General features: G+C 38.7%; 4 protein-coding genes across 5 annotated transcripts; 2 read left to right on the top strand and 2 right to left on the bottom strand.

Moving 5' to 3' along the window:
- The first annotated feature begins 15,920 nt into the window (after positions 1-15,920).
- Positions 15,921-34,102, top strand: LOC127634712 (glycogenin-1-like). Its single transcript, XM_052114365.1, has 7 exons — positions 15,921-16,065; positions 17,754-17,889; positions 18,045-18,219; positions 19,850-20,012; positions 30,197-30,323; positions 32,550-32,760; positions 33,205-34,102. The coding sequence occupies exons 1-7, from the start codon at positions 16,059-16,061 to the stop codon at positions 33,346-33,348; spliced, it is 963 nt and encodes a 320-aa protein (XP_051970325.1). The 5' UTR covers positions 15,921-16,058; the 3' UTR covers positions 33,349-34,102.
- Positions 34,103-40,161: 6,059 nt separating this feature from the next.
- LOC127635399 (D-beta-hydroxybutyrate dehydrogenase, mitochondrial-like) lies at positions 40,162-48,676 on the top strand. The gene is made up of 5 exons (XM_052115400.1): positions 40,162-40,664; positions 41,002-41,112; positions 43,146-43,281; positions 43,435-43,587; positions 47,000-48,676. The coding sequence occupies exons 1-5, from the start codon at positions 40,365-40,367 to the stop codon at positions 47,464-47,466; spliced, it is 1,167 nt and encodes a 388-aa protein (XP_051971360.1). The 5' UTR covers positions 40,162-40,364; the 3' UTR covers positions 47,467-48,676.
- Positions 48,677-66,137: 17,461 nt separating this feature from the next.
- Positions 66,138-130,281, bottom strand: LOC127634982 (cytoplasmic protein NCK1-like). Of its 2 annotated transcripts, XM_052114765.1 has the most exons (5): positions 130,125-130,281; positions 111,757-111,807; positions 93,807-94,050; positions 73,565-74,283; positions 66,138-72,230 (listed from the first exon to the last, which is right to left on the bottom strand). In XM_052114765.1, exons 3-5 carry the CDS (start codon positions 94,030-94,032, stop codon positions 72,030-72,032), a joined length of 1,146 nt encoding a protein of 381 aa, XP_051970725.1. In that variant the 5' UTR covers positions 94,033-94,050; positions 111,757-111,807; positions 130,125-130,281; the 3' UTR covers positions 66,138-72,029. The 2 variants fall into 2 exon arrangements, with proteins under 2 accessions (XP_051970725.1, XP_051970726.1); XM_052114766.1 differs by lacking the exons at positions 93,807-94,050; positions 111,757-111,807; positions 130,125-130,281 and adding an exon at positions 86,702-88,251.
- Positions 130,282-136,434: 6,153 nt separating this feature from the next.
- LOC127635290 (solute carrier family 35 member G2-like) lies at positions 136,435-141,088 on the bottom strand. Its single transcript, XM_052115206.1, has 2 exons — positions 140,900-141,088; positions 136,435-138,879 (listed from the first exon to the last, which is right to left on the bottom strand). Exon 2 carries the CDS (start codon positions 138,857-138,859, stop codon positions 137,615-137,617), a length of 1,245 nt encoding a protein of 414 aa, XP_051971166.1. The 5' UTR covers positions 138,860-138,879; positions 140,900-141,088; the 3' UTR covers positions 136,435-137,614.
- Between the last annotated feature and the right edge of the window lie 3,091 nt (positions 141,089-144,179).

The raw sequence follows: 144,179 nt of genomic DNA, 5'->3' as shown, positions 1-144,179 counted from the left end.
CAATCAAATGCAAATAATATACTAACAAACTATATAACCCTGAAGTTAGGGTAGAAAAATAAATATGTTTATCAACTAATAAAAGGGAGGACAATACACTTCCAACATCGTTTGCTGATGTCAAAGGCCGTGTCCTAACAAACTAGAAACTAGCTTTGTTAGGCTGATGCCAACATTTTAATTATTTGCTGCCGAGAACAGGAAGCATTTAGTAAGCAAAGATAATTTTATATTCATCCTATATAGTGTATAGTTAATCATTTTGCATTTTGTTGGGCCTATGCAATTCTTTGTATTATAAATCCATTTCAATGTATTAATAATCAAATTTTGAGGGCAATGTTGTTTACTTGTGGGCAAAACACATTTTGGTATTGTATGGGTTGCCCCTCTCAAAATTTGGGTCCTTAAAAAAATCAGTTGAGAATCACTGTGTTATACTAAAACAACAAGACTGGCCTTGGCAAATACATTTAAACCAAATGAAATATTTGATAATCTGAGTCAAAAAAATTAAAAAAATAAATTCATAAATGACACTTTGCAACCATAAATCAGCCAATATTTGTCTATTTTGAGTCCCTTTGTGTCCTAGCTTCTGTTAATATGCCAAGCAGACATGATGATTTTTGGCCGATGCCAGTAATCTCAAAATGGCCAATTATAGGCTGATTTATGTTTTTAAGTATTTTGGTTGCAAAGTTTCATTTATCAATTTATTTGTATATTTTTTGCCATCAGAATAGCAAATATTTCATATGGCTTAAAATGAAGTCTCGTTGCTTTAGAATCAGTGATTCTCAACTGATTTTTTTTTCAGGACCCAGATTTGACATTGGAACTGGAGTGGCAACCCATAAAATACCAAAAGGTTTATTGTCCACGTACACAAAATCGTACTGAAAATGTGATTATACAATAACAAATAAGATAACAAAATTCATTCACAAACTTGTGCACTTTATTCTTGATAACATGTCAACAAACATAAACAGTTAGCGTCCATTTTTCGCTTACTGGCACCAATAATAAAGACAGTGGGTAGGGAGATGTGGATGAAATGTTATTTTATTTATGAATTATTTTTTGTCTTTTGATACCTAATACATTGCCCTCCTCTTGCGCTCTCTCTGTATTTCATTGGCTTTGGCTCAAACGGTTTCTTGCTCGTCCGGACCTGACGACACGACATCTAGATATCAAACTGTTTTGAAAACTGTTGAAGCATCTGCGACTATATTTGGCATGAAAATAATTTTTTATAGTATTGTCCCACCTGCTGAAAATGTTATTTAAAGGCAATATACATGTATATATATACATAAAATTATGAAGTTTTCAGATAATAAGCCACAATTCAGTGTTTCATTACCTTTGAGGACAGAAGATTGCAGTGTATGTGAAGGCCTCTTCCTGTCCTCTGTCTCTGCAGCAAAGCAGCCATGATGGCTCCCTGAGTGTACAAACCAGTTGCCAGATCTGTCATAGCATTCAAACCAAACCATCATTCAAACATAAGCAGATCAATGAAGAGGACATAATGCTATAAATATAATAATATTTTAGGTTCAACATTTAACTAAAACATTTTTATTCTGTGGGGCCTGGGTAGCTTAGCAAGTAAAGACCACTCCTGGAGTCACGAGTTTGAATTCATGGCATGCTGAGTGACTCCAGCCAGGTCTCCTAAGAAACCAAATTGGCACGGTTGCTAGGGAGGGTAGAGTCACTTGAGGCAACCTGCTTGTGGTCGCTATAATGTGGTTCGCTCTCGGTGGGGCTCATGGTGAGTTGTGCGTGGATGCTGCAGAGAACAGCGTGAAGCCTTCACACACGCTATGTCTCCGTGGTAACGCGCTCAACAAGCCACATGATAAGATGCGTGGATTGACGTCTCAGATGTGGAGGGAACTGAGCTTTGTCCTCTGCTACCCGGATTACAGCGAGTCACTACACCACCATGAGGACTTAGAGCACATTGGGAACTGGGCATTCCAAATTAGGGTGAAAGGGGGAGATTTTTTTTTTATTCTGTTACAAAATGTGAATTTTAAGAAGAAAATCCTAAACAGCTCATTTCTATTCAATGTAGGTGAATGGGGACTGAAACATTCAGGCTACAATATGACATTAAACACCATTCAAGTTTTTAGTAATCCATTAAAGTAATCTATACGATTTGTGTGCTATATTCCAAGTCTTCTGAAGTCATACTATAGCATTTTACAATGAACTATTTTGTGAACTATTCCTTCAAACACATCAAATTACAATTCTCACTTCAGGACCAGTGATGTGCATCATTCCAGCCATTGCTTGTGTGATTCAGGGCTTGTCTGTCCAAATCCCAAAAAATAAATAAACAAAATTAAATTGTTATTGCTTGTGTGAGACTGATTATCAGATGAAAAATTGCTTATAACTCATAGTTTCAAGTAACATGAGCATGCCCAGGATAAAATCTCCAGTATATGCTGTGTGGCCGATAAGGGTTGATTTGAACTTGTGCAGAAATCCCTACAGATGAGAACTCAGGTCCATAGAGAGGGACGGCCCAGATCCGATTGCATTTCCATTATCAACGTAGCAGTCAGATTAATTCAGTTCTAGGAACTCCACTGTAGTTCTAAGACTTTGACTTTTTTTTAGCTAAACATCTATGGCTGTGTTTATTGCTTTGGCAGTGATAAGGGAGGCTTAAAGTAAATCTGTCATGCCATAAGAAAATAGCAGTGTCCAAGCCAGAATTTTACAAAGCAGCATTACTTTATAACCTCATACAATTAATATCATTGCTCATACTTAGGGATTTCGGCATAGAATGTCATAGACTTTCATTGAAGGTGGAACACAAGCCTTATTTATGGACCAGAATATTATAAAGAGATGGAGGTGGGTTTTTTGTCCTTGAGCCAGTAAGCAACCACCTTACAACCATACAGAACACCCAAGCAACCACATGCAGTAGCAATGCCATGACAAACATTAAAGGTATTCTCATGGTTCAAAACATAATATTGATTACCACAAAAATTTATTTTGACTTGTTTCTCCTTTTCTTTAAAAATTTGAATTTGCCAGCAGGCCAAACTTACACCCGCACTCTCTGCTTACGTAGCCATGAACATATATATACATATATATATATATATATATACCCACTGAAGCTAAGCAGGGTTGAGTCTAGCAAGTACCTGGCTGAGAGACCTCCTGGAGAAAACTAAAATTGCAGCTGGAATAGGTATTAAGGAGACCAGCTGGGGGTGCTCACCCTGTGGTCCTTTGTAGGACATAATGGCCCAGTATTGTGACAGGGAGGCAATACTGTAAAAGGAACTGTCTTTCAGTTAAGATATAAACCCGAGGTCCTGACTCTCTGTGGTTGTTTAAAAATCAGAGTATTGGTGAAACCCTGGTGTCCTGGACAAATTTGCCCATTGGCCTCTATCCATCATGGCTTCCTAATAATCCCCTATACATATGAATTGGCAACATGTGGTTGTGGTAGAGGAGGTTCCCCGCTACTATGTAAAGCACACTGAGTGCCTAGAAAGGTGCTTTATAAATGATCAGTGCATATATATATAAGTGCATATATATATATGATGCACATGCGTGACAGAACTGGACCATGGACTGGCCTGGTCTGATGAATCACATTTTCTTTTAGATCATGTGGACGGCCAGGTGTGTCATTTACCTGGGGAAGAGATGCAGCAAGATGCACCATGGGAAGAAGGCAGGCCAGTGGAGGCAGTGTGATGATCTGGGCAATGTTCTGCTGGGAAACCTTGGGTCCTGGCATTCATGTGGATGTTAATTTGACACTTACCACCTACATAAAGATTGTTGCTGACCGCGTGCACCCCTTCATGGCAACAGTATTCACTGATGACAGTGGCCTCTTTCAGCAGGATAATTCATGGCCCTGCCACACTGCAATAATTGTTCAGGAATGGTTTGAGGATCATGACAAAGAGTCCAAGGTGCTGGCTTGGCCTCCAATTTCCCCAGATCTCAATCCAATTGAGCATCTATGGGATGTGCTGGACCAACACATCCAAACCAAGGAGGCCCCACCTCACAACTTACAGGACTTAAAGGATCTGCTGCTAACATCTTGGTGTCAGATACAACAGGACACCTTCAGAGGTCTTGTGGAGTCCATGCCTCTATGGATCAGAGCTGATTTGGTGGCACGAGGGGGACCTACATGATATTAGGGAGGTGGTTTTAATGTTGTGGCTGATCGGTGTATATTACCAGATGTGTTTTTGATAATTATTTACATGATATGAAGTTGGAAACACGAAGCATGTGCTGATGTGGTAAGTTTCCATATAATCACATTTTTCTTTAAATGCCCTTACTTCAATTTAGAACACTTGATCAATGAATCAAAATAACAAATTATGCATAAACACATGGATGAATATGGTCAAAGATGGAAGATTGAGATATAGCAAATCCCCACAAGGTGTCAGTGACTGTTTTTATGTCACCACTAGACGCAGCTGTTATACTGTAGAACCAATATATTCTAACTGTAGAATTCTCCAGAGCCAGAAGAAGGGGGAAAAAAATGGGGAATTATTGACATAGATTTTAGCAGATAACAGATAGTTCCAAAAAGCAACTATCGGCACAGATAATCAGTAAAACCAATATATCAGTCGTCTTCTACTGGCAACCACTAATATAACAAAGGTGGCAGCAACTATTGCATGCCCAACCACTTACATTTTTGTTAATCAGAAAATGTCAAAATTAAGTTTATACTTTCATACAGCAGCATCTACAAAAATGAGCAACTATTAAAAGTGTTGGATCCATTCATCAAATGTAGCCCAGGTTTCACCACTGCCAACTTTGACACAATGTGAAAGGAATCCAAAGCCATCCTCAGCACATTTGGGTGTGGGGGCCCATCTAATGAAGTACACATGCTGAAAATAGCCTGCGTTCTCAGACGCCACTTAATCCCCTTTAATTTGCTGTAAATACATGAAACCCCAATAATAAAACGAAACAGGGAGCTTTTTCACTTCTGTGGAGCAGCGAGTGCCATGGAGACCTCAAACATCTCCAGAGGAGGAATTGGAGTCTGTGGTTCTTGTTCTCAAAACTCACATCAGTGTACTAAACCAAGCCTGATTATTCCATATTAACCAGACTAGACAATGTGTGTCTCAATAAAATGACATTCAGATATGGAATGTACCATAACACACATGATGTAATTATGTAAGTCTGAATAAATCTGAGAGATATTACGTTAAATCCGGTGCTGGTATTGTTTGTATTTACTGCTTACATGCTGAGCAATGTGTTTACTATTTTGTTGAATATAATATCCTGTAAAATATAATATGGCTCAAAGGAACGACTGGATTTGCTTATACAATGGAACTGCTAGCAAAGGCAAGAGTGACCTGGCATTAAACAAGAGAAGCAAAATGAGAAAAATTAATGACTATACAAGCATAAAGGTAAGGTAATCCGATAAGAGAACCAGACACAGTGTGTACCAGATGCTTCAATCAAAGCATGATGTTCTACTGGGTCACCCATAGACCATAGATGGTTCAGTCTTAAAATTACAACACTCGTCCAAGAGACATATTAATGCCATCTAATATTTTTGACACAAGGAAGAGCATTATGAGAATATAATAAGCTAAATTAATATTTCAACGCTCGAGGAATGACAAAAAGTTGGATAAACTTTCAAAGTAAAAAACAGACTTGAAAATGAAATGCTTTCGGGACCAAATTCTGGTCATTATCACACCAGCTATGGAAAATCCCTATGCAAGAGTATCCTGACAACACTGATGTCCACATTTGATATATGTCCCATATGTAGGATCCCCCTCTATGGCACACAACTCAAATGAAGTCTTTTCTGGTCTGCCAAGTCATGGTTTAATCCTCCACTGGGACTTACACAAGCAATCACAATTTATAGGTTTGGCAGTTTTGTTTCCTGATTGTCAAAATAAAATAAAAAAATGGGCTACTCACAAATTGCTACTGTATCATGAATTTCCCATCTTAAGACTGAAGCTATAAACTAAGGATGTCAATAAAGCAATGCCAATGCAAATTCATTTGAAATGATTTAGACAAGACTGCAGAACTACTACAGCATCTGACATACAAACTAGTGATACATGGATAGTTTCACTTATTCTCAGTTGTGTCATCTAATCACAGTTCATCTGGTGGGGCAGGAGATTGTTAATGAACACAAACTTTGTGTGGAGAATCCAACATTCTAAATCAACAGCTTTTCCAACACAGATTTTTCGCACAAATGAATATGTCAATTTATTTCAAGAACAAGATATTTTCAAGGTATAGATGAAAGAAGGTGCTTAACCATAATAAAATGCCCACCACCAAACTAAATGTTACATGTGCTTTATTGTAAATGTTGTTTGTTTGTTTGTTTGTTTTCATTTGAGTGGTTTGTTTTATTTCATATTTTTTAGCAATAAACATTAAATACAATGGGTAAAAAGCTTTTCTGGGTTGCAAAATTAAGTTATCAGCCTCAGTATACAATAAAATACAAATACTGATACGACCCTGATATAAATCTATTTTGTAATGTTATTTATTTATTCATTCATTCACTTATTTTGAGGGACACAGGTAGATATTAATGTTATGGGTCATTAAAATAAGTTTAAAAAAAATGTAATAAATATATTTAAATTTTTATTATTATTATTATTATTATTATTATTATTATTATATTTAAAATATTTATATATTTTTTAATTTATTTCTTTATTATAATTTTTTCAGGATTTTGGGGGGGTTGTGTGTGGGTGCAACTAAATATTGTTTTAAGTATATAATGTCGTAGAAAGGGTAAAAATGATGTTACAGATTCTGAAGATGCTACACTGTTGTGTAACTTCAATTGATTCGTACTGTGATATGAAACAGACCAAAATCACCAAGTGGGTTACTAGTATTTGATGTGTTTAAAACTAGCTACTTTTAATCAAGGACGTAGCAGCCGTGGGGGGACCTCTTTAAAAAGGTGATTTTTGTCCGCTGCACTTTTCCAAGCTAAACCCATACCGAGTACAAATGGTGGATTTGTATATAGTATTATTTACGTTTTGTTTCATTGGGCTGATTGAGCAAACCTCCAGCCAATCACAGGTGAGTTTCATAAGCCAAAACAACTCAGTCAGTCAGACAGTCTAATCAATGCATCTCTGTTCATTTCTACAAAGTTGCTTTCAACAATGCTACAATTTATCCATGTTTTTTATCTGCACTGATGTTGGTCTAAATTAATAATAGAGATGAAGAACACACAAACAAGAGTTATTTATTGGCATATCATTCTTGACTGGCAGCATTATGTGAAATGCACTGCAGAAAAAAAAAGACAATAATTATTTTAAGCACACATTGTAAGTGGAGTTTATATCAGCACATGAGTCTTCATTAAGTTATGCTTTTTACATTATGTTTGTGAGGTAATAGTTTGATCGGTTGTTTTAGCCAATGTAAGCAGATTACTAGATCTGTGTTAAATATGTAAAGCTATTTTTTATATCAGCTCCTGTTTTTTAACTCTACGTTGGTGTGCAGTCGACAAACTGCAGGAAAAAGATAGATCTGCTGTGTTCTTAGAACACAAGCATTTTACTAAAGTGAATAGACACGTAGAGACACTTTTTTATACACGAAAACGTGCAGACGTTATTGAAACTCATTATACTTTTGTCTTTTGATAAAAGTCATGCTCAGCAGCTCACAAACTGTAAGGAAATTATATATTTGCTTTGATCTTATAATGCTTAAAACCTCTACTAAAGTCTCATTGTAGGTCTGTACACACATATTTTTAAGGATTAAAATAGTCTTTTACTCGTTGATTCAGTGACTTCACCACCTTCTGGAATCACCATGGTCACTGAATCATTAAATTAATCTGAACAAATTTCGGTGAACATAGTCAAAACACTCGAGCCACTTGGATACATTAAACTCCCGCAATGTACATGCACAATTGTCATTATTGTAATTGATTAACTAATTTATTCAGGACCAGCTTGTCCACAGTCTTTTATTGTCATGTGTGAAACAGAAGCAAGTGCTCCACAAGATGCCCTTTAATATTTTCAGCTAAATTAGTTATATTTTACAATACTTGAATCTTTAAAATACTACAAATATTAAAAGTAAATAATACGTATAAAATACTTATATCATACTTTTATTTTACTGTAATATATTAATACTGCACTGTAAGTGTTGGGTCTGTGTGAGCCACCTACTGACACTACTGACACCATCATCTTCCTTTGCTTTTTCTCCTAATTTGGCATGCCTAATTCCCAATGTGCTTTTAATTCCTCGGGGTCGCATAGTGACTCGCCTCAATCCGGGTGGCGGAGGAAAAATCCCAGTTGCCTCCGCGTCTGAGACCGTCAACCCGCGCATCTTATCACGTGCTCAACTTATCGCTCAACTCACCACGCGCCCCATCGAGAACGAACCACATGATAATGACAATGATGAGGTTACCCAATGTGACTCTACCCTCCCTAGCAACCGGGTCAATTTGGTTGCTTAGGAGACCTGGCTGGAGCCACTCCGCGTGCCATGGGATTCAAACTAGTGAACCCCAGGGGTGATAGCCAGCGTCTTTTACCACTGAGCTACCATGGCTCCTAAGCCCTTGCTTTTAATACTTTGGGGGCCACTGTATAGGTACAGGGAAACCAAAGTGATAAGCAATACACACAGTAAGTCATTAAGTGAAAAAGTGAACTTTTTAGCCGGATTAATCATATACCACTTGTTGAATCTAAGCATTCCAGACTGATATACAGAAGAAAGTGAAAATCCTTTCAGAAGGGGAAAATTAAACAATACAGGATGAGCACAGTAAATCACTCAAATTTAACTGTCCACCATCCACAATTTAATGAGGTCTTGTGGGTTAAGCCTTCAGCTCTTTATAAGCACCGCAAGACATGGGAATTTGGCTGTGATTTGCGATCTTACAGAGAACAGCTGAGAGGAAAAAAAAAGATGTATTTGAGCGCATTTCATTGCTAACCACAAGAAGTGCCATTGCAGTGTTGACACAATGTATGAAATGTAGAGCACACCCAACATGGGACTACTGTTTGCTTAACTTCTTTAAATGACTTGCATTTTTTTGGCATATACAGATGTTATAATTTAACTATAGTACTTCAAGTTTTGAAAGCGGTTGCAGTTCTAAAGCATTATTAAATCACATGAAAATACATAGTTTAAACAGTTTAATTTTCAAAGGGAAACTGGCATATTTTAACCACACATTTAAGATGGGGAGTACACATCACTTTTCTAAAATCAGTTTCCTCCTTAACTAAAGGACATCTTGGACAGCCAGTCTGGGCAATATGAAAGTATGTACCATGCGACGGTAGAAATGTGTCAACTTTCCCTTATACATTTTAGGGCGCTATTTTCATGAATGTGCAAAGTGCAGCTCTACGTGCAACAACTGTGAGAGTGCTGATTTTAAGTGCAATTTTCGTGCTAGCACAAACCGCAAGTGGATGTGGGTGGGAGTGTTTGCGCTATCTGTGAGTGTATTGTATGTTAATGAAGTGGTGAAAAGTGCAATCTGTTAATTTCCTGAAATTAGGTTGTTTCGCTAAGTTTCAAAAGCAGGTCTGTTTTCATGTCCAAACTCTTAAAATATTGTGGAACATCAAATTGTGTTCATCAGATCAGAGTTATAGACATCTTATGATGTCAACTATCCATATGTCATGGTTTATTTCTCAATTATTATTATGTTTATATTAACAATTGTATTTTTTATCTATTTTGTATTGGTATTTTTCCACCTGTTGTCAGAGTGATTTTTAAGTCACTGCAAAAGGTGCCAGTGGAAAAGGTTGGAGAAGAAAATGTTTTGGATTTGGTATATATATATTTTTGACCATTTCATTATTTTGATTTTGTTTTTGTTTCATTTGAAGTGTAATTTTGAATTTAGAAATATTTTTGGTTAAACTTTTTTGTGTTTCAATAGATAATTCTAATTGTTCAAAATCAAAATTGGCTGGTAGGCTAGTGAAGTGCATGCCAATACAATCACTATTAATATTAGCAACGATTTGTGCGTCAGTATATGAATTTAACTGCACTTGACTCAGCCCATTAATGCGTTGCGCACACCATTTTGCCAAACCTCCATGCACCTAGACTTAACGCATGCTTGCATGAAAATATCAAAACATCATGGCCATGCCCACTGACTTTGACTTTATGACTTAAGGCATAATGCTGCGCTTAGTGCTAGTGCTCTTAAAATACGGCACGTGGCCATGGAATGTTTTCAGGTTATGTTATATGTCAACTAAACCACTACGATGATATACAGTAGAATCATTTATAACATTTATTTGAGTTTTTTCAAACCGTCCACCCCTGTTGGACAGTGTAGGATAAATCTGATTATTCAGAACAGATCACAAGCATTTCAACTAAATCTAACAGCATTTCTTCACATTTAAGGTCTAAAACTCAAAGAACAGATAAGGGAAGGCTTTTGGCCAGCTCTATATCTATTCTGGGTAATGAGAGATGTGTGACCGTGTACAGAAACCCTTATTTCCAATTTCTTATCAAGTGTGGCTTGACTATAGGATTTATGGGTGCCTGACATGTGAAAGCAATCACGACAGCAGCCAGCGTGGTGACAATACCCATCCGTTTCAGATTAGTGTGGCTACAGAACAATTTTCAAATAAAGAGTTGCTTCCTTTATGTGTGTGATTAAAAAAATGCAGACATTAAAGTAAATTGGCCTTTTCATAAGGACCATACAACTGAACATCAATGCTTATGGGTTCCAACCAGGCCAGATTTAGGATACCATAGGCCCGTCTTCATTTTAAGAAAGCTTCTCCTGTTCTTAAACCTACAACATAGACTTAACTGTAATGAACAGCATGTGACTAGAACTTTTTTTCCTTCTGACTTTTTCCCACTTATGCAATACACACCTTTTTCTGTTTATGGACAGCATCATCATATGTAATAAAAAATTAAATACTGCACTGGACTACAACAGAATGTAAAAACTGCATACAGACTAGACGTTAACATTTTCTAAACAACATGTGAGTGTTTGCCCATGCAAATTTAGTTTCAATGGTCCTAGGCTGCTCTGGGTGGTTGTTAGAGCATTGCTAGTGTGTTATGGGTGATTGCCAAGGCTTTAAAATGCAATAGCTCGGGTGTTCTGAGAGTTTTACCTGTGTTGTAATGCGGTTTATATAGTGTTCGGAGTGGACGCTAAGCCATTGCTAAGTGATTACTAGACTGCTTCGGGTGAATATGTGGCATTGCTAGGTGGGTGCGAGGGCGTTGCTATGCTGTTACTATGGTGTTCTGTCTATGGCACAGCTATGCAGTTGCTTTGGTGTTCTGTGTGGTTTTTACAGTGTTGTCATGTGGCTTCTATAGAGTGTGGAGTGGTTGGCTGTTGCTATGCTGATGCAATGGTGTTCTGGGTGGTTGCCAGGGACTTGTTATGCAGCTGCTCAGGTGTTCTGTGTGTTTTTACCATCATGTGGTTTCTACATTGCTTTGGGAGGTTGCTAAGGCATTGATAGGTGTTTATTTGCCCAATTAAAATCAATACTCCAGTTGCTTAGCAAAGTAACAGTGCACATTTCCTCAACAAGCCACAAAGATTGAGGTATATTTAATCTCTAAAGAACAAAGATTTGGGATGAGTTACACTGCAAAGTTTTATATATAGGTTTTGAAATAACCCAAAATCCAAGTATAAGCAATAATAATGGTGATGTTTGCCTTAGCAAGCACAACTTATAACTAGAGTACCATTGCAGTTCGGGATAATATGAATAAAGAGTAACTGAATATGGCACCAGTTTTCATTACAGTCAGCAGTCACAGTTTTTTGGTCATGTAAGGAAAAGAGACCTGAGATAGAGCAATAGATGAAATGAGGGGCCAATTGTCTCAACTCTTCGTACCCAAGTCCCATCTCATTCAGTTTCCCAGACAAGTAATTCTCCACCAGTGATAATCTACAGCATTTTATTCTACAGATTGTCTGTGACAGGGCGGAGGGTGGGGCCGGGTCATGATTATACACACCGGTCCCTTATCAGGCTAATCAAGCCTCCAAGAGGTATTCTTCCATCTTCTGCGGAAGATGGTGCGGGAGAGAGAGATAATTTACGGGCATGTCCGTCATGTGTGTGTTTGTGTCTTGTGTTTAAATGTTTCATTAAAATATTATTTATATTGCCAAGCCGGTTCTCGCCTCCTCCTTTCCATTGAACTGCGTTACACTGTCATTGCAAATTACACTATCAGCATTACGATTTGAAATAAAAGATATAAAAATGTCTCAGCATTTGGTATGTTCCCTTTTGTTTTAATAACAGCATGCGCTCAAGCTGGCATGGACTTCACAAGTTTGTGCCAAACCTGATGATCCATGTTATACTACATGATTTGAAGAACTAGAAATAGAGCAGAATATTACATTTCATTTTATGCCATCGTAACGCATATTTGTTTTAATTTTTGATTTGTTTTTTAAACATAAAGATTTTTTTTTACTTTTGGACCCCAATGTATTTATACACATCAATGTCATTTCAAACTACCTTTTTGTTCCGGCCGAATAAGTGCTCTCTTCATCCACAAACAGAGGGCCCAATGCTCTTATGTCATTGCCTGACCCTGAATCTATAGCACTTTTAACATTAATAGTCACTGCCAATTTCTCCCATTTAATGTGATTGATGTTACTGAAATGCAACAATTTAACATAAACAATAGCATTACCCACCTCAGAGTATTTGCTCTAGTGACATATTTGGCAAAATAATAGTTTATTACTCTTGCAAGAAATCAGTAAAGCAAATAAAAAAAGGGATGCAGCCTATTAAGAGAAGCTAATGTGTAGTCATTCTGAGAGCAGCTAATCTCTTTTCCAACATCTATAATGATAAAATGACCCAAAACAAAGACCTTTGGAAAACATCAAAACTAAACCTTATTGCAAATGCCTCTTAAGACTGTGAAGCTCCAAAATCCACATAAGGGCAACATAAATGTACTCCAGACGACTCTGGTGGTTAAATCCATATCTTCTGAAGCGATATGACAGGTGAAGATGAGAAACAGATCAATATTTAAGTCCATTTTCCTTCACTTTCTCTTTCTCGTGTTATTGGTGATTCACATTCTTCGTGCATATTACCCCCTACTGGGCAGCAAGGAGACTTTATGACAACAACAAAATACTTAACTATTGCTCTGTTTCTCACCCATATCTACCATATGCTGTCTGAACACATGGATTTAACCACTGGATTCATATAGATTACTTTTATGCTCCCTTTATATGGATTTTGGAACTTCAAACCTTTGGCACCCATTCACTTGCATTGTATGGACCTACAGAGCAGAGATATTCTTCTGCAGAAGAAAGGAAGTCATACATGTCTGAGATGCCAGGAGTTTAAGTAAATCATGAGAGAATTTTCATTTTTGGGTGAACTGTTCCTTTAATCCACTTAAAAATCTGATACTGACTCAACTAGTCTTTCAACTTTGATCACCTTTGCTCGCAAATCTCCTAATATCATAATAGCAAAAGGTCCGGCCAGAACTCTGCATGTAGGAATTATATAGTTTAATGTTCAGCATTTGTCATTAAAGGGATTTTTTTATTCTTGATGCTTACTTAAACTTGTATATATGTTGGCCAATTACAACAGTGCGGTGAATGCAAAGGTCTACTTTGTCAAATCTAAGACTTTGACTCCATCTAGTGGTCATATCTGACCTCGACCTGAGTTAACAGAGAATTCGAATTATGTGTAATCGTTCAGAATAAGTAGGATGGTAAGAATTGTACTTTTACATGTAAAATTCATCTATAATTACATTGAATAACACTGTTATACTGATTCCAAAATGAGAGTTCGTCCCTGTTCCGCGTGTATATGCAACAAAAAAAGGTCTGAAATGATAAATTACCTGGCTTACCAAAGAACACTGGGTAAAAAAAAATAATAATAATAATAATTTTTGATACTTCAAGAAATCGGTGCAAAAGTGTATTATTTCATACTGATTGTTTACTGTTTCAAGTAATAATTATAAATTAAATGTAATAATATGTAATATAAAGTATATATTAAATTTAGACATGCATACAATTACCATGACGTATACAAAGTTACAAACATCAAATATACAATAAATACAATTATCATAATGTAAACAAACGGGTGTGCATGCATACGTTTGCCATAAACAAAAGTGTGTGCATTCGTTTCCCTTAATGTAAACAAACACGTACGCATACATTTAATTAATTAAACGAGTGAGTTAATAATGTAAACAATGGTTTACTTAATGTAGAGCACTAAATATTCGTTCACGCACTAATCATCATAGCAAGCCCAAGTGCTTGAGCGCGTGTGATGTAAACACTAGACTACAGAGATGATAGTGGGATTAAAATGCAGGTGTGTCGGGATAGCTACCTTGCAGCTTGGCAGTGAATGGTCGTTTTATTATTCACACAGTTGTTCTTAATCAGTAGTAGGTTTTCTGGTTAAAGGAGATCAAACTAATAACAGAAGCGCTCCCCGACATTGACTCAATGTTTATTAGTTCAGCGTCCATAAAAGTCCCGCATGCACGCATTATTTCCCAATTAAACTTTTACACCCAACGCAGAAATCTCTTCTGACACCAGCCATGCGTTTTAACTCTTTGCAAATTACCCCTAGCAGTCAGTTTGACACTGGTACAGACCGTCAGACTCGTTTCACTACATATCCCATAAACCATCACGGATTGATCCGTACGCATGCGTGGTGATTATCCGCCGATCTAAAAAGCGAATACAACATTTGACCTCGACTCATTTTAAAAGTTCAATCAGTACTTATTACTTACAGAAATTAATACTATTTGATTAGTAGTTGGGTTATTTTTCCCAAAGAAAAACGAATAACTTTGGTTTTCTGTTTTTTTTGTGTGTGTGAAAAAGAACAGGGGAAATAGGCTAAAACTACACGAAAGCACCAGCTTATTAATACAACATACAATAAACAAGTAATTAGTTTAATAAAATAAAGCACATAAATAAAGTTATATAAATGAATAAAACACATCCAGAAGACACACCCTTGAAAAGTTATTCCAATGAGAAAATAATTATTTGAAATAAAATGAACAATTACAACCGACCTGTCCAGACCAGTTTGTATGAGTTGTTTAAATCCTTTTAGTATGCAGAAATAACCGGTGACCGGTAGGTGGCAGAATAAACCAATACTGGATATATTTTCAGAGAGCCATGATTCCACACGTTGCTTATAATCTTTATCAACTGCCACATACTGTAAATGCTATATATTGTATAGACATTAATATATATTATAAAATAGGCTTATGTTATATATGTTAACTAAATAAATACTACATAACTAATTAGATAAGCAATCAAAATAAATGAATCGAATGATACATTAATACATATTATAATATTTTATTACAATAATTGTGTTATATTACATTTGGTGACAAACAATCCTTAAATCATTGGTATGTTACCTACAATCATTTGCAATTCCACTGTGTCTTACACCATTTTACAACAGCATACAGCACAAATATGAAACACATAAACAGTTCCGAAATAAATAAATAAATAAATATGGCACCTGCATTTCTACATGGAAAATATTTCTTATTTTACTATAAAATTCTTAAAATATACACTCTCTCTAAAAGAGTTGTTGCTGTTGCCACACCCTCATAAACAAATCAACCAATTTTCTGCGTGTCCGCTTGGGATCCTTCTGGTCACGTGACTAGCAGTATATATTCGGCGTGGTCTACGGTGTTATAAATGAACTGAAGACTTGCCTTAAAGTCTCTTTTTTTTGTATTGAAGTCAAGCTGCTGTACAAGGGGAGTCCGAGCTACAGAGTAGCTTTGACTTACAAAGAGCAAGCATGGCAGGTATGTGATAATAATTGGCTTATACTGTTAAACAGAATTGCTGAAGTTTACATATTATGGTCTGATAATTTTCAACTTATACTCCAGGGCACATGTCAAAAGCTATATGATCTATTTATTCTGCATGTTAGGCTATACGAGCTGTATGTAAATAGCTCTATAGGGGCTTTTTTGGTTTATACTGTTCTATCTCGAATAGAGATATCCAGGCTGTGCATGTTCATTTCGTTGACTATTTTAATATTCCTATTGTTTCTATTTCTCAGTGCTTATATTGGCATGCTGACTCAAGAGTATTGAGTCAGAGTAGGGTTTTGCAGTCATAATATTCTTTGTATTAAATGCACACTGTATTGATTGTGGAAGCACACACGGGACGTTGTAAACTGCTTATACTCAGTTCTGCTGCGAATATTTTTAGGCAGGTGCTATTTTGCACCTAGTGCAAAAATTACTTGAGTAACGTTGAATAAAAAATATCTAAGTCATGCTGGTGAGATCTACAACACTGCGTGTAAGTGCTTATGCTGCTAATAATGTTTCAGAAAATGTCATTTGTCACTAATACATTATTACAGTATTTTATTTTATTTTTTTCAATCGCTTTGTCTCAATTCTCAAATGAGGTGTTTTATTATTATTATTATTATTATTATTTGTTTAAATCTCTTCACAATTAGTTTCTTCACACCAGATTTGAATTTGTTATTCTTTTAAGCAAATTGCACATGTTTTTTGTACATATGTGCAAAAGAGTAAGTACAATTGTCTACAACTTGCACAATAACTAAATGCACATCTCTTACTGATCAAAACTGATGAGTTGATTCTCAGTGAAATTGTCATTCTTCACAACTTCTAAACATTCTTTCATTGTGTGAGCCATCACGTGCAAAATGATCCATTCAATTATCAAAATCTGTCAGACGGGCATGTATTTTGTGTCAATTTTCTGTTCACTATATATGACTTTACATGTAAAAAATGTGAATTTTCTGTTTACATGTAACACATTTCTACAAAAATATATTTACTGTATACATACAAATGTGCATTTCCTGTGTACTACAGTATTGTACATTATTGACTTTTCCCAGTAAACTTTTACCTGATATTGAAATCAATATCTAAAGTTCAGTGTGATACACAGTAGCATTCAGCTAGACAAAGCTGGCATTCTAGTATAGTGCAGTCAGTGTCAACAAAAAAGTACAACAAAAATGAAATTTGTATATAACAAACATTTCCAGGGTTGACTGCTATGGTGAAAAAACATCGAAACATTTTGACCGATACAGCTCACACGATGAATTTTTTTTTTTTCCTTTTGGTGGCATTGGCCAATTTACTGAAGCAATTACTAGGTTTTAAAACATGAATTAAATGTTTTGGGTGAGTTACTACATTTTGCAGACATGCAATAGAGTTGTGATGTCCCATAAAACAGTTGTGACAGTTGCACTTACAGTTTAGGGAATGTTCAAGATATACTGCATATGGGCAAAACATGTATTATCATTCGCTTAAACATGTTCAAACGTTTAGGAAAAACGTATGCGAGAGTCTTTCTCTCTACATTGTTTGAAAGATTTGTCATGCCTTCGCAAGATGATGCCAAATCATTTGAATTTGATCCTGTCTGTCAGCAACCGTAATGGCATTCTGTATCCCTCTCGTTTCTTGCACAGAACAAGCATGTGTCACCTTGGCCACAAATGACAGCTATGCAAAGGGAGCTATGGTGCTTGGAAAATCCCTTAGGAACCACAAGACTTCGAAAAAGCTGGTGGTGCTCATTGGACCCCACGTGTCAGATCAGTCCAGGTACAACATACAGGCTGGTCACTTACCGTAGAACACTAGCTGTATGACACCCAATGTGTCAACTTAAAATTGAATCCATTGGTAGTTTAACATGAGATGTAAATTATGTTTCGTGATGAGAATTGAAAAAGTCCATATTTGTTGAATGTCTTTAGGGCAGTTCTTCATAAGATCTATGATGAAGTCAAGCTAGTGGACGTGATGGAGAGTGGAGACACCGCACATTTGGCCATGATGAAAAGACCTGATCTGGGTGTAACATTTACTAAGCTTCACTGCTGGACCCTCACACATTACTCGAAATGTGTTTTTATGGATGCAGACACACTGGTGAGTTCTACACACAAAAAACAACATTTTAGGCCGGTCAACCCAACTGGTTAGCTGAAAGCTGTGCTTTGTTGCATGCATGACATTTTCAATGCATTTATTCCTTCTGGTTTGTTTTGTAATTTGAATTTCATAATGCTCCTTATGCAATGAATAATTGCTTTTTGTGGTATTGTTTTACTTGTACTAAGCAGAGTAGTATCTGTGCTTGTCTTCAGATTAAAATGCATTTAGTCCATTCAAATGCTTAAAGCACTTGGAGCTCTAAGTTAACATGAAGCGCCACTCGCAACCCATTTTACTTCTTTAATGTGAAATGTTTCAGAGTGAAACCAGTTATTCTGCTCTTGATTTTATCCATTGGGAATTGATTGGATTGTGAAAAGTTGGCAGTGCAAACCAGAATGGACTCAGACCTGAGTTAAATCACTATATCTTGTTGGCTATTGGTTAACATTATCCAATAGCCTGTGCGGCCTTGGTGACATCAGCAAAAAAGTATAACTATGAATGGGGGACGTCTTATAATGTAATATAACTGTAGTTGTAATTATTTATGAGACGTTCTAACTTGTTTTATGAGACATTATGAATGCAGTATAATGCAAGTATAATGCCTTTACAAGGCATTATAAATATGGTCTTCATAGAAAGTATTACCAAAATATTTTTCTTTTAAGGAATACACACACAAATCACAGTTACAGTAAGGCACTTACAATGGAAGTGACTGGGGCCAGTCCATAAATAATAAAATACACACCGTTTTAAAATTATAGCCACAAAATGTAAACATTTTATGTGATTAAATGGGATTTACTGGCAGTATTGCATTTACCAGATTACATGGTTAACTGCTGTCACATCGTCATGATAACGAAATTGTAATTTTGGATGTTAATTTACACAGATGTTAGTAAGTAAGATATAATGTACAGTCAGCCGGTTATTGCAAAATATACAATATATCGCTTAAACTGCCAAATGAATAAATGTTATTACACGGCTACTAATCATATTAAGTAAATAAATGTATTTGCTTTGAAATCATGTAATTATGTGAGAAGAAATAAATCGCCGAACAGCTGAAATCCACCTCTGGTTTTCGTCGGAGTTCTGTTGGTGTTTATTTTGTAATTATTGAACATCTTACATTATCCTGCTTATTAAAAGACTACTTGGCACTAAATAAATAAATGTGCATGAAACATTGATTTGAGTTGAAATTATTTTATAAGCTTACTGGACGAGATCGCACAGTGATCCGAGAAGCAGGAAAGATGGCTCACAATATCCGGATGAGCGGTGTGATAAGTCTTAAACCCCAGATGTGCAGTTGTTACTCAAGAGATGTCAGACCAATCAGATTTGAGTAGTCCAGAGCACCATGTAATAAACAGTCTTATGATAAAACGGCTTATTACTTACACTTTTACACTTATTATTTAACATGTAATATTTACGTTTTGTGGCTATACCTTTTTATTTGTTTATTTTAAATAATGAGGGAAAAGTACAAGTATATGCCACAAATACTGTCGATTGAGCTTATCTGTGGGGGGGGGGAGGTTGTGCACATTATGGACAATAATTTGCTCTCTGATGCAGTGTTGTGTTCACTATACTGTAGGTGGTATCAAACATAGATGAGCTGTTTGACAGGGAGGAACTGTCTGCAGCCCCAGACCCCGGCTGGCCAGATTGTTTCAACTCTGGCGTGTTTGTTTTTTGCCCATCTATGGAAACCTACGGCAAACTTCTCCAGTACTGCACAGAGCACGGCAGCTTTGACGGTACGTAAACCACCATCAGCATTTATTTTTGGTTGTGTCAGAGTTTTGATTTTGAATTGGAAAAAATTTATTTCAGGGCACTGAAATAGTTTAAATGTTACAAATACTAGTTGCATATTTACCAATATCACATGTGTATCAATGTCATCATGGCAGTGGTTGACCACATTTTAGGCCACAGGTTGAGCATTTTTCCCCTTTGATCAGAAAAGTAATGGTTTGTCATAAGTTGAAGCCGTTGTAAGCTATTTCTGTGCAACTAGTGGCACCAAACGGTATTGTAAAAATATTGACTGTATCCAAACACATTTCCCAAACAATCCCCCCCATCTCCAGTAAATAAAAATAACAGGTAGCCCTGCCTGAAACCCACGTCATTGGCTGTGAGCTACTTCTAAGTTTTCTGACTGGCTAACACATTTTTCTGTTTACAGAGTATAGTGTAGGCTATCACAGAGAAGTGTGACATCTTAAGGACACATATTTTGGTGAAATCTGTTGGTGTAGTAGGGACATTAAGCATTGTATTCCAAACAAAATGCTCACAGCTGTTTTAATAATTTATGGCATTTTTTTGTAAAGGTCATCTCTACAAATGGCAGTGTACACTGCTGTAACTCTGTGGAAAAACTTGTTATAAGAATTAGGATGCCCTGAAATAAACATGGCTTCAGAAATGTGTAGTATGTATTTCCTGCAAAGCCAGCAGACTTCTAATCCTGAAGCATTTTGTTTATGTTGATAATCTGACATTTGTACAGCTCTGTTTATCTCTCTGGTGATTTGCATCCTTGTGTGGAATCAAGGCCAATCAACGCTCTATATATAAAATGTTCATGCAAAGTGCTTGGTAGATTTGTTCTGAATTGTAATTTGGTACTGATTACAAATTGCATGACAGCAAAATGTAGTCCGTAACGTAATCTATTGGATTATTTTTTAAAGTAATTTAATGTAAATGCTTTTGGATTACTTTCGGACTACTTCTGACCTAATTTGTTTATTTGATGTCACATGCATTTGAGTAGGATAATCTTGTACCATTTTGACATAATGTTGCTTAAATTTGAAATAAGTAAAACATGTTACTTAATGGATCAAAGCAAAATGAACAATCAAAATGAACAACTTACTTCCTTGGTCTGGTTAATCTGTAATTGTTATGAATGGAGGCAGCGAAGCAGACGAGGAGATGCGGCTCCAAAAGCAGTTTAAACTTTATTAGAAAAATAAACAAGGCGGGTACACAAAACACGGGAACAAAGGAAAAACCCTCAATGGGGAAATAAAACAAAACTAGAAAACACGGGCAGGGAACACATACCAGGCTAACAACAACATTCAACGAACGACAAGGAGTGAACAAAAAGCAGGGCTTAAATACACAGTGAGTGATGACTGAATAAGACACAGGTGAGAACAATAAACAAAATGGCAGTGATGATGGCAGGTGGATTCTGGGAAGTGTTGTTCTTTAACAATGACAAGTGAACACGAAGGCTAACAAAGAGACTAAGGGGCTACACAAGGGACAAAAGTGAAAACTAAGGAATGCAAAGGTGACAAAAATGGCAGACAGAGGGCAACAGAGAAACAAGACAAGGAATTCCTAACATAGCCCCCCCTCAAGGATCGGATTCCAGACGATCACAGTAACATAAAACAAAACAAAAAATGTCCATGACTGGGGGGGAGCTTGAGGTGGGCAGACAGACCAAGGGGGCAACAACGGGCAGACAGGCAGTCCAGGGGGCAATGAGGAGCAGACAGACAGTCCAGGGGGCACAGAAGGCAGGCAGGAAGTCCAAGGGGGCACAGAGGGCAGGCAGGAAGTCCATGGGGCAACGAGGGGCAGATAGGAAGTTCAAGGGGGCACAAAGGGCAAGGACAGGTTCAGGTGGTCTGGGAGCTGGCCACCGGGCAAGGACAGGTTTGGGGAACCTGGGAGGAGGCCACTAGACAGGAACTGGGTCAGGGGGCCTGGGAAGAGGCCACAGGACAGGGACAGGGTCAGGAGGCCTGGGAGGAGGCAACAGGGACTGGGTCAGGAGGCCACAGGACGGGAACAGGGTCAGAAGGCCTGGGAGGAGGCCACAGGACAGGGACCGGGTCAGGAGGCCTGGGAGGAGGCCACAGGACAGGGACCGGGTCAGGAGGCCTGGGAGGAGGCCACAGGACGGGAACAGGGTCAGGAGGCCTGGGAGGAGGCCACAGGTCAGGGACAGGGTCAGAAGGCCTGGGAGGAGGCCACAGGTCAGGGACAGGGTCAGGAGGCCTGGGAGGAGGCAACAGGGACTGGGTCAGGAGGCCACAGGACGGGAACAGGGTCAGAAGGCCTGGGAGGAGGCCACAGGACAGGGACCGGGTCAGGAGGCCTGGGAGGAGGCCACAGGACAGGGACCGGGTCAGGAGGCCTGGGAGGAGGCCACAGGACGGGAACAGGGTCAGGAGGCCTGGGAGGAGGCCACAGGTCAGGGACAGGGTCAGAAGGCCTGGGAGGAGGCCACAGGTCAGGGACAGGGTCAGGACCCCTGGTAGGAGGCCCTAGAGGCAGTGACCCGGAAGGCTCTGGCGGCGGAGCCGCAGGAGGCTCGGGAGGCGGAGCCGCAGGAGGCTCGGGAGGCTCAGCTGAGGGAGGCTCGGGAGGCGGAGCTGAGGGAGGCTCTGGAGGATCAGAGGCCTCAGGGGGCAGAGGCTACAGGAGGGAGGCTCTGGAGGCGGAGCTGAGGGAGGCTCTGGAGGCTCAGAGGCCTCAGGGGGCAGAGCCGTGGGAGGCTCAGGAGGCAGAGCCGAGGGAGGAGGAACCATGGAAAGCTCGGGAGGCTCAGGGGGCGGAGCCGTGGGAGGCTCAGGAGGCACAGCAGAGGGAGGCTCGAGAGGCGGAGCCCTGGGAATCTCGGGAGGATTAGCCCTGGCAGATTCGAGAGACTTGAGAGGCGGAGCCCTGGGAGGCTCAAGAGACTTGAGGGGTGGAGCCCTGGGAGGCTTGAGAGGCGGAGCACTGGGAGGCTCGAGAGGAGCCCTGGGAGGCTCAAGAGGAGCCCTGGAAGACTCGAGAGGCGGAGCCCTGGGAGGCTCGAGAGGCTTGAGAGGCGGAGCCCTGGGAGGCTTGAGAGGCGGAGCCCTGGGAGGCTCGGGAGGCGGAGCCCTGGAAAGCTCGGGAGGCGGAGCCCTGGAAAGCTCGGGAGGCGGAGCCCTGGAAAGCTCGGGAGGCGGAGCTCTGGAAAGCTCGGGAAGCTCGGAAGGCGGAGCTCTGGAAAGCTCAGGAAGCTCGGGAGGCGGAGCTCTGGAAAGCTCGGGAGGCGGAGCTCTGGAAAGCTCGGGAGGCGGAGCTCTGGGAAGCTCGGGAGGCTCGAGGGGCGCAGGCTCTAGGACGGGCATGACCATTGGCGCTGGCTTTTGGTCAGTCCTGGCTATTGGCGTTGGCCCGGGAACGGTCGAGGCTACAGGCGCTGGCTCAGGGACGGTCGAGGCGACAGGCGCTGGCTCACTGAATGTGGTATGCGCTGGCTTGGGTTCGCTGACCGTGGCTGACGAAGGCTCTGGCTCGCAGACCGGGGCAGGCGAGGGCTCTGGCTCGCAGACCGGGGCAGGCGAGGGCTCTGGCTCGCAGACCGGGGCAGGCGAGGGCTCTGGCTCGCAGACCGGGGCAGGCGAGGGCCGTGCAGGCTCGCTGACCAAGGCAGGCGTGAAGGGACGAACCACGGGCGAGTGGAGGGTTATTACTGTGGGAGGAGTGGCAGAGTTCTCCTCGATGGCGCCCACAGTTAACGGCGACGCGCAGACCAGCAGAGTCTCCTCGATGAACTCGTGGAGCGTCCAGCCGCGCGTCGTCGGTGGTAACCGCTCCTGGAGCGCACAATTCAGGTTAGCCCGAAAAAACGCCACTAGGGCGGAGTCAGGGAAGTCGGTGGCACTCACAATCGCGAGGAAATCGTGGATGTGGTCCTCCACCGGACGGTTTCCCTGCATGAGGCTGAGCAGACGGCAGCTTGCTCGTAAAACCGCTGGATCCATGTTCGTTCGTTCGTTCTGTTAAGAATGGAGGCAGCGAAGCAGACGAGGAGATGCGGATCCAAAAGCAGTTTAAACTTTATTAGAAAAATAAACAAGGCGGGTACACAAAACACGGGAACAAAGGAAAAACCCTCAATGGGGAAATAAAACATAAAACTAGAAAACACAGGCAGGGAACACATACCAGGCTAACAACAACATTCAACGAATGACAAGGAGTGAACAAAAAGCAGGGCTTAAATACACAGTGAGTGATGACTGAATAAGACACAGGTGAGAACAATAAACAAAATGGCAGTGATGATGGCAGGTGGATTCTGGGAAGTGTTGTTCTTTAACAATGACAAGTGAACACGAAGGCTAACAAAGAGACTAAGGGGTTACACAAGGGACAAAAGTGAAAACTAAGGAACGCAAAGGTGACAAAAATGGCAGACAGAGGGCAACAGTGAAACAAGACAAGGAATTCCTAACAGTAATCATGTAATGCATAAAAAGTAACTAATCTTATTATAATTATTTTAAAATAAATTTAAGATAATTGCAAGTACTTTTGTAATCTGGTTTCATAATACAGATTACATGTAATGCATTACTACCCAGCACTGCATTGTCCACACTTAAAATGCAATCATCATTCCACCTCTCCATTCTTGCTCAAACATCTCCTCAGATAACCACACACCCAGTAGTTTGACGTGTGTTCATCTTACACACACTGTCAGTGACAATTAAGATGCCCCTCCTTGTCTACATCACTAAATTACCTCAAGTGAAAGCACATAACAACAGCTGCTCCAAAATGTTCATGCACCCAGCTAAAGGAATCTGGCACAAGCGCTCTCTGCAAACAAAAGCCTTTTCAAAGCAACCCCCTTTTTCCTATTTTTGGAGCCAAGGGCAATTTTTCTAAAGCCATTGCTTGGCGAAGATACTTGTTATGCAACTTTTATGTTTTAGTATTCCTTAAATTAGCAAGAAACAGGAAGAAAGCATGCAATAAGTAATACTTATTGCCAAATTACATTTGTTTTCTTGTTTTAAGCAAAAATCTAATTTAAAAAAGGATTTAAAGATTATGCTTGAAATAAAAACAAATATATTTGCCAATGGGGCAAGAAAAATAATTTTCATTCAATATATATTATATTTTACACAAGTTTTTATGTATATATAATATATATTTTTTTAAACATACTTGTGATACAAAACTGCGTAATATATACTACGCAGTTTTGTATCACAAGTATGTTTATCTTGTTTTAAGAATGCTTAAATATTTTTAAAAGAAAGCAAGACAAAATTACTGATTAAGAAATAGATTTTGCACATGTCAGTGAAAATTTGAGCAGGGCTGTTAAATGTACTATGAGTATTGGTGTTTTATCATCGAGACAGTGGATCCATTCTTTACGATCTGGCTGCAAGCTTGAATGTGACTGTCGAGGAACCAATCAGATTGCTGGGTTGTTGGGGTGGGCTCTGGTGAGGCTGCTTACAGTATGGAGGTTGGAGCCTATTCAGAAGACTCTTTATTATGCTTTTGTTATTTCGCAGAATCCAATGGCTTGTTTGGGCTGATAATTAGGGTTTGTGTTTCTTGCAGTCCATTTAAATGCCATACAACCAACCGGGACCAAAGACAGATTTGTTGGCTATTTTAGTCCTCCATAGCTTTGAAGTGGCCAGTCATCCTTCTCTGAACATCCTCTGGCCCTTTTAAAGCAGATCAATGCGGCTCTAATTGTGTTTTAATTTTAACGATTGCTTTATTTGTAGTGGGCTTGTTTGTTTGTACCTCAGCAGAAAAAGCTTGAACTTGGAGTCACATGGTGTTCCCTATACGGAATGAGTTATTTGTATGAAACTTTGAGCGTAGGAACCAGGTGTTCTGGGTGGTTGCTAGGACTTGGCAAGATGGTTGCTAGGGTGATCTGTTGGATTTTAGTGGCCTGAGTTAGAGCCCACCCACAAGTCTATCCTCCTGAGACATGAACGTGTCTGCTGTGTGCAATTTTCATTTCCCTTTTTGATTTGTAACTAGTAGCACCTAATAAACATGCAATAAATGAATAAATAGCAAACAGTTTTCCTAAAAATTGATGTTCACATAGTTGGACAGCGGGACTAATTTGTGGATCAAAAAAAAACATACTATAGAATTTTCAATCAAATTGTTTTTGTTTCCTTGGTTATTCATGTTTTTGAGACGTTACAGACATTACAGCTGATTTTCTGTAAAGCTGCTTTAGATCAGTGTGTATTGGGAAAAGCTGAAATAAAAAAACCTATAAAAATAAACATTATTTTACTTATATATATATATATATATATATCTCAGTATATACTTTGGCAACAAAATCCCAATGTTCTCTTTTTGCAGTGTCAAACAAGCAAGTGATAGCCAGTGCTCAAGCATTTTACCATTCAGAAATGAACATAATGAATTCTGATTTAACCCTATAAATCTGTGTGTATCAAATATGATGTTTGAAAAATGAACAATATTTGACAGCTCCTTTCTTACTCTCTGTTCAAGCTGAAGTTATGATGTCTTTATCCATCCATTTAAAATGGTGGCGGACTTGTGCAAAAAGTGACACTAATGTTGCAATAAATGACAGCTTATTTTAATAAGTAAAAGTGACTGTAATTATTATATTGTTACTGATTTTTTTTAAATGAGTATTTGCTGAATATAACCAACTTATGCTTGATTAAAAGTTTGTATATTATTTTATTGAAAAAGCATGCTGAAATTACATGTATCAAATTTAATACAGTAGGCGGTATTGAGTTATATCTCAATCACCAATACATTCATACCCACTATAAAAATATATATATATATATATATATATATATATATATATTTAAAGTGTGAACTAATATTTCTGTGTATTTTCATATATGCAGCCTGCTCTCTCATTATAAATATGTTGAGTGATCCAAACATCATCTGTAGCCTGAAACTGAACTTTTGACTGTAAGTTTGGAGTGAATGCACATGGCATCACAGAAAGCTATAGGGTGCTCCCTATTTAGTGAATGATTATCCTCTAGTGTGCTCTGTCTGTACTGGTCTCAGAACAGTTCGAAATGCACCTTATTTTCATCCTAACTCCAAGCCTCTAAAAGCAACTTTTTGTTTCTCTCAATGTGATAATGCACAGCAAATAGGGTTTCTGATGGAAAAACTAGAGCTATTGTCCAGTGCAGAGTCCATTGTGTTTAACAATGTGCCGTTCCACAATAAATCGCTAAACATTTTTAAAATGGCATATCGGATGAAAATAGACTCTAATCTTTTGACTCAAACAAGTTTCAATGTAAACACTTTATGAAGTTTCTTACCAGACGTAGCTTTGTTGGTGTTTTTCCCAAAGTCAAAATCTGCTGTTTTCTGTGCCCTGTTGTTTTGTCACATGACTCCGTACATCGAAAGTTGAACAATCTACTGACAGCCCACAGTGTCCTGAACTCAGATTAGTCAGTATAAATAAATTAAAATGATGTGTTGTGCATAGCAAAGCCAAAACACAATGTCTGCACAGAAGGGCGTGCGGTCACATGACTGGTTTCTGCTCATTTTATCATCTGCCATAAATTGTTAGATTGATTGCACAATTTTAATCCTTGGGGTTAGGGGTTTATTAAAATCAATTCTTACTTGAAAGCTGCACGCGAACATCCACTCAAGTCGTGATTACGACTAGGGCTGTTATGATTATTTGATTTAATTGGATTACTAGATTAAAAAAATCCTTCGATTGCCAAATCGAAAATAAGATGGACTGCTGGTGAATCTACAGCTGCGCATCTCGCATATTTTATAGACCTGTTTTGGGTGTCTGTTTGCTTTATATATATATATATATATATATATATATAGTATACACAATTGTTTTGTTGTTTTTATTCAATCGTAAAATACATCAAAACTTAGGATCGCATTTATTTTAGCCTAACGTGACTTCACCTCGACAATGCGATCGGAGTTATTAAATATTTTTTCGGATTACTCGAATAATCGTTAGATTACTAAAATAATCGATAGTGACAGTCCTAATAATGACTAGGAAACATAGACATAAACTTTAAACATAGCGGAGGAGAGTACACAGAGAAAGTAGCATGTATTTGACCAAAATTCCATTATCTTCAGCAAGCTGAGTAACACTTATGGTGTCAATAAGCGTTCCGGGCCTGGGTAGCTGAGTGAGTATTGATGCTGACTACCATCTATAAAGTGCAAAACACCAAATAATGGGGAATGTGCAATACCTTTTTTAGCACAGAGCAATTTAAAGGGTTGTTTGCCTCAAAGCAGCAAACCAGCCAAATCACTTCCAGGTTTGTTGCATGTTGAGACAACTGCAATCCAAAGACAAAGCATAGCTTTGTTCTCTCGCACCAGTAAATACGTTGAATCTCTGTGAAATTGTGAACCAAACTGGTATCTTTCCATTTCCTCATTTATTACAGTCCTGATGACTAGAGGCTATCATGTGGTATTGGTCTCATCCTTTGCCAATGTAAACCAGTCAGAGACCATGTACATTCCTACACGGTCCTGCTCATCCCCTCAAAATGAACACTTCAAGACCCCAGTAATGTTTGTAGAGTTGCTTGTAGAAGTAAAGCCCCAGGGGATGATTTTGGACCCCATTTTTAGGCTCCAGATGGCACGCCATTAGTGTTTTAACCGTACAACGTGAACTGAGAACCCATTATTCTGAATGTTGGTTTTTGTAATGTGAGTTGTGTAGTTGAAAAATATCTTTTACTTACACATACTTTTTACTTATTCCCCTCCCTGACAGTGAAAATGGTCTGTGTGGGTCTCCAACATTAATTTCCTTGTAGCGTGCATGTACACCTCCTGGGGCAAATATTCATGACAATATTCAGACAGAGTATGATAGAGTACTCTCCGGCCCTCAGCGGCCGGCAGTAACCCCTCCGTCTACAGGCAGATGACCACGGCTGCTCCCCTGGCATATAGCAGCAGCGAGGACTCCGCAACAGCACGTCCCACCTGCCTCCCATATTTCGGCACCACTGTAACAGTTCAAGGATGGGCAAGGAGGAGGCAGGAACCAGCTGAACAGTCATTCAAAAAGTTTAATGATATAAATACACTTACAAGCAACATAAACAAACATGCAGCGCGGCCACGTGGGTCTCTCTCCCTCGAACCGGCATCTCCGTCTGCCCTTTATCTCGCTCTCACTCTCAGTTTTGGTCTGTTTTTCAAATACAACTATGACCTGGCTTCAGAAGACTTGGAATATACTGTATAGTATATGATATACTTGCTGGACATCCTCTTAGTAATGCATTACAATAATCTAGTCTCGAGGTCATGAACGCATTTAGTTTTTCGGCATCAGCAACAGAGCGCATGTGTCGTAACTTAGCAATATTTGTGAGGTTGAAGAATGCTGTTCTACAAACTTTGGAAATTCGATTTTTAAAGGACAGAATGGTATCAAATATAACACCAAAGTTCTTCACTGTAGAAGACGATGTAACCGTACATCCATCGAGAGTCAAATTATATTTTAGAGGCTTGACATCAGACAAGTTTGTATAACACAAAGCCCAGCAGCACTATCCATTGCTGTCTGCATGTCTGCAAGTGTGCTATTATTATTATTACCCTTCTCCCTCTTCACTCTTGGCTTCGGAGTTCAACCACGCAACAGTCTCCATCTCACCATATAGCAAACGCTAGAGTCTTAATACAGGCTGATAAAACAGTCTGTCAATGTTTGGTATTATCTCTTTCTGTCTATTTGTATGGTCCAGTATTGGTCATGCTTTTAACGTGCATATCCATGTCTCTGAAATGTTTCTATGTAATGAATGCTATATATGTTCTTGGTGACCTTTGAACAAGCATGCAGAAACTAGGCTGCTCTTTCAGAGCTTGACCTTTGTTAGAAACTGTATTCAAGGACTTTTTTAAATTAGTAAGCACCTGGATGAACTCTTCTCAATGTATACTGTTGACAAAGGTCTTAAAGGTGATGCAATTGTTTTACTTGCATCTTAAAGGTGAAGTGTTGTCCAACCAATAGCCTTAATGAAAAAATCAGAAGATATCCTATTCCTATTTTGGCAGTGATATAGTATTTATTAATGCTGTATTGTTTGTCCATCAGGAGGGGACCAAGGAGTCCTGAACGGCTTCTTCAGTGATTGGTCAACAGCTGATATCACAAAACACCTTCCATTCATCTATAATATGAGTAGCATAGCAATCTACACGTACCTACCAGCATTTAAACAGTAAGTATGTCTCCTTCATTAAGGACTGCTTGGCACTAGTGACCCTGGGTGCACCTCAATCAGCTCCCTTGCTCCCTATGTCATGAATCAGTATATCGTGAACATGAATTCGGGCACTAACAAGGTGTTCATCCACTAAACATTGGGACATTTATGACTTAATTATGTGCAACACAATTAGGAGCTTGCACATGAAAATAAGGCTGGTTTTAATCAACTACATCAAAGTATAAATCACAATATCATACATTCCCACTGATATTCAAATATAGTGTTATTATAAAAAAAAAAAAATGACATAAATAAATCATAAAAATATAAATGTGTATTTTTTTTTATCTTCTAGCAGCTCTAATATTTAAAAGATCGTTTCCCTTAATGGTCATTACGAATGAAATACATTAAAACAACATCTCATTTTAAGAGAAAATAAGGCTTGGACTTCATAGTTTTACACTATGCTCGTTCTCTAACAACTTGAAAGGCTTAAGAAGACATGACAATGTTTCTGGTAAGGGAACAAAGAGAGATACAATGCTCCCTGGTTTTTTGAGGGAGTGAATGTTTCAATTTTGCCATTGTGATGTCCCTAGAAATGGCTGACACCCTGATTGATGCACTGACTACTGAACTAGGGAGTGGTTTAAGACACCTAGTCTGTTTAAGTCACATGGCTCCAGACTGTATCACCGAGGCTGGCATTCGCTGGCCCTTGAGATCGGACCGTAAGAGGATACACACATGGGTCACATGAATGCTGCCCATGGTGTAATATCAGGTTACAGTCGTCAAGAGCTGAGGAAGAGAGAGAAAATTAAGGAGTATGAGTTTGTGAAAGTAACCCTCAAAGTCTCTTGAGAAGATACTTAAATGATCCAAAATAGAGCTGCTTACCCTCCCATTCATATTGCATGCATAGGTACTTTTTGTTTCTACCTTTTGCTTTAATACTTTTTGAAGGCAGGCTTATTAGGAAATATTTTATATATATTATATATATATACAAATACTATATGTATACATTATATTATTATATATAGTATTTGTATGTCATTTTAAAAAGAAAATTATGTGGACTAAAGTTGAGCTCTTTGGATGGAAAGATATGTTCTGTTTGGCACACCGATACCCCTAAAGTACAGTGATGACAGGCCTTATTCTCGGGGGTTACTGTTCAGCAAGAGGAAATGGAAAGTTAGCTGGCATCAGGGGCAACATTGATGAAACCAACAAAGATGAAAATTGTTGTTTCGGATATACATTTCCGATATGCGAAAACTGTTTTCCAATGGCTTGGGGGAGAAAGTTAGTATTCTGAAATGACCCACCCAGCCAGAGCCTTAACTTGTCTGCAATTGAAAATCTGTGGTATAATTGTGTGATTATTGCAGTCCACAGATGCTCTCCATCTTTTTTACCCTTAAATTTGTACCTTGGGTCTATACTGAGCTGGGACCCCCTTTACCTCATTTATTTCTTTAAATAAAATTGCAAAAAATATGTTTTTTAATTGCTTGATTGACAAAAGTGTATATGGGTGTTAGTGATCCAAGGTATGTAATGTAATATTTTTCTAATGTATGTTAGCACTTCCATAAACCATATTTTTATGATTATTTCATACACGTGTGTGAAATGTGTGCGCGTGCATGCTGTATATATACTGTACACATTATAAGTGCTATTTGTTACTCAAGGTGGCACTGTTGTTTGAGTTTGACTTATTGATTTATTTTTGAAATGGCAATTTAACAAGAAGCAACGTGGATGTAAACTATAGCAAGTACAACATGTGAACGGCAGTATATGAAATTACTATTGCCATTTAGGTGCACTACTGAATTCTCTCTAAGCTGTAAGTCTGTTAAGAGTCGACTCAATAAGCGCCGGAGAAAATACATTTGTGAAGCTTATGTGTTATGTGTAGCTCAATGTGTGTTTGATAGACAGTTGCATCTCATAACATTTCAGTATGGAAGTTATTAATACCATTTTTAATTGTTACATCTTTTTGATATGGAAAATAAAACCAAGAATAATAATAAATAATATTATATTCTGTTATTTTCTACTTGTTTTAAAATGCTTTGCAAATGTTACACAATCACTTTACACTATCTTTGTAGATCCATTTGTGATAGATACAGCATCTGTCTGTAATAAACATTACAGACAGATGCTGAATAAAGCCTTTGCTTTAATTTTAATGATTTTCTGCGTCTTCAGATATGGTGCAAATGCAAAGGTTGTCCACTTCCTGGGACAGATGAAGCCATGGAGCTACACGTACGACCCTAAGCAGAGGAGAGTGCGAGGGGACGCTCAGGCAATGTCTCACCCCAGCTTCCTCCTGGAGTGGTGGGCTCTGTATAGCAGTGAAGTGGTGCCCATGTTGCTCAGAGAGTATGGAGACCAGCCCTTCTACTCCGGCTGTGAGGTCAGACTTCAGCATAAACACTGAGACTGCTTATTACAGTTTTAATTATACAATAAACATTTTCAGAATTCTGGAATCCTCAATTCATGCATACTCTCTGTATACTACAAGGAATTACTTTGCTGGCGATGAGAAAACAAGCAGTAATCCACTTAATAAAAGTCTATAGGGCAATGAATTGCACTCGGGTAAATGTTCTTTTGCATCTAGTGTGAAACGCACAGTGCATCTAGTGTGGTACGATTTCCAAACGAATGACTCTGAGCCGGTTCTTTTGAAATGTTAAAACTGGGGTCATTTTCTGTGATATTTGACCGCATGGCAAAGATGTTCTAAATATTACCTTTCAGTTCACTAAATGTGTATTTTTCCCCATTTAAATGAATGGCATACTATACAGAGCTGAAAGTGAACCAATGTTAACTCTTAATTTTCTCTTGTCAGGAGGATGTTGCACAGAGTCAGCATGCTCCCCCGCCCATGTCCTCAGCAGAGCGCAAGCAGAAATGGGAACAGGGCCAGGCTGACTACATGGGAATAGACTCTTTTGACAATATCCAGAAAAAGCTTGATGCTTTCCTTAAATAAAAAGGCAGGGTTGAGGGTATTTCAAACCATGAATGCTCACCATGCACTTTTACAAGAGGAAATTTCAAGAACATGTAGATGCACTGCTACAATGCTCTTTGAAAGAAATGTGTGAGCGTATACTTTCAGCTATGCAAGACTGTGGCATTGCAGTTTACTTAGTCGCCCTCTTTTTTTTCTTTTCATACACTGTGAAACTAGCCCTTTTTGTGGGTTAAAGGAACTTTACCATGAAACCTTCTCAAGCAAAATGTGAATTCTAAAGAGCACAGCAATTACATGGAAGTTTTAGCAAGATATATAGTTTCAGGTCACCCATGTGCCAACTCTTTTTACATGGTGATGCTTTGGCACTTGTTGACCCCTCGTGTTCAAAGTGTCTTGTTGCCAATGCCAGCATTTATAAATGAAACCTCAAACTGTATTCCAACTTTTTTCTGAAGTCATATTCTGGAAGTCAAACTGATTTTTCAAACTTTAGTTTAATCTCTACCTTAGTGTTTCACTTTTTAAGGGGCAATGCCTTTGAATGTTACAGTCTCTGTTTTTTGTTTTGTTTTTTATTTACATTTCACATGATCTGTTCTTTGGTTTACAGCTGTCATCTCTGTGCAATATACAGGCACGTTCCTTGCCTTTACCGTCTCTTTTATTACTCTATAGCTTTTGTCTGTGTTTTTCTTTTCTTGTATCTCTGTTCCTCTTTAATCCAGTGTTACGGGGCCTCTGTCCCATTCAACAGCTAAATAAAGCCATTAAGAATTGTCATGTCTCATTTATTCCTTTTGTATATTTATTTCCTTTTTATTAATGTATGCAAGTATTAGTGTTACGAATGGAGGCAGCGAAGGCAGACGAGGAGAGTGGATCTAAATGCAGCTTAACTTTATTAAACAAACAAACAAATAAACACAAAGGAAAAACCCACAATGGGAAAACAGGCAACTTAAACACGATGAAACAAAACTGAGAACTCGGGCAGGGAACACATACCAGGCTTAACAACATTCAACGATTGACAGAGGGGAGTGAAAACAACCGGGTTAAAATACATGGACATGGGAAAACGGGAGCCAATGAACAAACAGAACTCAAACAAGATAACAGGGCAATAAACAGAAACCAATGGCAAACTAACGAGGGCAGGTGAAAACAATGAACAGAGAACACGAAATCTAACAAGGAAACTAAGGAACTACAAAAGTGACAAAAATGACAAACAAAGGGCAACAGTGAGACAAGACAAGGAATACATAACAGAGCCCCCCCTCAAAGGATCGGATTCCAGACAATTCTAAATAATAAATAAAAGAAACAAAATAAAAGAAGGCACCAGGAGCGGGCAGACCGGGGGGGGGCACGAGAGCAAGAAGGCAGTCCAAGGGGGCACAGAGGGCAGGCAGGAAGTCCAAGGGGGCACAGAGGGCAGACCGGCAGTCCAAGGGGGGTACAGAGAGGACTGGGTCAGGGGGCCTGGGAGGTGGCCACAGGACAGAGACCGGTTCAGGGGGCCTGGGAGCTGGCCACAGGGCAAGGATAGGTTGAGAAGGCCTGGGAGCTGGCCACAGGGCAAGGACAGGTTTGGGGGGCCTTGGAGGCAGTCGAAGGACAGGGGCCGGTCCTGGAGGCCTGGGAGGCAGCCTCAGGACAGGGACAGGTCTTGGAGGCGGAGCGGAGAGGGGCTCTGGAGACGAAGCTGAGGGAGGCTCTGGAGGCGGTGCCAAGGGAGGCCGAACCATGGAAAGCTCTGGAGGCTCAGGAGGCGGAGCCGAGGGAGGCAGAACCATGGAAGGCTCTGGAGGATCAGGGGGCGGAGCCGTGGGAGGCTCAAGAGGCAGAGGGAGGCTCAGGAGGCGGAGCCGAGGAAGGCTCAGGAGGCAGAGCCGAGGAAGGCTCAGGAGGCAGAGCCGAGGAAGGTTCGGGGGCCCCAGGAGGCGGAGCCGTGGGAGGCTCAGGAGGCAGAGCTGTGGGAGGCTCAGGAGGTCGAGCTGAGGAAGGCTCAGGAGGCAGAGCCAAGGAAGGTTAGGGGGGCTCAGGAGGCGGAGCCGTGGGATGCTCAGGAGGCAAAGCCATGGGAGGCTCAGGAGGCAGAGCCGTGGGAGGCTCAGGAGGCAGAGCCGTGGGAGGCTCGGGAGGTGGAGCCGAGGAAGGTGGCGCCGTAGGAGGCTCTAGAGGCGAAGCCCTGGAAGGCTCTGGAGGCGGAGCCGAGGGAGGTGGCGCCGTAGGAGGCTTTAAAGGCGGAGGCCTGGAAGGCTCTGAAGGCGGAGCCGATGGAGGTGGCGCCGTAGGAGGCTTTAGAGGTGGAGGCCTGGAAGGCTCTGGAGGTGGAGCTGAGGAAGGCTCAGGAGGCGGAGCCGAGGAAGGCTCAGGAGGCGGAGCCGAGGAAGGTGGCGCCGTAGGAGGCTTTAGGGGCGGAGACCTGGAAGGCTCTGGAGGCGGAGCCGAGGGAGGTGGCGCCGTGGGAGGTTTCCGAGGCGAAGACCTGGTAGGCTCTGGAGTCTCTGGGGGCAGAGCCGTAGGAGGCTCGGGAGGCGGAGCCGTAGGATGTACTAGAGGCGGAGCCCTAGAAGGCACTGGGGTCTCTGGGAGCAGAGCCGTAGGAGGCTCGGGAGGCGGAGCCGTAGGAGGCTCGGGGAGAAGAGCCGTAGGACGCTCTAGTGACGGAGCCCTAGAAGGCTCTGGGGTCTCTGAGAGCAGAGCCATAGGAGGCTCGGGAGACAGAGCCATAGGAGGCTCGGGAGGCGGAGCCGTAGGGGGCTTGGGAGGCGGAGCCGTAGGAGGCTCGGGAGGCGGAGCTCTAGAAGGTTCTGGAGTCTCTGGGAGCAGAGCCGTAGGAGGTTCGGGAGGTGGAGCCGTAGGAGGCTCTGGAGGCGGAGCCGTAGGATGCTCTGGAGGCGGAGCCGTAGGAGGCTCGGGGAGAAGAGCCCTAGGAGGCTCGGGAGGTGGAGCCGTAGGAGGCTCTGGAGGTGGGGCCATAGGAGGCTCTCGAGGCGGAGCCAAAGGAGGCTCGGGGAGAAGAGCCGTAGGAGGCTCGGGAGGCAGGGCCCAGGAAGGCTCGAGAGGCTTGCAAGACAGAGTCCTGGGAGGCTCGACAGGCTTGAGGGACGGAACCCCAGGAGGCTTGAGGGGAGGAGCCCTGGAAGGCTCGAGAGGCTTGAGGGGCGGAGCCCTAGAGGGCTCGAGAGGCTTGAGGGGCGGAGCCCTAGAGGGCTCGAGAGGCTTGAGGGGCGGAGCCCTAGATGGCTCGAGAGGCTTGAGGGGCGGAGCCCTAGAAGGCTTGAGAGGCGGAGCCCTGGAAGGCTCGAGAGGCTTGAGAAGCGGAGCCCTGGGAGGCTCGAGAGGCTTGAGAGGCGGAGCCCTGGGAGGCTCGAGAGGTGGAACCCTGGGAGGCTCGAGAGACTTGAGAGGCGGAGTCCGGGGAGGCTCAGGAAGCTCGGAAGGCGGAGCTCTGGAAAGCTCGAAAGGTGGAGCTCTGGAAGGCTCGGAAGGCGGAGCTCTGGAACGCTCAGAAGGCGGAGCTCTGGAAAGCTCGGAAGGCGGAGCTCTGGAAGGCTCGGTAGGCGGAGCTCTGGAAGGCTCGAGAGGCTGGAGGGGCGGAGCTCTGGAAGGCTCTGTAGGCGGAGCTCTGGAAAGCTCGAGAGGAGGAGCCCTGGAAGACTCGAGGGACTTGAGAGATGGAGCCCTGGGAGGCTCGGGAGGAGGAGCCCGGGGAGGCTCGAGAGGCGCTGACTCTTGGACGGTCATGGCTACTGGCACTGGCTCTTGGACAGTCATGGCTACTGGCACTGGCTCTTGGACGGGAAAGACCACTGGCGCTGGCTCTTGACATCGGGGGCTAATGAACAAACAGAACTCAAACAAGATAACATTGCAATAAACAGAAACCAATGGCAAACTAACGAGGGCAGGTGAAAACAATGAACAGAGAACACGAAAGCTAACAGGGAAACTATGGAGCTACAAGGGTGACAAAAGTGAAAACTAAGGAACTACAAAAGTGACAAAAATGACAAACAAAGAGCAACAGTGAGACAAGAGAAGGAATACATAACAATTAGGGCCAAGTAAACATATTAATGCATAGTGAGAAAAAGTAAAAAAGTAATAACTAAGATTAATAATTTATCCTTTTAAAATAAATACTGTTGTGTTTTTTTTAAATCAACATGATCACAGTTTATCACAAACTGAAGTTGAGTTGATAGATTGGGCTCATAATGTGTTATAGCACCAGTCTGTGGAACTTTGTGAAACTGCATTAATGATTTTTTTTCTTTGATGAAACTATATATTGTATCACTATTATGCTTCATGTCCATTACACATACCGTCAGATAACATATAATGAAATCAAATGATTCCTCTACAAACAAGAATAATTAATAACCAACAAACAAGCAACATCCATAATAAAATACAGAACACAGGAGGCTTGTGACATAATCAACATAGTCAGGAGATATAAATAAGTAAATAATTGAAGAGAAAACACTCAATTCAATGTCCTTAATAAATTAACACATCGTACATGTAAATAAACATCCTTTTTGCCCTATTTATGATCAAATGGCTCGTAATTTACCAAAATAATGCTCCTTATCAGCATTATCATTTAAAAAGAAAAATCACAAATCTGAGATCGCAACAAACATTTGTACCCATATCTGCATGATTTTATGCACTGCTGCCACAACATTGGCAGATTAGATACTCGCATGGATGATTGTTGGTGCCAGATGGGCTGGGGCCGGTTGCATAAACATAGCCATTAACTTAAGACTGCATCTAACAATTAGTTTGACTAGCTAAAGATGCCATAGAAAGCCTGTTGCATAAAACAAGCTCACAGTTGTCTTTAGTAAGGCAGTCTAATTTGCATTGCATTGTGGGAAAAATAAGACACTGAACAGCTTAAAAAAATGGCCGACAGTGGACGCTCAATACATTTTTATTTGCTGAGAATATTTGCTTATTATAGGACTACAATGCTTCAAAATATATTTTAATGAACACATTTAGTGATTTAACCCAAATAATTAAAAACACAACATTTTGTTACCATTTCTGAAGTCAAAGTCTTCAACCAAGTCTCAACTCAAGCCCCTTTATTTCATTGGCAAAATGGAATGTAAACAAAAGTTAGCCTGAGGTGTGCTGTCTTACATTTTGGTCTTTAATTAGACTGATCTAAGTTTTTATGCAACTGACTGAAAAAATGAAGACCAACATTTTAGATGACTAACTAGTAAGTCTAGTCTAAAACAGTTTTATGCAACCGGCCCCTGGTTTGATTATTTCTGTAACTGCTGATCTCCTGAGATTTTCACACACAATGGTCTCTAGAATTTACTCAGAATTGTGCCAAAAACTAAAAACCTCCAGTGAGGGGCAGTTCTGTGGATGGAAACGCCTTGTTGATGAGAGAGGTCAACAGAGAATGGTCAGACTGGTTTGGACAAAGTCTACAGTAACTCAGATAACCACTCTGTACAATTGTGGTGAAAAGAACGTCATATCAGAATGCTTTTCTCAGATGCGGGTTGGCACTGTTTTGGCGGCACGAGGGGGACCTACACAATATTAGTGGCTGATCGATATATATATATATATATTTATATATATATAAAGAGAGAGAGCGAGAGAGAGAGAGAAAGAGAGTTCTCTTGGCTATTTTTAGGTTCTATTATTATAACCATAAATTACCCATCCCAGAACTTTGCGGAGAGGTTTTTGTGTGACAATCTAAAAATATCTTATACAAATGTTGGAATAATCAAATTCATTATCTGCATTTGACAGGGGTGGGCAAACTATTTTGGTAAAGGCCAGGGGCCACATCGGGCTTTAAGTAGGGGGGCCACATTGTATTCCTTTTGAGATACAATGTTCTGCATTGATATGGTTTTTGAATCTTTTAAGCCCAGAAATTGTTGTGTACTCAATTTTCTGAAGTGTGCCTGTGACTAGTGAGACTATTCTGCAATTGCATAAAGTATTGTATTGCTCTACAAATATAGATACTTTTCTATCAGCCATTAAAAAACTGAATAAAGGCTGAGATTATACATTTATTTTGCCATCTCTAATTCCCTTTTAATTTATTATTCAATTTAACAATATCTACATCAGGGGTCTGTTTTAATAATAATTAAAAAAAAACTTGTAATGTTTGTCGCAAAGCAGGCGAGTTTACTTGTTTTTTTTTCTAAAACTTTACCCGTTTACATGCTAAAAGGGTCATGATGCGGGTCTCGATGGTTTACCTGCAAAGTAGCACCAAACATCACAAGCAGCCTCAAGAATGGACACAGAGTAGCCGTATAACACTTTTCCTTGAGTAGAATATTGCACTACAGATCGTTAAGTTAGTTCAAAGGTGAAAGCAAGATAAATATAGCGCTCCCATGTATGGTTGCCAGATTGCACAAAATAAGTATAACTTTAGGCAGATTATTTCCAATTTGCGCAAGTACAAATCTCAAACTGGGGTCTTATCTGGCAACCTTGTGCATGTTAAACGCTTGTGGAGACACGTAAGGTCCCAATGCAAGTTAACGGAAATATCCAGTGAAGGAAAAAATATGATGCACTAGTATAGTGTATGAAACGCAAATCCAGGTTCTGTTTTTTGAGTAATAAATAAATGACTAAATAATAATAATATTAATAAAAACATGTTCCAGCAATTCTTACATATTAATGGACGAAATGCATCTTGCATATTCATTTAATCCTCCAAAATTATGTTTGATGTGTTAAACTTCTTATTAGTTAAGCAATGGATCATATAGTATAGATTTAGTATCGATGTACAGCAGGGTAACAGAAAGGAGAATGTTGGGGGAGCGTTATCATCCGTAAAAAGAAAAACAAAACGTTACAATTTCCGTTCTAGAAAGGTTCTGGGAACCAAAAATTGTTAGCTGGAATATTACTACGTTTACTGAATAATATATGTATAATAATGTATGCCTGTACCTCCCTTCTAAATCATTCGCTGTTCTTAATAGGTAAACATGAAGTACTTTTCAACAATCTGCATAATTCATGAACAGTTACTTATATGGCCCCGCCTCCGCGCGAGTTGTCAACAGTGGTTCAAGATGGCTGCGCTGCCGCTGGTGAGAGTCGCGCTGCTAATCGGCTTCTCCGTGTTTCTCACGCTCATCCTGGGTTTCGGCCTGCCGTCCGCGCTCAACCTCATCGCGCGCAGCTGCGGCTTCCCGGAGGCGAGCGTCACTGAATGCATCGTGTTCATGTACGCGCTCTTCGTACTGTACGTGGCCATGCCTCGACTGCCCCGCGGGACTGAGAAGGTATTAATACTTTATGCATATAATATGCATATGCACATAAAACACTTTAAACAGCATTCCAAAGCCAATTGGACACATATTTTACCTTTGCCTCAAATGCTGGCATGCATATGCAGTGTGCCAAGTCAAATTTATGCAAAGTGCTGTGCAAGGCATTAGTGGTAAATTAAAACGTTTTTTAAGATAATTATCTGTATTTATAATACGCACAACAATTCGGTTCCGTTTGCTTACGTGCGCTAAACGCTTTATTTACACTAAAATGAAGCGTTTTTTATTTGACCAGGGCAGTGAATTGTTGACACACTCCGTTGTAATATTGCATTATTTCCTGTAGGTTGAAGGAAAGGCTGTGCTCATTACTGGCTGTGACAGTGGATTTGGACATGCATTGGCCAAACATTTGCACAGACATGGCTTTACTGTGTTTGCAGCCTGCCTTTTTAAGGTAATGACTCAACTATTCTTGCAATGTGCAACTGGGTTCAGCTCCTGTTGTACCACAGTTGCTCTGTAAACATTATATAAGGGTTTAAAGTCAAGGCGGAAGTTTAGCTTTAAATGATGAAATCCATTTCACAAGATTCTTGCAAATAATTTTACAATAGCATTGTTTGCAACAGTCTTCTATAAAATGTTTTTCCTAGGGGTGGGCAGTATGATCAAAATATGAGTAAATTAATGTTTTTTTATACCCTTATATGAGCAATTTTATATAAGTTACAGTATAAAACAATATATTTTTCATAAAATAAAATAAATCACAATTATAACCAACAGAATTGTCCATCTGTGACACATTTGGTGGATTATGTTATTGTTTTCTGCACAATGTCTCATTTTTAAAGGGTAACTAAACCCTAAACCAACTTTTTTTAGTTAATGATCTGTAAGAATGGGGCTTTATTAGTACTGGTCATTGATTCAAGTAATTTTTTTGACATTTGTGTATAAAGTGTTTTAATTCTACAATATATGGTGTAAAAACGTCTGAGTGCTGCCCTCTTCAGGTTGAACGGTGGCTACTGCAGTTGAATTTTCCTATTGGCTGTTGCGGTACTTCGTGACGTAAGCGGTGACAGCTGACATAAGCAGGTTCCAGCTCACCACGCCAGATTCATGTACATGTCGTCTTGCGACCGTGTGAGGAATAATAATAACATAGAGTCTGACAGCAGCTGTCAATTAATCCGTCACTACGAGTCTCCGGTACCTCCCACCTCCCCCGCTCAGCCCCGCACTCGGTTCGTTCCCTCTATCCCCGCCGGGGTCTGCCCACTTTTTCTGCATTTTCAAATATTTCTAGTGGGTGGAGTCAGACTCTGAGCAGGTGTTTAGTTACCCTTTAAATAGTGCTGTGGATTTATAGTTTAGTATAAAGTGGCAAACACATGGCGGAAATTTGTCAAGATGCTCGTTATTAAAATAATACTTTAAACTACCTATAATACTGTATATCTGCATATTTTAATCATATTTTTTTACAAATGGAAAAAAAAAGACATGTCAAATTAACTGTGGCAACTTAAAGTGATTTTAGTCTTTTAATGAATAAATATTAAGATCTGAAAACGACGAATGATACGATTAATTGTCTCTGAAGGAAGGAAATTGGATATATTTTAAAGTAACACCTCAAAGGCTAAATGTATGCTTTTTTAAATAAACAATAGAAACTTTCTGTCTGTTTATTGTCTGTGAAGATTCTGTGGTGTTACCATGATAAACCGAATGATACATTTTCTTAAATCTGGACATTTCTAAAAAGGTTAACATTTATGGAACATTTTAGACTTATCATTAAGATTATATTTACCAAAATGTGTATTAAAATCTTATCAAATCGAGAAGGATTTAGCAGGGCTAGCTCCAAAAAAGGGCAGGAGCCCCTAACCTAACCATGTATGGAGGTGTCGCCCCTTTTGAACCTGGTCCAACCCTCTTCTGGGCTTACCTTGCCCCCTTCTTGATTGGCTCTGCCCCCTTATGGAATTACCCTCCCTAAGGGATGATTTTCATTATAACACCACAGACATGAAGTTGAGGGACACATTTTTTTTCTTAAAATGTCACAAAATATGTATTTTTCCAAACAATAATAAACACATTAACCAAATTATATTTTCAAAATATAAGCGGTGTTTTTGTGTTAAAAATAATTGATCATATTTCTCAATCAAAGTAAAATATTATTGTTTTAATATATATTTTTTTACATTTAACCATGCATAACTGCTTTTCAGTGTTTTCAAACTACAGAATATAAATATGCATGCATTTGAACATTTATTGGTAAAATGAAATAAATTAATTCCATTTCTAATTTTGCAAAGTTGAAGGACACCATCTGTTTTGACCCATGAACACTAGCAGAATATCTACCGGTTTACACATTTCTGCCTTCACACGGTACCGTCATGATGTCCCGCCCTGATTCCAACTACCAAATGTTCTGTTCAAAATTTGTGTCTGTGAAATAAGGATGGAGAAGGTGCGAAAGATCTGGAGAATCTTCATTCTGAACAGCTGAAGGTTGTACAGATGGATGTCTGCAGTGAAGATCAGGTCTCTCGGGCCGTTCATTTTGTGACCGCCAGCCTGGAAGACCCAGAGAAAGGTGACCGATGACTTATCTTTTTGACCTCAGATTGTATGGTCTGAATTTGTTGAAGATTCTTAGAAGGTATGGGCAAAGATCATCAAACACACAAATCTCAGATCCCCTGTGAAATCCAAGTTTGATGGTGTTTGTAATCATATAATTGTGCAGGTCTGTGGGCTGTGGTGAACAATGCTGGCATCTCAACGTTCGGTGAGGTGGAGTTCACAACCATGGACACGTACAAGCAGGTTTCAGAGGTCAACCTGTGGGGCACCATCAGAGTAACCAAAGCCTTTCTGCCTCTTATCCGCAGAGCTAGAGGTAAAATAATAGCTTGTTTTGACTTTTAATCAAATTGCAAATTAGTAATAATCATATACCTTTAGGTCAGAAACATACTGCACTCAAATGCAAAAGTTTTGGCCATCGCATGCATGCGGTCTCGTTGCTTAATGTGTGTTTTTGCATTGCTGTGCTGGTAACAATACTAGAGTTACTGTACCTTCAAATGTCTGTAGCATTAAACGGAATATTGTTTTATTATTCAGCTAACTAGTCATAAATGTGTTGGCACTTGGCAGTTAAATGTTCTTGCTCAGAATGATTCTCAAACTGTTGTTCCACTGTGACAGAACCTGTACTTCACCTGAAAACTGACAGTATTCAAAAAAGGTTCACCATTTCCAGTTTATTTCAATAATTTTTGGCATTTTATAACATCTCAAGAATTCTGTAAACTAACTAATCTCCATTGTGGTTTGGTCAGTCGAGCCCACTGAACATTCTTCATAACAATTCTATTCCCCCTACTTAAGAGTGGGTGGGTCTTTTACAAATGTTTTGTTTATTTCTTTTTAGATTTACAACCCCAATTCCGGAAAAGTTGGGACAGTATGGAAAATGCTTGAAAAAGCAATAAGGAGATATTTGTAAATTCAAATTATTTATAAATGTTTTACTATACACGTTTCAAATCAGATGACTGCAACACGTTCCAATAAAGTTGGGCCAGTCGAGTGTTTACCACTGTGTAACTTAATTTCTTCTACTAACACTTATTAAGCACTTGGGCACTAAATACATAAGTTTAAGTTTAGCTTCATAATGCACCACATTGGAGATGGCCAGGACTGCAGGCAGGCCAAACTAACACAAACACACACACACTCTCTCTGCTTACAAAGTCGTGCACTTGTAATCCATGAAGTATGTGGTTTGGCGTCATCCTGCAGGAAAACCTCTTCTGAATGTGCATGATCTCTGACCCCTTAGACGTAAAGACGTAACCATCTTTCGTCTGTAATCGATATCATGATATCAGTCCTTTTTGCTTTATTAGCATTTTCGGAAACACTTTACAATACGTTGCCATTTGTTAACATTAGTTAAGAACATTAGATCACATGAACTTACAATAAGCAATTGTATTTGTATTAACTAACATTTAACAAAGATTAATCAATTCTGTAAAACATATATTGTGAATTGTTTGTTAATGATATCTAATGCATTAACTAATGTTAATGAATGGAACCTTATTGTAAAGTGTTACCGCATTTTCCATACTGTCCCAACTTTTTCTGAATTGAGGTTGTAATGACCTAGATCAAAACTGAAAAGGACAAATCTGTATTTTGTCTCAGAATAAGCGTGATAAAATCAGTCATTCTTATATATATGTTCGATCAAATTACCTCAAATATCAACCTTTACACATTACACACGATGACCTCATGGATCAGGAACATTTTGTGACACCAGTGACACATGAGTGTTTAGAAAAGTGTTGTGGTAGTTTGTGTTGCTATTTAGAGTTTTGGGAGGAAATAAATCAAAAGTGCCTTTTAACCTTGGGGACCTTTAGGCCTGCTGTACCTGAATGTTTCTTGGCAGTTGCAGCTCTTTTCAATGTTTCACTAAATTAAAGGAATGTTTAGATTGAGCTTAACAGATCAGTGGTTCAATCACATGCACTTTGGAATGTGTGGCCTTGAGAACCACAATCATTTTTGAAGTTGATACGTTGTTAATGTCGGGCAATGTGACCAGGGGCTATGTGCCAGCTATGTGCAAGTTACAACTTAATAAATACTACCAATAACGATTTACACACTACTTAGTATTTGAACATTGCACCATTCGGTTAGTGAAACGGAACCCATACATATAACCTAAACAAAAGTCAGCTTATTTAAAAACTCTGACAAAGCAAGGAAATGCGTTTAAATGAGATTGGAAATAATCGCGTTATTCTCTGCTTTTGATGTCAAACCACAAAGAGGCATGCACACAACACTTGCGTACATTGAATAAGCCGGTAAGAATGCCTGTTTAGGTGTTTACATGTTATGCTACGCTAAATCGGGTAATGGGTAAAAAGCTAAGTGTGTCGATCGGTTTATCCTTAAGCCGATTATGACCTTACACTGATAATAAACGCAGTTTAATGCGTCTACATGACCATAATGATTTTATTTTTTTTATTGAATTCATTTTAGATACAATTCCTAAATGTTATTATTTTTATGATAATTACTTATTCTTTTCTGTGTTGTAATTCAATGGAAATGAAATGTATTACCGCTAATATTTTCATGAAACCAAAAGATTTTTGAGCATCAACCATAACAAGAAAACACTAAAATTCATTGCTTTTCAACACTTCTGTTTAAAAATGTAAGGCTGTTCATTGGGATAATAAAGGTAAACGTCATATTATGCGACTACATTTTTCTTAACAGGAACTTACAACCTACAAGATAAGTCTTGCTTTAAGAACGGGTGGTCCAACAAAACGAATCCCTGACTTGGTTACAAACTAGTAGTTACTAAACCCTTAGTTTGAACATTGAACATTACACCGAATTGAGACCTTAAAGTGCTATATGTAATATTTTTACTGTATTAAATCATACAATGACCATAATATGTCATTAGAAAATTAAGAAACATGCTAAGTTGAAATACTGGCTCCTCAAATAACAATGCTCAGCCAGTATATTCTAATTTGAATTTTCCATTCTGGGCCAGAATTTAGTTTGTTTTGGCCTGCGTGATAGTATTTCGACACTGCTGGGTTGCCACATTTGAACAAGTTTGCAGGCAAACAACACTGCATGCTGCAGCCATGGAAGCCAGCAAATGAACTGGATCAGAGATTACAGATTCCATCCGACATGAAAAGCCTCGCCATATGTCTAAACACCACCGTGACCAGAGGCGTAGTAAAGCAAGGATAAATATTGGAGAGGCCTTTGTATGATGGAGACGAGAGAGCACAGAAATCGTGTTGCCTGTCTTCATTCTGGCAACCCGCATGAGCTTCGAGTCTGTGGTGAGGTGGGGCAGACAACTCTCCAATATTTTGAATTTGGACTGCAGTACCCATTTCAAACACTTGATGTCAATCTTACATATAGCACATTTAAGCACAGCTAGTGCAACCCTTCCCGGATGACAATATTTTTGCACCCACAGAAATTACATCGTAATGCATAACCAGACGTTCATCTGCCTTTAAAAATAGCACCACTGCTAAAAGGATGATTTAAGACAATTCTACATCTGAACTAATAATTCTTCTATGGAAGACTTAAAATAGGCACTTTATTGAGGGATGAGTCAAAATTACATTGTTTGAGCTTATAACATGTTTTGAACCCAGAACATGTCTTTTAAAAGTATGTTTACGTGCAGACCTTAGTCTTAACATTATTTGTTTGTTTGGTGACAGGACGCGTGGTGAACGTGGCGAGCATGTATGGCAGAATGGGCAACGCTCTGCGATCTCCATACTGTGTCTCCAAATATGGCGTGGAGGCGTTTTCTGACTGTCTCCGGTATGAAATGAAGGCCTGGGGCGTCAAAGTTTCCGTCATCGAGCCAGGAAACTTTATCGTGGCCACGGGCATCCTAACACGTGATATAGTAACGTCAACAGCAGAGAAGCTCTGGAAGGAGGCGCCCCTTGTTGTTCAGGAGGACTATGGGAAAGCTCACTTCGAGCAGTACATGGCTCTTATGCGCTCCTACTGCAACAGCGGCCAACGGGAATTTGATCCTGTTTTAAATGACATCACAGATGCCATCACATCCAAACAGCCCTACACACGATACAACCCTATGGAGCCGCACTGGTGGATTCGAATGCAAGTCATGACCCATTTTCCAGGAGCTATTTCAGACCGATTGTACTTCTAATGAGATGACAATTCCCAGCCGTCCAGTATATTTTTACTCAATGTTAATCAATTAATTGTAATCATATGCCTTAAAATGTACTTAAAGGAATCCTTATACTGCTTTGATTTTGTTGCACTCAGTTTGAAGAATCACCACATAGATTTTAAAGGAATATTCTGGGTTAAATACAACTTGAGCTCTATCAACATTATCTGTCGCCTGCTGTTGATTACCAAAGAAAATAATGTTGATTCATCCCTCAGTTTGTAAAACATGAATGGAACATTTGTAGTAATATACTTAAATTGGAGTCAAGCAGCAGTCTTGAGGACCAAAAGAACGACAGTTCTTACTTAGTTACATTTTGAAATTGTCTATTAACAAGCTACTTTGTCGTAGTAGTGTGACAAAATGCTACATCGCAATGCTGACATCCATTTCAAGATACGTGAACATTACCACTAGTGAAAACCAAATGTCATATATTGAAAATTAGCATTTTGTTATTCAGTTGTTGATATCGGGAATGGACATTTGCACTAGTAACAATAATCAAACATTATTATTGATAGCAAAATGATTGGTTTTACTAGTTAGTATATTGCTATAACTTGTAAGAAATGAATTATAGATATCTGTAATTGCGTTTTGAACCGTAGTGAATGACAGATCATTGTGAAATACTTTTTGAAAATCTGGTTTTGTTATTAAGAATGTGCATTTCTGTGAGTAATTGTCATTTTTATATGAAGAATTAATGTTTTTACTAGTGCAAACACAATTACTGATTTCAAAAATGAACATGTTCAGTTAAAGTAATCCTTGCTGATCTCCAATTTTAGCATTGTTACTAGTGAAAATTGAATTATGGATATCTGTCATTCATATCCTGCTTCTGATTAAATGTTGAAAGGGCGATACCTGATACTCTCACAAAGATATAAAACATTTAGTTTTTTTTAGCGGTTAGCGTGCAAAAAATTATGTTTAAATACCGCAGACCACTGATGCTATCTATAAAGCGTAAATTGTATTTAACCTGGAATATTTTGTATGCACTTTGACTCACTTGATCATATTTAGGCTCAGAAATGGTTAAACATGTTTTAAATGTGAACACTTCATAGTATTTTGAACATTTAATCACACAGATATTTCCATTGAGAAATGATGAATAACAAGAGGCCTAAATAAATGTAAGGAAAAAGAAAAGTACATTTGTGTGATATGGCAGTATTGAAGTCACGTGCCTTGGTGAGATTCATTTAAATGAAATATTAAACCACAACTTTGATTGGCAGCTTTTAGAAGAAACAAACCGCTCTTATCATTACGAAGGGTTACAGGGTGAGCACACATTACCTTTATGAAGACTTCCACAAACTCTGAATGAGTCCGATATGAGAGATGTCCACTCAGTATTTTATCATTATGCTGACATATTTTGTTTAAAAGAATGTATACCGGTACCTAATTGTCCCATTCAACAGGGACCAAGATGGCCACCTGAACTGACTCTTTTTGTCGAGCTCTGCATCACAAAAGTCTAATATGTTAGCCTAATTCGGTTTTGGAGACTACAGTTTTTGATTTAGAGTATTGTTTTGTTAGCTTACCATCTTAAGTGAGTTTTAACGTCACTTTGGATGGGTGGGAAGAAAAGAAACCGACATTTAGATTCTTCGTCGAAAGACAGCACTAGCGACAGCATGCAGCTTGGTTGTGATCACGACTACAGTCAAAGCTGTGCTGAAGGGAATGTCCTCCTAGAGAAGATGATTATGGATGAGAAGGAATTTCCGAAGTTACCGGTGACCCCGAGCGAATCACCTGCTGCGAAGAAGAAAACAATGAAGTCCGTTAAGACCGCGTCCTCCAATGCTGATCGGTACACTTTCCCAACTTATCAACGAAAGGTCTGATTGCATTGAAAAGTTGGTGAGTGGCAACACTGAGAGAATTGATGAGCTGAGTAAGAAAGTTGACACTGCTTTTGCTGAAATTAAAGAGATGGAGAAGAAGATGTGCAAGATGGAGGGTCGCATGCTTGCCTTGGAAAAGCCAGTCGAAAGGCTTGAACAGCGAATGGATGAGATGGAATCTTACTCCAGACGATGGAATCTAAGGTTATATGGTGTTGCAGAAGATAAAGATGAAAATGTGCGTCTGCAGGCCATCAAAATCTGCAAAGCTGTTTTACCTGAAGATTCAGGGCGGCTCTCGGAAACGATTGACATCGTACATCGACTAGGCAAGAAGAGCGCAGCTGACTCCCGTCCACGACCCCATTATTCTTCAGTTTACATCGCGAGTGATAAGAAATGAAATCTGGAAGCGGGCTAAGACTTCTGCCTTTCTCCAAGCTAATGGACTTCTCTTCAAGGAAGACTTCTCAAAAGGTGATCGTGAGAGGCGCTCAAAGCTGTGGCCATTGGTGAAACAGGCTCGGGATGCAGGGAAAACAGCTTTTTTCGCGGGAGCTCGTGCATTTATTCACGGTGAAGGAGAAATTAAGATATGAATCCGTTTGTCTTTAATATTCTTTTTTTTTCTCAAACACGTGATGGTTCTCAAGTTTTTTCCCTTTAGTCTAAAGACTACAGTAATGCTTTAAGTTGCTGTTTACTTAAAGTTGCTGGTTGCAGCGCACATAGTCTGTTATGGACTTTTTAAAGGCTTTTTTTTTTGTTACTGTTATAAGTGATGTCGCTCGGACAAGCGATATAAGTTGATTATATAAGTTACTGGACGATAATTTGTTCTTTTGTACTATTCGTTTTGTTCTAATTTTATGTCTTTATCACTTGTTTCTCTTAATACTAGGGGGTTGAGAGACATTGTTAAAAGGAAAGCTTTATTCTTATTCGCGAAACAACTTAAAGGGGTCATGACATGGTTTTTTTTATTGTATTATTATGTTCCCTTAGGTGCAATTATAGTATTAATATATTTTTTTTTAAGAAAAACTTTTAAAATCTAGTGATTTATGACGTTTTCCCACCCTGTTTCTCATCCTCCGATTCAAACAGTCTGTTTTGGGGGCGTTTTCCATTTAAGACTTCAGTGTTAACGCCCACTGTTATGATTGGCTAACGTCAGTGCCTATGTATCAATTATTGACGCCCCAGCCAGAACAATATGCAAGTAAACTAAGTAAAAACACTGTGATTATTCATAATGAATGAAATTGCGCTTTAAAAAGTAGTTTAAAGTTTAAAATAGATTAGGCCTACTTACAGTTTGCGTCGTCGTTGTTCCCAGAATAGTCGGCACGGACTTATCTTTGAGCAACAGTTTTCTGGCAAAGAAAGCATCATATTGAGATTTGTTCTCAAAACAGTCATCCTTAAAATGTACAGAACAAACGCTGAAGTTAACACTGCCGTGACTGGAACGTCCGCAAAAAATAAACTGCATCCATTTTTCCCTGACGTCTGGATCTTTCGGCAGCTTATTCAGAGGTTTTGTTTGACCACAGCCAGGAACAGCACATCTGTGTGGCATCGTAATTTTCCTGTGCACAAGTAGTCTCTGTCAGAGCTCGCTGTCCATCGACTGAACACTTGTGAGGCGCACGGCGATACTGAAATGAGCGTAGCTGTCTTGCGCTTAAATCGTAGTTATCTTGTGCTGGAGGCGGTCATATGCAAACGCTGTTACGTCACTTCTAACCGACACGTCACTTCTAACCATGAATCCAGAACGAGCTGTATTTTGAGCTTGATTAAATAAATGATTCGTTTAGAATGGGGAGGACGTCTTAAAATATTAAACTTGCAGGACGTTTTAATGATACAAAGACCTCTTATATACCAAAAGATCAAGGCAAATTTGGTTTCTCATGTCATGACCCCTTTAAAACTGATTTCGTCTTTTTTCAAGAGTCACATTCTGCTGCTAATGATGCAAAATTCTGGAGATCACAGTGGAATAATGATTTGTGGTTTGCTCATGGTTCTGAGAGATCTGCAGGGGTAACATCGTTAAAGAACACTTTTTCTGGAAATGTTTTGGAGGCATTTTCAGACCCTTTTGGTCATTTTTTGTGTTTACTTATTTCTTGGAACAATTTATTTTTTTTATTGGTTAATATTTATGGATACAAACTTAATACAGAAAATGATAAACTTTTTGAGTCTTTAGAAGATAGAATTTCAATCTGGTTTCAGAAGTATCCACAGGCGTTTTTACTGGTGGGTGGTGATTTTAATATTACTTTAAATGACATGGTCGACAGATGGCCTCCTAAGCAGTGGGGATCATCCAGTAATACTTTGAAAAACTTTATGCAAAAGTACAATTTGGTTGATGTTTGGAGGGAGATGCACCCAAATCAGAATACTTATACCTGGAGTAATAAAAATGGTACGAGGCAGTCTCGCATAGATTTTTGGTTGGTCTCAAGTAACATTTCAAAGGAGAATGTTTTAGTAAATATTCTTGTTACTCCCTTAACAGACCACAAGGCTGTTTTTATAAATATTAGATTTTCCTCTTTTGTAGCGCCACATTTTAGTTCTTTTTGGAAAATGAACAATTCTCACTTAAGACACGATTCAGTTAAATTAGAACTTACAAAAATTATTTCTGTACATTGGGATTTGGCAAAAAAGGAAGAAGCCTTTGGTAGATATTGGGAACTTTTAAAATATGAAGTTGGTAAATATCTAAGGTCCTATGGTGCTTTGCTTTCTAAAGTAAATAGAATTTCAGAGGAGAAAATTGTATCTGAAATCACCTCTCTTTCTATGGTATCTCCTGACAAGCTCTCACTTGAGGAGAGATTGCGATTGACTAGTCTACAATATAAATTAGATGAGATCTATGAACGTAAAGCAGAAGGGGCATTTGTCAGGTCAAGAGTTAAGTGGTTAGAAAAAGGTGAACAAAACTCATCATATTTTTTTCAATCTTGAAAGACAGCGGGGTAAACGTAACACAATTCACCACCTGAGCATCAATGGTCATGTTACGGATGATTGTCAAACTATTTCCCACTTTTGTCATAACTTTTTTGCCAACCTTTACAAATCCAGCTATTGTGCTGATACTGCCACTTTCTTCTTAAACTCCTTAGAAAGTGTAATTTCAATAAGTGCTATAGAAAGAGATTTTTGTGATCAGGATATAATATTAGAAGAGGTAGCTGATGCCATAAAACATCTCAAATGTAACAAGTCACCTGGCAATGACGGCATTACAGCAGAATTCTACCAACATTTCTCGGATATTCTTGCCCCTTTTCTTTTGGAAGTGTTTATCGATAGTATTAAAAATCACAAACTTCCTCCCAGTATGACTCAAGGAATAATTTCCCTCATTCCTAAACAGAACAAAGATATGCTCTTTATTGACAATTGGCGCCCAACAAGTTTATTAAATAATGATTATAAGATTTTGGCTCACATACTTTCCAAAAGAATAAAACATGTGCTCGGTTCTATAATAGATGAGGCTCAATCTGGATTCATCAGTAATAGACACATATCAAATAATATACGTTTAGTTTTAGATATCTTAGATTATTCTAGTCTAGTTTCTGATGATAGTTTTGTTTTTTTTTTGGATTTTTGAAAAGCTTTCGACACTATAGAGCATGGGTTTATTTTTCAGTGTCTTGAAAAATTTGGATTTGGAGATTTCTTCTGTAGTGCCATAAGAACTTTATACACAAATGGCAGTAGTTCTGTTATTCTAAATCATGGCGCAACCTGATTTAGACCAGATACTCTTAAGTTTTTGTGGAAAAACTCAATTCATTATATTAGAAAATCCATTGTGATGAATATTAGTGAAAAGGGTGGTCTAAATATTTTGGATTTTAGTACTTTAAATTATACCTTTAAAATTAATTGGATAAAACAGTTTAAAAAGAACCCAGTGTCTTTATGGAACTTTATTCCTAATTATGTTTTTTCTCAGTTTGGCGGTCTGGATTTTCTTCTGTTATGTAACTACAAAATTGAAAAATTACCAGCAATATTATCTGCTTTTCATAAGCAGTCACTTTTGGCTTGGTCTTTGATATTTAAGCACAAATTTTCACCTCATAAATATTTTATTTGGAATAACTGTAATATTTTATACAAGAATAAATCTATATTCTTTCAGAATTGGTTTGATAAAGATATCTTGTTAGTCAGTCAATTAATCAATTCTCAAGGGCTGTTGTTTTCATATAAGGAATTTCTAGATCATTTTCAATTTCCTGTTTCTCCCAAAGAATTTTCAATAGTTATGGGTTCAATCCCATCAGGTGCTCTTGCTTTGTTGAGAGGAACTCATTCTCTTCTTCCAGTCTCTCTGAGTTTGGTCAATACTCCTGTTGGCAAATTGTGCTTTGCTTCTCCCAATAAAAACAATAATAGATCAGTCCGTTCACTATTTCAGCAAGACATTGTTACTTTACCGTCTGTGACTGCTTATTGGAGTAGTTTAGTTGGTAATATCTGTTGGAAAAAAGTATGGATGCTTCCACATCTCTTTTTTTTAACCAATAAAGTAAAAGAGATTTCTTTTAAAATAATTCATAAAAGCTACCCTGCAAATCACTATCTAAAAAAGTTCAAAAAGGATATTTCCTCCAGTTGCTCTTTCTGTGACAACTCTGACGAAACTGTAGTTCATCTTTTTTGGTATTGTCCATTTACGAAAATGTTTTGGCAAGATGTTTTAGGATTTATTAGGTCTGAAATCTATAATGAATGTGTGTTGTATTGGAAGGATGTGGTCCTAGGCTTTGTTGATTATGATAAATCTAAAAAAGGTCATTTTTATGTAATTAATATATGATCTTATTACTAGCAAAATTCCATATTCATAAATCTAAATGCCAAACCTCTCTTTCTTATATTTGTTAAAGAACTTGAAAAATATCTATTTTCAATTAAGTTGTCTGAGAACAAAAAAGCCTTAAAAACATTATCTGTTTGTAATTCTTTTCCTTTTTTCAGTGTCTTGTATTTCTTATAATGTATCAATATGTTTAATTTATATCATTCCCCCATTGTTATTTTAAAAAAAAAAAAAAAATAATTTTAAATTAATTAATTAATTTATTTTTTGGTGTTGTTTTTATATTCTGTTATTATTTGTGTATTGTGTTAAGCATTAATAAAAAAAAATAAAAAAAAAAAGGTACCCAATTGTCCCAACAGAGCCGTTTAGTTATGACGTTAAATTGTAGACGAACCCGGAAGGCTAATTTGCCATGGGTTCCTTCGTGGATTTCCTTTTGGTCTTTATAATGGGGTTTTTCATCTTATGAGTAAAATAAGGTCTGCGGTAAACATTACTTGAAGACAACATAAATTACACACAGTCACACCTCAAATGTGATTTTTGAAACAGCTGTTTAAAAAAAAAAATTGTTGCTACATAAGGACTACATCTACCACAAGCATGTGAGTTTGCGTGCCTGACGAAACTGGAAACCATTGTATTCCTTATCCAGTGACTTGTTAGCATCATTAAAAAAAAAAAAAAAAAACATGTTTGACTGCATGTCATTTATTTTGTAGAGCAAAACGACCAAGTTTCTCAAAGTAGTGTTTACCACAGACTATATTTAACTCAATCTAAAACTGCCGTCTAAAACCTATGGGAAAATTCTGAGGGAACTGTCACTACTCGATCCGTACCGGAAGCACGATTGGTACTGCGCATGTGCGAAAATGCGTCTACTTCCTGTCTGAAGTATGTCGAAACAATTTACGGCAATTGTAGACAGTAGTTATTTGAGAAAATTGTTATGTATATTTTGATAAGTCACTTGTGATTTGTATCCTTTTTTTGGCAATAAAGATGACTTTATTAAGCTTTAAAAAAAAAAAAAAAAGACAGTAGTTATTTGACACTACCCGATCAGTACCGGAGATAGCTTAACTAGTGATTCTCTTGATATAAAGACAATAATTGTATTGTTCCTATTGGTGCATATTTCTTATTTCTCCCCTACGAGTGTTTTGTATGTTTTTTTTCTTGTTAATAATAAAAAAAAAAATAATTTAAATACACTTTTTGTAAAATATATTTCAAGGTTAAAATGTGGCACAAATTAAATTGATAAAATATATGGAAATATATATATATATATATATATATATATATATATATATATATATATATATATATATTTGTATTGCTTAATGTGAACATTCAGTTCACAGTGTGGTACAACAAAGTTAATACACTACAATAAATACAAATATAAAGAATAACAGCAATATAAGGAATAGTTAAGGAAACTACTTTACCAAACTCAAAACAGAAACAAAACTAAAAAGTAACTAAAATAATAAACTAGAAAGAAAAAGAAAGTGGGAATTACTTAAATTAAAAGAAAATTACACATTAATTAAATTAAAATGTTTGTAGGCCGTGCAAATTGTACATGTTCTGAGTGCTTTTTTGTTAAGTGAAGTATTATCTCTTGTAAGAATGCCAAAAAAATAGGTTTACAATTAAAAATATTTACATTTATGAATATAAAATCTACATAGTCAAATAATTACATTTATTATAAAGCAGGAATTTGGATCTGCTTCAACAAATTCAAAAATAACAGTTTTAGGATTCTTTGAAAAACTTAGATTTTTAGATAAACAAACTAACATCTTCCCAAAGTTGCAAAGAATAAATGCATGACCAAAACAAATGAAGAGAGGTTTCAGTGTCATTCTGACAAAAAGAGCAATTAGTGTCAAAATCAGATCTAAAATGTTTCTTTAAGAAATCTTTGACAGGGTAAATATTATGAATGAATTAAAAAGATATTTGTTTTACTTTGCTTTTTTGCATAGACCATATATTTTTCCAATTTAAATGATCAAAGAGTCCATTCCAATATGAGATTATAGGAGGGGCAGAGACAATGTTCTCAAGGAATAGAGCTCTTATTTTATGATTCCTTCCTTTTTTTCAGTGAAACATATCACACCAATAGGTGTGCTTACAGGTTCAGGAGAGGGTAATGAACCCATAAGAGTGTGTATTATTTTTGAAAATCATGTGTAAGCCAGATGGAATAGCATCCATAACTGTTATATTCTGAAATAAATTCAGTATACCTAAAAAGCAAACCTTCATTATTAAAGAGCTGTCTTACATGAAATATTCCATTACTGAACCAGTAATTATAGAACAAAGATTTATTCTTAAATAGAATGTTCCTATTGTTCCATATGTAACACAGATGAGGAGAAAAGTTTAGTGCCAAAAGTCCATGCCAAAAGAACTTGTTGGTGAAAGTTAGATAGAGTGACAGGGACTTATTGAATACCATAATTACATAAAAAAAAAAAAATTGCACCACCAAGTTGTGAGAAGGCAAGCTGAAGGAAAATATTCCAAATAGAGGTGGGGTTAAGGAATCGATTAAGCCAGTTTTTTTTTTAATTGTGTTATTTAGTGAGCTGAAATCAATGAAGTTTAAGCCACCCTTTTTGTGAGAATTTAGTATCACTGACTTTTTCAAATAATGGTATTTGTTTTTCCATAAAAATGTAATTAATATCCCATTGATTACTTTACACGTGGGCTTATCAATGTACAATGCCTGAGTGGCATTAATTAGGTGAGACAGACCCTCTGATTTAACAAGCAAAGATTGTTAAATCAAAGATAGGTCTCTCTGCAGACCCGCAATTAAGCCGCTTCATTGTTTATGTAACAATTGTGTTCAAATTAGCAGTGCATATAGTTATATTTGGTTATTTGTATTCCCAAATATGTAACAGCTTTTAACTGAAATACCACAAATTGTATCGTACTGTTTTTAATCAGAAGTAATTCACATGTATTGAGATTAAGAGGTAAAAGCCTCAGGCTTTAGAAAAGACATGAACATAGGGTGCATAGGGCTGCTGTTAAACTGAATAGTTTACATTTGTTAGAACCCATTTGGGAAATACAGATGTGTTTATAAGTGTGTGTGCATTTCTTTACATTTAATATTTTATTTTATAAAGATATGTTCTACTTATTTCAGCATACTTTAACAAATGTCTGCATTTAAGAAACACACAGGATAAAGTTATTTATTCATTCAATTTATTTAATACATTAATTAATTGCTTCCATCCCTCACTGACTCACTCACTGGAACATGGCATTGACCTTCAAGCCTTGTTCATCAACACAGTATGACAAAAATACTTCCATGTCCTCTTGACACTGAAATATAAACAAAAATTCATCCTTTGTATTGGAGAATTCACCCTCGAGGACCTTCCTGAGGGCATTTTGTTGTTCATCCCTGTTCATTTCCAGAAATGCAGGCTCTCTCACATCCCCATGGAATAAGTCTCTGTGATTGTGAACCCAGTGCCAAGCTGCATGAAGGTCTTTTACAATGGCCGGCTGTTGCACCTGGTGAAATAAAGGATATATATATATATATAAAAATGGCACGTAAACTAATTAAACTATATATTGAGCAAGCATGCATGCAACTGCTATGGTTGTTATCCTTGAACAACAGGTGTATTCCTTTAAAATCCTTTAAAAACAGCATGTATTTCTGTTAATCAGCAGTATTCTGACATATATCCTTGATGTATTTCCTAGATATCCCTTATATGATATGTTCCTGGCATGCTGTTTTGCCTTGATGAGTTAAATAGCTTTGGAGCTTGTATTTTCTTTCATTAATCAAATGGTAATGTGAAGGAACAAACAAGGCCGCCTCATTGTAAGGGTTTGCTGAAATGGAGGTGAAAAGTAAAAGGTATGGTGAGGACAAGGCTGGTTTGTCTCTTACACAAATGTTTCTAAGTTGATGTGTTCTTACCATGAACTATGACATATGTCCAAAATATGTGGAGTTACCAGCTGATGTATGTTTTTTAAAAAATAGATAGGTGTGGAATTTTCCACCAATATTTAATTAATGAAGGAAATAAAACATATTGGTGGCGAGGGAAAGAGACAAGGGCAATAATCCCATTGGTCAGAGATAGTGGGTAAAAGATAACAAAAGGTATATAACTGAGAACTTAGGAGGATAAAGTCAGGACAGACAGCTGGCTGGACTCATGTTTGTTGGTGTTCAATAAACTACAACTTTGGCATCTGGAACTCAAGACTCCGAGAGTTTTCTTACAACTTCATCGCGATTTTCATCGCAAGAGAGATTCATCGTGATTTTCCACGACACTGCTTGATATATGAACAATAAAATCATTTACCTTATCAGCGTTCTCTTCAACCACAACTCTTCTGCTGGGCAACAGGTTTGTGGTGGTGAATTTGGACACCCTAAAGACAGGCTCAAGGGTTCCCTGAAGGAGTTGGGATGCTTCTTCTGTCCAGTATGCAAATCTCTGTCCATAACTTTGGAAAATATGTAAATGTATATGCACTGTATTTGTAAAACAACTTTCTAGTATCACTTTGCCAACAGTGACTTAATACAGCCAAGATACTGAAATTTTATCTGTAGAGTCTGTCATACCCTTCTAGGCAAAACCTCTCCATCAGCTGAATACACCACCACTGGTGAATCAATGGCACCTCCTCCTAAAAACACAAAAACACAAATAAAAATTGGACATATACCAGTAGTTTGATGGCATACTTTATTATTTACATTTATGCATTTGGCAGACACTTTTATCCAAAGCGACTTACAGAGCCCTAATTACAGGGACAATCCCCCTAGACAACCTGGAGTTAAGTGCCTTACTAAAGGACACAATGGTGGTGGCTGTGGGGCTCAAACCAGCTGATTCCTAATTCCTTCTGATTACCTTCTGGTTACCAGCTTACCAGTTATGTGCTTAGACCACTACACCACCACCACTCCATGATCTAACAGCTTTGACAAATTAAACATTCTTACCATCAGCATGTAGACACCACAGGAATTCCATGAACACTGTTGAGGAAAAAACTGGAAAAGTGCATCCAGTTAGTTTAAAAAACATGTATACATACATACTTAAATTAGCTTTACACAATTCCATCATTTAAAACATACCTCAAGGTCTCTTCCTGTTTTTTCAGTCCAGGATCCTGGGTCAATGAAGGTTGCAATGTGTCTGGCATTCCAAAGAAAACACAAAATAAACGTGTAATTAAATGATCAGTTCTGTAGCCTAAGAACGAGGCTCTTATACGATCTTGAAGCCTCAGAACAAGGCTCCTATATGATCTTGAAGCCTGAGAACAAGGCTCTTATACAATCTTGAAGCCTGAGAACGAGGCTCTTATACAATCTTGAAGCCTCAGAACAAGGCTCCTATACGATCTTGAAGCCTCAGAACGAGGCTCTTATACGATCTTGAAGCCTCAGAACAAGGCTCTTATACAATCTTGAAGCCTCAGAACAAGGCTCCTATACGATCTTGAAGCCTGAGAACGAGGCTCTTATACAATCTTGAAGCCTGAGAACGAGGTTCTTATACGATCTTGAAGCCTGAGAACGAGGCTCCTTTTGGAAATGTAACCAAACAACATGCCTGGAACAAGGCCAGTAAATGAATTATCTTTAGTCTCAACCTAAATATGGTTCTGTAAGTCTCATCTCCAAAACCATCAGGGCGAAGAGAATCAAGAAAAAGTATCTCCCTCTTAACTACCAACATAACCTGCAAAGGGTATTTTGTTAATATCCACGAAAATAGAACTCCTTAACCCTAACTGTTTTAATTTTAAAATATTATAGCTAGAAAGATTATAAAAAGAAACTCAACACAGAGCAGATAGTGATCAGCTTCATCCGGCTGCCTGCTCCAAGCTGGAAATAGTATGACATCCTTGGACCTCACATTTTCCTAATAGTATTGGGACAAAATAATATGCATACACAAAAAACGTATACTTCTGTGCCTGCTTCCAATAGAGTTCTTTCTCGGTTGAGGAGTATATGATAGCAAAAAACAAAAAAAACAAAAACTTACAGGCAAACAATGCACTGGATCCACATTTTTGTCTTTCCAGGTGGCAACAACATAGAGGTCCACAATGTGAAATGTTTTTCCCTTATGGAAAGAACATTATAATTTATTAAACATGTATGCAGCAAAATAAATACTTTTAAAAGATGATATAATAGTATGAAGTACATGTCTTCGCGCAACTTCTTCCACAATCTTGAGGCGAGCATTTCCGATCTGAAATTAATTACAGAACGATTACATCCCTGCGAAAGCTACCATAATGATGCATTATCCGGGAATTATTTTTTTATGCAGTAAACTAAGACAGTAAATATACGCACATTAGATTCCATGCACTGGCTTAAACCCAGGCTCCAGAAGTCTTCTCGTGTGAGGCAGAATTTGCCTTCCTTTACGATCAGTTCTCCTGATGCCCGATGTTGGTCCAACACATACTTTAACTAAAAATAAATAAAGTTTGACATGATTAAGTAACGGTTATCATTTAAATATGCAAAGGGTCACTAAATAGACAGAATGTTTACCAGTTCATCTTGAATAGGGCCCAAGTCCTTCTCCCACTTGGCACCTGAACAAGCATATGGATGCTCTATCTGCCATTTCAATGTCGAGTAACAGTGATCCTGGAGAAACATCCTCTCAGTTGGTCCATCTGATGATACACAAATACGTGACAATTAGTAACAACAGGAATTACACGCTAAACATCCAATTTTCTATATCTAGCATTTTATTTTAAACGGTTTATCAAACATTCTTACTTTTCAATCTGTAGTACGTCCTCAGTCTTGACACACTGACCCTCTGGCAAGTTGAACCTTTCACAATAGTGGCTACCCCTTTGGAAGTGATGCTGGCCACAGTATATGGTCCTTGGTGCTGACTTGTAAATGTGTCTCCTGTCCGTCGTTTCTTGGGGTCCCGTGAGAGCAGAACATCATCACCGGCCTGAACAGAACATACTCGGACATACTTGCGCTTACGATTTTGAAACGACTTTTGTTGCATGCTCTGAGCGCTCTCTATGTTGCGAAGAACCTAAAAAAACTAATTGAAAACAAAAACAAAATTTTCTGGTCTCGTCTCTTGATGGGATTTATTTTTGAAACCAACAGATCAATGGAGTCTTAGTCAGGCCAAGGTAGAACAATAAGGAACAAGATTTATAACAATGAGAGAGGGAGCACGGCTTCACATGAAAATTCAATTGCTTCCCTAACTAGAGAGGACAAGCATAGGTTTTTAAGTATCCCATCTCTGACAGGAGAGGGTGGTAGTCACCCACCCCAGTTTATGATTACAGAGTCACCTCTGTAATCTAATCTTTTCCTGGTGATGCCATCTACTGAGGTAGAGAATGCTAAAGTGATAGTGACACTCTGGGCACACATAGACACACAGTCCCAGAAACATTACATTATCCACATCTCTAAATATACAGTGTAACAGTGACATAACAAGAGCTCAAAGAATCAGAATCATAGCAAATAAAATACATAGATCAGCCTATGCCTAGGTGTAATTCCGATAGTGTGTCACTACTTAATTTACCTTTATTATTCAAATACAAACCGTTTCATTAAGAAGTTTCATCTTATTGACTCTGGTGTCGATGTCATCTTCCGGGTCAGCAACTTCAAAATCATCTCCCAAGGGACAGGCATTCATGACCTCTGGCAGACGTGGGTGTCGATGGAAAAGGAGGAAGTAGGGACTGTGTCTAGTGGAGTACTGATCACATAGGAAGCTTCCCATTAACTATTACATTTGTATTGAAGGGAAAAACTCCACCCTTGACATTACATATTAAATAAATTCATCAATTAAGTTTTACCACTGACAACTAACCATAGATATTATAAATATAATAAGTAAGCATGTTAAAACACAACCTGCTTTGCAGTGTTGATTCCAAACACCACAGCAGGAAGGTGGAGATCCCAGTTATTGTGGTTTTCATTCACATACTTCCTGAGAGCACGCTTGATATTCTGATTGGTCCGTTCATCCTGTACATATCAATGCATATATAAAGTTGACAAATAACCACAAGACAACAATAGATCTTACAGAACAGATATCCAAAGAGTTACCTGTCCGTTGGTCTGGGGATGGTAAGCACTGGAGACAGCATGTTTGATTTTCAGCGTACTGAAAATGCTGTTGTTGAGCTGTAGAGGGATTATCAGTTAAATTTGCAAGACTGGAGTAATTGTAGACAACAACATATATGTAGAGATTAGAGTAGGGGGAAGAAAACATAATAAAACCTTTACAAAACTTCACCTTGTTGACAAACTCCTTCCCTTGGTCTGTAATGATTTTCCTTACCATGCCGAACAAGTACAACTTTGTGGTTATTATTGCAGACACCTCAGCTGCCGTCTTAGATTGCATTGGTTCTGCAATCACCCACTTGGTGTACAGGTCTGTCATGGTAAGGACATACTTGTTGTTGCGTGCTGTTTCTGGCAGTGGTCCAATCAAATCCAAACCAAGCACTTCCCAAGATTCTTTTACCTGCATGGCACAAAATTAGCATCAGCCAAATGCTGGGAAAACTGTACACAAGCTTGAGACTAGCTTGTTAATCTCATCAGTATGCTAAATTATTGTACGCAGTACCTTAATGGAATGCAAGACTGGCACAACAGTCTTGATGGGGTCATTCAACTGGCAGTGGTGACAAGATCTGACCTAAAAAGCAAAAATAATTTTTTAACAAAATGTCTAGAAAAATATCCAGTTGATACAAGTTGGTGATGACAATAAATATAACTTCTAAATCAAGGAGGTATCGAACAATCAGAGGTGGCAAAAATAGACACATTCTTAAGTATAGATACTTGTAAAGAAAGTAAAAGAACCACCAATGTAGTACATTACCCATTCTTTCACATCCTGGATAATTGTAGGCCAATAGTAGCCAGCAATAACCCTGTTTTGAGTGCCTCTGACACCACTGTGATTGCCAATCCCAGGGTTATTGTGGCACTCCATTAGAACAGACCTCTTCTCTTCCTCTGACAGGACAACTAGCCGCATGTACTGCCTACTAGGACCGATGTAGAAGAGCCTGTCGTCTGTTTTTAGAGGAAAAATTGGAAAAAGTAAAAAGACTACATTATAAACTACATTATATTCACTTTTCTATTTTTTATAATACCCATGTATTAACACCCAGATACGTGAGCTGAACAAGTACAGTTAACGTAGCTTAATATATTAACTTAATAAGATATTTTAAACACTATTTGTTAATTAAGCACATGACCCTGGTTGTTCCAGACAGTCAGTTCTCTTTTTTCATTATAAAATCCATTACCTTTAATAGTGAAATTCGTAGACGCCCGTTTCACCTTCCGACGCTCTGTGGGATTGTCGGGAATTTGTCCTTTTAAGAGAAATTCTTCAATTTGTACATACAACACAAAAGAATCCATATTTAAATCAATCACTCTCCAACGCGATTCTATAAATCTTCTTCTTCTTCTTTCTTCTTTACTGGCGGATTGCAAACAACTTTTAGGTGCATACCGCCACCTACTGTACTGGAGTGTGTATCATCATGTCACTTAATAATTAGTTAAATTCTATTCCACAACCTTGTGTCTTTTAAAAATTTAAATAGTGCCTCCCTGGTAATTCTTATATCCTCTCTCTCTCCTTCTGATCCCAGAATCCCTACCAGATTCCACTCCCGCCCTGTCTGCTGGACCTTATCTTTAAATACCCGTCTTTCCACCTCATTCAATGTACAGTACAATATTATGTGTTCAGCATCTTCTTTAACACCACAGTTCTCACATTTCTCACTTTGCCTTTTGCCCATTAAAAATAAAGTGCCATTTAGCCCTGTGTGATCCACCCTTAGCCTTGTCATTATAATTTCCTCTCTCCTGATTTTTTCCATGTCATTTTTAATACTGACAGATTTTTGTAATTTATAATATTTCCTTCCTTTCCTATCTTCTTCCCACCATTTCTGCCATATTTCAAGTCCTTTCCTCTTAACCACCGCTTTTCCTTCACCTTTCCCTAATGGAATTGTAACTGTTATTACCTTTAGTAATGCCTCTTTTGCCAGTTTATCTGCAATCTCATTCCCTTTTATCCCTCATGTGCTGGTACCCAACAAAACTGAACATCTATACCACCCCAATGCAATCTTAACAAACTGTGATAGAGTTCTATTAGTAGATCTTCTCTGACCGATATCATTGACTGAATACTTTTATGATAGCTAAAGAGTCTGTGCATATTACCACCCTGTCTGGTCTAACCTCTTCAACCCACTGTAATGCAATAATGACTGCTACTATTTCTGCTGTATATACAGATAACCGGTCAGTTAGTCTTTTGGATAATTTTATTTTAAAATCTGGAATATGAATACCAACTCCCACACATTCCTGTTTATTCTTGGCTCCGTCTGTATAAATCTTTAAATAATCAAAATAACTGTTTCTCATGTAATTGCTTGTATTAATTCCCACTTCCTCCATTCTCCATTCTCTTTTCTTTTCCATGATATTAACATCAATCTTTACTTCTGGGAAAAGCCATGGTGGTATATTACTTACTGGATTGGCCGTGGTGAAATCTAAGGCTTCCATTTCATATTCCCTCACTCTTTCTTCCCTTGTCCATCCAAACCCAAACCGATTCTATAAATCGAGCACATGCGCAGTACAAATCGTGAGAGTAAAGTCGACCTGTAGAGCAGACTGTCGTAAAAACGTTAGCGATGACAGGAAGTGACATCAAATATGAGTTTTCGCACATGCGCAGTACTAATCGTGTTTCCGGTACGGATCGAGTAGTGACAGGAACCCATGACTCAAAAATGCTAATTCTCATCCACTGCAACTTGAACAGCTTTATTAGCATAGGCCTACTTACAGTGTACGTATATACGAACTGTTGAGGTATACTACAGTGCATCATTAAATTGCATGTTGATACCACAGACCTATTTGAGTTTTATGTGGACAGATGTATTGCCTTAAATTTTAGGTCCATACATTTAAGCTTTATATTGTATTACATTTTTCTGCAACTAAAAATTCAAAAGAACCATCTCAAAGGGGTTTGAGGTAGGCTAATATTAGTCCAAAAAGCATTCACCAATCTACTCTTCAAAAATATTGTACACCATCTAAGCACCTTTGAAATTATTTTGCTCACTAATAAATAAGAGTATGTGAACTGGGAAATGTTGTTTGTAAATGTCCTCATGTTGGCCACTAGAGGGAGCAGTCGAACTGGCACCTGAAGCTGTCAACCAATCTTTTGAAATCATTTGAACCACACTTAAGAAGAGTACAATAGTATTATCGTATGGTGTATCAAACTATAATTAAATGGCTACACATTATATAACTGCTTAACAAGGAAAATTAGTGTTTGCATGGCTTGCTTGATTTCCTGTTAATGTGAAATAAACATGGTAAGATGTAACCTACATTACAGTGCCTACAGTATGTAAATCCTCAAAAAAATGTGTCCATATTTGTTTTTTAATTCTTGCAATCATATACACAGAATATGGGAATTTGATATTTCAGGCATTTGCAGTGACATGAAATGTAGGGAAGCTTTCCGATGAGTCATTTGTCATAACGGTCACATGGTTTTGGAGATGGAATTGTTTCATATTATCATACAAATGGAATGAGATCCACAAATAAATGTGATAAATAATAAAAAGAATGAGATTTATAACTATATGTTAGGAATTTCACAAAAATAAATTGAATTCACAAACAACTCTGTCCAGCATTCATTTGTGAATCGCACACATTTATTTGTTGCTCGCTTCATGTGCATTTGCGGATCGTTACAAGCATTTGTCGATTTTCAAACAACTTTAGGGTCAAGATTTGCACACAAATCTACAAACAGATAGACTCCACCCATCATCTACTCCAATCAGCCAATCAGATAACAGCCACATTACTCGGACCAATTGTAGCATGTTTATTTTCAACCAATCATGCTTCGTTTTACAATCAGGGCAGGAACATTCACAGAGCTCTAATGAGCATGGAATCAAGCACATACAGATACGCTCCAAGGCCACAAACGTTTAAAGAAGAGGAATACTGTGACCTAAGGTTCATATCAATTTCTCTCCATTATAAACATGTAGTGTCTTGTTAAATGTTGACAGCTGTACGAGTCTTCAATTTTAATTTTAAACAAGTTTTTTAACTGAAACGTCGTCAAAACCTTTACTCCTAATGTTACATGGCAGATCCAAACAGACACACTACTAGACACTACAAAAGATCAGTAGTACATGTCTTTATGAAACATGTTAACATCATATTAGTTGATCTTAGGAGCACAAACCATACATTAACACCCTATATCAAAGGGTGCACAAAATCTGCTATGCCAATAATCTGGTCAGAGTTGTGTTTGAGTGAAAATATATATATTTTTTGCAAATCTCATATTATTTATTTTTGAATTAATTTCATTTTTGTGAACCACTTTCCATTTGTATGTTTAACATGAAACAAAAATAACCCCACACTGTACCCCTACAAACACTTTTAGTGTGATTATCGACTACTTTTTGTGTTTAATGTCTTGACTGACATGCAAATCACATATTTAGTAGGGATGCACTGATACCACTTTTTCTCTTCCGATCCAATTCCGATATCTGAAATCTCAGTATCAGCCGATCCGATACATTGTTGTTTTTTTGCATAATCATTTTAGAATATCTTTACATTATCATGTGGAACTAATTGGGTGTACTCTTTAATATGTAAAGAAACACAAACCTCTAACTACACATTATTTCAAAATAAATGTATAGCTTATTAAGAAACACTTTATTACTGGATAATGTAGCAGCAATATTAACAGTAATTCCAGTATAAGTCATCAGTAGAAAAGCAGCCATTTTATTTTTTTGCTAAATGTTTTCAACTTGTATATGAACATTAAAGGATTCAGATCTCTTTTTTGTTCAATTTAGTTGTAAGATATCAGCTCACATTTCATTCACAGTTATTTTTTGGAACCCATTCAACTTAAATATCATTATCATTTGTAAACAAATGATAGTAATATTAATATATTATTTAGTTATATATAGTAATACATCTCAATCATGCACCTTTTGTCACGGATCCAGCACACACTCTCCCCTGAGTTCTGATTACATGCACCTGCATATCATTAGTGGCTAACCAAGGACTGCATATATGTATACACACACACACACACACACACACACACACTCTCTTGTCTGTTCTCATTGATAGTAGAAAGGTCTGGAGTCGCAGAGATACTATGTCAAACATACAGGTGTCGTCATTATTGCCTGCAAGTATCTTAAGACTGTCGTGAGTTATCAGTTCATCGTGTCTATACGCTGTCTGGGTATTATTACTCACCTGCTGTTTGCCACTCTGCTCAACTGGATTTACTCACAATGTTTACATCACGGTTTCAATCATCTGTTCTATAAACCCTGCCACTGAGTTCATATCTCTGCCTCTGTGACACCTTTAACTTTTAAACCCTCATGCTTTTATTTTGACATTCTGAACTCTCCAGGAAGTCCTGTAGGTATCTGTTTGTAGGAAAGTTCATAGTAGTTTAATTCGCTGCTTATTAAAATTCTGGTAAAAATACACCTTCGGCGTCGTTCTAAATGCATATAAGTGAACCAAACTATTGAGCATCTACATCTGAGATGTTGTGCACCGTGGAAAGGCTAAAATGTGTAAACAGAGCGGGCATTTAATATATTATAAAGCAGCTTTTTGTGATTCACAGAGCTATCACACATCTTCAAGTGGCTTTGAATAAAATTTCAGAGATATATGAATAACTTTGTGTTTTAATGGTTCTTTTATGTAATTTTTTGAGCTTGACAGTAACGAACATAACTAATACACTGTATCGGATTTGGATTGGGGTCGTCGGACCGATACCCCATCCGCTTAAAAACGTCAGAATTGGATCAGTGCATCCCTAGTGTTCACTGATTAGAATTCACATTTGGTCATCTCTTATTGCCAGCAATATTTCCATTTCAGGCAGTGGAACCCAACATCCACGTTTATTCAGGTGAACTTTTATTTCAAATGTGACATTTCCTCCTCGTATTATAAAGCCTTTATATCAATATAACCTCTGAAAATGTCATTTTGCACTGGATAACACATAAGAGATCAACATTGATTTATGTAGTTTATTTCTTTCTTTGAAATGTCAAACTCCTGTTACATCTTCATCAAGACTGGAGACAGTGAGCATATACCTAGTCATTTTCACAGCACCTCAAGGCCCAGATCTGCTGAAACTCAGTTCACTCATAGTCCAGACAAAATTAGGTTAAACAAACAAGGTCAGGGATGCAACCCAGTCCATTCAGCCTTGTGAATCCACTAAGGCAGCTCTCATAGGAAAATCCAGTCAGAATCATGTATTGTGTATCAAAATGAAACCACCAAATACAACCCACAGGAAACATAGCATTGCTATCTTGAATTACTCCTTTTTTTTTTTTTTTTTTATCTTAAACTGACAATACAAACAGTGGTGGAATTACTAAGCACTACTTTCCAATATTCCAAGTTTCAGGTTAATTTGATTCAAAATTCAAGATTTTAACCAAGAATTAGACAAAAATGTGTACATCACAAGACAAAAAACCATTACTCAATGGTCCTTGCACTTAAAACACACCTAGCGTGGCAACTTTAATGGTTGCATTAGATGCAAAGATGGACAATCTTGACACAAATTAGGATTTCAGTCTACACAAGCATTCAAAACCTATTATTAACACTCGAAGGCTGTCATTTGGTAATGTTCCTAAAAGAAAGGTCAGCAAAGCTATTTGGTCATATCCACACAAACAAAAAACCTTGTTGGTTGGTTAAGTGTCTACGATTGACTCATAACCATCTTATGGTAAAAAATTTATCTGTCTACAATACAGGTATACTCCAACTGAATCCACTGCGGATGCTAATGTTTGCTGGGGCTATTGACTCTAGTCAGTTTAGAGATGGCATATTTGATTTGATGCTAATGAAAACAAGGCTGTGAGGGACAGGATTACAGTCTGTTTAATAGGTTCACTAGTCCAGTGGAAATTCTTTACATTGGTGCATTTTCAATAAGCATGTTTACATGCACATTCTTCCATAAATTATACTTCAGCTGACAACATGTAAGGTCATGTAAACACCTTTAATGGTTTCCCTTATCAGATATTTTGTTAAAAACGGTTCAACCAAAAAAATATATAATTATAAAAAAAATCTTAAACTTTCAAATTTCAAACCTCATACAGGTTCCTTACATTGTTGGCTTTCATGAATAAGTTGATTTTATCTAGCAGCATATTGCTGTACTTGAAAACGTGCTCACTGGACAACAGTTCAACCCCCTAAATGAGCAGTACTTCTATCCATCACAACATTGTTTCCATATGTGACAAAGTTAATGCTGTATACCCTGACCAAGGTCTATACGGTAAGGTCACTTTAATAAAATAAATCAACAATAGGTTTAAAAAAAACTATCTGTTACCCAACTGGAAATTTGCTTGATCAAGTCATAGTCCACTCACATCAGCCACAAATCAGGGATGCATTGCGAACATGCAAATGATGCTCAAATAATGTGTGTAACTTTGAATAGCGTACACCAATGCTTTGGTTCCAGCAACAGATGAAGGCACATTAAGCACAAGCTACATGGTAAGACTATGTCAGAAGTCCCCATCCTAAACAAGTGGTTCTCAACTTTTGGATTGGGACCCAAAAAACAAAACAAAAACAAATCTAAACTACGTAAGACTTTGAATACATTAAATATGGGTTACGTTTGTTACAGTGTTGGGTCGCCAATGCTTTCCAAGGTGAAAATCTGGGTCCTGAAGCAAAACCAGTCGAGAGCCTCTGTCCTAAACAACAAAACCTACTTTGTTTCTGTGCATCGAGTTTCACATTATTGACAGTAATCTCATATTTCTACACTAACCTTAATATTCGCAGCACCAAAGTCTGTATGCTTCAGCAATTTTTCCATACACTCCCCAAAAAATCCCCTTTCCTCAACTCTCGCTCCAAGTATGGCTCCAAGCATCTGGGGAAGTAATCATTGTCATTGTGATGGTCCCCTGGAGGACAGCCCAGATCACCCTCCTCGAGTCTTGACAAAGGAACTTCAATGTTGTTCCAAGTTAAAACAGAAACGTGCCCAGGGAGGCATCCTTTCTCATGCTTGATCCTCCACAAACATCCTTATCTTCCTGGTTTTACATACAATTGGAACATCTCTCAACACTCTCAGCAGTTTATTAACCTGAAGCAGTGCGGCTGACCTTGATTGCCAGGCGAAGCAGGTTGTTCCTTGAACCCCGAGCTCACAATGCTTTCACGCTGACCAAAAGCAAATCAAATTATGTATAATGGAATTTAATTTACCCTCAGAGCTTCAATATGAATCTTTGCATCTGCAAACATGAGCTATTGTCAACCAAATGAGTGCCCTTCAAAACAAAGGAACATACCAGATAAAGCTTCAAACCACTGACAACTAAAACAACACAAAGACCTCTTGTTATGGCAAATGGATTGTAGCCTTGAACAGAAAATACCATTCTATTGGTAAAATACTGAATCATAAAAGACCTGTGATGTGCACCAGTGAGGTCTATCTGGAATCTTTAGCAATAGCATCGCAATTCAGGCTTGAATGATCTGCAACCTTGCGCAAACTTCTGCATTCATTCAAATAATTATCTAGTAGGAGACAGCAATCAAAGCTAAGACCTTCCAAAAAGGGAAACATAATATTAAATGGCATAGTATGAATTCTGACAACAGTTTCCAAGATGTGTGATAACAGAATTATGACACATTGACAAGGCTTTGTGACAATGGTAGCAAACCGCAACGTTTTGCAACAATCTCAATTGTTTGGGAAGGAGAACTTATGTTATTTAATAGTATATACAGGTCACCCTCGTATAGACTACTTTGCAATAACTGAAGCATCTAAGGGCTTAAATCAAGCTTGAATTAATTGGAAACATGCGGTCACTTCCTATTTCGATTACAGTTGAAGATGCATCCCAAAATGATAGCCCAATCTCTCAATGGGAATTCTGAATATTGGTAAAAGTCCTTGTTAATAAGTACGTTTTGGTTACTCAGTTTTATTGTTTGAGCATTTTGCAGAAATATTGATTCCTAATAAATATAATAGGTAGAATCAATATAAATTTTGCGTAGTTCAAGCAATGCAGGCAGAAAACAGACAATATGCAAGACCTTTGAAACATGTTGAATGAAGTTCCTTAGCTGTCTGGATTTGAACAGCAGAAACTACAAGAACAGTTAAAAAAAAAAGTTCAAGAAACTGAACAATACATTTTTGAAATAACCAATGATATATTAACAAAAGAAGACCTAGTTGTAATTCTAACACATGTTGACATCAAAATACATTGCAACACCTGTGATCTAAACACATTGGGTGTGTCCCTCAATGAAATCAGAGCGAGTTTCTGTGCGAATAAACAGGAGTCCATTGTCTGTCTTTCCCTGTACCTCCCTTTCATGGAATGCTTAATTTTCTCAGTCTGTCCGTTCATTCAGATGTATATTCCTTGTTAACTGCGTAGATTTCCGACTGGAATCAGGAGGCAGCAAGAGCCTTGATCAGGTAGAGTTTGTCACCCTGTTCACTGGTGAAGATGGGCGCCTTTTTGTAGTGTTCCACCAGCTCTTCCATTGAGTTGAACTTGCGCTGTCCAATGCAGTACATGGTGTCCTTCAGCTGGACTTTGAAATGCTTGTTTTTGGACTGAGCTTTCAGCGATATTGAAAAGTCATTGGGCTAAAGAAAATAAGGGGAAAGAGAAAAAAATTGACAACTTAATTATTGAATATCAAGTTATTCACTTTGTTCCATAACCTAATGAGTCGCTTTGCTGTCTACAACCTATATAAGCAGCTATCTTATAAGGCAGCATCCTAACCAACATGGCCCCTCCTAGTGTAAATGATAAACTGCAGCATACATTTTGGAACAGAATTGGCATTGGGAGCAGGTCTACGAACAAGGCAAAATGTAATTGACAAACAAGTTATCTCAATAGGAATAATGCATTCAGGAATTTCATCTGATAGACTTCTGGTGGCAAAGAAATGTATAATCACAAATTTCATGTGACTCGCGAATTCAAACGTGGACCAATCGGAAGTTGCTTGGTTTGGCAGTAGGGCACAATTTATTGAATTTATTTTTAAATAAAACAGTTACAGCTGCCGCAATTAACTAATTGTGGAAACTGATGATTACAGCATTCCATTCATGTAAATTTCTGTTCAGTCAAAATTTCTATTTACGTGTTTATGCAGCAGTTGAGAATATTGAATCCCAGAAATCTCTGTCGAGCAATGAAACAGCAATGCTGTCCGCACGTTCACAAGAGAGTCGAGTTCCGGCATGTGACGTAGGCATAGTGTAAGCTCTGGTGAGAAGTGACAAAAGCGGAAGCGCAGAGGATAGAGGAAGCCAGTGAATGTGCGAACGGCCATTACCGGAAGCCAGTGATTATAGTTTTTCAAGTTATAAATATGGATATTTTTCTTATATAAATGCATCGTTCAGTTCAGAACTTTATTAACCCCCTGGAGCCGTATGGATGTGCTTTTTTGGGCTTCAAAATCTAAGGTACCATTCTAAGGTACGAGCCAGGATATTTTTTGATATAACTCCGATTGTGTTTTTTATTTTTGGGTTAACTAACCTTTTAAATTAGCCTATAGTCCGATTGGTAATGACATCCAATACTAATGCGCAAATTTTAACAGTCTGATGCCTATTTGCTTTGTTAAAATAAGACAAACAGCACCAGCAACAGTATGTATGCGTACTTCAATGGCCTTATGAACTGCAGTCAGAATACAATGACAGATTAAAACAAGTAGCTAGAAGCTGTTGCTTTCACATCCTTGCGTAGGTATGTTTAACATGCGGTCTACGTAGGCAGCTCACTAGGTGTTGGGAACAGAGCTATTGCATAAGCTTTTAAAAAAGTTAATTGAACTGACATTCACAGCCCAATCCACTAAAAAAAGTCACAATCTTTACACTTTGACCTAGTATGAAGTTTCTGAAGGGTTTCTCTCAAATGAGGAAAGAATCATCATTTTGTCTTCACTTACTGAGGACTCACTGTCCCGTATAAGAAAGTCTCCCTCTGTGCCCCTCTGGTTGAGTGCCACCTCTGCCTGATGACGCGTCACCTTCCCATAGTACCACTGCTTGCCTGCGAAACGTCCACTGGATGAAGGCACAATGTAGTCACAGTCAGGTGTGGGCGGCCCGGCCATGCTAGCCGAGTTGTGTGATTCCTGCAGAACAGTGACGTAGTTCTTCGGCACGAGTCCCATCTGCCCATCGGCTTTGCGACACTTCCACCACTCTGGATCATTTTCTGGCTTCTCTACAACATCCATTACCTCCCCCTTCTCGAAATTAAGCTCTTCATCATTGCCTGAGCTGAACGGGTAGAGTGCCTGTACTGTGTGCAGGACTCGATTGCCATTTGCGCTATGAACAACAGCAGCTAATTTCTCTGACAGACCAGCAGAGTCATTGCTTGCCGATCCATCAGCATCCTCCATCACATAGTTGGACGGGAACCATCCTGAACGACCATTGTAGCTCCCCCTCCACCAGCCATCACTACACTTCTCCATAACTATGACCCTCGTGCCCTTAACCAGCGACAACTCATCTTCTCGCTCGGCTGTGTAGCTGAATTTTACAAGGGCAGGAAGGTTCAGGTCGTACAGACGCTCGCTGTTGTCCGGATAGAAGTCTGTGTCCGAGTTAGAGGCTGATTCACGCATGCCTGTTTTCCGTTTTACCTTGCCAATCCCTGCATACAGACAGAAGAAAGTACCATTAGGAGCTTCCCATGCAAACAGTGTAGTTGTTGAATGACATTTGTTTGAAGCAAATAAAATTCTTTGACGTTCTTCCACTTCTGTATGGTACTCTAAAGGTGCGTTCACACTGACAGTGATAATGCGACTGGAGATCATTCATATTCATTTAAAGCGGCAATTTTACACTAAATAAGCAACAGTGACAGTTGATGGTGCTAAGACTTCCAATGGGAGTGCAGATCATGTGAAGCTCACATGATCTGCCACATGATAGAGTTGGATAGTAGGCAATCCTACTGGACTGCTCTATAAAACAAAAAGCACAAAAACTCTGTGACCTATAGAGATTCAATCACTGTCAGTGTTAACACCCCAAACTAATGAAAAGAAACTAAGTGTCTGAAGCATGTAATTTGATATTTACACAATAACACTAATAAAAAAAATAAAAAAAAGTCCACCCTCATTTGCTATCACAACCTTTTTAACTGGGCTTATTGCAGTTCTGGGATTGCCTTATCCAAAAATGATACATGAGACACTCCCCTAGAATTTGGCCAAAATAAGGTATCTTATTAGCTAGCATAGTTTTCAAACCAATCTTTTGGGACAGCCTTCATGTCAGGAGTACGCCTATGATACCGTGCAGTCTAAGTAGGCATCCCACTAGGTTTTGAAACACAGCGACTTCATGAGCTTTTGCAAAGTAAAAAACAAACAAAACAAAAAAAAAGCATTTATTGCATATCTGACCACTTCAAAAATATCACATTTCACAATAATTACACTTCCTTAGAAACAAATTCTGCCTCATTTCCCCTGTTGAAAAAGCAGCTTAAACCTTAAGCAGGATTCACTCTGTACAATGTTGGCCACTATTTTTCCACCAGACAAATTTCTACGATCACAAAAAAGATTTCCCTTGTTGTAGGGCAAAATAGGCAGTATGACGTTCACCGCTGATCGATTTATGGCCTTTGTGATTAATCTTTTTTTGTGCAGTCATGCAGTGTGACTGCTTTATGACACAGCCAGATGAGATCACCCAATCAACACTGTCAAAGTCTTGGCTACAATGTATATCGTAGAGTCTGACATAAGAATGTGCAAAGGCTAGTACCCAAGATGGCTTAAGATGGCATGGTAGACTTATCTGGTTTAAGCTGGTTTACCAGCTGTCAAGTGGACCTCTAAAACCAACAAACAGACCTGCCTGACCAATCTGGGAGACCAGATAAGACTAGCAAATCACCTTAGGCTGGATTTAAGATGTCATTTCAGCAGGCCATGAAACATTATCACAACCAAAGGCCTTTCTTCAGAATTTCATCGCACCCATTCAGCGCTCATTCCATGCTTGTCAAAATTAACTGTGAAACCACAGAACATTGTGATCCAATACAGGAACGAACAGGCAGGGCATGAGAGAAACGTGAACTTGTCCAAACACATGACAACGCAGTGAGGCTTGTGTTTTCACACTGACAGGGTAGAGTAGCTAACAGATCCTGCCTGCTTGTCATCTCTTTGTAAATGTGGGCGCCGGTCCAGTTCCAAAACTGCCCCAATCACAACTAACTAATCATGTCCTCACCACTCATAGATCATATGACAAGACAAGTTGTGTATACTTGCCTCCCCTTCTTGATCATGTAGATGATTATTTTGTCTATGTGAACAAGCAAATGAGAACAGAATATTTCTGGGGGTGGGAGTGGGCTCTTGACTTGGGCCAGTAAGCAACCACCCACACCCCTCAGTGACTTTTGCACCGGTGGACACGCAAACTGTACAATAAAATCTGTCTGTGAAGAGTGTGTATGTGTGTTGATTATTGTCTGAAAGTGTAAGGCAAGTTAAGGGAACTGAAAATAAACATGCAAGTTAACAGTTTCAGCTTTCTAGAGCTGAGACCACGTAGACTGACTAATCCAATGACTTTGTGGGTGGATTACCTTCCCAGTCTCATCAAGCAACATCAATCATGTCATGCAATAAAACAACCATCATTTGTCTGTACATTGATCCACCACAGATCTGTGGCTTTTTTAACAAGTAACTTGGGTTCTTTGTTGCTCTAGAATTTTGTACCCTACATTTAAGCCCATATTTGCATTCTTTCACACCTCTGAATTCCTTCTTTAAGAAAAGTCTTTTGAATTTTTCGACATGTCACACTCATAATGTTAAAAGGTTCACACACCCTTGGTTGACAGGCACCAACACATCCACAAATGAAGCATGAAATGATCCAGTTACTATTGCTCGTACATCTCACATTTGTTTCCTGCTCTCATTGACTATGCAAATGTCTCTGGTCCCACAATCAGACAGAGGTTCTAGGGGCCAGAGGAAAATTTCTTGGGCTTGGGATTTCATATAGGCCTATTCGTTATGCAAAGCAGGCAGTTGAGGGCATCTGACTGCTCCGAGTGAATGCAGCTGGTCTTCACCTTTGATAAACATCTCACTTGGAGTAGAAGGGGCTATTGGAAATGCTTCATGTTCTTGCTCAGTTAACCTAAAAGCAATGAGTAAGCGTACAGTAAACTGGGTGACTTTCTTTTAGATTAGGTATGGGTGAATTCGGAACGTTTCACTTGATTCTCGTTTATCAGGTTTTGTTTTATTTGACTAACAAGTTTAAATCCGCATCTGGTTGTGTTTTTCACGTTGAATGATTCCTACATGTAGATACATAAAATGTAAAGGTAGAAAGATCCATAATGGATAAGGCAACATTAACCTACTTCATTAATGGTTGATGAAAGAAAAATACTATGGTAATAACACTTTCTTTGGACTTTTGGACATACCCCTGAAAAACCTCAAGTCTCGTCACAGTAAATCATAACTTTAAACCCCTCTAGAACCATCAACCTAGACCAGCCTGAACATTTAAAACCAGCTAAGACCAAACTAAGACCAGAAAAGACTTTTAGCTGGTTTAAGATGTTTTTGTTTAGTCTATTTTTCAGCAGGGTTCCAATGGTAATACCAAACTATTATTCTGGAGCAGTAAGCTAATACTATCAATTATGAATATGATAGTAATAAAGTACCATGATTGGTGATTCTCACAAAACCTGTCCAGAAAATGTCCTGGTCCTAACCTCAAAATCAATACAAAAACTAAATTGTATTTTGGATTGACATTTTCAGAACACTTAAGCAGAATTTACTCCCAGTACTCATCGTAACACATCCAGACATTTTACTGTTACTATTCACATTGTTTTCAATGATTATTCTCATTATCGTATTGGAGAAAAACAATGCTGTTTAATTTTTTTTTCAACAAAATAAAATTCTGTATGCTATATAAATACTTTGCAATTTGAAGAATTATTTTATCACATTGCAGTAATGAGAATTTCTTAATGACCATCTATTTGCACATAACGGTAACAAATTGGGGGTTAATTTATTTGAACTCATTAAAATTATGAAGTCACAATGTAAAATCTTTATGGCCCTGAAACTAGGCTTCATTTTGTACATGCAAAATACAATTTCTTATTTATTTGTTCTGATTTCGGAGTTAAGTTGGACCAGGACACTTTCTTGATACATTTTGTGAAAATTACCCTGGTATATAAACATGTCCCATGCTATTACCATCTGATACCTCATTGTACCGCCACAGTGTTTTTTGTTTAGGTATGTGATGAGGAAGAGTGTTTATCCGTCCTCTAAAGTTTTGATAAGGCCGTTACACACCTCACTGCCAAGTGGATATTCCTTCATGGTAACACTATTCACAAACACTCGCTAAACCCGCCGACATGGTCAACAGGCCTCTGGGTCAAATATTCCCCTGTAATCCTCCAGTCCGGCTCACTTGGCTGGAACTAACATGGACAGACAGTACGGAAATCAAATGGCAGTGTTCATGACCCCACAACAAAACTCCCTGACTCCTTCCCTTGCCATGGAGGATGTGTGGTGATCTTTCCAGTGCATTGTGAGACATCTGGTCATAGCTATACATTTTCCTTAATAATATAATTACATCACACAGCTTTGGTCTGAACAATATTGAAGTGGTAAATTCGACACATCTTTGAAATAACTTTTCTGAGAATAGACTTGATTTCCTTTTGTGAATCACAAAGGAATTGATTATCTAAAATTTTTGGGTTGTCACATTGCGAAAATGTAAAACCAATGAAACCAATTTATTTCCAAGTTGCAAAGAGTAAAATATTGCCTTACAAGCATCACTGTCAGTGTTACAAAATTAACTTTTTTGCCAAATGCTGAATTTGATCAGCCCCTAAGATTTTCTGCCAGCCTCTTGTTTATTTGATTCATGTTTCCCAACATTTGCATCAAGAACAAACAGCATACTGTACAACAGCTTAAAAATCAACAGAATTTGACTCCTCCATTGGAGTCTTTCCTCTAAGTGCAACACGAGTTGACTTAAATTAGTCATTTCCTCTGGTCTGTTCTTCCTATTGTTCACTATATTTTTGCTGTACTCCATTCAATAATCACCTCCAGTCATGAAAGGAAAAACTACATTTAGTTAAATTGATAAAGCACATGGTATAGTGATGGTATCAGATAGTAATACATTGGCTAAAAATGGCTAAAAATGGTTTCAAAGTGAACTAACTTGAATCTGGAACTACCATGGTGACATGTCCAAAAACATGATGATGCCATTGTACTTTAAACTAATTCGTGAGACCCCGCGTCCACATAAATGGATATTACGTTTTGGCTTCGCTATAGGGTATGCTTAATTTATTGTTATTTTTAAACCAACTGATCTCAGTTCAGGAGACTATAGGCTGTAATTCAAGTGTTAAACTTTCAGCACACCCAGTCATCTGATAATACAAGAAACCAGCTTAAATTTTTACATTAAAAACTGTTTGAGTCAGAATTGATTCATCACGAAACGGCACACAATGTCACAAACACAATGTCAACAGGACAACAGCACAAACTTTCCAAAAATATCTAACGTTCACTGTTTATTATCACATGGAGAATCAATGAACGTATCCAAAAGTTGGAAAAGGAGCATCCTATAGCTTTCCTATGCAGCCGAGTGCATTCACTTCTAAAATCTGGTCAAAGGTTCAGTTTCATGCTGCAGATGATGTTTGGATCATTCAACATGTTTGTCATACATGGGGCAATGATAATCAGTACATAGATTCAGAATTGTATAATGCAAAATGTGAAAAATATTTGCTCTAGATTAGCTGTAGGCGCCAATTACAAGTCAAAAGTGGAAATGGAAAATGCACACAGCAGTCATGTGGGGGTCTCATAAGGTTGCTGAACAACTCCTCTGAAAAAACATCTCTCTAAGAAGGGTGGACGGCTTACATGTAGTTGCCAGGAAATTTAGCAAATTGCCAACTGAACATTTAACAATAAACTTGCATTAGGTTAATTTGCAATACACCCCTGAGCATGTATGATGATGGGGAATGGAGATATGAGAAGAACAGTGAAAAAAAAGACAAGAAAATAATTTCTGCTTCTAATTTAATATGCTGGCCTCAAAGCAGAGCAGAACACAACACTTTCAACTCAAGAGAGCAGAGACATCAGAGACCTCTAGCAGTGACTGTAAACCACAGAGTGAAGAGACTGCCTCAATCTCACTGTCTGTGTGAAGGAACATGTGCTTGATGTACAAACATAAACGATCTTAAGTATACCTCAAATCATTTGAATGTCCCCAAACTTGCCATCAAACAGCCTATTATATGATTTCAGAAAAGAAATAACAGTACAATTATTAAATAAAACGATTCATGAAACAGAAAAAATATTAAACGTTGACGTAGAAAATGATCAAACCAAAAAATAGTTTCGACTAACACATTCATATTCATTATTTGTGGCGTAGTGGGCTAAAGCACATAACTGTTAATCAGAAGGTCGCTGGTTCGATCCCCACAGCCACCACCATTGTGTCCTCCTGGTTGCTCTGGGGGGATTGTCCCTGTAATTGCACTATATGTCGCTTTGGATAAATGCGTCTGCCAAATGCATAAATGTAAACGTAAATGTAAAATCCACGACAACTTGACCTGAACTCATCATACCCAGAGAATTCAGTTCAAATCATATTTTGGTTCAAATCTACCTTCATATGGTACACCCTATATGGTTGAAAATCCCTCTTTTATTTTGAGCGCCTGGTCGGACTCGACCAATGGTGTGCGTTGGGGGCGGGACTATCTATTGTTCAAAATTAAGAAAGCGGTTATGAAAACAATGTTTATTTCTGCAATTCTGTTTGGTGCAGAAATGACACTCTAGCTTTAATGGATATTGCGGTTTTACTGCATTCATTTGATTATCCAACAGCTATTACAAAAATATGATGATATATTTAGTTTGGAGAAGTAGAATAAAAAAACAAAAAGAACAATATAAATTTAAGAGGGAAATTCTCATGAAACTTATCTAGAACTATTGTAGTGAGGATTTCAATTCTTAAACTTGAACAATAGATATAAATGCTCCATTCTGCACATAAAGATTACTAATACATTCAAGTTTTATTTTATATTTTTTTTTAACTTTCTGGCAGGGACTAAATATGAATTTTTTTTTTATTATTATTATTTCAGTTCATTCTGAGCAAAAAAAAGTTTACCAGTTAGAACAAAATATTAGAATGGTTAATAACGTTCTTTTTGAAATGACAGTACTCTGAGCTAAGGGGTGGGTGAAATGTCAATTACAGTTTTCAAGATCTCTGAAAAGAAACCCAAAATAAGCCCAAAATAAGCCACTGGCATCACCAAAATAAGCAATTCAATCTTTTCCTGTGTGGTGGATTTATCGGAATAGAAATCAAAACAAACAGTTAATTATAACTTTATTTAAAGATCTGATTCTGTCAAAACCTGGCAGCTTCAAATCTGTATTAATGAATCATATCTAATATTAAATCAGTGAAGACTCTAAAACAACTGAGAAATGTACTTTATACCACTAATAACATTTTCCTTGCATCTGGATTAACTGTGCATGTCGTTTTCAGATTTCGTACATTTAACGGTTTTTAGTTCCTGCTTTCGGGTTAATTTCTCATTCCCACAAACCATCCAGCTTCAAAAATAGGACCATTAAATGTAGAAACAAAATAATATAAAAAGTAAAGTATAACTGGCGACGGACCATTGAATTTGGTTTGTGTTTCAGTAATGAGAGAAATTATATATATATATATTTTTTACAAATACAGTATGTGGAATAATAAAAAAAAATATTTTAGAGCATCTATTAAATGTTGACATGAAGTCAGCTTCTGAGATTTTTGGCCAGGGTTGTGTGTTGCAGTAATAAGAATTTTCCAAAAGTCTTCCCTTTTCATGTTTACATTTTTTTTTTAAATAAATGAAAATACATGATCTGAGCTCGTATCCAGAGAATTCAGTTCAACCTTTTGGTTAAAATCTGCCTTCATATGGTTGACCCTATATGGTTGAAAATCCCTCTTTTATTTTGAGCATTTCGTGAGAATTACTAGTTTGAAACCAACATAAACCACCAGCTATAGAAAACATGTTTATGTAATCGTACTTTTGACTAAATACCATTTACATAGTAAATTACATTTACTAAGATATAGTGACAACATTACAGTAATGGTAATGCAATATTTTTTCTACACATTCGGGGCAACCCAAATGTGAGTCTTGCCTACGCAATCAAACATTTGGTAAACAGTTTTAAATAAAACATTTTTTTTTTTTAATTCCCAATTTGTGCATTGGTTAAAAGCAATATGGGGCAAACATGTCTGTTGCAAACATTGAGGGTGGGCTATAGACTGCACAACCAATCAGAAAACAGCAGCAGAAATATGTAGTGTTTTTCTATTTTTGTCATTGGCCGTAAGCAACGGCACTCTCAAGAAGCGGCTGCTGTGAGCGAGAACGGTAAGAGATATTTTTGTGGAATGTATAGGCTTTTAATTCCCATATTGAAGTCTGGTGCTGTCTCAGTGTGCACCGACCATGTGGCTGCTGTTAATGTATCACAGGCTCCCTCTTATCAAATATCTACCATTCCCTCCACATCAGATACCCAAAATTCTAAGTTTTATTTGTAACTTTCTTAGTATTGTACACTGTATTGTATTGTATGTTTGTACATCCATAGCATTATAGGGACTATCTGCTGCATGGAGCACAAGGACGAGTTTGTATGAATCAACCCTGTGCCTGTAAATCACAATTTTGTTTGTTGCTCTTGCACAATAGACAGATAACACGATTAACACTGTTCCTTAAATGCATGAAATAAATTAATTTTATTTTTTAAATAGATTTATATTTTGCAGCATATCTTCATTTATGTGTACAACGGCGGAATTCCTCACACATTTTATTAACTCTTACGATATCCCTCAGCCCACCCTAACAAAGCTGTCAGAAGCCGGCCTGTACCCATTACAGGGGGTGTTGAATAACTTAATTGTCAATGTTAAAAATCTTAATGCTCCTAAAAATTAGCTCCATTTTCTTAGTTAAATAAGAAATGTATTTCTTATTTCTTTTTCTTTCGTGGTTGAATAGTTATGTGGTGAAATAATATGTCTTGCCAATTTTTGTGGGATTTACCCTTATGGTGTCTGGGACAGATAATCTGGCCACATGTGTTGGTATCAATAATACCCTCCGTAACACATCTATGCTTGTTTGGCAGAGCTGTCGAGAGCTCTTCGGGGAGCCAAATGGGGGTCAATGCCCATCCACGAGCACCTTCAGCCCGCTGTGTCTTTGCCAGATCTAACACTCTTCTCAAGATCTCACATCACTTCCTGTCCTCATCTTGTGCACTAGAATTTGGATTACAGTTTACGCCTTTGTATTTGCGCTGTTACTCTCACAAAGTGAAATACTGTGATGTTTCCATCAGAGAGGAAGAGTTGACAGGCTTCATAAAAGTAAGTGGCATAGTGGGAAGTGGAGAAAAACAGACGGATGGGCTGACGCTGCAGTGAATCAACAATCCCGGTTTCCTCACTTCCTACAGCACAGGCTCCAGAGATCTGAGAAATCTGTCTTAAATTAGACCATTTCCGCTCCAAGCTGAGGCAGAGTGAAAGGAAAGAGAAAGGGTGAGTAGAGAGAGAGAGGATGCAGAACGCTTATACCACTTCACATGACACGTTTCATTGTTCATTTTTGTTCAATATAATGGATTAAAGGAATAGTATTTTGAGATTTAGAGTGGGCAATAGGCTTTCTGAAGCAACTGCAGAAAGTAATAATATATTTGTCCTACAGCTCAACCCAGAGGAGATAAGAGCTTCATTAAATCAACTCCGGCAGTAAAGATGACAATGCTCTCTCAGTGTTTCAGAGGAGAGCCGACGTCGCCCAACTGCGGGACACTGACATGAGTAAACCCCCATAACAGCAGACCCTTAAAGGAAAAAAGGACAAAACTGCCCATCATAATAGCACCAGAAAGCAGTACATACTTTACAACTTGCACAATACAGTCCAAGTTTTCTGAAGCCAAACGATCCCAAAATGATTAATTATTTATTGATTATCCTGCCCTCCATTGAAGCTTGTTTCTATCCAGGATTCAAAAGCGGCATGTCACGCTCAGTTATACACGTCACAATCCACTGAAATGCACATCTAGCTGAATTGGCATCCAGAATAATAAAAAAAAGGCACGTCAACAACATTGAAGCAAAAACCGTAATGATTCTCGCATGAAGTAACCAAACATGATGCAGTGCTGCAACTAATGGTTATTTTGATAATCGATTAACTTGCCGATTAGTTCTTCGATTAATCGGATTAGGGCTGGGCGATATGGCCAACAATTTTATCACGATAATCTTTTTCATATTGTTCGATATTGATATTTATCATGATATACATTTACACATTGCACTTTCTTTTTTTATTTCAAAGTTGATGGAAGAAAAAATTTATTCTAAACAGTCAAAATAGTCTCTACAAAACTGCTCAGGAGGTCCAGAGATGGCCAAAGCAGTGGGCTCTGAGGGATCTTTTACCAATTTTACCGTTTATCAATTGCAAATGAATGTTCATCTGTTTGATCTGAAGCATAGTGACAGCAGTCCAGTATTTGATGGAATATTTTTACATTAAAATGAAATATTTTTATATTTCTTTAGATTCAGATACCCAAGTATGAGGCATAGAAGCCCTTGTGACTGTGGAATGATGCTGAATGTGGGTTCAGGGGTGTCCAGAGACAAAATTTAGAAAACGTTTTTTTAAAAAAAAAATAAAAAAATGTGTATATTTTCATTGAAATGAGAGACTAGTCTACCAACTAGTAATTTTAGTCGATTTGTTTATTATTAAAGGCTCGTGACATGCGGATTAATAAAGATACATTTAGAAAGGAAACACATTTGGTCTAAAAGGTGCTTTGAAACCACTTTAACTCACGCGGTGCTTCATGTCTACACACATGCAGGGGAAAGATGCAACACGTGCGGAGCGGGACAGGGCAGAAATTATGCTAGAGAACAATATTCAAAATTACAGTGCATAAAGATCAGAGCTGTTGTCCACGTCACTGTTGTTCTGTCGCTCTCTTCACTAGAGACTATGAGGGGGAGCAACCGTTGTCATGAAGTCTTGCGGTGCGGATGGAATCAATATCAAGGAAACCAAGTCTGACGTAACCTAATTGTTAGCAAGGCAGCTAGCATTAGCAAGTTCATCCAGGCTGACACTACGTTAACACTGGCGCATAGTGAGTGAAGTTGAGAGCGTTTTCAATAATTCCTATGAAAGCCGAGCGTCATGCTCGTAAGGTGGATCGTAGGACTGGCAGCGGTGCGGAGCAAGCTCTCTCCTAGCGCTGTGAGCGCCTTGGAGCGGATTTCGTCCGCCCCAGTGCCGCAGCCTGAGAAAGCCGAACTGCTTGTGTTTTAGGGACACGCAGTAAATATAGAAAATTCCTCAAAACCTCATTGTGGATGTTCTTTATCGTGATATATATCGATATCGTTTTATCGCCCAGCCCTAAATCGGATTAAAATGGCCATTTTATTTCCATTCATTGACATTAGTTAATTAGGTACCATGAACTAACAAATTAACAATATATTTTTATAGCACTTATTTAAATCTTTGTTAATAAAAATACAATTCGTAATCGTTAGTTCATAGTGTATTAACTAAAGTTAACACATGCAGCTATTGATTTAAAAAATTTATATGGTGAAATTAAATGTATAAGTATTGTAATGTAGTTAATGTTTAAAAAAAAATAATTATAATTATTTGTCTTTACTGCAAGCGAGTCTCCGTTAAACTTCAAACTGTTATGCGAAAATGGAAACGCGATGGAAATAACTTCTTTTCAAATAAGTTATGAAGTAAACAAATATTTGAATTAATTTGGTAGTAAAGTGGTGTCAAAGAGCTTCTCTGTGCATGGCGCACATACTCAGCCAATCGATGATGAAATTAGTTGTTGATTATTTTCATTATTTTTAATTCAAATTGCATTGATAACTTGCAATTACTTGATTACTATTTAAATTCTAGATGCGAAAAAAAGCTGGACCCAAGCTTTAATTTTGGATAAAATCTTGGTCTGTTCCTCACACAATTCTAATGTATGGCTTAAGATGTTGAATATAGTGCACAAATCCTATGAACTACATTTATGCTCTTTTTTTTTTTTAGATTGACAGCCATGGTCTCTATGAGCGGTCATCGCAAAAAGCTGTGCAAATATTCTTAAAAAGATTTCTACTTTCGTTTTACACATAATAAAGCAAGTCACATGGGTTTGTAATAACATGAGTGTGTGTTACTGTTAACTATTCCTTTACCTCTGAAAGTACAGAAAAACAACAACTTCCTAGTACGGGAAGAAACTGTAGGCTTCCAAAATCAAACTTGATTAAAGCTGCATTGTGCTCAGCAAGAAAATTCCAGTAGAGTGTAACAGGAGAGTTTGTGTGCACAAGCAAGTGTTGAAGTTCTTTGCACTGTGTTGATTGCAGTGTGTGTGTGTTTGGAGCAATTACAGGCTTTTCAGAGTCCTGCCCGCCCAGCTGCTCCACTAACAGAGACCGAGAGAGAAAAAGAAAAAAAAACATTTCCAAGCCAACTATTCATTTATATTTGGTTTTCAAACAAATCAAGAAAAATGGAAGTGTGTCCAAACAGCAGAGACTTCGAAAAAAGGAGGAAAGACGTGCATGTGTGTGTGTGTGTCTGCATGTGTGTGTCTGTGTGTGGGGGTTAGTGACAAATTCCCACCCAGCTCAGATGGGGGAAAAGCATTTCAAAGTCTATAATCCTACAACTTAGAACTTCAACTAGCAAACATTTCAGAATGATGACAATTTTATACACTTACAAGACAATAATGAGAAAGAAATGGAGAAAAAAAAGTGCCAAAACTCACGGAAGATTTGTTTGAATAGGTTAGCCATATCCATTTTGGGCTATCCCGGCGAGTCGGCACTTCCCTCTGCAGCTGTGCAGTTATTCCATGTGAAACACCCACCAGTGAGTGAACTTCTCCCTGCCTGATCCACTCAAACTGCCTGACCATGTGACCAGTGTAAGCCAATCACAGTCAATCCCTCCTGTACTCTGACTAGTCTGTCCCCCTCAAAACACAGTTTACTCATGGCGCCTATCGTGATTTAGTACGCAAGCATGACTGCCAACATCTGCTTTGATCCATTTTTGTTTAGTTTTTAACAGACTCCAAGGTTTCATATTCACTAACAACAGCATGTTTGCAAAGAAATGTACAGTTAATATGCACACAGCCTGTTCACGCAAATAAAATAAAAAACAAATACAATCAAAAACTTGGAAATGTACCATGGTAGTACAATGGTATCATTTAAGCAACTTGTAAATACCATGGTACACAAATATCTCAATAATATACTATGTTAAAGTTTGAATTTAGAGAACTCACTCTATGTAAAAATGTCATAGCATTACCATCTGATCACGGTACTGGTGACACCATACTTTATTTAAGTGTGTTAACAGATGCTTCAACGTCAATGGTTTGTAATCACCGGACCCCAAAACTTAAACCAGAGACAGAACTGCTACTTCTCAAAAGTATTGGTATACAATTTCATGTGGAAAACAGAAACTCCTTCGAAAGCACAAATCTAAATCCTTGAGCAAAAACAAATGTAGAAATTTCACACATTACCTTTAAGCAATACCAAATACCTGTAGATATCCCAAAATGTTCTGTGTTTTTCAACCAAATGGTTTCTAGGGGTTCAAAAGGAGTATGATTTGGAGTGAGTGGTTATAGCTGAAGCCAGTATAAAGGCAGACACTTCTACTCTCAGGCAATCTGTGTACTGTGGACAACAGTGCTGTACAGTAAGAGCATCTAGAGGTGAGGAGATGATATATGCAAACACATACATACAAGTGCATATGCACCCAGAAGATACAAGTTACTTAGCAAGACAAAGCTCAAAAAGAGGCTGCGTGAAGTCATTTTCAAAAAAGCCACAAAAACAGCGATAGAGAGATACAAAAGTTTCATTGTACACCTTCAGACATAAGCCCCACTTCCTGTTCTTGTGTAACGAGAGCGGTGACCCAACCTCCAACTTATCTGTGTAATTCAGATGCATCTAACAATCATAGTATCCATAGTTTTAACAATGATATTTGTAATAGTTCATGGTAACAGTTAAAACCATGCATGGCTCCACACTACCATGTTAGTAACTATGGTTACTATATAAAGAACTATGGCATCTTTGTAATGGAAAAACAGCAGTCTAAATGCATTTAGAAAGAAACTACCATACAGTGCAGTTATTGTTACTGCAGTAAATCCATGGCACATTTTTGTAAGTGTGTGACGATCAGCCAAATCAGCTGAGTTACACACAAACAAGACGGGGAACTGATCTTAACAGAGAGAGAGAGAGAGAGAGAGAGAGAGAGAGAGAGAGAGAGAGAGAGAGTGTGTGTGTGTGTGTAAAAAAGTCTATGTGCTCTTAGTCCGATCCTGTTGTGCAAGACCTTGAGTATAAAGTACATCTGCGAAACAATAATCCACATGAAATGTGTGCTCCACAATCAAGGCAGTCTACAAAGTTCACTGAACAAACATCAGGCTTCTTTCCAGTGCCATACTGGCTACCTATATACCTGATGGTAACATCTACTTCCTGTCAGGTGACAGGAGTTCTAACATTTCTTAAAGACATAGGATATATTTCTTCAGGAAGTTAAAGGTGCAATCAGTGATTTCTGAGAAACACTGTTGATATTCAAACTCAACTGCCAAAACAAACACACCCCTCCCGTCAGTGCTCCTTTGGAAACTCCAAATTCAGTAAGCTGCTGCTGCTAAGATAACTTGCAGAGAAGATGAGACTGTTTTACGCACACCAGCTCTAGACACTCACAACTCTCCTCTATTAAATCTAACATCACAACAACAGCATATATGGATTCTGTGAAACATAGCAAAATTTATGTTACCCGACAATCAAGAAGTAAAAGAGCAAATTCTGCATACGTCTTCAAGCCTTTTACCTCTCTGAGGTCTCTCATCCGCTGAAAAGCCTCACCGTTGTTGACGCGGCTCCTAGACTTATAATCCTTTTTTAGTTTTTCACTCTTCTAATGAATTTCCCTCTCGCTCTGCCCCCACCCCCCATCCTGTGCACACGCCAGAATCACCCCGTTGCTGATTGGCTGGAGAAGTGTTGTGTGGATCGGTCTGATCACCTTTGTTTTTGTCCCATTTACAGAGCGAGGGCTGTGTACAAATATTCGTCTTTTTTCCTGCCAACACACAGAATGGACCGCTAACAGGAGATATTTGCAGAATTTTACAAAAAGTTTATTGTATTAGAATTACTGAGTGCACCTTTTAAATGAACAAAGGGAAACATGTACACCATAAAATATACACTATGTTCAGTACTTATATTTGTCAAATGTACAAGTGTTAAGGTCATACATGTCTCATATATGGCATTGCTACAAATGTTGTGATTTGAGAATTAAAAGTGACCTACTATTTGTTTTCTCGTTTTCTTTGTCAGTGCCGTTTAGAATGTGAAGCTTTTCGCATTAAAGTTTCATTACCGAGAGATAAGAGTTTTGAAACAGACAATTCCGTGCCACATTCAAACTGGTTTCGCAATCCCTGTCACGCTTCTCGATGGTTCACAAGGGCATTTAAAACAGTCTGTTTGGTTGAGACGAGTCTGTGAATTACCACACCTGCTCTGCCCTCGTGCTGGTAGGATTAAGCTGTGTTGATAACTGACCCATAGCGCCGTTTCATTCCACTTTTGAAGAGAGCAAAATGTGCTCCAAAAATATACAGATGACAGGAAAAGGCTCATTTATATTCAAGAGGAAAGCACTATCCAATTGTTCAGTGAAACGTTGCGATCCCCTGCCATCCTATGTTTCAGAAATAAATTGTCCAAATATTTATTAGAGACTAATAATGTTCTATGCATTACCACCAGAGCTGAAACAATTTTTACAACTATCACAAATGTAATATTAAGACAGATGATGAACCATTAAAATGTGTAGTAAAAACAGATGAATTGCCAAAAAGCCTTGGGAGAACATTACACTGACTATGATGATGCATTCATTTCATGTTGACTTTCCCGATTTATTTTTTTTCCATTTATCTCCCAATTAGGCATGCCCAATTCAAAAATGTGCTTTTAAGCCCTCGTGGTTGCGTAGTGATTCTCCTCAATCCGGGTGGTGGAGGACAAATCCAAGCTACCACCACGTCTGAGACCATCAATCCGCGCATCCTATCACATGGCTTGTTAAGCGCGTTGCCACAGAGACATGGACCAAATATACTTATATTCAAGATCTATTCTCTAAAAGCAAGTCTAAATATCTTATATGCTGCTTCTCAGGTGAATGCATCTTTTTTAAAGGCTTTTTAATATTATATTCAACATTCTCAGATAACAGTTTTATCTTCTGCAGTATAGCTGCTAAAGAAAATATAGGTTGCTTTAAATGAGTTTTAGATATTTTTATTGGAAAACAATCCAAAACAAATCAAAAACCTATTTTATTGCCATGTATAATGGGGTGAAGACTACATCTCTCTCACCTTTCTGTTCACGTCAATACATCTTTAACTCACAAAAAAACAAAAACATCTTGTATTAATAAAACAATTTTCTTCAAGATAAGAAATGCACAGTGACATATATTATGATTTAATAAGTCGTGAGCCATCGCGCTATAATCTAGCTTTAGCAACTGCGGGCTCGAGGGATGAGCGTCCCCGTGCCAGAGTGTGCCTCAGCCGGTGCAGTTTCAATCTCATCCCTATATATCAGGACATATATCGCAGCTCATAGAAGAGGCGCTGACCACAGAAAAATGCCAGTTTCGGAGTTTGTAGTTATTTACATGATCTGCTTTCTTATTATTTGAACTTTAATAAAGCTATAACGCATTAAATATAACTGCATTTAAGGTGTCATGCCGGAATGTTTCCTTTAAAGAGCTCCGGCTCTGCATGTTCCACAACGAGCGTGCTTCTGTATTTACTTGTTTTGTATTTTTGCATTATAATTCCCTCATACTTTGTGATGTACATCACCTGAAGATGTTTGGAAAGTTTAGAGTGCATCTGTGTTTCTTCCTCTCATCAGTCAGGTGAACTGCAGTGCTGCTCTCACTCGTCATCATTAGAGTTTAATGTGATCTCATGTTACGTTAAATGAGATCAAACGACTATTCGATGATGACATTTTTTTCAACAATCTTTTATCGGCAAAGTTGTTGATAACATTGGCTAATAATTAGATGGTGATTTAAAGTAATATATATGCATTATAACATGTTTAAATTCTGAATTAATGACCCTAACATGCTACACATGGCCATAATATGCACCGATTACACTGTTATTGTGATTTATGATGACACATATACTATTTCAAATATGAGTGTAAATGTCACATGAGCGAATGGGAACTTGAGAGTATTTGAGTAGATTTCATTCCTTTTGTAGACTAATAAAAAATAAATTGCATGACAGTGTTGGAAAAATGTCTATAAACAACGATCATACAGATGAAGGTACATTTCCAACAGCTCTAATAATAACTCTACACGCCAATGTGTTCACTGATTTTGATTGACCGAACAAACAAACAAAATTAGCTGACGGCCTCAAGGTAGGTGGAACTCCACACATACCGATGACATGGATCATTGGCAGTAAGAAGGTGTTTAGTAGGCAAAAACATGTTCTTTCTGGCCTGATTTTGTTTTAAATTATGTCACATCCATTCATTCTTCCATTTCGTAGGAAGTATATTGAGGCCTTAATACTCCAGTGATTGGATTTAACCACAGGAGTATTAAGGCCTTGATATATTTCCTAAAAAAAAGGAAGCGATAGTAAATGCTGCCTTTAAGTCCTTTTTGGACCTTCTGATTTCTGGTCACAATTCACTTGCGTTGTATGGACCTACTGAGCTGAAATATTCTTCTAAATATCTTCATTTGTGTTCTGCAGAAGAAAGTAATTCATACACATCCGGGATAGCATGAGGGTGAGTAAATGATGAGAGAATTTTCATTTTTGGGTGAACTATCCCTTTAAGCTACAGGCCTGGAGCAGCACCGATTGTGCTAAAGTTAGTAGATCAGGGGTCATGGACATCCTCAAGTGTTGCAAGCATGTGGTCTAGTCTGGACAGGAACAAGGATCTAATCTTTCAATCTCCTCCATTTTTCTTTGTCTTCCTTATCTCCTGACATAAGCCCTCAAATTCCACCGTCACAAACACTTCCCACATCATGCACAAGTGAAATCTCCAAAATGCAACAGAACACTACAAATGTTATGACCTTTCAAGTCGCTGAATATATTCAGCATATATTCTGGGTGAAATTGACAAAAACATATCTAGGTCACTTTATAAAATGATAATAAAAGAAATTATTTACTTTGCATAAAAATAAATGAAGCATATTCAGGACCATTAAGAATTTTTGCATTGTGACATTATATTGATGATAATCAAGCACATTTTCTCATGAAATTACTTAATTATCTTAATGCGTGTGGATGTTTTGAGTTGTATTTTTTATTCCAATGTTTCTCAGCGGTGATTCACATTAAATTGTCATTATTGTAATAGTTACGTTTCCTTTTAAAATGAAAAGAATTACTGTTTAACAAATATTTATTTCATTTAAATTAGCATCAAGCAGTAAAAATGCTATCATGATTTACAAATACGTAAATGCAAATAATATATATATTTTTAATAAAATTTTAAAGAATAAAAAAAACAAACCCACTGTACTATAACGAGAACTGGAGGAAATTATGTTCCTAATTCTCAAACAAATAATGTCACAATTCAAAAAATCTTAATGTTCCTGCAAATAGAATTTTTAGACTTGATTTTGGGATGAAATATGACCCATATTCTTTCTTCACAAGTTTTGTGAGAATAACTAATCAGCACAAATGTATGCTAAACTACACAGATTTTACAATAAACAAAACATGGACAAGCCACAAACAAAAATTAGCAGTTCTAGTAGAATGAAGCATATGTAGTAATAATAGAACACTATAGTATACATAAAAGCATAGGTTTTTAGCAAATAAGTACATACAAGAAAAGTCTCTTAAAATGATTTCCATACCTTCATTGATCTCAGTCAATATTTGTGCACAAGCAACAAAAAAAACCGATGCAATCTTGTGTTCCCCAAGAGTAAAAACAAACCAAATCAAAGATTTGTTGCCTTGTTTACAATGCAAAGCAAAAGACATCTACCATACCTGAGAAAAAGGCAGTGAAGATGTATGATTATTCTAGTAGCAAGCAGCAAAACCCAAGAGGTTTCTCAAATGAGGTTTGTTAAGTGCAGTACATCTTCCTTTGTTTGTATCACTAAGCATTACTGTGGTCAAAAGCAAGGCTCATCAGGAAATTACAAAACAACTTCTGCCCTACATGCTAAACCACATAGATTACCCAATTAGAAACAAAGAAATCATCTTCTCAAGCCGAAGTGGATTCACATTATTTCATGAAACGACTTCCCCATTCAACAGGAACCGTTTACCCAAAACAAAAGATTCAGTCATAGACGCAACCTCGTCGTTACATATCGAGGTCGGCCGATACGGATAACCAAGTTGGCAGAAAAGGCAAATAACTGATTAATTGGTTTATAAAATGCATTTATTGAATGTTATCACATTTTCTTAGTATTTCTTTACTGTGTTCCAGATGTTTGTTGTGTTGTGTAAACAAATAAATACAGTTTTTTTTTAAATTTCAAAAAATTGCACATCAGCTAAATAACTTCTTTTGAATTCCATATGAAAACAAAGTCATTTTTAAAACAACATGTGTAAATAAACAATGATAATTCACATTTTCAGGTCCAACCATCTGCTTAATCTACGTTCAACTAGCAACAGGGACATTCTTGGACAAAATAATCAAGTAAATCAGAAGTTGTGGCTTTACCTAAGGTGTCTTTGAGGTTCTTGACGATTGATCCTTTCCTGGCACTGTTCTTCCTCTCTACGTAGTTCGATGGCACGAAGCCCGTCTTGTTAGTAGCGTTGCGGACATGCCACCAGGACTTGGAGTCGTCCAGAAGCCAGAGACGTTCATTCTTCTTAATGTCCAGCTCCTGGTCCTGCTGGGCCATGTAATCAAACTTGGCGATGACAATCACCTCTTCCGTCATCTTGGATTTGTTTCAACACTGGGGAAGACAATCATTGATCTGAAGTTACATAGTGGAACTGGCTTTTCTCAGTCAAGTGAAAACACTGATGAAAAGGTTTTGGTATTTAAAATGAATCGATCATCCACAAATGAAAATTCTGTCATTTACTCAGCCTTCAGTCATTCCAAATTCGTTGCCATGATTTTTCCATGGAACACAAAACAATGAGAAATACAATAACAGTTTATAGTGACCTTGACGTGATGGATCTAAAATAGCAATGCTATATTACAACATTGGTGAATTCTTCTCTGCTGGCCTAACATTCCAAAAAAATATATATTTTTCCTCCTTTCATTCTCAATCTATGCATTTTTAATCGCTTTCCACTCTTAATCTACAAACAAATAGAGAAAAACTAAATTTTTATCCAGTCAGAATTTATTAATTGATGCTTACATGCGAAGTGTGACAAAACTGTTTCACAAATCACAAACCCGATGCAGAGCGTGAGTCTGGGCTCCACCCCCTCAGGCCTTCAGAATTTCCACAGAATCCCTCAACAGTGCAAATGAATGAGCAACTAATGTCAGACTGTCAGATTCATCAGCCAATGAGATTGATTTATTTGTTCTTGGTGGGTGTGATCTTTAGGATTTGTCCCAGTCGAGGCCTTCTAGCTGACCTTGAGTGGCGCAATCACGCTTTAAGTGATGTACGTAATTTGAAAAGTAGTGCTGCGTTCCATTCAACTCGGAAAGTTGGATTTTACAAATTTCTGCTAGGAAAAGTGCAATGGATGCATCTTGAAGTCAGAATTATAACTTGTAGGCTCGTGCAGAAATTTTCAACTCCGATTTCGACCGAGATGCAGGGGCATGATGTCACAAACATGTAAACACTCAGAGAGATGTACAAAGTAAGTGATAAACATTCACTTTATTAATTAATATTGATAAATGAGTTTGTTTCCACATTACATGATATTAAAGCTGGTTTAACAAATGCCTGCAGAAACAGATGTATAAAACATTATTATCTCTTTTGATAATTGTGCACCTGAAGCACAAATGCTAGCGCTGCAGCATTGTTTATCAGTTAGGTTGCTAGGAAACATAGCACTGCAGCATTGTTTATCAGTTGGGTTGCTAGGAGACATCTCAAATGAGAGTCAAACCCTGCTAAGCTAGTGGGAGCTTGGCAGTTCTGAATATCAGGGAATGGAATGCATGTATGGTTGGAGATATCAAGTAAGAATATCCCATATCCAACTTGCATGGAAAGCAGCATAACCATGTACCCTGACAAATGAAATGTATTGCTAGCAACATTAAAAATATTAATAATCAAATATTATTAGATAGATTTTTCAAGTATTATAGACCTCCTTGATAGATTCAAATGAAAAATTATGATTTTTAAATGTCTGATAGGGAGACGTTCATTTCACAAAACATTCATGCTGTAGTTAAAATTAGGCTTGCTTGAGCATTACGTGTCAAGTTTTGGCTTTCGTGAGTGGACATGTTTTTTAACGCCTTATACCCGCAGGGGGGCGTGGGCGGGCCGTGGGGGCGTGTTTATAATTTTATTACATTTGTTTTATAACAAATATTCAATCAACTATCATAAACTATGCATCATTTGATAGCTAAAACACTCAAGAATCACGTTCTGAACGTGTTTTTGCAATCAATACACCAGAGAGGAAAGGGTTAAATTAAATGCTGACAGACCGACCCTGTAAATATGAACAAAATGAACGGCAATACTTATCTTTCATCTCCTATGGTTCAGATCAGTTCGGATCGAATCCAAGAAACACCAGCATACATTTCAATGTAAGGGTCTACTCTTCAAAATGCATCCCACTTTTTAATCCAAAACAACAAAAAAATAGGGAAAAAACGAAATATCCTCCTCAGTTTTCATGAGCGCTTCCAGTTAGAGTAATCCATCATGTTCACTTTCAATGAAATATCGATTCTAATTTGTATTCCAATGTTCAAAAACCATCTCTCCCCGTAGTTTGGACTGTTTCCGATAAAATGAGCCATTCCCTGTTTCTCTCCTTCAATCACAGGCTCTGTAATGACCAAAATATGAAGGGAGCGCAACAACAGGCTGCGGGACCTGTCACTCTCGCACCTCGGTTTTTGACTGGATAAAAGCCACCCAATGTCTGGTCAGCAAAATTTTGATGGATGGGAGTATTAACCAACTAAAACACAATTGCAGTGATTGACAGTTTGCTTAGTTTACCTCAGAAGATCTGTCTAATACATAGGTCTAATACAAGTGCGTCCACTCGTGCGCTCTTCGTCATTTTACGCACAGCGCGCACAGTTTTTACCATTGTTTTGCTACACGGAGAGAGCACGGTGTCGAGTGTCGATTCGGCTGAAGAGGAGATGTTTCTCCATGGACTCGATCCCGTATTAGATCGGTAAGTTGAAACACATCGTCTTGAGTTTTTATGGTTATGAAGTATTGGCAGTTTTTCTGTTCATATCATGTTTTTGATTATAAAATGACTAGCAAAGACACGAGGCTACACGAGTAGCTAGGTGATAGCTGTATATTATACATAAAGACATAATATTTATATCACACACACACACACACATTATATTTATGATGCATATAATATAACAAAAATATCTTTATCTTTATCTTTCCTGTCTTTCAGTGGCTTTGGTTTCCAGTTGGTAACAAACCTTGTTAGTGACTGCCTTGGATCAACATAAATACTGTAAATACTGTAATTGCTTTTTTTTTCTTTAGTAATTGGATATTTATTATAATTATCAGTTTATTGTAATTTATTTGAGTAAAAAACACTGTTGCAATTACAAATGTTGTTTTCTTTTTATATAATTTATTAATTAGTTGTAAAACGATCACTTTTGAAATGCATACATGAAGTGAGTTTTTTTTGTTTCACTGTTTTTGCTATCAGAATTGTTCAAAATAAAGAGTATTTTGTTAAAATGTTAAAATGTTGTGCTGAAATCATTTTTTCTTGTGTGGTTTGATGAGCAGAACAGTTCTGAATTGATATACATGTATGTAGTATGTAGTGTTTACTCCTTATGTCATTTGGTTACCAGATGTCCATTTGGAGTCTCCAAATGGCCTTTTGGAAAGGACGCCTAGACTTTCCCTGAATAAAAGCTTACAGAAACTACATTTTTGGGAGTATCATCTTCAAATTTGAATCAGAACATGGTCAGACATTCAGTTTTATCTTTACGGTGTTTTCAGGCCTTTAACATAAAAGTCTGATACATTTTTCCCTAAATGAAGTTCATTCATAGAAATCATGAGTCACTTTCATGTAAATTTGACCTTGTTTTACTCTGTTCCTATGCTACTTTTGAATTAATATGACTCTTGGGTAACAAAGTTTCAAGTGTCTAGTTTAAAAAAAATATCAGAGTTATGAATGTGGACCATATGGTTTAGGAGCTACAGACATTTGTATTTGGGTATGTCATTTTCAGAAAATTCTCAAAAATAGGGGTGCTGGTTAAGAGGTTAAAATGTCAATTGGTATTACTAGTTAGCTGCGACATAATGTATGATGCCCAAAGGCATAGTGTGTCTTATTCATTGTGAAACCGTGTTTTCGTAATGGCATGAATCACTGAAGGCAACACAGAAGGACTTGACTTTAAATGCATGGCCTGCCACTGTATTACAACAAGAGCAAACTGGAAACCAATACGTCAAAAAAAGCACCTTTGATCCTTACGTACATGGCCAAGAACTGTCATCAAGAGCAGGGTGATGCTGAATGGCCTACAGGGCTTGGGACAGCAAACCTGCCTGTCAGAATAGATTAAAATCATTGTTCACCTTCTCCTGAACATCTCCAGGTCACAACATAGGTTACCTACTTTCCCAAGGTCTTTGGACTCATGTTTTTATTAGCTATGATACACAAATTCTGTCGGGCGACAATTTGCACTAAAGGAAATTACTTGAAATCAATCCAGTTAGTAAACTAGATTATGAAACAAACATATAGATACATAAGATATATAAAAAAAGCACTTGTTGGTGTTGAACTTTCAGGGGTCACGCGCTAGCCAAGCAACCATTGAGATGACTGGGAATGCTAATGGGTATCTATTAGACCTGCTCAACATAAACACAATTTAACAAAGCCAGTTCTGACTGCTCGTAATGATTCTGGTCCCTTAACGGTTCCATTCACGATTCTTGCTAGTGCTTTTTAGGAAGAACTTTTTGTAAATAAGAAATGCAGCCCTAAGCAGCGTGTTAAGAACTGATGAGATGTAGAGCGGAAAAAGTGCACATTAATATATTTTACTAATTCTCTTTTTTTTTTTTTTTATAAAATACCGGCAATGACATAAAAACTTGTACACATTTAACTTCACATTTTCATATCAAAGGCCATCCAGCAATTACCCTTTAAGATTTAAGTCTCACAAGTCTTTAAGTTGAACTCAGACACCCCCCCCCCAAAAAAAACAAAATTCTTCTCCTAAATTTTTTTTTATTTTGAAACGTATAAATACATGAGCACTGACATAAGGACTGTAGTCATATCAGTAACCTTATAAAAGTGGTTTTATTCTACATGGGGCAGGGTCCCCTGATGGGGGCTGTCACATTAGAATCACATGACCAGCTGAATACTACTCTCTTAATCTCAGAAAAGTATTATTATTATTATTGAAAGTCTTATTATTGGACACATTCACTCTTGGATTAAATTAATTATGGCTGAAACAACCATGTACATTGGCATCTGTAGCTGAAAACTATTGATTTTGAATGATGCTGCATCCACACCACTAGGTGTCCCTGTAAGTCCAAGATGACACCAACAAAAAGTAACTACCGTAATTTCCGGACTATAAGCCGCAACTTTTTTCTCACGCTTTGAACCTCGCGGCTTATACAATGACGCGGCTAATATATGGATTTTTCCCGCTTTCAAATTTTATAAAAAAAAAAAAAACATTCTGTGACATGCTCAGTTTTTTGGCAGCGTGAAGCTTTCATTAGACCAATGAAATTGCCGAACGGGTTAAGGTCAAAACAACTTTTTTGTTTACTGTTTAGATTAAATCGAGCGCTCAAACTTCCCATCATTCTGATTACGGTAGTCATTTTGTCACCCTCACCATGGCAAAGACATGGAGAAACGCATATGATGCTGCTTTCAAGTTGAAGGCGATTGATCTGGCTGTTGAAAAGGAAATAGAGCTGCTGCACGGGAGCTTGGTCTTAATGAGTCGATGATAAGACGTTGGAAACAGCAGCGTGAGGAATTGACTCTAAAGACAATTAGAGTTGCAAAAAGACAACTAAATCTGAGGCTATTCAACTCCGACACCGAAGGAGATGACTTCAGTGGTTTCAGTGCACAGGACGAGGAAGATAGTGACCAATGACTTTCTTGGTAGGCTACTGTTTACTGCAAATGTTTTATTACAAGCAGTGTGTGGCAGCGGGGGCGTGGTCAAGCACCCGTCCGGGAGAGAAAAGCTGTAAGGGCGCTTACACCTGCGCTAAATTATGTCTAACACCGGTGTCTCTCTCCTGGATGCCCCCGCTGCCACACCGTGTTTCGTTAAAGCCTATTTATTTTTGTTACAAGCCATGTTTCGTTAAAGCCTGAGTAAAGTTCATTTGTTTCAATGTACCGGTAGGCACCTGCGGCTTATAGACAGGTGTGGCTTATTTATGTTCAAAATAATATTTTATTTAAAAATCAGTGGGTGCGGCTTATATTCAGGTGCGCTCAATAGTCCGAAAATTACGGTAAGTACACATAACACAATAACAGTTCAGTTCTCTTACGAGAGGTTCTCTCGTATTGCATAAGCTAGCTTACGCTACGGGAAAGATTAATCTTTTCTGAGATATTGAAGCCAAAAAATTATCCTTAATTTTTTTATCCATTGTCAACGCAGTGCGGCAGCTGCAGACCTTGAGCGGGCTAGCTAGCGAGCTCATAGGTTGCTCTGCGGCAACTGCTGCAGCCTATAGACGAGCTTGAGCGAACTCGCATCCAATGAGAGGCGTCCGCGCGCTCACTGCAACAAAGCCCGCCAAAATGGGCGTGACTAGAGTGCATATAAGCGTAGTTCGTAGGCTGGAACCCTGATTTTCATCTCTTCAGCGAAGCTCTTCGCATCTCTGAACTGGAAGCCGCGTCGCCGTTCGAGGGGCATCAAGCAAGCGTGGACAGCGCTCGAAGAAGCCGGCCGTCTTCGCCACCTTCAGCCGTCCTGCGAGCTACGCCATCCGGCGACGTATCCTTTTTAAAGCAAGCTAGTTCTTATGAACTTCACAAGAGTTCGAGTGTCTTTTTAAAGATGCCTCGCTCCACTTGCGCCTCATGCCGCGCCCCTCTCAGCACCGGAGACCGCCACGTCATCTGCGCTCTCTGCCTGGGACTGGGGCATGCAGAGCTCGCCCTCGCTGAAGGCGGATGCGATCTCTGTGAGGAGCTTCCGATGTCGACCCTGCGGGCTCGACTCGAAGCGCTCAGGACCGAAGCCGCCGTGCCGCCTTCCATTCAGCCGCGCAGTAAAAAGCGCCGCTCTCAAAGGCTGCCGGAACCAGTGGTAGAAGCGATTGCCTCGCCGGAGCCCCTCCCTCGAGCATCGCCTTCACCCTGCTGCCATCTCGGACGAAGAAGCGGAGGATAAGGGCTGTTCCATCATGGCTTCGGACAGCGAGGAGTGGTCAGGCTCACACGCCTCCTCCTCGGCCCAGGAATCCAGCAGGACCGGCGCCGGGTCGAGGGGAACTAAGCGCCTCCTCACACAGGCCGTCGACCGCCTCGGGCTCGAGTGGTCACCGCCCCTGAGCAGGCTCCCAACAGACTCCACGCCGCACCTTTGCCCGCCCTCCGCGAGATGGCGGTCTAAGCTGGTGCTCCCGTCTAAGGCCTGCAGAACTACTTCCGCCTGTGTTGGCCGCGCCTATACCGCCGCCGGCCAAGCCGCATCTGCTCTGCATTCCATGGCCGTCTTACAGACAGAGGCTGTTTCAGATCTGACTAGCCGACTTGGGAGAAGCTGAACGCACTACGCGCCGCTCTCTCTGTCCGGTCTCTTCGGTTCCGCGGTGAGTGGCATTGTTGACCGTTTCTCGAAGCCCAAGCCATGAATCTCTTTCTGCCTCGTCCGCTAGCTCCTCTGCAGGCCGCCCGCGTGACCAGCCTCCTGCACGAGCCTCTTCACAGCGCCCAGCTCAACAAGCCAGACTTCTCAGCGTCGACAGGGCGGCCGCCCTCGATCAGGCTCAGACAGCCGCCGCAGACCGCCGCCCCTGCGGGCCTCGGCCTAAGATTGTACTGAAACCTGAGCAACCGAAGTCCTCCTAGCGTTGTTGAGAAAGCGACGGCTCAGTCCCGCCACGGCGGACCACCGTCAAAGCTTAGCCCCCTGTCAGTCCCCTTCTCTCAGGCTACTGCAGTGGTGGATTCAGCAGCCAACAAGCCGGTGATACTACCCGTTTGCCTGCACTCAAGCGCCGTTTTCACGGCGACCCAAAGAAATCTTGTAAAGAGTAAACATGCCTTATGTGTAGAAAATGTGCCCACAATCCAGTGCTCACCCCTACACACAAGCATTACACATCCGTGTCCCTATCAGAGCACACTCACATAGCGGTTCACGAACCGCTCGAGTGTTAGAGTTAATAAGCGCGCCCACGAGCCCGTCGCGTGCCCCTCCTCTGCCCGCTCTGTCACCACGGCCAGCTGTATGTAAGTCCCGTATGCCCCCTGTCAGTCCCCTTCTCTCAGGCTACTGCAGTGGTGGATTCAGCAGCCAACAAGCCGGTGATATTACCCGCTTGCCTGCACTCAAGCGCCGTTTCCACGGCGACCCAAAATAAAGCCTTATGTGTAGAAAATGTGCCCACAATTCAGTGTTCACCCCTACACACAAGCATTACACGTCCCGTGTCCCTATCAGAGCACACTCACATAAAGCGGTTACGACCGGCTCGAGTGTTAGGGTTAATAAGCGCACCCACGAATCCGTCGCGGCGCCCATTCTCTGGCCGCTCTGTCACACGACCAGCCTTATGTGTAGAAAATGTGCCCACAATCTAGTGTTCACCTCTACACACAAGCATTACACGTTCCGTGTCCCCATCAGAGCACACTCAAAAGCGGTTCACGAACCACTTTCGAGTGTTAGAGTCAATAAATGCGCTCCACGAATACATCGCGCGCCCATTCTCTGCCCGCTCTGTCACACGGCCAGCAAACACTTCTCTGTATGTAAGTCCCGTGCCCGTGGCTATGCTTGCGCATCACTTAACAGGCGTGACTCTTTCCCCATTCACCTCAATCGGAAGTCACTCACAGAACAGCCTGTCCATGCTGTCTGCGAGCAGTCCAGCATAAGCACAGTAAGCGCGCTCACACATTCTGTTCAGCGGCTGTTTGCGGCAATCAGAGCGATTTGGCCATTCACCCTCTAACATTACGCTTCAAAGCGTGGGAAGATATTCCAGGGATATCCGAATGGGTGTTAAGCACAATAAAACAGGGCTATTTGCTATAGTTCGATCGCCGTCCTCCTTGCTTCAGAGCTGGCTCGAAACTACTTTGGACACGGAAGCTAGCGTGCATGCTTCGTTCAGAAATAGCAAACCTTCTGTGCAAAAGGGCCATAGAGAGTGCCGCCTCCCTGAGCGAGTCGGGGTTTTACAGCCGTTATTTTCTTGTCCCCAAGAAAGACGGCGGCCTCAGACCAATATTAGATCTCAGGGTTTTGAACAAAGCGCTTGCAAAAGACCGTTCAAAATGCTTACAACCAGCAAACTCCTCGCGCATAATGCGCCAGGGGACTGGTTTATTTCTCTCGATCTGAAAAATGCATACTTTCAGATTCAGATAAATCCACTTCACAGGCCATTCTTGAGATTAGCCTTCGGCGGCCAGGTTTATCAATACACCGTCCTTCCGTTCGGCCTGTCCTTAGCACCCGTACTTTCACGCGAGTGCATGGGCCGGCGCTCGCACCCCTGCGGAGTCAGGGTTTCGCGAATTCTGAACTATTTGGACGATTGGCTGATTTTGGCACAATCACATACGGAGCTTCTGTCTCACAGGACAGCTCTCCTCAGTCATCTGAACAGTTTGGGTCTTGCAGTCAATTGGACCAAGAGCTCACTACAGCCCAGTCAGGCAATTTCCTTCCTTGGAATAGAACTAGACTCAGTGGCAATGATGGCTCGCTTATCTACACAGCGGCGCGCGTGTGCAGCGACTAGCAGCGTCATTTCAGATGAACAGCCTCACACCTCTGAAGAAATTTCAGAGAGTGCTAGGCTACATGGCCTCAGCCGCAGCAGTACTTCAGCTGGGTTTACTGCACATCGCCCGCTTCAGCATTGGCTAAACACCCGCGCGTCTCGCCGGGCTTGGGCCACAGGCCGCCAGCCCATCAAGGTGACTCAGACCTGTATTTCAGCTCTGCAGCCCTGGACAGTGGCCGAATGGTATCAGCGGGGAGTGACAATGGGAGCTGTATCTCGCCCGAAAAGTCATCTCGACAGGCAGCGTCCAACACGGGTTGGGGCGCGGTCTGCGAGGGCTCTCCGGTTTTCGGCCTATGGTCAGTTCAGGAAAAGCTCCTTCACATAAATTGTCTGGCAATGATAGCGGTCGAGTACGGCTCGTGCGCTTTCTCCCGGTCATTCAGGGTCACCACGTCCTGGTCCGTTCGGACAACAGATCTGTGGTATCCTACCTAAACCGTCAGGGCGGTGTCAGATCCAGGAACCTCTTCCATCTGGCGAAACGCATACTGAGTTGGTCCCAGTGCCACCTGCGCTCGCTGAGGCGGCGCGCGTGCCAGGCCACCTGAGCGGCGGCCCGGACAGACTGTCCAGAGACAATATTCCCCCAGGGGAATGGTCCTGCTGCGCTCAAACAGTCCAGATGTTATGGCACCTATTCGGCAGAGCGGAGATAGACCTCTTTGCGTCCAAAGAGAACTCTCACTGCCCAATATTTTTCTCGAGCGAGGGCAGCTGGCCCAGGACTGGCCCAGGCGCCCGCTTCGCCTTCCCTCCCGTCTCGCTATTGCCACAGGTAATGCAGAGGATCAGGAAGCAGCGTCACTCGGTGCTCCTCATAGCCCCACGTTGGGAGAATCAGACATGGTTCCCGGAGCTTACGCAGCTGTCACTGACAGCGCCGTGGCCCATCCCAGTGAGAGCAGATTTCCTCTCTCAAGCTCGCGGCACAATCTGGCATCCCCACCCAGAGCTGAGGCTGCATGCGTGGTGATCAAAGACTACCCGTCGCTCTGCCAGAAGGAGTAATAAACACCATCATACGCGCTAGAGCCCCTTCCACGAGAAGACTCTATGCGTCAAAATGGTCTGTTCTCAAAATGGTGCACCGACCGAGACCTGGACCCGCGGACATGTGGGGTGTACGTCAGCTGCTCGTATTTCTACAAGAGCTGCTGGATAAGGGCAGATCCCCATCCACGCTCAAAGTGTATGTGGCGGCCGTTGCGGCGTTCGCTGAACCCTGCACGGCCAGTCATGGGGTAAAAGCGAGCTGGTCATCCGGCTTCCTCAGGGGAGCTAGAAGGATGAACCCCGCGCCCCCATCGGTTCCTATCTGGGATCTTTCTATAGTTCTCGAAACTATGAAAGCCCCCTTTCGAACCACTTCAATCCGTGGATTTGAAATACCTTTCACTCAAAACCGTTTTTCTGACTGCCCTGTCATCAGTCAAGCGTGTGGGAGACCTTCACGCGCTGTCTGTCAGCGCTGCGTGTCTTGAGTTTGGACCAAGTGACTCCAAGGTCATTTTAAAGCCTAGACACGGCTATGTTCCCAAGGTGATCGGTACTCCTTTCAGAGCACAGGTCATTTCCCTATCGCCGCTGCCAGCACCGGATAGCGAGCGCGACGCCAATCTCCTTTGCCCGGTCAGAGCACTGAGATTGTATACTGCGCGCTCCGCCGCTTTCAGGCGCTCTGAGCAGCTTTTCGTTTCATTCGAGGGCGCACCAAAGGTCTCGCCGCCTCGAAACAGACACTATCTAGATGGATAGTGGACACTATTGCTGCTGCATACGGCGTCAAAAGACCTGCCATGCCCGTTGGGCATTAGGGCTCACTCCACTAGAGGCATGGCATCCTCGTGGGCATGGTCCAGCGGGATTTCCATTCACGACATACGTGTGGCAGCGGGATGGACTTCCCCTCCACCTTTGTCAGATTTTACAATATGGAAGTGCCCGCTCTGCAGGCAAAACTACTAGCGGTTTAATACGCTACAGCTCCCCTGGTGAGCTGCACTGATGGGACACATTCCACACAGACCGGCACCGCCCTCTGTCGTTCCCTTCCCACTATGTGCTTATGTATTACACAATCAATGACCCGCATTCTTGCCGGCCAAATATTATTTCCCCACTCATAAGGGCTCCCCGGGTCCCCCTTAATTCCCTGGGGCTCATACAGTGGATGCTTGGCGCGCACGGCGTTGACAATGGGTTCCGTGAGCGTAAGCTAGCTTACGCAATACTGAGAGAACCTCTCGTAAGAGAACGTATCGGTTACCTAACGTAACCTCGGTTCTCTCTAGATGAGGGAACGAGTATTGCGTAGTCGGCCGTGCTTTCGCGCCACGGCGACTTTTCGCTTCAGTCAATGAAAACCAGGGTTCCAGCCTACGAACTACGCTTATATGCACTCTAGTCACGCCCATTTTGGCGGGCTTTGTTGCAGTGAGCGCGTGGACGCCTCTCATTGGATGCAAGTTCGCTCAAGCTCGTCTATAGGCTGCAGCAGTTGCCGCAGAGCAACCTATGAGCTCGCTAGCTAGCCCGCTCAAGGTCTGCAGCTGCCGCACTGCGTTGACAATGGATACAAAAATTAAGGATAATTTTTTGGCTTCAATATCTCAGAAAAGATGAATCTTTCCCGTAGCGTAAGCTAGCTTACGCAATACTCGTTTCCTCATCTAGAGAGATCCGAGGTTACGTTAGGTAACCGATACGTTTTTATTCACAAAAAGAACTGCTTGATAAGAGTCCAGTGTTCCAACTCGTTTCAAAGCACAATTGTCCAGGACATGTTATGTGCCCAAAGGAAGTAATACTTAAGCAAAAACTCAAGATATAACTTGAGAACAATGGATGGTTATTTGTTTCTGATGTCTGTTTTCTAGAGTTTTTAAAAAAAAGTCAATTTTAATTAAGATTTTATTTTTGCATTTCTGAGCATTTAACAATAATATCTCACCTCCGGATAGATATTTGGGGGTAAAAGCAGATGTGCAAAACTATCAATTCAAACATACTACTCGACAAGTCGGTGAGTTGTCTAAGCAATTAATCGACTATTCAGTGTTAAGGAACCCATGTATAATTATGCTGCATTGTGTCCATTTTATCCAATCAGACATGTTTCATAGGTATATATGGAAGCAAAGCACAGCCTTTTAACAGGGTTACTAACGGATATTCGGCTAAATAACTAGTATAACCTCAAAACTATTAAAAGTAATAAACACGAAAATTCCAATACAGAGCAGAGCAGCACAAAACCTCTTATGCGCATCCGAAATGCTGAATGACGCGCTACAATGTGAACGCAAAAACTATTCACAACGCCTTACCAATAAACCTGTGGATTATGCATAGTAATAGGAACAATGATCACAGCAGAGGTGAACGTAAAGAACTAAAGAGACTAAATTTCTCAGAGCGAAACCCTGTTCGTTTGATCCTTATCATCAATCATTGTATTGGCATTAAGCTAAACGTGTAATTAAAAAAATTAAACATTTAATCAGGGAGACCGTTTTAAAATCGTTTTTGTAACAATACATTTTTTCCAATTAAACATTTATTTTCTTTACAAATATGTTATATCCCATGACATTCTGTGATTTATACCTAATGACATTTTTATGTCTGGAATCAGTGATTCCGTCCATATTTTCCACATCAAGGTAATCATAGGGCCCTTCAGATGCTAGCGGCAAGTTTAGCCGTCGATTTATTAAAAATGAATGCACATGGTGTAAAGGTTGCATCACCATTTTAACACACACAAAAAAAGAAAATTTGCAGTGTATATGGGATGAATATAGTATCAAATGTATATTTCACAAATGTGTAAACACTTATCCAATTTGATAAAATGTCATACATGCATCTTACCATCCACACACAAATTACTTTCAACTTGTGTCTGTGAAATTCAGAATGTGCAGCGGTAGGAACATTGAGAACTGTCCTCATGCTTTGAATACACAAACAGATATTTCCCATTGTGTAGACAGGATTTTCAGTCTAGGAACTTTGTTAAGATTGAAATAGCAGACTCTATCGCTGACCTAGAACAAAGAAACGTCACACAAATGTTGTCACCAGGACTTGCACTCTAAAATGGGCTTTTCTTCACCTTTTACAACGTCACAGGACATTATACTTGGTTGTAAACTCTGCAAAAACAGGACACTGTATTTTAAAGATAATTTTGTAAAAATCCAAATAACTTTACAGATCTTTATTGTAAAGGGTTTAAACAATGTAAAATTATATGAATGTTTAGAATATATTTTATCTAGTGTTTATGCTGCCTCATTATCATCAATGCTTGTGCTTGCAAATATCTGTTCAGTAAAATGCACTTTGAATATGCCCATATTAGAAAATCAGCATCTTATAATGATTTCTGAAGGAACATAAGACACTGAAGACTGCATTAATGATGTTGAAAATTCAGTTTTGATCACAAATTGCATTTTACAATATATTCAAATAGAAAACTGTTCTTTTAAATTGTAAAATAAGTTCACACAATGTTATTTCTGAATTTTGGATCAAATAAATGCAGTCTTGGTGAGCAGAAGAGACTTTTTTTAAACTGTAGTGTAGGTATACAATTAAGTAAAGTCTTTATGTAAAGAAAATGTATAGTCAGATTACTTCTTTTAACATCAAACTTGATTTTGATAATTAAATCTCCTCACATTCATTCTCTTTGTCACATTCCTCATTGAAAGGCCCAGGGGAGGGGTCTTTTGTCTCCTCTGGTGTGAATCACATAAATATTCACGCCTCCTCGAATATGACCAAACACTAAAATGGTCTCAATTACTATATTGTTTTGTATGAATGAGTGATGAAGATGGTTGACATAATTTTGTAGCAAAAACTCTAGGCTACAAGATCCAGTTTTCAAATGTCTTGTGGATAAATGTTTATTATGTGCTATATGGCCTTATTTCAATACCTTAATTTTAGTTTTTTTCAAAAACCACACATAAACATTATTTTCTCAAAAATACAAACCTGTACATGCATGTTGCTCGCATATTATTGTAGCCCAGTTTGTGCTGAATAGTGTTATCAGACTTTAACCATGAATGTCTTCTTAAGCAACTGAAAAAAGCACAAATGTCAAGGCATGTCAAAACTTCTCCAGGGCCCAAAACACCCTCAGACCCCAGAGGTTTAAGCTTACAGATGGAAGGAAATTCAGGTCACAGTTATAAAAACATAGGACACTAAAGACTTTCTATTAGCTCTGAAAAACACTAAAAGAAAGATGCCCAGGGTCCATGCTCATGTGCGTGAATGTGCCATAGGCATGCAGCATGGAGGCATGAGGACTGCAGATGTGGCCAGGGCAATAAATTGCAATATCCGTACATACAGTGAGATGCCTAAGACAGCGCTACAGCAAGGACAGCTGATCATCCTTGCAGTGGCAGACCACGTGTAACAACACCTGGATCATTACATCCGAATATCACACCTGCAAGACAGGTACAGAATGGCAACAACAACTGCCTGAGTTACACCAGGAATGCACAATCCTTCCAACAGTGCTCAGACTGTCCGCAATAGGCTGAGAGAGGCTGGACTGATGGATTGTTCTAAGACAGGTCCTTACCAGACATCACCGGCAACAACGTCGCCTATAGGCACAAACCCACATTCGCTGGACCAGACAGAACTTGCAAAAAGTGCTCTTCACTGAGGAGTCGCGGTTTTGTCCACCAGGGGTGATGGTTGGAAATGAGCATTACACCGAGGCCTGTACTCTGGAGCAGGATTGATTTGGAGGTGGAGGGTCCATCATGGTCTGGGGCGGTGTGTCACAGCATCATCGGACTGAGCTTGTTGTCATTGCAGGCAATCGTCTTAATGCTGTAAATTTACAGGGAAGACATCCTCCTCCCTCATGTGGTACCCTTCCTGCAGGCTCATCCTGACATTTCCCTCAAGCATGACAATGCCACCAGCAATATTACTCATTCTGTGCATGAGTTCCAGCAAGACAGGGATGTCAGTGTTCTGCCCTGGCCAGCAAAAAGCCCGGATTTCAATCACATTGAGCACATCTGGGACCTGTTGAATCGGAGGGTGAGGGCTAGGGCCATTCCTCACAGAAATGTCTGGGAACTTGCGAGTGACTTGGTGGAAGAGTGTAACATCTCACAGCAAGAACTGGCAAATCTGGTGCAGTCCATGAGGAGGAGATGCACTGCAGTATTTAATGCAGCTGGTGTCCACACCAGACACTGACTGTTACTTTGGACATGGCCTAAATTTTATCTGACCTTGATATTGCCCTTTGTGTTTACATGCATGTTTGTTTACATAACAGTGAATGTCAACAAAATTTTTGCCAGTCGCGCTTCTTCTGTACTCTCGTCTGCTCACCGTGTCAGAGGTTGTGCTCAGACAGCTCTTCCACACACACACACACACGCACACACACACGAACACACGCACGCATGCCACGTGAAGATTACGTGTTACTCGAGGCTAATAAGTGTTTTAATAGGTGTTTTTCCCGATGACTGCATAATTCCAGCCAGATAGTTTGGAAGAATAAGTCCAAATGGACTTGGTTTCAAAAGACGCAATCCACAACTCCGGTGTCGGAACATTTTGGCTATAAGCCAAAGGAGGAGAGACCATATGTCTGAGCCGGTATGTCAACTTTGTTTAAAAACAGTGGCAATACAACTAACCTAAAAGATCATCTAAAACATAACCATCCTTTCCAGCTTTCTGAGCTGGGAACAAAAAAAAGCAGTTGGAGATGGAGTGGGGCCTACCCAACTTTCCAATTCCAATGTATGAATATTCTTAAGAACTAAAAGTTAATTGTTCTCTGAAAGGGTGTACTTGCATTATTATGCTTTTATATTACATTATATCAGTGGCATAAATGGTCTTACAAAGACAATAGTATTGTTTATTGCAATTATTTCTGGGACAATATATCGTCCAACAAAAGTAGTTATCCAGACAGGCCTACATTTATCAAATTGATGGATAAGCGTTAATGCATTTGTGAATTATTTTGATACTATATTCATCCCATAGTTAACATTACAGCAATGTTGGAATTAAAAAATTATATATATATTTTGCACTGTATCATCCCATAATTATACTTATTTTGGGTAAAAAGGTTCAGATTTGTAGCACTGTTATTCTATTTCATAGGAGCAAAGCAGATATGACGGCAGATGAGCAGAGAATGCAGGGCTTCGTTCATGACAATCAACCGCTGATGTGGTTTAACAATGTGAAGCCGGTGGCAGTGACAAAATGATATGAATGTGTTTTTGACACCCGATCATTACCATATATTTTTGTACATGTAACAAAAACCTTGTAAGAGACAGTCAAACAGTTTTATTATATTTTCCAGGACATTTAGGTATTTTTCTATTTTTTCCAGGATGTACAGGAACCCTGGAGTCATTCATTTGGGAGGAAGTGCTGTGTGTTTTTTGCTGTAGATTAAAAAGAACCAACTCGTAAGTGCCAATGGTCCAGGAATTACACTATTTTGGTTGTGCTGTAGATTCAAAAGAACCGACTCATAGGGGCCTGGGTGAGCTCAGTGGTGCTGGCTACCACCCCTGGAGTTCACTAATTCGAACCAACCAAATTGGCCCGGTTAATAGGGAGGGTAGAGCCACATGGGATAACCTCCTCGTGATCGCTATAATGCGGTTCGCTGGCGAGTTGTGCGTGGATGCCCTGAAGCCTCCACACGCTCCACATCTCCGCAGTAATACGCTCAACAAGCCACGTGCTAAGATGCACGTGACACTGAGGCAGATGAGATTCATCCTCCGCCACCCGGACTGAAGCAAGTCACTATGACATCATAAGGACTTAAGAGCACAAGGTGACCTTTGTGGGTGAAAAAGGAAAAATAAAAAAAAGAGGAGTCATTTGTTCAGGAATGACACTTACTGTTCGAGATATATGTTTTGTTTTAGCAGGAAACACTATGAGTATTTTAGCCTTTTGTTGCATCTGTATCTACAGAAGAATTCACATTCGAGATGCGTTAAAAGAAATGAGTCACGAAACTCATTCGGTTCCAGTATACATTTGAAATGGAACCATTTTGAATAAAAATCGGTTCTCAGTTCCCACCCCTACTAATAACTGCCTAGTGACACCCTAGTAACCATCTAGCAACCAGTCAAAACACACTAACAACTGCCAAGTAACACCATAGCAACCTCAGAGAAAACATTGGCAAATATCCACCTATAATTTTCAGACAAGGCTTGTCAAACCAAAGTTTATCATGGCAAACTTTCTTTTTCTATAGTTGCTATGTAAAATGTTTAATGTTATAATTTATACATATTTATATATCATTTAAATAATTTTTATTACATTTACATGAACAATGATAATGTTATTTCAAATGCTTACCAGTGCTGCATCAAAGCTGTGGATATCTTAGTTGAGTGCTCCAAGGTAGACCTGAAAAAATAAAATATTTAAGTAAATGGCACGTTAATTCTTCTTAAAGGAAAAAAAAACAACAAAGAAAATGGATAGAAATGACTTTTGAATGAAAATAAGGCAACACACATCTCCAGTCTGAACAGTGTGGCATGGATGCTGGCAATGGTGAGGTTGGGCACATCTTCAATTATATGCAGGGAATATGCCACTGTTTACTTGCCAAAGACAATCATCTCTACAGCGATTGTGAGCTATTTGGCTAAATAAATAACACAAAGATGACCATTGTTTTTAGGACTTAACGTGATGACTGCCAAAAGAAAGTTTATAGTCAAATGATCTTCGTGCAGTCAAAGCGAGAGATCGCTTCCTCTAGAGTGATGGCCAGCGATTGTCCATTGTCCAAACACGCGTCAGAAAGATAGCAGGGGGAAGAGGCAGATCCAAAAGTAGGGCAAAAGCAGGACATGCCGTTACATTTGAACTGCATCATACCGGATACTGAGCATTTGGGTAATGGGAAAGCAACTGTGGATTCCCAGCTATGTTGCTCCCCTCCACAAATCCTGAATCATACAAGCATGAGGTCATCACACAGACATAATGAAATCAGTCTGAAAAGTAACTTCATTAAAGAATCCATTAAAAAGCATGGAAATTCATGAGGCTATAAATTACACGGTCACAGACCAGATGCAGCCAACAGATGACCAGCTGCCGAAAACTGAATAAAATAGGTCCATCAGTAGATGCCATTACCTGGATTAATATCAGAAAAGATTATGTAGTAACAACTCTGTCCCAATACCTAGTAAACTGACTTACTGTCTACTAGTGGTTAACTAACATCATTTTAATTGACTGATGCCTATACTGATTTCAATAGAGAAGGGTGGCTGATTTAATCCTGATGTATCGATTCACAATGGTCTACTGCCATGATAGGTAGCTTCCTTCTAATGAAGCATCCTAAAGGCCTATTCACATCAAAATAGTGACGGATTTACGAGATGAACTGCGGACGAAAGGTCTATTCAGACTGAGACTATTTCACCCAAGTAAAGGCGGCGCTGTTGCTCTTCTACAAATAAATTTAAAATGTTTTCATTCTTGGGACTTATTCAGCTGTCAATGCATATGATTAGTATATATTTAATGCTGTTAAGGTATGTATTACTCATTACAGTGCAAAGAGATAACATTGAAATTTTGTCACCATACTAGAAAAACAAACAAACATTGTAACATAAGTCAAATCAAGTCAAAACATTTTTATTTATATAGTTTATTTTATTTAAGCATTTCCCAACACACATGGTTCCAAAGCAGCTGTAATGTCTTTAACATCTCAAAAACATGAATAACCAACACTACTGTAAACGTCATAAACAATTTCATAAAATTGGAATTTCTATAGCTTAAAACGTCACAACTTAGTCCCACTGTCCAAATGTGGACATACATTTTTTGAAAAAAAATATTTGAATAATTTGTATTTATTTACTACGTTTATTAGGGGCTAATAGTTACAAATTTACATTTACGCATTTGGCAGACGCTTTTATCCAAAAGGGAAATTAAAAATGCACAACGCAGACACGCTCGGGTCTCATGAGGATGCATTTTAAAATGTGCAGTAAAAGACAAAACACCAGGTATATTATAAAATATGAGGTAACATTATATATATATTCTAAAAAAGAAAAATGTGTTTGCAAATTCTATATTATTTATTTACTGCATTTTTGCACCAAATTCAGTGTAAAAATCCAGTAAAAAAGCAACAGAATGCACTCTGATATAATAAATGTGTTCGTATTATAAATATATCAAACATAAATATAAGTTTTTGTGTGTGTATCAGCTGCACGTCCAATGCTGCCAGTGATTACCAGTTGATTAGCGCCACCAACGTGCTGAATTGAGAAGCTGCAACGACTCTTATCTCATTGGTCAGACAGTTTTTATCGCAGTAAGAAAAATAAATAGTTGGCAGACGATTTGTCGGACCCAATGTGAATAGCGCCATAGGAATACATTGTTCCTCTTCAAAAGCTTGTTCATTAAACTTTCTATGTTAATAATTTTCTGTATTGAATTAAATATTTACAAATCAATATTTCTCCCAACTCCAATTTCGTCGCAATGCTTTCGAGATTTCCTGCTCTGGTCAAAATGTGGCATCTTAATATTGATTCACACTGAATTAGTGTAACCTAGTGATATTTTTACTGGTCATTTTATAAAAGGTGAAAGACTCTGTACTTGATTACGGATATGACCGATTGGCACGGGATCAAAGGGATAGTTCAGCCAAAATGAAAATTCTCTCAATATGTGCTCACCCTCTTGCCATCCCAGACATGTTTCTTTCTTCTACTGAACACAAAATAAGATTTTTGGAGGCCAGAACTTTAAATCACCAAAAAGTACATAAAAGCAGCATAAAGGTAATCTATAAGACTCTAGTGGTTAAATCCAAATGGTCTGCACTTATATAGCACCTTTTTTAAACATTAGCGGTTACCAAACCTTTGCACTGTGTCCCATTCACACACACAGTCACACTCATACACCAATGATGGCAGAGCTGCCATGCAAGGTGCTAGCCTGCCATTGGGAGCAACTTGGGGTTCAGTGTCTTGCCCAAGGACACTTTGGCATGTGGGCCATGAATTGAACCACCAACCCTGCGATTAGTGGCCGACCCGCTCTACCACCTGAGCCACAGCCACCACAGTCACACCACAGTCGATTTTACCACTGGGGTCGTATGGATTACTTCTAGGCTGCCTTTTTGGAGATTTAAAGTTTTGGACATTCACTTGCATTATATGGACCTATAGAGCTGAGATATTCTTCTTAAAATCTCCATGTGTGTTCTGTAGAAGAAAGTAAGTCACACATATTTGGGATGGCATGAGGGTGAGCAAATAATGGGAGAATTTTCATTTTTGGGCGAACTATCCCTTCACGGAGAAGCTCTGAAAATTAATAAATTACCCTATGTCCCTATATAAATCTAAAGCACTATTCAGACAGCATTCGTTTTTAGGGGGACGTGGGGTAATGTAATCATTACCAGAGCTTCCTAGTCATTTTAATCATAGGGACCTATGTAATCTTACATTACACTCTTAAATTAAAATATGGACAGTCCTTTCACATTATGTAATTTTATTTGTCCCTTCGGAATATATGTTCCGAAATGTTGGGCTCAAAATGTTCACACTGCTCAAATCATTGCCTATTTTCCTAACCAAAGGAAACACACTCGTTTTTTTTCTCCTTTACATGAGCAAATAAACAGTCGACTGCATAAAATGCTTGAGAAAAACAGGATTCGGTTCAAATGCAACAGCCAACGTTATCTGATGTTGTGAATTAGGGGCTGAAACGATTAGTCAACGTCAACAAAAATGCTCGTTGTCGATTAGTCGTTTGATCTCATTTAACAAAACATGATATCATATGAAAATAATAATAATGGCGTCCGAGAGGAGCACTTCATCTTGTGACTGATTGAGGTGAGGAAGAAAACACATGTTCAGATGCTCTCTAAACTTTCCAAACAGCTTCAGGTGAAGTAGATCGCAAAGAATGAGAGCATTATAATGCAAAAATACAAAATAAGTAAATACAGAAGCACTCTCAGTGTGGAATAAAGCGGTCGTTCCGCAAAACTTGCATGCTCGCGTATTTAAGCAAACACCCGCTGTTATACCTTTAATGCATCCTTAAATAAAGTTCAAATAATAAGGAAGGTCATGTAAATAAGTACAAACTCCAAAACTGGCATTTCTGTGTGCTGTCAGCACCGCTTCTATAAGTCGTGTGATGAGACCCGATCTAAGGGGGAGAGATTGAATCTGCACCCGGCTGATGTACAGATGTACAGCACGCTTGCTCCAGATTATAACGTGATGGCTCGCAACAAAGCAAATCATAATGTATATGTTTTGCGGTGTGTATCTTATGTATCTTGTTTTAAGGATTTCTAGTCAATTTTAAATGGAAAACAAGACAAAAACACTTGATAAAAGGATTTTTTTTTTGCGGTGAATTTCTTTATATTAAGTTTAATTCAGTAAAGTATTTTTCCCCCCTTTTTCGCTTCTTCGGCAGTACAGCTACTGAATCTCCTGTTGTCTCTGCTTCTAAAACACAATTATAAGTATGTTTCATTGTATTTTTTTTTGTCTTTGCATCACCAAACCGCACTGCACTAAGCATAGACACGTCATTTCAACATGCCAAACACATTAAAGGGGGTGACCATGTATAATAAAAACACTTTTTACAGAAAACTATGAGTACAGTCTTCATCTCATGTAAGTGCACACCATTCAGATGACTAAACAAAAACACAAATAATTTGTTAATGTGTACAACTTTTTTAATTAGCCCAAAATTACTGAATGCACCTTTAAGACAGGTTTCCTTTCAAATCACCCGATACTGTTTGCTTTTTGCGACTAAAATAGCATAAGTTCTCTAAATAGACTGATAAACATGTGGAATTAGGAACTTCAAACCTCTAGCAGCTACACTAATTAGATGAATGAATGCTGGGAGGTAAAGTTATCAACAGACCGAGACACTCCCTAATTTTCCACTGCATAGCTGGAGTTCACGGCCAGAGAACACAAAGAAACGGCCAATCATATGCCACACGCTAATCTAACCACCAGATTCTCTCAATCTCTCCAAAAGCCTCTCTTTCCATCTCTACTTTCACTCTTCAGATTACCTTTCATCAGTCATCTATCCATCTCAAAAGACCTTCACAACCTTTGGTTGCCTCCTTTACCTTCTCGTTGAGGGTGTACCTGTTGAAATATTTAGTGTTATTTATATTATTTAGTAAACCTTTAGTAGTAGTTTAAGAATATAGACCACCTTAAGGCAAACAGACATGAACCAAAAACTCATTTCAGCCATTTTCACGCTGCCTTCTAATAGAACAAACCAAAAGAGCTCCAGTCGTTTGCATCCGTGTACATCAAGCTGCAGGACGGGTAATAAAAGAGACGCACTTCAGACAACTGTGTTTTTTAGAAGCGAACAAACATCTGCATCTGTGCTCGAGTCACACTATTGAGGCCGTGAGTGCTGAAATGAGTTGAGGTGAGACGTCTCCTCCTTCTACATCTGTCTCTCTGCCCTAAATTCTGCTGCCCCAGAAACCTCTTCACTTTGACATTTGAGTTGGGATAGAAAGCGCAAACGCACAGCACAGATGCGTTCGGTTCATCCCACTCAGGTCCTCCTCATTTTCAATCTCACTCTTTTGGCATGTGAGATTTACAAGCCTTACAAAAAAATAAAAACTCAAACTCAAACCTCATGACCAGAAAACAATGACTTTTAAACACTGGCAAAGTGAAAGATTGAAATTAAGATAGTCATGAGATAAAGTGTGATGTCAAAGAAAGAAAAAAACATTGTGTTGGAGAAATATAAGCAAAAAAAAAAAAAAAAACATCCATAACAAAAAAGGCTTCTTTTTTTGTTATAGGTGATTCTCACAAAACCTTTCAGATAGTATGTTTCGGCCTTGTTTACTCAAATTAAAAGAATAAAATAAATAAAATGGAGCCTATTTTTATATTTTATGGACTTTAAGAATTTCTACATTGCAACAGTTGCATTTTACCAACCAATTATCATTACCACAATATGAAAAGAAAATATTATTTAATAAGTATTTAAACTAGAGGTCAACCAATTGTGGATATTGCCCATACCAATAACTAAGAAGTTGGAAAGGCCGATTAATCTGCCAATGTTCTTTTTTTTTTTTCAATTTATAAAATGATTTTTACATTTTTTTTTTACATCTTAGTAATTTCTTAATATGACGAGCACATACATTGAACCTACAACATTTTTAAAAGAATGAAATCGCTAAAGCAGTTTATTATGCAACCAAAATCCCAATAATAACCAGAAAAATTAAGATTCGGTTCATATCGCAGGACTTTTAACTATAAACAAGGCCTACATGCTCCGGGGACCTTTTACAATGCTCTAAATATGCAAGAATTTACCAAATTTTGTTTTATATAGCCTATATAAATCACCGGATGAGGAGTTTTGTAGATGTATTTCCACAGATGAGGTTTATTGATGAGAAATAATAAAAATGCGGCAACTATTGGCGTAGATTTACTGATAACAGAAAAGTAACAAAAGTACCAAAAAGCAACTATAAGCACCAATTAATCGGTAAAACCGATATATCTGTCTCTCTAATTTAAACATCATAGAAGAATTCCCTTGGTACTGCCTATCATTTTCATTTTAATATAAAACAAATGATTGCACACATTTTTACAGTAAAACAATGACTGGTAATGACAATCATCACTGAAAACAATGGGAATAGTTAAAGTAAAACACCCTGATATGTTACGGTAATGAGAATTGGCAGTTAAAATGTGCCTGAAAATAATGTCAAAATGCTACAAATCTTAATGGTCCTAAATGTAAGCTGTATTATCTTTGCGCAAAATATAATTTAATGACCAGATCATCACCGATCCTCCACCTGGTCATTTTATGGTTAGACAGAGACCTGGAGAGGCCTTCAAGCCACAGCTTCTCGCACCCGCTGTGAATTTTGGTGGAGGATAGGTGATGATCTGGGGGTGCTTCAGCAAGGCTTGAATTGGGAAGATTTGTCTATGTACCTGGCATGAATCAAGCCATATACAAGGTTATCCTGGAAGAAAACTTCCTTCTGCTCTGACAATGTTCCCCAACTCTGCGGATTGTTTTTTCCAGCAGGACAATGCTCCAGGCCACAAAGACAGATCAATCAAGATGTGGATGGAGGACCACCGGATCAAGACCCGGTCATGGTCAGCCCAATCTCCAGACCTGAACCCCATTGAAAACCTCTGGAATGTTATTATGAGGAAGATGGATGGCAACAAGCCATCAAACAAAGCCGAGCTGCTTGAAATTTTGTGCCAGGAGTGGCATAAAGTCACCCAACAGCAATGTGAAAGACTGGTAGAGAGTATACGAAGACTCATGAACGCTGTGATTGAAAATCAGTGTTATTCCACCAAATATTGAACTCTGAACTCTTCCTAAAACATTAGTATTGTGTTGTTTAAAAAAAAATATATTAACTTGTTTTCTTTGCATTATTTGAGGTCTGAAAACATTGCATCTTTATTGTTATTTTGACCAGTACCGACATCTCTCTTAAATTCCAAATAATAATATTGTCATTTAGAGCATTTATTTGCAGAAAATGACAGTATTTTTATTTGGAGTTTGGGATAAATGTTGTCAGTAATTTATAGAATAAAACAAAAGTGTTCATGTTTCTCAAACACATACATATAAATAGTAAATCCAGAGAAACTGATCATTTTGCAGTGGTCTCTTAATTGTTTGCAGAGCTATACTGTATGTAATTTTTGTGTGTGTTTTGATGTGGGTATAAAAATGACCAGGATATTTGTGAGTCAAGTTTCATAAAAATTACAACAAATTTAGGGATGCACCACTGAATTAGACATTTTGGCCCATTTCAATATCTGATCATTGTTTTTATATTACAGCCCATAACCAATAGAATGGCCCAAAATCACAAATCTAGACAATTAGATCAAAATTGAATCAGACTATTTAAATGAACAGCTCACCCAAAAAATAAACAAAATGATCGCTTATAACGGACTTATCCTTAATGTACGTTGTCTTAAACTCTTTCATTTGCAGAACATAAACTAATTTATTGAAGGATGTATAATGCATATATTTAATTGCAAGTCAATGGGGTCCAAAACTTTCAAGCTCCAAAAAGGACATAAAAGGCAGAATAAAAGTAGCCTATACGACTTGAGTGGTTTAATCCATGTCTTCAGAAGCTATACGATCAGTTTTGGTTAAAAAAAAAGACCAAAATGTAACTTTCACTATTAAGCTTTCCATTTGCATTCTCCTAGACATGATTAGAATTTGAAGCTCAACTACACTTCCCTGGTGTACACACGCTCTGCGATAGCTTCAAGTATCTGAGGTATCATCTATTAAATTGATATAAATGTTTTTTTGCCAAGCCACTGCAACATCCAAACAACAGTGAACCAACCTGAAGTAGTGAGATCGCCATTCATATTTACAGTCAATCTGGGGTAATCTTCAAACCAATTAATCAACAAGATCAAAAGAAATGCAGAGCATAGGCCACTTCACTTTGCTCATGACAGCCAACTACTGTACACTGAGCGTGGTAATAAATAGACAGAGGTGAATGGTACAAGAACAGAAAACGTCACAAACAGGTCACACACAGCTTTGCTCAATGCTGAGCCATGTGGTTCAGTTTGATTTATAATGTACTCCAACCGTTCAGACCAATCGTGTTCTTGCACTAAAGAAGCAGTGCAATGAAAACAACAGAACTCATGCATCTCGCTATGCTGAAAAAAAACAAAAAGACACACGAAGCACTGGTCAGAGACGTCCATCTAAGACATGTTTCCATAGAAAAACATAAACGGATGAAAAAATGCACACTTTTCCACAGAGCATCAGGCCAAATAGTAAAGGTTTCACAGACATATGGCTGGCTATAGTGACCAAGATGAAACCTGTAGGCATCTCTGATTGCAATAGATGAAGACATAGTCTTAAATAAAAGAATGTGCATGAAGTGAAAGCACATGACATTCTTGATTAATAACTGGAAGGTCCCACCTTATTTGTAAATCTCAAGCTCTCTTTAGTGATGTTTCCCAATGTTGTCATGGAGGATGGTCCCTTGACATTATGTACCTTCCTATTTCTTCATATTATTCCACCCTGAAACACTAGTTGGTTAACAGGTAATCCCACTTCTTGCTCCATCAACCAATTCTAGGGTTCACCACCCTGAAAATGTGTTACTACCAAGCTGTGCATTCAAGAGGAAAGGTGCGTGCTCACTGCAAACCGAAACAAAGGAGGTCTTCAGCTGTCTTAGCAAAGCTGCAACCATCGCCGCAATAAAGCTCCACCACACCTGACACATATTGCTGCAGACTAAAAGTGCACAACTTCCTCTTAGTGTCTAGCTGAGGTGAGAGAGTGATGGCGTCTATTACCACTTCCTCTAATGTTGTGCTGCAATGTCTCTGCCCACCAGCAGGGCCTGACAACACTTCAGCGATTGCTTGGTGACAGACAGATAGCCAAAGACATCCAGGTAAACATCTGATAGAAGTTTCATCCCTTAGAATACTAGTAGCACACCCCCAAAATATGTTACGTGCTGAGTTTTAATACTGAATTTGGGGTTAGGGATTTCAAAAACATCTACCTTTAAAGGTGACATTTTACATTTTTGTTTCATGTTTTTCCAAAAATGTCTTTGTAGCAGGGCTGGGTATGGATACATATTTCTCACTTTGATTAAATATCGATTCATATTGGTTTATTTCAATTATGTCCATTTTGCTTACATTTGAAAGAAGTTCTGTCCCAGCTAATGCTGCCAATTATACAGGGGACCCTCTAACTACGTACATTATGAAGATGTTAATTTTACTAACTATATTTTATTCGTTTTTCATTGTGGTCACATTTTAGCTATTCAAAAATATCCATGAATTCCATCAATAAATTTCATTGCATACCTTTTTTTTTTTAAAAAAAGTACCATTTTTTAAAAAAATGGTACTGTCTCTTTAAAAAAAACTGGCATTTCTGTAAATGAGTGCATATTAAAGAGATAGGACTCGAATGGCTTCATCTCATCATCCATGCGATGTGTGATTAGAATTAAACATTTATTTTTTGTGGTCTGCCACTGTGAGGATGATCAGCTTCCTGTCTCCCTGTCGTAGGCGTCTCACAGTACGGACATTGCAATTTATTGCCCATGCCACATCTGCAGTCCTCATGCCTCCATGCAGCATGCCTAAGGCACATTCATGCAGATGAGCAGGGACCCTGGGCATCTTTCTTTTGGTGTATTTCAGTCAGTAGAAAGGTCTCTTTAGAGTCCCAAGTTTCTATAACTGTGACCTTAATTGTCTACTGTCTATAAGCTGTTAGTGTCTTAATGACCGTTCCACAGGTGCATGTTCATTAATTGTTTATGGTTCATTGAACAAGCATTGAAAACATTGTTTATACCCTTTACAATAAAGATCTGTAAAGTTATTTGGATTTTTTAAAACTTTATTTTAAAATGTATCTTTAAAATAAAGTGTCCTGAAAGAGTTTATAATCTGACTTTCTGTGCACCCGCTGTGATATAATCTGTCCTCCAGTTCATCTGCTGCGAAGTGTAAGGTAATATTACATTTTAATTACAGCACACATTAAAGAACTCACACTGGGAGATTCGTCAGAGAAACTCATATGCGAAAAGGTTAACCACTTTCCTCCTAAAGTTAAAATTAATAGATGCGAATTATGTTTTATGTCATGTGTAACACACACGTACATATCTGTTAACATAACTGAACATTTTGTTTAGTGTTTCATGACCCTTTAAGGCCCATTGGCATGAAACTTTGCTCAAAGTATTCGACTTGATATACTGCAAAACATAATTGAACCACCCATTTCCCCACAAGGCATAATAAAACAAGTTAGCCTTGTAGCGGTTTAACCACATAACCAATTTAGTGAGTACCCCATTTCAGTACCTGTCTCTTCATGCAAAACCAACATATCGATTCCATAAGCTGGTCCACACTGTAGCTTATTCTGGTTTTAAAAACCAAGATTGTCTGACTAACACAGGAAATAACCAACTAAAGTTCATTTTTGCATGGCGCATTTAGGGGTAGGGCAGCTAAAACTGCAACAAATTGTATTAAAGATTATTTGGATGCCATTTGCTGACTTAAACATGCAAAGTTAAGTCATGTGACAATGTATTACGTTTTGATGCTGAATACTGCAAACGGTTTAATTTACCATTTAAAATAAAAATAGCAAGCAGTATACAGTACGCTAGCATTCCATTCCAAATATAGCCTCTCAATATCTTACAAACATTTAAATGCCACAAAACTTAATACATCTTGTAAATAAAGAGATGGAACTTGCCTTTTCACCTAATGTTAAATAAACTGACTGGTACAAAATATTTATTACAGTATGGGCTGTGCCTCTCAGCTCCAGGATTTAATGATCCTTTCATTGACGCCATCAAATATCGGATGAATTGTAAGCCCCACAATAGCACATCCGGAAAGCCAGCGCATTTGAAACAATGGATCCAGTGGCTTTATCTTCTGCTGTGTCCTCTTATTTCAAACAAATATCAGTCCCATGAAATCTCCAACAACATGACTACCAGGACACATTGCAACAGTAAATAATGCAGCAATACACACAAACTTATGATTAGAGAGAAAAGAGACATTTCACACAATGAACATCTGTTTCACTGCTGGCCTATATACAGATCCAGGACAAATGCTCAAATGTTTCAGTTTCACTGCTTCATATGCTCAAACGCACAGGTGACACACTATTTCACATGACCTTAATGTTGGTTACAAACCTACTCCAATATACACCAGTTTTTAGTCAACTGAGGTGCCAGTAAACGGTTTTCAGTCCCTACAGGGCTATGAAACTACTTTGAAATGAAAGCAGGAAACTGCTTAACAGACTCCTCTACCATGGTTAAAAAGAAACCACAATAGACTATGAGATGTCTACCAAATTAATCTCCCATTACAGAACTGAAAACTGCTTACTTACAAAAAACACCTTTTCTATTACCAATTTGTTCTCTTTAAATTTTTCCTCAAGTTCCCTTTAAGAAATGTACGATATAGCTGAAACACACACCAAACAGCCACATTAAAACCACCTGCCTAATATTGTGTAGGTCCCCTTCGTGCCACCAAAACAGCACCAACCCGCATCTCAGAATAGCATTCTGAGATGATATTCTTCTCATCACAATTGTACAGAGTGGTTATCTGAGTTACCGTAGACTTTGTCAGTTTCAATCCAGTCTAATGGAACTGATGAACGTGGTACCTTCAGGCATTTGGAAATTGCTCCCAAGGTTGAAATATACTTGTTGAGGTCCACAAAATATTTTCTGAAGTCTTGGCTGATTTCTTCTGATTTTCCCATGATGTCAAACAAAAAGGCATTGAGTTTGAAGGTAGGCCTTAAAATACATCCACAGGTACACCTCAAATTAGCCTATCAGAAGCTAACTGGCTAATTGCCTAAAGGCTTGACATAATTTTCTGGAATTTTCCAAGCTGCTTAAAGGCACAGGTAACTTAGTGTAGTGTGTGTGTGAACTTCTGACCCACTGGAATTGTGATTATAGTCAATTAAAAGTTAAACAATCTGTCTGTAAACAACTGTAGGAAAAATGACTTGTGTCATGCAAAAGGTAGATGTCCTAAATGACTTAGTTTATGCTAATAAGAAATCTGTGGCGAGGTTAAAAAATTAGTTTTAATGACTTCAAACAAAGTGTATGTAAACTTCTGATTTCAACTGTGTGTGTGTGTGTGTGTGTGTGTGTGTGTGTAATATAAATATATATAAAATACATACAGTGCATCTGGAAAGTATTCACAGCGCTTCACTTTTTCCACATTTTGTTATGTTACAGCCTTATTCCAAAATGGATTTAATTACTTTCCTCAAAATTCTGCAAACAATATCCGATAATGACAACGTGAAAGAAGTTTGTTTGAAATCTTTGCAAATTTATAAAAAATAAAAAAACACACAAAAAAAACCATGTATTCACAGCCTTTGCCATTGAGCTCAGGTGCATCCCGTTTCCACTGATCATGCTTGAGATGTTTCTATAACTTGATTGGAGTCCACCTGTGGTAAATTCAGTTGATTGGACATGATTTGGAAAGGCACACATCTGTCTATATAAGTTCCCACAGTGTACAGTGCATGTCAGAGCACAAACCAAGCTATGAAGTCCAAGGAATTGTCTGTAGACCTCCGAGACAGGATTGTTTTGGGGCACAGATCTGGGGAAGGGTACAGAAAAATGTTTGCAGCATTGAAGGTCCCAATGAGCACAGTGACCTCCATCATCCGTAAATGGAAGTTTAGAACCACCAGTACTCTTCCTAGAGATGGCAGCCCAGCCAAACTGAGCGATCGGGGGAGAAGGGGCCTTAGTCAGGGAGGTGACCAAGAACACGATGGTCACTCTGACAGAGCTCCAGCGTTTCTCTGTGGAGAGGAGAACAACCATCTCTGCAGTACTCCACCAATCAGGCCTGTATGGTAGAGTGGTCAGACGGAAGCCACTCCTCAGTAAAAGGCACATGAGAGCCTGCCTGGAGTTTGCCAAAAGGTCTAAATTAAAAAATGATCTGGTCTGATGAAACAAAGATTGAACTCTTTGGCCTGAATGGCAAGCGTCATGTCTGGAGGAAACCAGGCACCGCTCATCACTTGGCCAATACCATCCCTACAGTGAAGCATGGTGGTGGCAGCATCATGCTGTGGGGATGTTTTTCAGCGGCATGAACTGGGAGACTAGTCAGGATCGAGAGAAAGATGAATACAGCAATTTACAGAGACATCCTTGATGAAAACCTGCTCCAGAGCGCTCTGGACCTCAGACTGAGGCGAAGGTTCTTCTTCCAACAGGACAATGACCCTAAGCACACAGCCAAGATAACAAAGGAGTGGCTAAGGGACAACTCTGTGGATGTCCTTGAGTGGCCCAGACAGAGCCCAGACTTGAACCCGATTGAACATCTCTGGAGATATCTGAAAATGGCTGTGCACCGACGCTCCCCATCCAACCTTATGGAGCTTGAGAGGTCCTGCAAAGAAGAAAGGGAGAAACTGCCAAAAAATAGGTGTGCCAAGCTTGTAGCATCATACTCAAAAATACTTGAGGCTGTAATTGGTGCCAAAGGTATTGAGCAAAGGCTGTGAATACTTATGTACATGTGAAGATTTCAAACAACTTCTTTCACGTTGACATTATAGGGTATTTTTTGTAGAATTTTTAGTAAAATAATTAAATTTAATCCATTTTGGAATAAGGCTGTAACATAACAAAATGTGGAAAAAGTGAAGTGCTGTGAATACTTTCCAGATGCACTGTAACCATTATGCTGATATAGGTGACAGGGCTTTGTCATTTACTATGTGGGCCTATAGAGAAAGAAAGAGAAAAAAAAAAACACCAAACCAAAATGAAAAGACAACAGAGAAAATGACAAAAGTTGGCAAAGTTGCTATACACATAGCTTTATTCGCTACAAGGTTTGCAATTAATTGGCCACAGCCGCATAACCGCAAGGCACAAGTGCTCTTCACAGAGCTCACAGGGACACATGTGAGCGTTTGATAAAACATGCTTACTGGGGAAGTCGGCATGTTGCTTCCGAGAGTACCCTAGGAACAGCCACATTATGCCGACTCACTGACAAGCTCCATCAGATGTTTTTCCATTGGCTCCAAGTGTGTTTACCTTCCACTGTGTCGCCACCGGAAGAGTTATGTGTCCATTAGCAGCGTAGAAGACCTGGGTCAAATCCCGCATTGGAACAAGGAAGTACTTGTTTTTGCATAATCAGTGACTAGCACATTTCGGAGGTTACATTCTACATTTTAAGCCCACTGATGGTTAGGTTTAGGTTTGGGGTGAACCGTTTATAAAATATGCATTCCTCTCTAATATATTACACCCTGTACTGCTGAAAACAACTCACTTCACAACTTGCTTTTGGCATCCCTCTGTGGACATTTCGCCTGGAAAATAGAGCTTGTACATGCCCATACGTCCAAAAACACATTGGCCACTGGAGGTGGCGTTTCGAATTTCAATAAGCACAGAATGATTTTAGATAAAGAAAAGTCCACCTACTTTTCCCGATTTCACTGTTTGTTCAGTTTGTTTGGAAGCAAAAACCTGTTAGACAGCAGGTACTGTATGAAGTCAGTACTTACTATTATCGATACTACGAACTGGTATTGCTACATTTTTGTTTTTAGTATTGACTTGGTACAGAATTTCCTTTACTTTCAAAGTAAATCTTTATTCATTGCTATTTCTAAAAGCCAAATCCTGAACATAGAAAAACCGAGCAACAGTAAAGCCATTTTTCAGCCCAAGCAAACTTGAAAGCCCTTGAAAGTAGCTTTTGGCTGACTGCATGACAAAAGCTGTGAAATAGAGACACGTGTGGAAAATCACTGCCAAGTCACTGCAGGCGTCTGAACAGCAGGTGCTGCACTGCAAGTAAGGGTTCAAGGGGACTGAATGAGACCACTGTGCTTCCACAGACACATTCGGGGATAGCGGAGTGGGAAAAAAAAAAAGAGACACCCTGCAGACCCCTGATATACCGTCCAATTTCTGTGAATCCCACTCACAGGGTGACTCTCCTCTAGCAGAGGAAATGGCGAAATATAAATAGCCGCTTTCACCATTTTCCCCAACCCTTTCTCCTTGATCCCGGACCCCTCAGCTCAGTGGGATCGGGGGCCCCAGACAAAATGTCTCTCACTCATTAATTTGAGCTTGCTCTCTCTTTTTTTTTTTTATGTAATGAGAGGCTGTGAAGAGACCTGTCAGTGTGACAATAATTACAGAAACTACACTGTTCACCAGCTGCAACAAGCCCCGGGCCCCAAAACATACACACAACTGTGAGGTCATGGAAAAACCAAAAGAAAAAAAACTACTACATCATGGACAACTCCCAGACAGTGAATACTGGGTTACTTTAAGAAGACGACAGTGGAGAACCAAATAACAGTAGTTATAACTGTTCATCCCTGTAATTCAGATAATGTCAAGCCTAGTAATACAGGCCTTAAACTTAATCCCAAAGTGTACTTCGGTTTTGATGCAATCACTTAGCGTCTGCATACATTCGAACACTAGTTTTTCAAAGTACAATCACCTAGCACTTTATTAGGAACTAGGGATATTAATGATTAACCGCTTGCTAGAGGGCGCCTGTGAGCTTCATTTCATGTCTTACTCGCTTGACAGTTCACAGAAGAAGAGCCCTACAAACACAGGTCAGAGATGAAGTTGGCTCAATATAAACAATGTTGCCTTCTCTATAAATGAACATTAATGTTTTCTGCACACACTGTGAAAGTACAACATGACAACAAGCACTATTGATCTACTTGTTTCATCCCAACCTACAATTACGTCAGTGATCGCAGTAGGGCTGAAACGATTAGTCGACGTTATCGATAATGTCCACAATAAAAAAATTGTCTACAAAAATGTTTGCTGAATAGTCATTTGATCCCATTTAACGTAACATGAGATCACATTAAACTCTAATGATGAGAGCAGCAATGCAGCTCGCACCGGAGTGTACACAGATCACAGTCCAGATGCTCTCTAAACTTTCCAAACATCTTCAGGTGATGTAGATCACAAAGTATAAGCAAATTATAAATCAAAAATACAAAGTAAATACAGAAGCACTCTCAGTGTGGAATAAGTGGAGCTGGAGCTGCCGCTCCGCTAAAGCAAAACTCGTGTGTCGAGCGTCTTTAACGGAAACACCCAGACGTTACATCTTAAGTGCAGTTATATTTAATGCGTTATAGCTTTATTAAAGTTCAAATAATAAGGAAGCAGGTCATGTAAATAACTACAAACTCCGAAACTGGCATTTCTCTGTGCGGTCAGCACCTCTTCAATGAGTTGCGAGAATGTTCTGATCTAAGGGGGAGAGATTGAAAGATTGAGATTGAGGCACACTCTCTCAAAGGGACGCTCATGCCTGAAGGGATGATTGTTGGTGCCAGACAGGCTGGTTTGAGTATTTCTGTAACTGCTGATCTACTGGGCTTTTCATGGAAATACTTTGTTGATGAGAGAGGTCAGCGGAGAATGACCAGACTGGTTCGAGCTGACAAGTTGAGTCAGAGTTCTTGGGGGGGGGTCCCCTTATACCCACTCCTCCAACACTCTATTCAAATGGCTTGACAAATAAAAAATGTAAAAATTCTGCGTTGATGTATAAAAATCAATTCGGTTACAAAAAATGAATGGGATTTTTGCTAGCTAGAGGCAAGCGTTATTAGGGGGAGGGACATTTTCATTCTAGACAGCCTTTCATTGTATAAAAATGTGGATACGCCCATGAGTGCAAAATGAGTCATCAAAAGGTTTGGTCCATTTTCCCGGAAGAAAACGACATGAGTACATCTAATAAAATGCTCTTTTGTCAACTTTTAGGAGCACTCTAGCATACGAAGGCCACAAAGCTAGTAGACATTAACTAAAAGCCACAAAAGTTCAATTTTGATTTCATGAGGACAGTACAGCCGCACGTACACTGACGGGGGTGAAGTGTGAATATTTCTGCAAAGCAATACACTGCACCCCACAGGCCAGAAGTAAACATGAGAGAGAAAAGATCATGAACTGGAAAAAATATATCCAGTCACAAATATTACAACTGATTACAAGATCCTCCCTAAATGGAAATGAACATTTCAGATGCTAGATTTTGCTTCTTTGATTTGGGTGAGACACTTGTGCGTTTGCTGAGAAATCTCTAAAGATTTGAGCATTGTGTAAGAATCCCTTATCGAAACATTCTCTGAATTTGACCATAACTCAGAGCTGAATGTGAAAGCAATGAAATAACATGAGGTGCTATGAGAATCAATAAAACAGGGCCAGTAAGCTCACATATAGGGTTAATTCTCACGGATAAGACATTTTCTCAGCTAACAACAACATTTAGTTTGTTTGATCGAGTTTATGTTGTCTTAATAACTGTTGCATGATTAAAAAAAAAAAAAAAAAAAAAAACATGCTTTATACTATATATAACATTTTTAAATAAGGTATCAATTATAAAAGCCCTTGTGAAGAGATGTTATAATAGCCATTTGGACAATATGCCTATATCAATCAAATAGACATATTTGCAGTTTTAATCCAATAAACATTTCATTTGAACAAAGCCACAGTCTACTTCTATTCTAACAGTAGTTTATGCACCGAGATTTCACTGCCAATTTTATTTAATGCATTATTTCATTAAGGCCTGTAGAATGAGACATTTTTCTGTAATATGCATGTGCATGCATGAATATTAATGGTGGTAATGCAGTTTTTCCAATACACAGCGTTAGGCCTGATCACAGACGTTACACGAATCCTTTAACAACAATAAAGACAATTGCACTTGTTATCCATGACACACTTGTGCTAACAATTATCCATTTATCTTATTTTTTATTCTTACTTAATATAATCATCATGGTTGTTTCCAATCAGTTAACCATCAGATCCAATGCTTTAGCTCTATGCGCTTCAATGAGACCTCAAAACTCTTCAACTGTATTACAAATAACCTTTATCTTACCTCTTAAATTATCCGATTCACACCGGTGGCTCCTGATATTTCGCCGTGTATGATCAGCACTATTTAGACGTGTTTTTTTTTTATTTTTAGCTACATGCTCGCTATTATGGTGGGAAGGGCTTTCCAATGTATCCAGCGTGAGAACTGCGCCTCGACCCAACTCACTGCTGCGGTAACAAACATGATGAAGGAGGCGGGACTATGCAGAGTTTCCCATTGGAGCACTCTGTTTCTTCATTGGTCGATTGCAACGTCCATCATTTAACACTGCGGTCGAGCCGAACGTGTGTACGCATGCAACACTGGGCAAGGTGGAGTTTCGGTGGTAGGTTAGTTTCGCTGTTTGGGCAAACCCTGTGATGCATGAATTATAATATCACTTTTTACCTAAAAGAAAATCTAAAAATAATGCATTTTAAGAGTCTGCAATAGTACAAGCAAGTTTATACTGAAAAACAGCACGATTTCAAAGGTGATATTGATTTCATACAACATTTAAACAAACAAGTAAACCATTTCATACGACTTATGTTTCAGGAAAAAAAATGGGCTGTTTAGTTTGTGCATTTGTTCTCCACTTGCGATAAATGGTTCCAAAATAAGTGAATCAATTGATGTCAATCGAAAGATTCACTCATAGTCAGTGTTGGGTAAGTTACTCTAGAAAAGTAACCCAATACAAATTACTTCACTGAAAATAGCAATCTAATTACTTTCCTTTTACGTTACTTTCTAAAACCCTTCACAAACTTTTTTTTCTGCTCATAAATAATATTAAGTTATGGCTGGGTATTCATAATTCAATTTCAATTCAATGTGGAATCATATAGGTAAGTGGTGGTGGCGTAGTGGCTAAAGCACAGGGCTGTTAATCAGAAGGTCTTTGGTTCAAACCCCATGGCCACCACCATTGTGTCCGTGAGCAAGGCACTTAACTCCAGGTTGCTCCGTGGGGATTGTCCCTGTAATAAGTGCACTGTAAGTTGCTTTGGATAAAAGCGTCTGCCAAATGTAAATAGGTATATTTAAGTTATATTGACCCGTTTGCTTACATATGAAAGGAATAATTTCCCAGCTAATGCTGTTAATTATTTTACTAATTATATTTTATTCATTTTTTATATCATTTTAGTCAAACAAAATTTAATGAGCAAATTCTTGTATTCATTCAATAAATAGATATTATATTTCATATATTTTTTGTTACACATTTATTGTTTCATTGCATAATTTGTACTGTTTAGAAGTATTTACATTGATTTGTTGAACGTGCTAAAAAAACGGTTCTGTCTCTTTAAGAAAACCAACTGTTCTGGAAATAGTGTCTGTATATGAGCGCATATTAACAATAGATTTGAACGACTGTATCTCATCTGTGCTATGCGTGATTACAATAAAAAAATATTTCTGTGTTGTTTTTGATCAACAACTGACTGTAGGAACAGAAAGAGTATTAAAAGAGGCATTATTCAGTGACATATGTATTATGTGGATCTCTTCTTTGGACATACAAAACAAGTCAAACCAAACTTTTACTCTCAACACACACTGAAAGGATCTCGCTGCTGAATAAACCACCACTAAACTTCACAATCACTGCTGAGTGAAATCTAAAGATTTACCTGCCAGTTGCCAAATATATATTTTATTTGCATAGTGTGAAATGTGGTTGCCAATGTGAGGGATTTACTCTGATTGTAGTGGAGAGTTGCACATAGAATAAAAAGATCGATCTTGGGATTTAAAAATCGATATCGGGATCATTTAAATTAAGTTTGCAATGTTTTGTAAAATCTATAGTTTTACCCACCCCTTGTACTTAAACATAATTACCTTAATGGAAAGTCAGTAACTGTCTTCTGATTTCAGAAATGTAAAGCATAATGCATTACACTAGTTTGACTCAAAAAGTAATTTTATGTGTGTAACTAATACATTTTTTAATCAGATTACACCCAGCTTTAACAAAAACATGCAAAGAGGACAGTCAAATATACTTATAGAAGTCAAAGGTAATCAACCATGATTTAGATAACCTAATCAAACCTTACATCACACCCTAAATGGTTAAAAATGGCTTTAAAGATATGGACAATGTAGTGAACACCATGCATCAAATGGTTAATAATAATACTTGATATACTATAATATTGATATTATTGTTTATAATATTAAAATGTTGTTGTTGCCTAAAGAGCATGCTTAACTCACATTTTTTGACTGCTATAAAATGAACTGAATTCAAGTATTAGATTTGGTCATAGAAAAGATGATCCTAGCTGTTAGATAATCATAACAAATAATACTGCAGAAGTCACTTCAGAAAAACTGAGGCAGTGACTGTATGGTTTTATATCACACATATGTTAATATGATGTACTCACTGTGTAATATTACATGGTATCATTATCAATAACAGTTGACCATATCTTGTGGAATTGTTAAGACTATTTCTCAAACCTAACCTGAATGAGCTGCTTTGTATGGGCATATTCAAGGGCCCTCACACATGGCTGATAGAGCCATTATAGGGGTGCACAGCACACTGCAGGATGCAATCTGTTTCATGGCCAAACAGATGGACTTTACTGTACATGTCCCATATACCAGCCCTGCCTTCATCTGTCTCTCATATGAACACTGTCTAATCCCAAATATTCCCACATCACATTTTTAAAACTCCTTGTAAAAGGAAGATGAGTTTAAAGATCTAGTCTCTCTGATTCAAGGATGAAATTGTAACACTAATTCCCTCAATGCGGCCCAGCATGTGTGAATTCATAAAGAGACAGGAAAGGAAATGCCATGAACATAGTAGGCTACACATATTGTGGTAAATCACATATCTGGTGTTGTTAATACTTTTTTAAATAACCTCAGCAGTTCATGGTCATTTTAATACATTTCAATATCTGTCATGACTTTCCATCTTGACACATACATTTGTATATGTCAAATGTTCTGTAGGAACAACAATAACAATCCATGGTTGTAGGTAATGTCATATGAAGGCAAGAAAGACATGTTTCAAAGTGCCACCTTGTGGTACAATAGTTAAATCTCATGGTCTGGCCATTTAAAAGACTTATTACAAACAAATATCTCCAGGCAGGGCCAACAAGCTAAACAGCATTTCTGTCATGGCTACAGCTTACGTGTGCCTGAGGGAAACAATGATTACTTTTATCTTATATATAAACTTTATGGTTGGTGTAAAAAAAAAAGGAGTAAATGAAATCACTCTTAAAATGAGAACTGGTAAAAAGCAGAAGCAGAGCAGCCCAGTGTTGGGTTTAATGCATTACTAAATAATTAATTACTGTAATTAAATTACTTTTTCATTGAAAAGTAAAGTAAGGGATTACTCTTAATTTTTCAGTAATTTAATTGCATTTACTTCTGATGTAATTGTGTTAGACTATAGAAAATGTCTATATAAAACAATAGTGAATTTAAAATCAAAATGTAACTATTTTCTAATTTAACGCTACCTCCTTAAATCCTTTGGCCAGTTCATGAATAATTTATTTGATTTTATATGATTTATTTGAAAGAATTAGTAGAACAATTTCATGTCTTTCATTGTATTTTTCATCTGATCGAGGTTGATAAGGATTTTAGATAATAATTAGTAATAAGTAAAGAAGTTACTTTTAAAAAGCAATTAGTAGCCTACAGTAATCTAATTACACTGTGGGAGATGTAATTAGTAGTTAGTAATTAATTACTCTTTAAGAGTAACTTACCCAACACTGGAGCAGCCGTGGTTATTTACAATGGACTATTATCATATAATAGTCAAATAATGACAGTCAAATATGTTTAATATTTATGGGATTTTAATGCCTTTATATGATAGGATGAGTGCAGAGAGATGGAATGAGACATGCCGAATTCAAACAACGCCCTGTGAGCTAATCCTTCTTCAAGCATTGCAATGTGTGCTTCCATTGGAACGGATGTAGAAAAGATAGTCCCGCCTTACAGGTAAAAAGCCAATCACCTTTTAGATCTGACATCGCCTGTCAATCAACTCGAGATCGTGCATTCCTGAATTTTGTATTTATTTATTTTTTTTATCTGAAAAAATTATCTGAACATGATTTGAGCTATAGAAGCACAATTTATGATACCATCAGTGTCCGATTTAATTGCTGATTTGAAATATGTACTTTGATAGCGTCTCGACCAACCGTTTTGGAGATTTCGGACTTTCATCCGTCAAGTAGATCGGAGTGGACTGAGTTGCCTTGAAAGGAACTTTGGCGCTACTCATTTTACCACAGCTCGATAATAACAAAATAAGTTTACAAACATAATATGATAAGACCCTACAGAGTGGGCTATCAGTTGTTAATTGTTTACGTTCCAGCCTTAAATAAACGTAACCTAGTCACGTAGAATAAATGTTAATATAACAACGTTTTTGCAAACTTGAGTTTTACATGCCTTGTTCTACATTTCGTTGCAGTTTCCTAGTGAAATGACCACTAGAAGCACTACAACAACTGTGCGTTTTATTAACTTTATTAACTTTATGTATAATATTATTTTTTTTTTTTTGCACTATAACTCACACTGCTATGTTATGATATTGGACCACCTTTACAATATAATGTATAATTTGAAAAATTATCAATTTTAACACTTTTAAAACAGACCCACCAATATTTACACACTTATTCCAACATGATTAGTTTGTAAAGTTGCTCACCTGATGGAAAATTGGCAGTACGAGCTTAGCCAACACACAAGCTAACATGTGAGACGAGAGTGTCGTACAAGCTACACAAATTTATGTGGTTGCTTCAGAAAATGTACAAAAAATGTCACAATATGTTTTAGGACACTATCGGTTAGATTAAGGGTAAGTATGTCTGTTTTGTTCACCTTTTATTTGATTTTAGAACAGTATTGGTTAGGTGTAGGTTAACAATTTAGTTTAGGGAGGTACGTTTTACTCATTAAAATCTAAAATTCACCTCAAAAACCTTGTCTGAATTCAACATCATTTCACTCACTTTTGGCGCCCTCGCTGGACAATTCACTGGGAAACTGCAGCCAAATGTGTAGTAAGGCAAGTAATTCCATTTTGAATTTTTTTTTGCCACACTCACGTAATGTTCATGAGATGAGGCTGAATATACGATATATTAACCTCTTGTGATCTGCAGGATGTTTAGACTGTCGCCTGAAAATTTCCACACTCAAATTTAAAAGATCCCTGTTCACACATAGAGTGGACTAATTTCATAAAAATTGCCTCATTGTACAAATAACCCCCTACATTTTAAGAAATGATTGCAATAATTAATAAATAACATTTACAATGTTATGATAAACATAATTAAAACAATATATTTTAGGTCTAAAGTTTAAAAGCATGACATTTCAGTTCTGTGTCCTCGATTTTCAGGCAAAAAGTCTTATATTATTCCACTGGATGGTAGCAAGTACTAGAAAAAAAGATTGTTTCCTCTATCACCTTACAACACATTATACTGATCTGAAATATAGGTGGCGCTCTAACACATTTTTGCCCTTGCCCATAGACAACAAGTCTTTTTTTTGAAGTGCTGAGAGCATTCATACTGTTTTGCAGAATATATTGACTTCTTAGCTGTCTAGAAGCCCAATCTAGATGTTATTGGAATTTTTTAAATGATGTGTACCATTTTATTTTCAATAGATGAGAATCTGTTTTGCTGATTATTTTTTTCTCTTACTTTTCTACCCAACTTCATATTTTGTTAAAAAACAATGTTACACAACATTGGATTATTCATCCAAGCAAGCTCACAAACAGGTCACAACTCATTTTTAAAGCTAACAACCCAAGTTAAGATTTTATATAATGTCTGAGGTTATTATTCAGGGCTTACAGATCAGTAGCTAGCACAGAAAAGAGACGTTTGCATTTTATGCCTTACCAAAAACAATTTCACTTTGTGATGTTTTTTAAATAATCCAAACTGTGGTACTATGGCAAAAAAATAAACTGTACAGCTTTCATTTGATATATGACTTGTCTGTTTAAGTGCTATGTGAAGGACTTTCTATATTCATTTTAAAATTTCTACCATGTAACTTCTAGGTGGGGCCAATTTCTGACTAATGTTTTCAGGCCCTATTTTGTTATTGTATGTAACTAAATGCAAAAGTGATGGAGATCTCTAAAAGTTCAGATTCTAAGCTTTCAAATTATACCAATTTATGCATCCAGGGACTTCAAGTGTTTTAAGTGATAAAATGGCTTGCCATATAGCACCTCCCCACAGTAGAATATAATCCTTTATTTTGGTCACACATTATACATACAGTTTGTTGCATATATACAGTGAAATTTATTATTTTTCACATATCCCAGCTGGGGTCAGAGTGCAGGGTCAGCCATGGTACAGCACCCCTGGAGCAGATAGGGTTAAGGGCCTTGCTCAAGGGCCCAACAGTGGCTTCTTGGTGGTGCTTGGGCTTGAACCCCTGACCTTCTGGTCAGTAACCCTGAGCCTCAACTGAGCCACCACTGCCCCATAGGTCAGAGTTTAAGAGGTTTTTATGGTGCAAAAAACCTGCACAGCGCCTATAGAGTCCAGCTATTATCCTTAGTTTATGTGTCACTTGCTGAAAGCCAAGTGACAGATGCGAACCAAAACACAAACCAAACTAAATACAGATTCACTTTAAATGAGAATAAACAGGCTTTTTGTACATTGTATTATTTGCTTAATATGATAAGTACGTAACTGTAATCTTTTTCAATGTCCTAATTTCAAGGACATTTTTGTTAAATGAATGTTCCTGTTCAATACAAGTTGAGCTCAATCAACAGCATTTGCAGCATAGTGTTGAAAATGATTCCGACTTGCACCTCGTTTGTTAAAAAACATGGTTTCAGTAAAGCATTTACAATGGAAGTGAATGACTTTACTTTCATTGTAAGTGCCTTACTGTAACCACTATTTTTGCTCTCTCTCTTTCTTTAAAATTAAAGAGAGACAAGTCAATTTTTGTTGTTGTTGTAGAAATCAACATTATGCCACAAATGCTGTTGATTGATTGATTGAGTTATAACATTTCAGGATTATAAAACACAAAAAGGTAATAAATCCAACTTTAAGTGTGCGCCTTAAATTGGAACTCTACAGTCTGGTATATTTGCAATGGTATCTGGTCCCGGCATCCCGCTATTTATAGATTTAGGCTTATCCACTCTATACAGGCTACTGCATCTTATTCTTGTTTTAATGGCACAGGAAAAATCAATGCTATCAGAGAGGGGCACTATGGATCATTGTTTTTATTTTCACACATCAACAGATAGCAAAGACATTACACCAATGGCACTCTTCCAACAACACAATTGAAAATAAACACAGATCCAGACATTCATTGATTGCACATTTCTTAGAAAGGAGGCTGGAAAACACTGCACGCACACGCACATATACATGCCCCCTCATGCACTCAAGAACACACACACATTGATGCACTCATTTGATTGGCGAGTCCAAGATCTCCTGGTAATCCTTTCGAATGGCCCTGCCAACCCTGTAGAGCTTCAGACCTGTTAGAACAAACACGCTGGCCATGATAACCAGAGCTCCGAAGACATCGTAGATTGAGGGGATCATTCGTAACACAATAAGCTGAAGAAGCATGGCTACCACTATCTCCAGATGTTGCACGGTGCTGACCAAAGCTGGATGGAACTTGTTGAGAGCATAGTAGACACCCAGGAATGCCACGGTTGAGCAGATACAGATTCCAATGAGGTACCCCCAGGTCTCTCCGTCCAACGGAATGATGGGTTCTTGCATGATGAACATAGTGGATGCCCCCCACACGGTTCCCGTCCAGCCAAACGTGAAGAGCGCTGTCCACATGCTAACGCGCTCTTTGATGGCTCGGTACACTATCATGGACAAGGCTGCGGTAAGACCCGCCATTACAGTCATGGTATACCCAAAGGCTTCTTTCCAGAAACTCAGAGGGGTCTTCTCCTCATCTGCGATGTTGGGGATCATGACTAGACAAAGACCGAAGAGACTACCCACAACTGTCACTACGTCGGTGTAACCGAGACGTTCGTCTAGGAGCAAGAAGGCCAGAATGGCGCTGAAAACTGTGGTGGTTGCCCGCCACATGATGGTGCCATTACTTGGCGGAACAATTGCGAAGGATGTGTATGCACACGTGATGGAGATGACGTTGCAAATCCCATAGAAGAACAAACGCAATCGATAGCCCTTAGGCCCAAAGGGAGCCTCTTTGTAGTAGAGGACCACCAGTACGGACAAAACTTGAATCACAGAGCGGATGAAGATGAGCTCTAATGATGGCACATTGGAGCGGTCTGCTGCCAGGCGTGTAATGAGGGCCACACAGCCGTGAGCAATGGCTGCTCCAAAAAGGGCACCCCAAGTGACACGCGAGGCTAAGACAGAGGCCTCGCCAAAGCTTGCAAGCTGGCCACCCACACCTTTATCTTTCTGATCGGGTTTGGGGCAAGAATCTATAGTGCCAAATAAAGTCCTGCCATGACCGCTCTCTGACACCAGTCTCTTATTGGGGTTATTGTCCATGAATGAGCCGAAGTCCTCAAAAGATGGAGCGTCATCGTATCCTTCGTCGCCCGGCTGGGGAAAATGCGTGTCATATTTTACCGTGACTGTGTTGGGGTGTATTTTAACCCTCTTTTTCGAGCCATACTGCTGCCTTGTTGGGGAAAGATCCATTTTCGTCAGCTACAGAAGAACTGTGAAACACAAGAACAGAATAACATTAAATGACATACAAATATGTGAATAATTTTTTATATATATAAATATTGTGTAAGTTAAGTGTGCATATGATATTTCAGTGAACACAATGACATGCACATTCTCAAAACGATTATGCTATGGCGAAAACGTGTAAGGTCATGATTTTTTAAATAACCTGATTTTTGGGAGTATATTAGTGTGCATGTAAACACACTCAATATTAAAATATATTCTCCTGGTTCATCTTAAGTAAGCCATTAATAGGCTAATTTATTAAATATTAATAAACATAAACTTTGCACTTTTCTTTTGTTTGAGCATCCCGACCAGCCCAACATCGCATTGGAGTGAGTTTAGGACAAGACTATCTGGCAAATGGTGGAAGTGTTTGGGAAACCTGCTTGAAATGGCACACTTCATCTGCCCAATTCCCACACATTTTCTGTTAGTTTACATCATTAAATTGTATTAAATTTAGAAGTTATATTAGATATTGATATCAACCATTTAAAAACCCATATCAGTCAACCACTATACTTCAAGCTGAAAAAGGATAAAACAGTGATACATATATTACACAGTATCATAATCCTGTGAAAGATACATGATTTTATGCATGTTTATAAGACATTTAGGGTCAACCTAAACATTGCCTTAAAGGGAGGTGGGGCTACAGTGCATAATAAAAGCATATGTTTTGCCAACTCAAGCTTACACGATGGTTTCATGTGCATGCTGAAGAAAATCTTACATAATTCATCATTTGCTGCTTCAGTGGTCTCTTTTCACACTGCTATCACTCTCTCTCTCTCTCTCTCTCTCTCTCTCTCTCTCTCTCTCTCTCTACACACACACACACACACACTCACTCGCAATCTCTCTTTCTTTCTCTCTCGCTGACCCATGTGCAAAGCAATTTCTATATTTAAGTGCTGTAGTGCCCGCTCAGATAAGCAGAGTATGATTCAGTACGATGGGGAACAAATTATGTAATAGGGAAGGAAACCGGCGATGGGGTTGCACTTGGATTGCAAAGCTAAAATCAAAATTAGATCAATCATTAAATAATGTATAGCAATCAGGACTAAAATAAGAAAATAAGATATATAAATATGAAGCTGGGTTTTCTTACAATTCAAAAACCTGATTAAAGGGCTGCAAATATCCTTCAAATTATATCCTTTAAAAGATAATATTCTGCTTGAGAGCAACCCACAACCAACAAAATCTGATCTGATTCTTAGATTTGATTGAAAGCAAATATTAGACACCACCACCACCAACCCAAATCCCCACCAGGGGGCAACAATAACACCAATATCCTCTTGATGAGATCCCATCTATTATCCTTTAACCACATACAAAATATAACAAAATTTAAAAAAAGAAGAAGAAGAATAGTCATCTTATAAGACAAAGCTATAACCTGATTCATATTGGCATATTGTCCTCATGGCACACCGTGTGGCTGCAGACTGGTTCAATCTTGTCAGGGGAAAGAGGATGGTTTATTGGTGGTCTGCAGGGGGCACAGCCTATGAACCACAGCTACAGCCTGAGAGCAACTGCTCTTATTTGTGCAAAAACCCAATAAAAGAAGATGATATTATGCATCCATCATTATTTCAAAACCATAACAGCACAAATTGAGTGATAGAGAGAGATCGAATTGAAGTAGATGCTTCCCGCTCCTGATAACGAATAGAAAATGCGTTTCTAGACAGATATTCCATTTATCATGCGTTTTGTTTTATTCTGTTGCATTTATTCGAATGCAATCCAATGCATTTCCACTCATTGCCGACAATATATTGTGCTCTCCAAAATGAGATGCAAAAGTAATGTTTATAAATAATTTAGATTTTTCCAGAAGCTATTTTATACATTGATGCGAAAAACATGCACATTCTTGTTATGCATCATTGACGAGGCGTCATACAGCAAATATGACGAGCACAAAATGCGTTCCCATATCGCACATAAACTGAATCAAATCAAGCTGTTTGCACTCACCACGCTTCTCTCAAAGACAGGATCCCGCAGTTTTTAAAGCTCTTGAGAATGTAACACAAGTGTTTTAATTCATTGGCTTCAAGATATGGAGAACTGTGCTTGCCATGTCTCCATCGTTTCCTTCATGGACGCGCTGGACGTCTCCAAGGTGCGCGCATTCTCCACGCGATGCTCCACACGCCTCCTGAAGCTCGCGATTCTTCTGGGGTAAATGATAGAGGCAATGCCCCCAAGACATTCCCTCTTATTTTCTATATGGGTGGGGTAGTAGGCTGTGTAAATAATGTTTCCACCTAAACACATCATCTTCATAGTCAGTCATATCGGTATATATATGTGCATATACAGTTGCAGAATCACATGCAAACTAATTTCTGTAATCTTTTAAAAAATATATGAAAATTGTTGAATTTCTGTGTTAATTGTTCATAAAAAATCGTATTGTACATAAATCATCAAATATATGCGTATATTCACTCCAAAAACATTTTGTCCTTTTTTATTTTATAATTTATTTATTTTATCCCCTTTTCTCCCAATTTGGAACGTCATATAGCCACTACTTAGTAGGTCCTCGTGGTGGCGTGGTTACTCACCTCCAGTGGTTAAATTGGCTTCTGTTGGGAGGGGGAGCCCTAATTTACGGTGAATGGTCATCATTCTAAATCCCGCCGTAAAATGACTTAATGTGTTTTTACACCAAAGGGGCTCTTTTTCCAGTATTAATGTGTAAGTTAGGGTTGAGTAGTTATTCAAACAAAGACAAATACTTTACAATTCACTTATATTATTATTATTTTTTATCTTGAATGTTAACAGGCAGGCAATGGATTTCACCCTCCGAAAATGTATGAAATGAACATGTTTGAAAATATTGCAAGCCAGAGACGAATATGTAAATGTATTTTTTATTTGTGCAATTTAGAAACGTTGAAGTCCCTTCGCATTTTTTTTTATTATTATTCAAACTGAATAATAAATGAACAGGGAAGTAGAGTTGGCATTGGCTTTATTGAGTTTTTTAATGCCTGATAGAAAAGTAGGCCTATCTATCTTTGTAGAGCAATACAATACTTCAGGCAATTGCAGAATAGTCTCACTAGTCACAGATACACTTCAGAAAATTGAGTACACAACTATTTCTAGGCTTAAAAGTTACAAAAAACAGATAAATGCAGAACATTGTATCTCAAAAGCAATACAATGTGGAACCCCATGCACTACTTACAGCCCGATGTGGCCCCTTAACCAAAATAGTAAAAAATATGAACTATTACACAATATTAAAATATTACACACCATCACCTTTACAAATTTGTTTCAGTTTCATATGAAATAATCTAAAGATAGAATGTAGATATCAACAGTGGCAGTTTAAATTTCAAGATGTGTTTAAGCTAGTATGTATTTTTCATAAATACATTAATTTATTATTATTACTATTATTTAAGACTAACTCACTGACCTAACCATGGTAATGAGGAGCCTTTCCTTCTGTGTATAAAAATGTAATATTAGGTAACAAATGGGATAATAATGGGCCCATATAAGTACAGTTTCTGTATATTTTGTCAAAAATATATGTCACTTGATGCATGTTCATGTACTGAAAAACCATGAACAAAACTATACAACATAAAAGGAAATGCAACTCATGATACATTAAATACAGGTTATGTTTAATCTATGGCAGGTCGACACTTAATGTCCAATATAAAATCTGTCCTGAAGTAAAAACCAGTTGAGAAACACTGAGATAAAGTTACAGACAGGAGCAGGATATATTCTATCGCTCTAGCCGTTAGCGGGTTTCCATGGTTACGTCGCTGTTATGCTTAGAATTGTGACAGTTTTCCCTTGATGGCTGTGGGTGTGGTGCTGAATCAGCGATTAATGCATTTATGACCAGAGGCGTTTCCAGCATTGAAGGACATCCGGGGCTTAGCCCAGACAATTTTATTTTCACACTAGCAACCACTTCCCTGTAGTCCAAAGCTGGTGAGAGGGTATTCTTTGAGTTTTGCTCTGGCTGGGCCTGTTTCTACAGTTCCTAAATCTTCCACTCTAGTACTATCCTCAACATCCTCTCTCCTCCCTGAATCATCTGTGATGCAAAAGAACAGATACAGCACATAACTTATTGCAAATCAGCTTCAAACAACTAATTCATCAAGTGCTACATATTTCAAATTGTAGACCAATACCATTGAAGAAAATGTATTGGGAAGAGCAGATCAGTGGGATTCTAGATCTATCATGATTATTGAATTGTCATGTACATTACCATAAAGTCATCACAAAAGAGTTATATTATAGTGAGTAAAGTGAAGTAAAAATGTTTTTTTTATATAAATAATTTACCTTTTTTTACATAAATAGTCAAAATGATGTATAAGATCCTAAGTTAAAGCAATACATGAATGACTTTAGTCTAAGTTCATTGACACACCATGGCATCGAATTGTATATAATTCTCCATGTTCATCTGTCAAAATCCTTTCATTAGGATCATTGGGATAAGAAATGTTTCACTTTTAACTTTCTCTAAAGTAAAGTGACTGATTAATTGTTACCAGTTTCCATGCCTGATTCTGGCACATCTTTGCTACCCTCAAAGTGTATATTTACAACAAACTAATATCACAAAACAAGTCACACATACATTTTATGCTAATGCTTATTGGTTATCCTTAGAGAAAATAACACCTGATAAACAAGAAAATTATGCTCCAAACAGGACTCAAACCACGGTCTCCAGCATGATAGGCAGATGCACTAACCACAAGGCTAGTGTGGGTAAAAGCCACTGTGGGTGAAAGCCAGCCACATGATGATCTTTAGACTTTAAGGACAAAAACAAATGCAAATTCTTATCCACTGACTTCTTTCGGAAATTTTAGAAGCCTCATTTGCTTCATTTTTGCTGTCTTTCCTGCTAACTGCTGTTAACTTGCCACTAAGTAAAGTAAGTTGATGTCAGCTCCTCCCCTACCTGCTGCACATTCAACAGAGAGGAAGAAACGGAGTCGCCCATAGGCTACCGACAGCAAAGGAACTTATTCTATAGGCTAGATTATGCCTATGTCTATTTTTACAGGCTGTATGCAGTATGTGCAAAGCCAAAACACAATGAAATAAGGCAACTTATGATTTTGGAGGTTTACATAGGCTATTGTCCGGTTTCATATTTGTCAGTCAACTTTTCAAAATACATTCGGGGCTACACTCACAACATTCGGGGCTGAAGCCCCGACAAAATCGGCTGCCGCCGCCTCTGTTT

Source organism: Xyrauchen texanus, chromosome 42, assembly GCF_025860055.1.
Source record: "Xyrauchen texanus isolate HMW12.3.18 chromosome 42, RBS_HiC_50CHRs, whole genome shotgun sequence".
NCBI lineage: Eukaryota > Metazoa > Chordata > Actinopteri > Cypriniformes > Catostomidae > Xyrauchen > Xyrauchen texanus.
The sequence above is the reverse complement of the archived record's forward strand: the minus strand, read 5'-3'. Positions and strand labels throughout refer to the sequence as shown.

What these genes read in the sequence shown, in the direction of transcription:
- LOC127634982 (XM_052114765.1), bottom strand. Translation starts at nt 94,032, where the DNA reads ATGACGGAAGAGGTGATTGTCATCGCCAAGTTTGATTACATGGCCCAG. An exon ending in GAACCTCAAAGACACCTTAG is followed by an intron (nt 74,284 to 93,806) that starts GTAAAGCCACAA and finishes GTCTGTATGCAG; the next exon opens with GGATTGGCAAGGTAAAACGG. An exon ending in TACGGGACAGTGAGTCCTCA is followed by an intron (nt 72,231 to 73,564) that starts GTAAGTGAAGAC and finishes TATTTTCTTTAG; the next exon opens with CCCAATGACTTTTCAATATC.
- LOC127634712 (XM_052114365.1), top strand. An exon ending in CACGTGTCAGATCAGTCCAG is followed by an intron (nt 17,890 to 18,044) that starts GTACAACATACA and finishes GAATGTCTTTAG; the next exon opens with GGCAGTTCTTCATAAGATCT. An exon ending in CCTTCTACTCCGGCTGTGAG is followed by an intron (nt 32,761 to 33,204) that starts GTCAGACTTCAG and finishes TTCTCTTGTCAG; the next exon opens with GAGGATGTTGCACAGAGTCA.
- LOC127635290 (XM_052115206.1), bottom strand. Translation starts at nt 138,859, where the DNA reads ATGGATCTTTCCCCAACAAGGCAGCAGTATGGCTCGAAAAAGAGGGTT.
- LOC127635399 (XM_052115400.1), top strand. Translation starts at nt 40,365, where the DNA reads ATGAAGTACTTTTCAACAATCTGCATAATTCATGAACAGTTACTTATA. An exon ending in TTGCAGCCTGCCTTTTTAAG is followed by an intron (nt 41,113 to 43,145) that starts GTAATGACTCAA and finishes CTGTGAAATAAG; the next exon opens with GATGGAGAAGGTGCGAAAGA. An exon ending in TCTTATCCGCAGAGCTAGAG is followed by an intron (nt 43,588 to 46,999) that starts GTAAAATAATAG and finishes GTTTGGTGACAG; the next exon opens with GACGCGTGGTGAACGTGGCG.